This window comes from Thunnus albacares, chromosome 16 (genome assembly GCF_914725855.1).
Source record: "Thunnus albacares chromosome 16, fThuAlb1.1, whole genome shotgun sequence".
Classification (NCBI taxonomy): domain Eukaryota; kingdom Metazoa; phylum Chordata; class Actinopteri; order Scombriformes; family Scombridae; genus Thunnus; species Thunnus albacares.
Window position 1 is genome coordinate 11,123,857 of NC_058121.1, and position 144,179 is coordinate 11,268,035.

The window sequence follows — 144,179 nt, forward strand, 5'->3', positions numbered from 1 at the left end:
ACTGGACTGTATTCACAATAAACAGAAGTATGAGTGTGTGTTTGGGAGGAGACGGGGATGTGGGAGAAAAAAAAATAAAAGGAACTAGCCTACATGATTAGTGGTATGAGCTGTGGGATAGAGAGAACAGTGTGGCATGAGCCAGGTAGCTGTGAAGCACTAGAGAAAGACAAAACAATGAGGCTAGCAAAGACTGTTTGTGAATTATATTTTATGTTTCTCCATCCTCCAGTGGAGAGGAAGATGGTGTGGAACCTGGAGAAGAATTTGGATGCATGAAACCTTTTTTGTCCTTTTCGTCCATCATGGACAATTGTCACTGGAAAAAAAAAGTCTAAGTTGAGACTGACTGAAAGTTGAAGTTGATTCGTAGAATCTGAGCATCTTCATTTTTCTCACACCAGCACAAAGCAATTCTGACAAGTGTAGACGTTTAAAAGCAGAGAGGTGTGTTACAAAAGAGGAAACAAAGTGAGTGCATTTCTGGATATTTGATGATGAAATTCAGTGCACTCAAATGGTTCTGGAGATTGTTTTCTAAAAGATTCATACCACTTTGGGAAAGGTGTTTCAGAGATGTCAGTAATTTCAAATCCTAGTTGTATTAGGTGGTCTATGTCATAAGATATAAAAAAGAAGTATGAGCTTCAGTGCAAACAGTCAATTGCTGAGCATACTAAATGAGGATCCTCAACCCATGAATGGTTTAACATAAATATTGATCAGCCTCCATCAATAGATAAACAGATGTCAATAGAGGTTTGATTTGCATACACGCTGCCCTTACAAGATCAATTCCTGAATAAAACATTAGTGTCCACATGGAGCAGTTTTGAACAAATGTGTTGTAGGTCACTCAGAAATTGTCAAAGAAATGGAAATGAAAGGACTGACAGACGTAGAGGCTGGCTGACAGACAGACTGACAGCTCTCTGCCGTGCCTCATTCCTCCTGTGTTGAGTCATGGCATGCTGCAGGTCAGACACCACTTTCTCAGCAGACTCTCAGTGAGTGTCACACACCCTCTCCAATCCCGGGCCAAGCTATCCAAACAGCGCCGGCGAGCAGGGGGAGGAAATTGAATTTCCCCCCTCAAAGACAGGCCTCCAAATCCCCATCAACAGGAGCTTAGAGAGCCTGCAGTCCATCAAGTTTCATCTGCCACGGTGGTCCGGCCAATCAGGTTCCTCCGTTAACATACACCGCGCCTGCATGCATGAGTACACATGCAAACATGTCAGGATGCATGCAGAAGAACTGACTACTGCTCACATGCACGCACTCCAACGCTCACATAAGCCGACATGCACAAACAGATGAATACGCACACAATCAAACAAATGCAATCAAACACACACAGAGTCCTACCCCTCCTCTCAGCGCCCGCCCTAGCATCAACAATCAACAATCTGAGGCATTGTGGAGCCTGTGATCCTGTGACCTTTGACTTTTGGAGTTAACCCCAGAGCGGCCAGTGCTGAGAGGTGAACCAGGCGGCTCATTGAAAGGCAGTGAAGTTCCCATGAGAACGAGACCGGGGGGAAACTAAAAGATCCAAGACCCTGACGATGATGGCGGCGAAGGGTTTGAAGCAGCGGACTTCAATGTCCTGGCATGCTGCTGAGATGTTTGGTGTGTAAGATGTTCAGAATGTTAAAGACAACGACGATAAAGTTGGCCACGCAGAATCACCACAGGAGTCATCAATGATAAAAGTCACATTCAGTGATTTGATGAAGAATCACCCAGGTACATTCTCGCTGCCTCTCTAATGCCTCGAAGATATGCATCTCCAAAGTAAGTGAAACCAAGTAGATAATGTAACCTGAGAACAAAATTCAACCAAAACTCCTTGTGCCAGATTTAACCCCTCCTTCATTACTGTGTTGACAGTCTAACACACAACAGCTGCTCCCAACAGCACCAGCACCATCTCTCCAGAGCACTATCCCAGCTGCAACACCTCTCTCTGGGCATCCAGGGCCATGACCCCAGTCCCTCCCGAAGAGCCAAGGGTCTTGCATTCAAGGGAACCAAAATACCCTTTCAATAAATGGAAACAGGTCATGAGGTATCGCTGACCGCATTTCGTACAAGATGATGCATTTTGGTCACAACAATAGGTCAGTTCTTTGTAGTTTTTGCAAGGTACTTCTCTATGTCTGTATGTATTGACCTACTGAAGTGTCAGACATTGAATGTTAATGAATTAATGTTAACGGAAGGCTTACATAAGAAGGTATCAACTGGCACTGGGTCACTCAGTGATCAGTTTTTGTAACTGTACTCATACTGACACTGGCTTACTGAGGCCAGTTCAGCCTCCTGTAACCAATACGACCACATCAACACCTCACACAGTCATGAGAGTGCACACATAGACTAGCATAACTTCAGGAAATGCACGCATACATGCTATAGACCCCTTAAAATCAGAAGCGGGACACCAAGCTTCACCTTTTTTGATTGTGTGTTACGCAGTCATATATAGCACGCACACGGACGGAGACACACTTACTAACAGTGGCCTATATCCTGTGAGGCGGTGCTCCATCAACCTCTAAACAATGTATCCTTTAGATAAGGATCTGATTGCTGTGTGTGTGTGTGTGTGTGTGTGTGTGTGCAATGCCAGCTATAATCGCCAGTATTCATGCTGCACTGGGCTCCCAGCGTTTCTACAGCTGTCGCCTCTTGCACTCACTGACCTCCACCAACAGGTCCTGAGGCCATCAGTCCTTATGGCAGCCACTCAAACCCTCCACTGTAAGTGCAGAGAAGCAGAGCCAGGGGCTGTCTAACACTGGGAGGACCCTTGTGCTTCATGCAAACATTTCTCAGTCCTGATTGGGAAAAACACATACACCCACATACAGAATATTAGATACAGTAGGATAGTTTGGGTTTTCAGCTAAATTTAGCGCTTAAATGATGAGATGATTAATCAATTAGACCATCTACAGAATATTAATCGACAACAATTAGCTTCTCCAATATCAACGTTTGTTGCTTTTCCCAGTTTTATATCATTTTAGATGAAATATCTTTGATTTGTGAGCCATTGGTTGGACAGAACAAGGAATTTGAAGACTTTTGCTCTGGAAATTTGTGATGGGGTTTATGATTTGTTTATTTAAATTTACTTTCATGTACTCTTTAATAATACAACAGATGAGAGAAAGATAAGAATTGTCTGAGTTTTTATTTCCTGATTACACACAAAATCTTTTGTTCTATATTTCATTTAGACAAAAAAGCATATTTCTTTTTAAAACATTCAAATCTTTCCCAAAAGTATCTATTTATTTGCATTTATTTGTAATTATTTGTTTATTGATAAAATTAGAAATATTTGGTTTTACTCTGTACTGTAGAATTCAATGACAAGTATTCTCTTGTCACACACACATACCGAAATTCACAGACACATACTCATCCAGCCCTGCCTCCAGTGGACTAAATACCCACTTCCCCTTGCACACGCTCACAAGTCTTCATTCGTTCCATAATGGCCATCGGGAATTCTTCCGGGGGCCTCAGATAGATAGACCCTCTCTCTGTGGACCCTCATCCAGTCACATGAGCCTCATGAGTGTCCACATCTCCCCCCCAGAACAAGGCACACACAGACTCAGTGTGATATCCATCACCGGTGGCATTCATATCTCCCAGCTTAAACTCCGCAACGAGTGCAAATGCTCACTATTGGAATCATGTGCAGGAAGATAAGTGCCTGAGCCAAACAGAATGGGAAATGATGGGGGCTCTTGAACAAGAGCCAGTCCAGCCCCTCCATTCCAGCAAGGGTCAACTTAAGTAGAGGGAAAACCATCTCAGGAAAGGGCCATCAACATCGGCACAGATGCTCTTCTGTTCTCTCCCTCTAGGTCTCTCTGCCATGTACGCATGCAGACACACTGCTCTGTCAATCCATGACGGATGTCCACTTCACAAATGTGAGGATATGAAGTTGGGGGATTCCCGTTTCCCAGAGGCCTTTGGGTGACTTTGGCGGGAGAGAGGACCTCTGTTATGTAAACAAAGCAGGCTGCACTTCCTGCTAGGTCCAATAGAGAAGAGAGGGAGAGCGAGCGAGCAATGTTTTATCTCATTTCAGACAAAACACGGATCATGGAGGAGGACACGGGAAGAGCAGGGGCAGGAGGAGCGGGGGTGGCAGAGGAAGAGCCCTTTCCCTCTCAGCTGCGCCTCCACTTCCTGTGTGGGGAGGAAGTCCCTTGTTGGACGCGCAGTGATCTCATTCTTGGTTGTGAGGAGCTTCCGTCCTTGCGAGTTGCGGCGCTTTGAGGAGTAAGGCGCACACACAGACACGCACGCCTGTCCTGATTATCACAGTGGAAAACATACACACACCCACACAGCCGGTCCGACAGGAAACAGAGCTGGTTGGGACAAACAAGCACTTCCTGTGTGTACTGGGGCCCATCCGCAGAGAGGGCCCAATCAAAATCCAATGTCCTGTCATCATCATTCAGGGGACATTACTGCTCATTTGCTAATAGCCACAAGGCCTTATTTATGCTTGCAGCCCCCCACCCCCACCCCACCCAAACACCCTCTGGAATCCCCTCTCTGATGACCCAAGTTTAGACATGTTGCTCTATGCGGAAGTTCGCTTTTCCTTTAAAAGTTAGCCACTAATTGAAATACATTAGGCTTAAATTGCCTCTTTTTTCCTTTCACCCATCATGTTGACAGACGACCCAATATTTAAGTTTGCCTCTCTAATTTGTTGTAGAAATACCAAGGCAGCGAGGCAATGTGGCTCAGGGGGCTGTTGGGCTGTTGGTTTACAGTACTATTACATTGAGAGATGGCAGGAACAGAACAGCCATTATGTTCCCAGTTCACTGTGCGGTCAAGACTGGACTCCATAGGATCTGACGATGGTCACGTACTGGGGGCCAGACATCCAGGGGTTTTCTGTGTTAACTGCAATAGCTTAGGACTCCAATTAATGCTAAAGTGTGAACTATTACACCTAGAAGGATGCTACATGAAGGATATACAAAATGCCCAAAGCGGGGGCGAAATCAAATATATGTGGTATTATAATATGTTATCCAAAACATTACATTAAAATGTATTTTCGTCCCTTGTTTGGGATTTTTTGACACTGTTTTTATGTTGCTGTTTTTTTTGACAGTTTTCATTCTCATATTGTGATTATTATTGTTTAATTTAGGAAATTACTTATGAAATCACTAAACAAGACAACGCCTTTTGGTCTGGCATTCAGTTTTATTTCTAAAGGACTGCAGAATCGAATGTTTGCACACTGTACTACATATTTAGTGTCAACTCCACATCTGGTATTCAGTGTTGGCCACTAAAAGGATGCAAATATGTAATATTGACATGTCCATTGTTCTCCTTTGCCAACCATTCAGACCATGTATTGGAGTGCTGTGACTTTGCATTATTGTTGTGTATAGTCATTATAAAATGTAATAGAGCTGCAATGATTAGTCAATCGACTATTTTGATAATGAAATAAATATTTGAGTCATTTTTAAGCAAAAATGCCAAAAATGTACTGTTTCCAGCTTCTCAAATGTGAATGTTTGCTGCTTTTCTCAGTTTTATGTAATTGTAAATTGAATATCTTTAGGTTTTAGACTGTTGGCCGGACAAAACAAGGCATCTGAAGATGTCACCTTGGGCTGTGGAAAATTACAACAGACATCGATCACTATTATCTGACTAAATGATTGATTGAGAAAATAATCGTCAGATTAATTGATAATGAAAATAATTGTTAATTGCAGCTCCTAAAATGTGATAAAAAAGGAAATCACTTACGCATTTATTTTATGAAGTTCATGCACTTTTTTCTACCTGTCCTTGTTTCACTGATACTGTGTGTTTTTTTTTCCTTTATGCTATTCTCTTCTGTTCTCTTCTAACAGTAGCATTGACAGCACGGTGTCCATTAAGCAAATCCCAATACAAACCCACACACAACCGCAGTCTTTCCAAATCACTGAGTCACTTTTCAAACAAATGATACCTGTGATAACACTTCACTGTTTGTCTCCCAACCCCCCGCCCCCTTTTTTTTCTTTCTGTCTGTCTTTCTGCCTTTCTTTTCTCTTTGTGTGTGTATGTTTGGACCAGGAAGCAGCCCTCTTATCTGAGCACACAACTGCGGTGGACAGGGCAAGCCTGTGGAAGCTCAAGTCTGGGTAAACTTTGCCTTAACTTTGAAGCTGGCCGTGTGAGTGCTTGTCCTCGGGGCTGCCCAGAGCACTCAGCACCGGTGGCTCTCCAAAGAGGAGGTCAATGGGACAGGTAAACAGGAAGTGCCAGTGCTTTGATTGACAGCCTGTTTAGACACAAAGAGATGGATACTAGGAGAACGCTGACTCACTGACAAATCACCTCTCGCTGGCTGAATTTAGAATATAGTTGCTGCAGGGCATATGGTGGCTTTCTTGTTCTGTTGCTCACCTACATTCAATCTCTCATTTTAACTTTGTGTGTTTTCTATTAAAAGGCTCCTTCTTGTTGATTTTCATTAATTTATCTTATGCCTATTTTACATTTTATAGGCTATTGCTGCCTTTTTTTATTCAGTGAGCGAGTAGGTTGTCTAACTTTTTTATGGACAGACCAGCATCTGCAGGGATCAGATGTGATATTTTTCAGGCACAAGATGATATCCACCATGAGTGCAACGCCCTTTCTTAAAACCAAATTGCATTTTATATTTGCCTCCCACGTCAAAAAAATATGTTGTGCAAATCAATATTTCATCTGGCTAAGCCATTACTGGTGCTCTAGGGGACTGTGACATACATTAAAAGGGAAAAATGTTTTTACGCTGTCTGGAGTTTGTTTCCCAGGGGGAGCTATTTGTTTGTGACACAGCACTGGTTCATTTTCTGACCCAGCTGAGGAGAAATTGCTGCTCTCTTTTTTCCCACAATTCTGAGTCAAATATCCTAAATCAGGCCACAATCATGTACTTGTGGCCTATATCTGTCCTCGCTGACACCATAGCGGAGTCGTCTCTTTAATTGTCTTACTCACTAGTTATTAAACTTTCAGGCAGTGAGTTACAGTACTTGTCTCCTGCTCTCCCACCTCCATCGTTCCCATGGAGAGGAGGCTGAGGGTGCTCGCAGGCCAGCAGCAGCCTGGGTGGCAGACTGAGGTCTGAGGCTGCAGCTTGCTCAAGCTAATCACGTTGATTATTGCGATTACAGACCATTTCCCCCTCCCCTAGTGTCATGCTGCAACTTACTGACCTGAATCTGAGAGGAAGTCTCGGTTGCCATAGGCGATCTGTCTTCCTGTCCTGCTCACCACCCACCCCTCTACCCAAAACGTCCCCCCTTCTTTCCTCCACTCAAACACAATCGGTCCCTGAGGTAACTTAGTCGTTTGACTGCTTCCTCATCCCGTTGCCAAGCAAGTCATGACCAAGAGGTTTGCTTGAAACTCTCTCTCTCTCTCACACACACACACACACACACACACACACACACCCCTAACTTTTCTATCTACATTTCCCTTTTGGCCGGCTTCCTCTTTTTCATTAAAGGCTGGCAGTTGGAGTAGCAGTTTCCCTGCTACTGTGGGACCAGCAGGCATGCAGATGTTTTTGCCCTGCTCTTGCCCATATGTTTATCAGATCACCGTGCTGTTTCATAATCTACATTATGAGCACTGAGCAGATAACAAAGCCTTTGATTTGGGCCTGATTTCCCCTTTATCCCCCATGTTAAATTTAGCACAGTGATTACTGGGTGTGATTATGGGCCTCTGTGGTCTTATGTAAATCATATGGGACTCACACAGAGTCCCTGTTCAGAGGATGTGAGCATTCATGGTCAGGGCAAACGGCAATGCAATTGTTCAAGGAGAAGGAATATGTTACCTTACCTTACCTTGCACTCAGAGGTACTCAGGGTGAAACTTTCTGGGATAGTTCTTATCAGTGACTTTTTTTTTTTCATTCCTTCATTTCATACCTGACATGTTTGCAACTGAGCCACAGACTATTGGTGTTGCTGAGGCACAACCCTATCAGCATTCAGCACTCTTTGGCACTCAGATAACAACTCACCCCTAACACCCTGATGAGGTAAACCCTATGGTGCCTTCTGACAGACAAAACAGCAAACAAAGGGAGCCAAATAGGTCTTCTTAAGCTGTATTTACTGAAGGAGTTTGCTGAACACGCATGTTCTTTTTCTGTAACGCCCTACTGCACATTCAGTCAGTTGCAAACATTCCCACTTAAAGGCTGAACTGTATAATCACAGTCTTCTACTATATATATTGATCTTGTGACACCTTTACAGCAGCAGCAACAGAGAAGGACAGATATGATTTTGTACAGATTTTTCCAAAGCTAACACCAGACAAGAATGTTGATAATGGATGATTCTTCAAAAGACCAGATCATGTTAAGTGACAACTTTTTTTCCCCATCCAGTGTCGACATTTTTGAATTTCTTGATTTCTAAATGGCAACTACAGTATGGTTAAAGTTTGGGAAAGATTGTAGTTATGGTAAACAAACTGTTGTTAAGGTGAGGTTAACTAAAACACTCAAAGATGATGGTTATGGTTAATAAAAAGGCAAACATTAACTGCAAATCTATGAGAGAATGAACTCCAGTCCCTTCATGAAAGTCAAACTCATACACGCCCATGCACCACCAGATTCCTTGGCTTTGCTACATAGAGGACAAACTACTTCCTGCATTGCTACTGAAATCTGGCGCTGGATGTAAATCGAGAGGTGTGGAATCATCCAATACGGATGTAATTCCTACGATACTGACTTGTATTGTTCTGTGGAAAAAATGTTGTTCGCGTGTTGAAAGTTTTTTTTTCATTCATGCAGTTTTGGATTGTTTCTAAAAGTTTGCATCCAACACTGAAATGCTAAAACAATAGAGAAAAAAGAAAAAAAACACTTAACGAGCTTGCATAGCCTATCTGGCTTTCCACTGTTTTTAAGTGGTGTTTACAGAAAAAGCCTAGAGAATTTGGCTTTTTAAAAAATGATCATGTAACTGTTACACACCTGAGGTCACATGTAATCATAGGTCAGTATCAGTCAGCATTTTTTGAAATCATATCTAAAATACCAACTTAGAGAGTGGATGGAAGGTCAAAACAGAGAAAAAAGGAGATGACGGCCTTTGCTGCTTTGTTTAGCCAATTCATCCTGAGGCCAGGTACAGTCTGCCGCAGATGGCCGAATTTTGCCGCTGCTCAGGTCCAGTGCAATTGAAGACAAATTCCAAATGCTTTCGGTCATAGCAGAGCAGAAGAATAAATCAAAGCTTGTTAATCAAATACCACATGCTCGCACTCAAAAGAGGGGGCGCAGACATTTCGGCGTGCAGAGGAAGAGGGAGGAGGGCAGCAGTCATTCAAGAGAGAAACCCCCGGAGGAAACGTTGGCGTGACCTCACACCAGAGGAATGTAAGATGCGGCTTAATTGATTAGAGGACCACATGATGAAGGTCTTGAGAGGAGAGGGTAGGAGGGAAGAGGCCTGCAAAGGAATTGTTTTTTTTTTTTTTTTTTTTTTGGGAGAGGGGGTGTTGACCTTGTGGAGGGCACAAAGGTCACAGGCCTGTAGGCTACTGGTGCCTGTCAGGAATCCATCCACAAAGACCTTCCATTCTAATAGATTCACATCAATTGACAGCTAAGCACGATCAATGATGACAAGACAGGGCGATCTGCTGGGCCAAGGGTGCCTATAGGAACACAGTGTCCCTGTGGTCGGAGTATTGTTCCCCCCATTCCCTCTTTTTCTCATTATCTCTTACTCTTCTCCAACTCTGAGTCTATTCTCTCCCTCTTTTTTCACTAATTTTGCACACGTTATCTACGTGTCTTGCAGCAAAGTGGGTGACGTGAGCTTCAGACTCCAGCAGGTGACACGTCCGTGATTGCTTTACACACTCACACACACTCACACACACACACACACACACACAGGTGAACAGATGGAGCCGTGTGGTATGTCTGGCAGATTACCTTGTTGGTGGTCAGACTGAACTCAATGCCCACTGTCCTTTGTGGTGACGATCAAAGTCACTTACTGCGCATGCACATACCAGCACACACAGACACAGACAAATGTGCAACTGTGAGCTACATACTAAGCATCCTCTGCGCATGTACCTTGCATGAGTTATTTATATCCCCGGCTTTTCAGTTTGACCTCCATAAACATCAAAACACCTTCAAAACCAAAGCGTCTAAATATAAAGTACTTTGCATAAGTTGTCACACCACAGATCTGCTTTCATCTGGGTGTTTGACGCCACTGGGACTTGACATTTCTTGATTAGAACAATACTTTTCCAGTGTTGTACTTGATGTGGCAGGCTGTCCGATTTCTTAGAGCTGTCTTGTGAAAAAGCCCATGGGAGAATGATGCGAAAGGGAGGGAGGGAGAAGAGGAGAAAGAGAAGGAGGCTGCCACATGCCTGTCAATACACCAATCAAAGCCAATTCTCCAGAGATGGTCAGGGGGGATGAGGCAGCATCACTATGACAACCCCTGGACCCCCAAAATCAGGACTTCAAAGGGGGAGAGGCATCCCATTGAGAGAGTGGGAGACCACCTCCCGCAGTCATTTACATCTCATTAGGATGTAACCACCTTTTAACAGCGAGGCGTTTAAACACTTACACACACATAATGGGTGCATGCATTAGTATGTGCTGCTGCTCCTGAATGGACAGACCAAACTAGAGAGCCACGTCCAATTTTATTACAAACATTAGACACAACTCATTAATTCAGGTAATTATGCAACCAGCCGCTATGGCTAGCAAGTCTCTTTTTTTTTGTCCAATTATGCACATGTATTAAACGCTCGCATGTTATGTTTCATGACTTCACCGTTTCAGTCTTGTTTACCTTCCTCAACCTGCATAAAGAGCAGGTGACACATCTGAGGTGAGACGTCATTAACAAACTTATTGTTCTTTCCGTGCAAGGTTGCCAGAAATTACTTCAAGGTGAGCTGATGCAAGTAAGTATGCACACACACACACACACGCAGACAAACACTTGACAGGACTGTTTGTTGTACCTGAGACGTCTTTTTCTGCACATAAAATCACTTTTTTCGGATCCCTGAAAATCTACCCCAGTCACTACTATGAATGGAGTACTAGCTGCTAGTACAAACCATGATACAATGTAACAGCTATGTACATAGAGGCTAATATGTGACTAGACAGTGCAAGCAGTGCAAAAATTGCATGTAATTCTACCATTACATATCTATTTTTATAATCATATTCATATTTTACAGATTACTAGTACCTAAATCTTTTGGATACAATTTATATATATATCTTGTACCGGCACTTCTTTCTTTTACATATTGGCTTTATTTCTTGTTAAATTGGACAGTTTAGTATTCTGTACTTTTATATTTGAGATCTATACAATCTGTGATATTTTATAACTCTGATTGGAGTTGCAAATGCAATTATTAATTATAAAAACATTGTCAGAATAAAACAAACAAAAAAAGACTCACTCACACTCTTTACCTATTAGTATTTTCAACACTCTATTCTTCCCATTATTAAGGATAGGTACAGTTTTTCAAGTCTGTCTTAAAACAATAGTCAAGTGTCTATATGAACATTGAAAAAGATTTTGCTTGCTGTACTCATTCCTCCTGTTCATACTGACCATTAGAAGATCTCCTCCAAATGTGCTTAAAATGTAAGTGATGGGCGACCAAAATACACACTCATACCATAGCTGCATTTACTTGTAGTGAACATTTTGTGTGTTAGTTTATTTTTATTTTGTGCATGACATACTTCCTCTTTCCATCACTACCCCATTCTGTACATTTGTTTATCTTTATACCATATCTCTATGAGCACTTTGGCACTGTCTAGTTGGATGAAAAACTACATTTTGTTGTACTGGTATTTGTACAAACATAAATTATCCTAATACTCATACTTACAGACATACTTATACCTCTTGTAATAAAACTACTTCTGGTGTTACTACTACTACTACTACTATGACAGCTACTGCTAATAGTTAATAATAGCAGCATTACCACTACAACTATACAGCTGTACCATCTCACATACATCTACACACCATAGACATTCACGTGTACATACATACATGCACGCACAAACACACATCACACAAAAGAAATTCAGGTCACGTATGTGGTGTCAACAGACATGGCACATCATAAGGGCTAAAATTATGAGAGGAACCTAGAATACCACAAGAGGGTCCAGCACAGGAGGAAAGAGTCACTCATCACAGAGACAAATGGATCCTTTGCCCACTGATAGCTAAATGCTGTTGGGACAGCCATTTTTCTGGGCCACTGACTTCCTGTTTTGGCCAGGGTTCAGCAAATCACCAGTGATATCATTAAAACAGTGCCAACAACACTACTTCCTGTCAACACAAACATTCACCTCAAATTTATAGCCTTGGTTTCCTCTTTCTCACTTCTCAAGCAAATAATAATTGTTGCATTGAATGAACTTCGCTTCTCTGACCCCTTCCTAATTCTCATAAGTCATTCTAATCTGATTAGCGTGGCCTGACAAGACGGAGCATGTTTGCAGGAAGTGAAACGTTCCATTTTCTTTCTCCTCCAAACTGCACATTGATGATGTCAGGGGTGATATATCGACCAAGAAGCTGGGAACCCAACCCACTGAAGGCCTCTCCTGCCGAAGGTGTTGAAATGCTTGTAAGTCTTGAAATGCCAGTTGAGACGCTGAGCTCCCCTTTCACACACTGTGCAGCCAGAGACAAGAGAGCTGACAAATGGATGCGTTGAAACATATTAACCATCTACCCTTTGTGAGCAGACAAACATTTAGTCTGGCTAATGACCCCTGAGGATCAAAACAAATGCAGGGAGATAAAGACGGGTAGGGGAAGGAGGAGGGGAATGCTAAAAAGAGCTCATTGACCTCCAGGAGGGCTTCACAGGGTTCACTAGTGCCAAGGGCTTGTTTGGTTCTGTGGGTTATGTGTATATGAACGTGTGTAGACTAAATTCAGAGGAAGTGAAAGAACGAAATACCAGTTCTTACACATGTGGTTGCTGTTTAGGAACATACAGTACTTGCATGTGTTCTCATGTGGGGTGAAGACAAATCCAAACAAAGACTTTGGGTATCGCAGTCTCTATCAGTGTTCATCACAATAAACAAGTCACTTAGCGTAGCACTATCTCGCTCCTTTTCTTCCCCTCAAACCCACATTGACTCTCTATCTCAAGCCAGTGATCAGACCAGTAATGTTATGATTATACAAAACGCATTATGTGTTGTCTGTTATCAGTCCTTCTATCAAAACTAACCAACAGCTGCACTAACCAGTCAGGTGAGGTCACCTGCATGGTCGTGAAACGGATGTGTCACTTTTAACATTAGTTCTGTTTTTTTTTCATCTTTCGACACAACATCCGTTAATGTATTTACATAGTCTGTGTTGAAACAATTGGATGCAGTCAGAGTGAGCCTGTTGTTGTTGTTGCAAAGACTCTGCATTTATTTGTTTGCGAGGGGAAGTCTACTATTTGTAGGATTTGCACAAAAATGAGACCATGACCAAAGATTTTTTTATCATACCCTTAATTAAAGAGGACATATCATGCACATTTCCAGATCTATATTTATATTCTGGGGCTCTACTGGAATAACTTTGCATGATTTACAGTTTACAAAACTCCTTATTTATGTTGGATTTCAAGGATACACAAGATGTGTTTTGCTAAGACAGACCGAATGTGATCATAACTTTTGTTTGTTTTCAAGAAACCTCTGCAGGGTAACGTTAATGTCATGAATAGGTCCACACATATACTGATATGAGAATATGTAAACTTAAATGGTATAAGGAAAGAACTAATTAGGTGTAATGGACAGATAAATACAGTATATTGATAAACGGATGGAGAGATGAATAGACAGATACATTGCTGATCATTTCAACATGTCTTAGAGCAGTGCTCATTTAACAGGCTGTGGCTCTGCTGTCTGTTTGACTGACCCCCACATCAACATCAGTCAAATAAGGCTTCCTTCCCCTGATTCACGACCCCACAAACTCACCAAAGCCTCCTTTTTTTAAAAAAAGAGCAACAATAGGCCTGTAAAGCTGTCAAGGCAAAACTGAATTTACGTGCGACACTTTAAACAGTCGAGCTAAACGTTTCTCCCCGGGCGCGTCAGGAGAGGTTTTTAAAACGGGTGGTGCGAGGTGGAGGGGGGGGGGGGGGGTCAGGGGAGTGTATTTCATGGTGATACAGTGTCTAACTGACTCTGTGCAGCAGCAGTGGAGGAGCTTTCTCTTTCACTGTGATCAGACTCCACTGGATCGTGTTGCTGGTGCCCATTCTGTGGATCCATCACTGATATTGATTTCCAGTTGATCGTCAGGCCTCCTAATGATGTTCACCTTCAGGGCCAAGCTCATTGATTCATGGTCACGACTTGATCCATAACTGGTAATGCGATCCATGAAACAACAGTGATGCACAATTACCTCCCATTTTACGCTCTAATGGGAACTGATGAAGGTTGTTCAAGCCAATGAATAAATAAACAGAAATCACTGATATGGGGCACTCCAAATAAATCTATGACAGACATATGCAAAGAAAAAAAAGGCCTACTAAATTTCAGAATATACTTTATGTCCCCCCATATAATTGTTTCTTATCTATACTTTCACTTTAGCGAAACGATGATAAAACCTCAACATGCATATCACTTTCCATCTCTATGAAAGTTCCCACACAGAGTGGATGACTGGTTACCGTCTGCGTGAAATCTGTTAATGCATTCTTCACCTGGTCCGCTGTTAGGTAACTGCATTTCTTCCAGTTAATGAGTCTGGTATTTCCTCAACAGCCAACTAAACACTGTCTCACGCTGAAATATGATATAGCTACATGATGTTACGATGATACAAAGTTCTAGGTGATGTCCGTGGTGAAATATGTTCATGTAAATTAGCTTTCATGCTAAATGAGACCTACATTACAGTAATATATTCTGTTACTATAGACACGAGAAGATGTATTTCCCAAGAGTAATATGCGTTTATATCCATTTTTCAACTGTCTCCAAACACATTTGTTATTGTGACAAAGAAAGGATTAACCTGGGTGGAATGGATTACAACAGGGATCCTGGCAGTAATATTCAGAGGCATTACTCAAGTGGAAAAAGTGATGTTTATATGCTCCATGAATCATCTGATGTGCCGGTTTAATTGTATAGGTAGATCTTTAGGCATACTTAGACACAGTTTGAGGGCAAGATCTAACAAGACAGAATGCACTTCCTTCACACAGGCACGCTTCTGGCACTCTAAAATCCAATATCAATCAAATGTGCAAGTTCTAAAAGGCCAAAATACTTTCACGACAAGTTTTTCTTCCCAAAATAGACTTGATGGGAAAAAGTCCCCCAAAAATAGACATGGGAAAACAAACTTTTTCTTTGCTCCAAGCATATTTGTCTCATTGGTTTATATTCAAAATAGCATAATGAATGTTGCAAAATGTTTTGCTGGGGTTTTTTCACTCAGGAATTGCCATTAAGATCTCATACAAATTCCTAAGGGCTTTGTTGCGACTCGCTCCTGCTTTTCCCTACAGGCCAAGTCTCTTGCAAAATCTTGATAAAGTCATCTCTGGGAACAATATAAAAAAAAAAAAAGTAACTTCTTTTTAAGCAATTCATCATCTGAGGCTCATGTACAGTCAAACTCTACACGGTAAGTATTGAAAAGTGCCCTTGAACGACTTGAGCAAGACACTAAATCAACAGAGAATCAACTACAGCACAATATCCATGCATCCTACCTGATATTACAAAAATTATATTTGAAATTTGTGGCAGCACGATCACTATCAATGCCGTTCACAAAAAAAGTGTAGTGTACTATGTATGAAAAATGTGTATATCGCTCTCTTTGTTGCAAACGCGCAGCAAACAGAGAGAAACTGATTCATGAAAGCATAAAGGGAACAAGCAAACAACACCAAGACTTAAAGAAAAGTTGACCCAAAGTGTAAAAGTGGGACCGAGGTAGCAGATTGAAGCTGATGTGTGATTGTTTTGCTGTTAAGTGGCTTTAAGGATAAAGTTAATACTTGGTTTAGTTTGGGGTGATGTGAAGGTGAAGGGGGTGTGGTAAGGGAAGGGGAAGGGGGGGGGGGTGTAGGCTCCATCGCATTGGGGTGGAAGGTTTCGCTGGAGCTGAAATGTAATGATCTGGATCATGGACAAACATGGCCTCTTGTTGCAGTTGGCTTGTTTGAGGAGAAGATGCCACTGTGGAATTTGACTTGACATGATTAAAGAAGAGGAGACTTAATGCTTTACACAGACTGAAGAACAAAACCACTGACTGGTTACCAAGCTGCTCATGTTGTCTTGTGCAGCTTTATAGATGGACCAAAGGCTTTTCTGGCTCCACGACGTTGATGTTTGACTCTACTTACACTGGAGCAGTTTTTTTTCATTTGATCTAGATGATGCAGATACTTGAAAACACATGAAACATCAAGATGAGGAACAAGTTATTACCTGAAGAGAAAAAACAGAACAAATAGTGTCAAGAACATTTCTGATTATACTCAAAAACCAACTCAACCTTGCACACTATATTCATTTTGTTTACTTTAATTCTTCTTAAATAATGCACTATTATTGTAATATATTCCTCACCAAAGCCCCAGGAAATGCAATTTCATGTCCTCATATGTAACACTGAACTGAAAAGTATGAATGTAACTGTTGTAATGTAATGACAATAAAGGTCTCTGTATCCTAAACTGTCAACAAAACTAATGTGGCGAACCATTCTCACACAAGTAAACAAACTCACATCTTGAAGCTCAGTAGAAGTTCTGTATTTTTATGAAATATGACCTGATGATATCATATACTAAACATAAAGAGTACTAACTTTGGATATAAATAAAATATATTATGTTTCAAAATTGTATGAAAGTAGCCATAAATCAGTGAGAAAATATGTGAATTTATGTGACCCTGCCTCACTCAAGAGCCTGAAGGATATAGTTGCTGAGGGAGGTGTAACTGTAACTATTCAAGGTATTCAAACCAGCACATTTTTAATTAAGAAGCCAAATTATGTTCTTATTTCTAAGTTATGACCACCACCGAGTGAGAGAAACATAACCATGTAAATGAGTGGAACACAGCTTGTCTACACGAAGCGGTCTGCTATGTGAGAGCATGTCTTCATACATATGTATTTGTTATTTTAGTGTCCTGTAATATGTAGTAATATGAGACTCTGCATCCATTTTAATCACAGGCAGAGAGGAGAGAGTCAGTATCAAACAGGACGTACTCTGTATGAATATTTGCCATATCACGGCTGAGGTGACGTGAAGTGATGACTGTATACTTCTGTATTTATTCAGGTCAACTGCATCACTCAATGTTTACACTGAAAACCATGACATTGATTAAAAACCTACACACACACACACACATACACGCAATCACATACACAAACAATTCAAATATTGATACGATGCGCATGCTCTCTGACCTAACACCATCTGTCGCGATGTCACTGCAGCATAAAAACATGCTCATCTTTGCACCGTCCACCGGGGTGACTTATGAATCTTTTATCAAAACTGGCCTAATTGCTTAACCATCCATGTCCCGATCCAGTGGTGAATGGTGGGGAGGGAGACTGGGCATGCCATGATTGTCATAAAAACAACAGGCAAAGACGCCACCATTGTTCCACTTCTGACAAGCCTGTCATTCTCTTTGCATCTATGTTTACATGCCCCTTAGTGCTATTGAGAGCAGAGGTCTCTTTTAAGAAGAAGTAGGTGATATTAGTATATTGAGCAATAATAATATGAATCTAATGGATTATAGTAAACTGGGGAGCATGGTTTTTTTCTTTTCTTGCATGTGTGGCTGGGAGGAATTATAAGAACTGGACTGATATTCCATGTTTGTTGAATAGATCCACTTTCAGCAGGTTTGAGACGCCACAGTAGTCACTATTCTTCCCATCCATCTGTTTGTTTCCTTAAGTGTTTCCTCTGCTGTTTTATACAAAGCAAGCAGCAGTGTGCAGCTTCCTGTTCTCACTCTGATATGTATTGGACATTAAAAAAAAAATCCCCCTAAAAAAACAACAACTTTCCCTTCTGTTCTCACTCCCACTCTGGGCTATGTCACAGAGGAAGCTGCTTCTGCGGTCTGTCCTCCTCCTGCTGCTGCTGCTGCTGTTGCTGCTGCTGCTGGAGGGTCAGAGCTGAGCAGCAGTTTGAGAAAGTAAAAGAGCGGACAAGAGCCTGTGGGGAGTTTTTGACTCCCAAACCATCTCTCCAGTTCCTGGGAGCTGAGGAGCCAGTCCCAGGAAACTCCCTGCTATTCCTACTCTGAGGACAAAACAGCTGCAGATTCTCACTTTTCACTGACTGCGGTCGTTTGAACTCTACCCCACCAAGAAGAAGAAGAAAAAAAAAAAAAAAATCCAATATTTCTACATGAAGGAACTGAAAAGTGTGTCTCTGGCATTAAAATGCATTGTTACTAAATTCATATTTCTTAAATCTTCTGTGATATTTGAGTTGTGTGAATTAATTTATGCCTTTTTGAATAAAAAGAAATGAAAGAAAAATGTATTTTAGATTAAATAATTTTCAACTTTTGAAATAAGACAACAAAAAATGTAGCCTCTTTTTTTTTATTATTTTTTTTTTTTATTACAATGCACCTAAAATGTAAAATTCTGGTTTTATCATCTCTCATTGTCCAACTGCAAAAACTGGCAGAAGTCATTCTTCTTGATCACAGCTGGCGTTCAACTGGAATCCGTTTTGTAAACGTTCCCCTAAGTCAGTATCGGGGACTGTGTGTGCGCCTGTGCTTGTGCGCATAATTACAGATGCGCCATTCCTCCTAAGCTGTCATTAGAAAAGGGAATGGGAATGACTCCAGGCTACAACCACCACCGCTTGCGGTTACGTAACATGCTCCTCTCGGATCCTGTCTTATTCCGGAGACAGCTGTACACTCCTCGGTCACATATAAACCTATTGTCTGAGGACATGCTGGTCCTTAAAGCGCAGGAGAAGTATGTTATTTTTCCCAAGTGGCTACTACTTTCTTTTTTTGGGGGGGGGGGGGGGGAGGGAAAAAAACCCGACAGTGGTTTTCTGTCTTTGTCTGGCTGGCTCTCTCAGTTCAGCTGATGGTGCGCGTATGTGCTGCTGTTTTATGAGTGTCCGTATGAGGGCGCACTGAGGCTTTTAGTGCGCCTTTCATCCAAAGGATGCTGGTGGCCCACAGACAAAAGAGAAAATGATATTTGGAGCTCTACAGGAGAGCAAGAGGAGGGCAGAAGGGCTGGATGTGTAGGAATACATCACTACGGGTTATTTTAAATTAATGACATCCACATGTGTATGAATGAGAAGCAAAACGGATGTATAATTATGAATTTGATGTCTATATTATTATTATTATTTTACCACCACAATTTACAACATTTCGTAACACTCCCCCTCCCGGTCAGGAACCAGGAATAGCATCCAGCCTGCCGCAGTGCCCTTGAGCAATCTGAGACATCATTAACAGCCTCTGGAGTTAATTCGACTATTTCATAGCTGATTCCTTGTTGTTTGTCATCCCAGTGGACAGATAAAGAGAGAGAAAAGACGGTTTGCCTGCGGCTATCAATAAAATATAGTCATTCTTACTTTCTCTCTTTATTAATTAATTAATTTATTTATTTGTTTCTTTCTTTTCTTTGTTTCATCTTCCATTCTTTCCTTTATGTTCTGTCTTGCCGCCGTGCTTTCGTTCTTGCTTTCAATGTTTGGGCTATTTCTCGATTCACCTTGAAAAAGAGCTCTCAGCCACCCTGTCTCCCGCGCCGCATCAAACCAAAGCCCGACTGTACCACCCCCAGCCTGGGAGGGAGGAGTTTCTTCCTTCAGAACTGAGTGTATAACACTCTGCAGCCAGCCACAATGTGTGTTAGAGGGCTGTCTGTGCTCCCAAAGTAGATGACTGCTCAAAATCTGGTGTCTGTATTACTGACTGCGAGATACGAGACAAATTGGTTCGCACATTATCATCCCAAGTCAGGACAAGGTGAGCATCCTCTCATTTCAGCGGTCAAATATACATTTGTTATTATGTTCTCACGTTTTTTTCCACACAAAAACACATCCTCTATTTGATTGGATTGTTGTCATTACATTTATTATTATTATTATTTTGTAAACAAGTTTTTTTGTATCTTAATCATATTTTCTGGTGTGTTTGGTGAGTGGTGAGCTGATGCGTCGCTTTGCACCGTTTGTGCGTCACGGTCACATTTACGCACATTCTCCTGTGAGATTTGTGTGGTTTTTAAACCCCACAGAGGAGTGAGTGTGGAATTTAGTGGAGCAGACTGTGTGTCTGTGTGTGGGCTTTGACTCATGCTTTTTTTTTTTCTACGGCGTAGTTTTCAGGTGTGATTAGAGGAGAGAGGGAACGGGAAGAGACGCTCTTTCTTTTTGGAGACTAAAGTATCTTTTGTTCCCTCACAGGTTTTTCGATTGTGGGATAGAATGCCGGCGATCACAAGTAAAAACTCCGATTTGGAGTTTGACTCCTTACAACCGTGTTTCTACCCGGATGAGGACGACTTCTACTTCTGTGGTCCCGACTCTGCGCCACCGGGGGAGGACATCTGGAAGAAATTCGAGTTGTTGCCCACTCCGCCCCTCTCCCCGAGCCGAGCCGCGCTACCGGGGGAGCCGGCGACTGCCTCCCCGGAAGCAGACCCTCTAGGCTTCGGCTTAGGGGATCCACTGGACTGGGCTTCCGAGCTGCTGCTCCTGCCTGAGGACGATATCTGGGGGGCATCTGACGATGGGGACCTGTTCGGCTCCGCTTTGGATACTAACCCCAACAGCATCATTATCCAGGACTGTATGTGGAGTGGGTTCTCCGCCAGGGAAAAGCTGGAGCGGGTGGTCACGGAGAAACTCGGCAAAGCTATTTCCACTGCCACAGGAGGCGGCAGGAACATGTGCGTCAAGGCGCCGGAGGTGGTGAGCCGCAGCTCGGTGTCAGAGTGTGTGGACCCAGCGGTAGTGTTCCCCTTCCCTGTCAACAAGAAGAACGGCAGCAGGGACTCATCCGTGACCGTTAACACATCCACAACCCACGGAAGCGCTCCCAGTGACTCCGGTAAGAAAATATGTCAACAAATGTCTTTGTTTCCCTTTTCTTTTTGTAAACCCTGAACCCTGAAGAAAACATCCAACACTTAAATGGAACATTATTATTATGATTATGATGATTATTATTATTTTAAGCCCAGTACCCCTCCCAGTTGGAGTGACTGGAGCTTGTTCATATGACTGGCCCAGAATCGGATTACCTCGTTACATTCCACGCACACACACCAACACACACACACACACACACACTCACACACACACACACACACACAAACACACACACACAGTGGAGTAGTGACACAGTGAACGGGGGTTTATGTAATCAGCAGGCTCTTCATCCGGCAGATGGCAGTAAAATTGGGAATTGTGTACCTTGAACTCAGTTGGCATCTGAGCAAAACAAAAAGAAACCACCACCTGACTGCACCCGGACCAGGTTGTAGGAGGGGAAAGATGAAACGGTGTCCAATAATGTGATGAGCTGATAAAGTGTCTGGTTCACGGTGCTGTGAAAGCTTTCATTACGCATGGATTAAGGGACAATTTGCGCACAGTGGGTGAGAAATTGGCACTTATTTTAGACAGTCTGTACAAACTGCCGCCTTGAGATCAGCTGCTAGAGAGAGAGAGAGAGAGAGAACATGAGTTATAGTGTATCATGGCAAAAGAAAGGGTTGCCTACAACAAAACCATACTCTCATGAATACAGATTGAGACACTCCAGTGTTGCTGTTTCTTTTTAGGAGTAATGTAGGAAGTAGTAGATTGGAAAATGAGCTGTGTGTGTGTTTAATCGCCCTAAGATTTCATCTCCCACCTATCATTGCCTACAAGTTCCCTAAACAAACACTCACGAGTCATTATCAGCGTGTTTTCGCTGTGAAACAGTAGTACAAAGGCCTCCAGCTTGGCACAGAGGCTATTGCTCAGCCTGCCTTGCCAAACACCTCCTCCACTGCAAAAGAAAGAGGACGGAGGAGGGCTCTGGCTGCTTCTTTTAGGGGGGTGACAGCTTTGAACAAGCGCTCCATCTCGACAGCTGTCTCCCTGGCGCCGCTCCAACTCCGAGGCTTAAAGTGTGGTGATCCGATCGCCTGCCGCCCCACCACCCTGCGCACAGTACCGCGCCAATGCTCTTCCGCCGCTCGCAGCGTTAAGACGCGTCCTTCTTTGTGTTACACGCGTTTTTCCTCACTTTCAATAAGACACAGTTTTGAAAGGCTACAATGTGGGTTTATCCGTTTTCCTGTTGAAAAGACATTGCATGGGAGCAAGTGACCGCCCGAGTTATATGACTTCAAAATCAGCTGTACAGATGGAAGGTTCTGGCATGGGAGACACCTGGATCTTGTGCTCTTATAAACTCCCTCCAAAAAAGAACTCTTTATTTCTAACTTTAAGCTAATATTTTATCTCCCCAGACAGGGATTTTGTGCTCCCTCTTCTATTTATACTCCTCCCAGCTCCAGTAAATGAGCTGTTCCATTCTGAGCAAAACACCAAACAGCTAAATCCCAGCCTCACATGTGGCAAAGCCAGCCACGCCCCCTCATCCACCCAGCTGTGCCCGGCTTTGTTTTGATGGCAGTGCCAGACTGCGTGTGTTTGTGCACAGTTTGTGTGTGTGTGTGTGTGTGTGTGTTGAGACAGCATCCTGGTGCAGCAGTGTCTGAAGTGGGTTACTGTAAGCTGTAAAATGCCACACTCTTCAGATGCTCCTAAGCTGATAATGAGAGCCATTATCACAAAGGCATTTTAACTGGGCCTTACACTCTCTACCTCATGATTGGCTACTTCCTCTCATCTTCAAAGGCGCCAGTGGATGATAAGTCTTAGCCGCTCCGTTCGATTTGCACAGGTATTAAGATGAAGAGCTCAGCTGAACGAGAAAAGGGAGATTTTTAACTTTATCGGAGGTCATAGTTAAAAGTGAAGTTCTTAATGCCTCTGTTGCTATCTCACAATGTCAGCATGACTGGAGCTGCAGTGATAGACTGAAGGCATCAGACTAAAACTGTCTCATCTCACCGGAGAAGATTAGGAGAAGTTTTGAGGGAGGGAGAGTGAATGAAAGGCAAAAATCCAGCCTGTCTGCTCAGCAGTGAGACTGAACGTGTCATCGCCTGCAGAGTAGATTAGTTGAGGAGTGACTGACACTAAGCATTAAGAGGTTTCTGCTTGTGCAAACAGCGTTGAGCAACACTCTCGCTCCCACACACTCTCTCTTGATCTTACTCACATATATACACACACACACACACACACACTCATGTACATACCTGTCACCTGCTGGTACACATTGACATAGTGGGAATACTTGTTTTGTCAGAGCTATTAAGTCACACGCATTCTCTTTTTCTTTCCCAGAAGAGGAAGACGACGATGAAGAAGAAGAAGAGGAAGAAGAAGAAGAAGAAGAAGAAGAGGATGAGGAGGAGGATGAGGAAGAGGAGGAAGAGATTGATGTGGTTACAGTAGAGAAAAGGCGCTCCACAAACAAAGCATCACCCATGGCGACGGGCACCGTCACCATCTCTGTGCATCCCAAGAGTCAAGACCAGAGGGGCCTGGCTTCAGGGTCGGGTGTTGTGAGTCGATTCGTCAGTCGAGCCCCTCAGGAGCTGATCCTGAAGAGGAGCTCAGTCCACCAGCAGCAACACAACTACGCAGCCCCCTCACCATATGCTTCAGACGACGACCCTACCCCGCCTCCGAAGAAGCAAAAGACATCAGACGCTCCACGACCTCCCACCAGAACCATCTCTTCATCCTCCTCATCTTCCTCCACATCCTGCAGCTCAATCTCCAGCACATCAGGGGCACGCAGCAAGCGCAGCGCCAGCGGAGACAGCAGCCCACGCGGCAGCTCTGACTCAGAGGACAGTGAGCGCCGGCGCAACCACAACATCTTAGAGCGCCAGCGCCGCAACGACCTGCGCTCCAGCTTCCTGATGCTGCGCGACCACGTGCCAGAGCTGGCGCACAACGAAAAGGCAGCAAAAGTGCTGATCCTGAAGAAGGCCACCGAGTATGTGAGCTCGCTGGAGACAGAGGAGATGAGGCTCCAGCAGGAGAAGGACAGGCTCCAGGCCCGCAGGCAACAGCTGATGCGCAGGCTGGAGCAAGCAAGGACTCGCTAACAAACAACTGCTACAACACAGAAACACTCACATATACCCTGGATGACCCCCCCCCCTCCTCCCGCCTCACCCCAGTCTGTTTGAAACACAAATTAGATTCACACACATTTAGGCCTATACACTTAAGCACAGACACATAGGCCTGCATATCTGTCGTACACGTGCACACACAAACAAAACATCTCAGAGGACGTTCATCTTCAGATGCCGGCACACAACATCTAGGAGGAGAGGGGGAGGGGGGGTTGCTGGAGGGATGCTCGGACTTTCACTGCCGCCACTTTTTTTGCACATTTGTTGACGTTAAGAATGTTTAGGGTTTACTTTTTCAATCCAGTCACATTGAGGAAAGATAAAAAGAGAAAAGAATGAGGAAGGAGAGAGGACACACCTTTTTTTGGTCTTCCCTTCCTCTGGCTTTTATATCATTTCTATTTGTATCGTGTTTTTGTTTTTTTTTTTTTGTACTCACTGTGACACCAGCCTGGAATCAGGTGATTCCCACAGGGACGGGTGTTAAAGGGCACTTTGCTTGGAGAGTTCAAAGTTCACGTACAGAAGCAGTGCACACTTACTTTGCCTTCACCACTGCAAAACTGAAGAGACTATGACGACTTGAGGCGTTATGGGTCACATAAACAATGCCACTACAGGTTCTTTCTCTCACTCCTCTATCACACTGGTGCTCAAACCAAGTCAGTGGATGTATAACTGTGCACCTTGCTAGCCGACACTTTTGTATATAACAATAGTGTACAGACAAAAAATACACTCAGATCTGCCTTGTTTTGTAATACATTTTGTCCTTGGTTTTTTTTATACATGTCAGGAAGCTGCCAATAACTAGACTGGAAGTTTATATACCTTTAAAAGTACTGTAAGGCCTCGATTTTTGAGAGTCATGAAACTTTGTAATATAACAATATATTGTTTTTTTTTTCTCTTTTTCTTTGTATTGTATCATATTACTAATTCTACACACCTTTATGCTTTTAGTGTGAACCTGATACATACTAAATTTGATACTTATATTTTCGTATGAAAATGAGTTCTTGGTAGATATCACTTTATCTCATCATTTTTTTCTTCTATCTCAAATAATTCTTTTGTACAGCAAAATGTGTTCTATCCTCACGTACCTGGCCTTTTTCTTTCCTCCTCTTTTGTTTATATTTGTAACTATCGGGTGCATAGAACTGGGTAAACGGATATAAGATGTTTGTTTTTTTCATTTTTAAAATGTACATTTAGTGCTGCAACTCATAGCACTTTGAAATACCTCATTTTGAAAAATAAATAGACATCATTAAAATCCTCGTCTTTGTGCATTGTGGATCTTTTATTGTCAGTGAATCTGCCAACATCACCCTTAACCCCTTCACCCTTCCATATCTGTCTCTTTCTCTCTTCATTTTGTCTGTTTGCCTCTACATTTCCGTATTTGTTTTTGCTGCTCTCAAAGACTCATCCTCACAAAGAAATAAAGAGAGTGTCTTCTGAATCCTCTCTGTCTCAGCACCCTGCGGCTACCTCCCCCTCTGTAGCCTCTCACACCCACCCACACACACACCTACACACACACACACTTCAAGTGCACCGAGTACACACACACACACACACACTCTCTCTCTCCTCTCTCTACTTCCCTCTTTCACCAACACGGCTCTTCCTACATTGTTCAGGCTGTTACCATGGAAACTGGAGCAGCTGCTGAGTGGCAGACACAGAGAGTGAGTCTTTTATTTGTCTGTTAGTCTGTGTATTTCTGCCCGCATGTGTGTGTGTGTGTGTGTGTGTGTGTATGAATACAAATGTCTATATGTGTGTCTACCTTTTGTCCCGGTCTGTGTGTGGCCCGGGCGCCTGATATCTCCGGCGTTGTGCGCTGCCTGCCATGATGCCAGGACAAGGCTGGATACTGTTTACCAACATCAGCCACATGGCTCTGGCCTCCTCCTCCTGCCCCTCACCTCCTCCTCCTCCTCCTCCTACTCCTCCTCCTCTCTCTCCTCCCCTCTCTCCTCCTTCCCTCTGTGGCTCCAGCGCCGGGCCTTGACCCAAATATGTGCCACTCAGGAGTCTGGCCAGGCGCTCTCTGGAGATGGCTGAAAGAGAAATCTGTTGCCACGGTCTGAGTAGCCATTCAGCACGACAGTGTGTTCACAGAGGGAAAGAGAAAGAGACTTGCAGAGAAGGGAATTAACAGGACATAAAAACACACATTGTTGATGACTTTGATTAATCCTTTTTACCTAAGAAAGCAATGACTGCATAGCACGGTATGAGAGAGGTTCTCTTCTTCTGCAAAAACAATATATTACAGAACCACAGGATGAATCATACTCCAATCCTTACACATTCAGTGCCATACTCTTCACATTGAACTATTTAAGACCCCATTCATCCATAGGAGCAGCATCCAAATGATGCAGAAGTATGAGCACTATGTAAGAGACAGGGCTATATGAAGACTGATGACTTTGTTTTGGAGTTGAGACAGCCCAAGACTGAGCCTCTCGGTGGGGGAGTGGAGCTGGTGGATTACATAACAGGGGTCTGGTGGGTCTGGTGTCTTTGTGCGCACTTACAGTGCATGTGTGTGCGTGTGTGTATGTGACAGGAGTCTGGTGTCTTTGCGATGCGCTCGCATGTGCGTGCGTGTCCTCTCGTGGGACTTCCCCTTACCATCTGCCTAATGGCTTATCCTACTTGGTTATAGGATGAAAACAAATTCATGGACAATAACATCCCCCAGAAAAAATGAGGGACAAAATAAAAATTTAAAAAAAAAACACCCAACACAGTTTTCTTAAAATGTCGAGATTAACTGTGACATTTAATGAGAAATTGCACACACATACATTTCAAGAGTGTCCACTGCCACATTTCCTGCCCACTCCGTGTTTAACAAACATAAAATCGTACACCTCTCAGATACGCCCACACACACACACACACACAACACACACTCATATGCTCACACACTTCACCCACAGTTAGGTTATCTACTCTCTGAGATGAGGCTAATTGTTTTAGGGGAGCTGACATTCAGGGAGTAGCCATCTCCTACGTTAAACAGACATATGGCCGTGGCTTTTCCCTGATTAATACCCATTATCCTTCTGCCCACTGACTGCCTGGCTGGAACTGCCCAGACACATACACAACACGACTCTAATGGGCTTACACCCCACTGACGGATGTATATTAAAGCTACACAGGAGATAATGTGGCATGTTTGTGGGTTTTCCTCATGTGTTTGTGTCTGTCATCTGTTTTGAGATCTTCATTACCGCTGCCATTAATTGACAACACTTGCCACAACATTTCTATTGTCCTGTTGGACAGCGGATCTGTATTCAACATGTTAACCTTCCCATATGGAGGAAACAATGGCTGCTGTGTGTGTGTGTGTGTGGATACACAAGTGTGTGTGTGTGCGCCTGCAATGTGCCCAACCTCTGCACAAAGGCATGCCCGTCACCCATGCGCCACACTGAGCTCTGTTTGCCAAGAGCCCTGCTATCTGTGAGGGGAGTGTGTGTGTGTGTGTGTGTGTGTTTGTGTGCGAGGGGGGTGTCACCATCTGTTGTAGGGTCCAGTGCTGTCGCAGGTGCTAAGTAATAGTGAGTGTGTGTGTGCGTGTGAGGGTTGTGGAAGGTAGAGGAGCTGTCCGTGGGAGGGTATCAGCGGGTATTAAAACATGGATGTGTGTGGTGGGGGATGAAGGGCAGTTCCTCGAGGGAACCCGTTGCCCTAACTGAGTAATATGCAGCCCTGACAAAGAGCTATGGAGCTACAGTAATTGCAGAGCACATAGTGGACAGGGAGGCAAGAGAGGGCGAGAGGGAGGGAGGGACGAGAGGGAGGGAAGGGAGAGAAAAGGAGGCCTGAGTGTTTGATCAAAGTTTACCAAAGTCTGAGGAGATTTGCATACAGATGGTACTGTAGCACGGCCCCCGGAATACCTTCCCCTCTCTTTATTTTTCTTTCTTCGTCTCTCTTTCCCTCTCTCTCTCTCTCTCTCTCTCTCTCTCTCTCTCTCTCTCTCTCTCTATCACACACACACACACACACACACACACACACACACACACACAAATGTAATAGGGTTTCATTGAAGAATCCATGAATAGCCTTTCAAGAGCGTGTTCTGAGGAAGAAACGGCCTTGGCTGCGCAATACAGCACCTACAAAAAGAAAGCAAAAGTGAGGGAGAGAGGGGGAAAAAAAGAGAAAAAGAAAGATGTAGAGATAAAAAGCAAGAGAAAGGCAATGAATAAGATAGGGGCTGGGAGGAGAGAGAATAGCAACAAGGGGGAAGAAAGAATAAGAAAGCCTCTGTGAAGCACTAATTGAATGAAAACAAAACAAATTCACCCGCTATACCTTTTAGTTGTCATGAAATGCATATGCATCCATTAATATATCTGTGCTGACATCCCTTCATTCATCCTTTCCTCTAGCACATCCTCAGTCCATATTGATCTTGGCTGCCATTGTTGAGCAGGGCGTCAATCACTGGAAGTTCTGTCCTCTTATGTAACTTACATGTTTCTTTGAAGTCATTGTCTCGAGGCAAGTTTCTAGCAACGAGAGCACTGTGCCAAGTGTCCTCGCAACGTGTCTGTCAGCGCCTGAGCTCCTACACAACATGACATCTAACAGTCCAAGGCACAAGCATGTCCTAAACCAGCCTGAACTTGCTGTCAGCTGGCAGCACTGCCGAAAGCGTAAAAGTATGTCTATTAGCTTTTAGGGGTTTAATGTTTGAGTATCAACAGTCATCTCAATCACTACGTTACACGCCCTAAGTTTAGAGACACTCAGCTGTCAGTGAGTAATTTATATAGAACTTTTCATAACAGTAGTTACAAAGTGCTTCACAGAAAATAGAATAGACAGACGCCATGATACAAATTGCGCAAACCACAACATATAGTTATTACTTTGGGAGAATGGATGGATGGAAGGATATTTTCTCATCAATCTCTTGTGGTATCTAGCCACACTGTTTTGGTTTTATGTTCTGTTTATTTGAGATATCTGCCTCTGAGATTTCTTCAGGCATCCAAAAACAATGGAGGTGAATAGACTATTGTTTGTCCAGCACACAGGATTTTAAAGAATTGACAGCACCTTGACATACCAGAAACCTTGTTCTGGTTACTCTGGATAATGCACACACCTCATGGTGAAAAGTTTTCTTTGGCGCTACTTTTTACCAAACAAATAGTTCCATTGAAAACTGTTGACAGCATTTTTTGGGGGTTATTCAATGTTTCTGGAAAAGCACATTGCCCCTGAGTTTTTTAAATTTAATTTTTCTGCACCACACACACAATTTCATTCACTTTCACTTTATTTTCATCCATTTTTTTTCTCCACTCAACAACAATTGAGGTAAATAGATTTTTGTTTGTAGTGCTCACAGAATTCAACAGCAATGTGTTTTCCCACAAACAATGTCAAATAAACCATGTTGTTACTCCGGATATTTCTCAGAGCGTGCTGTCAACAGTTGTCCTAGGGACTATTTCTTTGGCAGAGGAATTGTTCACAGCGATCTCTAACCACAACATGGTTTCTGGAAGCGTAGGAAACATTGTTGTAAATTTTTTTATTGTATTTTTTAAATGGTATGAGCACCACAATCAAGTTCAATTCTCTTTAACTTTACTGGGGTGGAGACGGAAATCCTAGAGATCTCAAAACAAATAAAACATAAGCTTTTTGTTGTGATTTCAGTGAACACACCATTTAAGGTATGGGCGTCACTACAACTTGGTGCACGATCTCTGGACACAAACATTTCCTCAGACTGGATTCAAACCCAAGTCATCACATTTATTTTGACAAGGATGGAAAAAGTACTTAGTCATCAGTGTGGACCATGTGACCTTCCAGCCGCACGTTACTAACTGTGTTGAGTACCACCATCAGCATTGCATCACCGCTACACAAACTCCTTGTTGAATATGCTTGGACTACAAGATAAAGCATGAATTGTGGTCAGTTTAAACAAGCTGGCCAACTGTAAATATCGGGATTCACACTTTCAGCAGGAGCTTATTAATGAAGTGGCCTCGCGTAGAAGCACAACTCAAACTGGTCTTTTCAGGCAAGTGTGTGTCTGTGTACAAGAGTGTGTTTGTGCCAGTTTGTGTGTATGCGAGTCCTCTCTTTCTTCCCCTCTCCCGTGTATGTGTGTTTATGCGTATGAGCGCGTGTATGTGTGTACTTATACCATTGTGTGTGTGTTTATTTGGAGTAATCACTGGGGCGCTTCTGTGTTTGTACATATGCATTGAGATTGATTCATGACCGCTCCTCCAGAGGAAACAGATAACAAATGGTTTTCTGGTCCAATAAACACCGTCTGCCTGTAAACTAAATTAGACTAAACTAAACCATCCTCTGCATTAACCTTCAGCACGGCTGGTAAACTGTCCTGCACTGATGTAAAACTCAATGAGAGACATATTGATTGAGGGCTAATTGTGGAGTACCATGTCACCTCAGGCCTAAATAGACCTACTAGACTTCCTGGTGGTTTATGCTACCAATCAATGAGTTTGTGTTTGAATGGGGCCACGTTCGGCCACTACATTTTTCAAAACTCTACTACAAGAGTCCTTTCTACTTTTATCAGCCAGTATGTCGCCTTGAAGATTAGAAAGGAAGAAAAAAAAAGCGGAGAATGTGTATTTGTGTGTGTATCTGAAGGTTCTTGATGATTTCCATGCTCCCTTGTGATGTAACGGCTGATTTAATGGTCATTTGGTGTCAACTGGGGGCTGAATCAGTGCTGTGTTTGATCATTGGTGAGCGTGGACGGGTCTGACCCTTGACCTTTATGCCTGCTAGGAGGGTTGACAGTGACCGGTGGGAAAAAGTGGACAAAAGGCAGATCGGGGTAAGCCCATTAAACAGATTGTGGTTTGGGATACTTCACAGAATGGATAATATTAATCTTTTAAGTCAGAATGTACGTAACATACAGTATTACACCAGTTCACATAATATGAAACTTTCAAGAAAATAAAAAAATAAAAGTTATTCAATAACTACAGGTTTCTTTTGTTTTCGGGAGTTGTTCAATTTATGATGGCAACAGACAAAAGTTAGTAGCTCATGTACCTTTTCATTGACTACTGTGTCACAGTGTTAAGACTAGAGGAGGACGTTTTCAAAAAAAAAAAAAACAAAACAATAGATAGGGTTTTAAAAGTGAATAATATCTTGGTCAACCCCAACAGCCCAGTCAGTGCATTCATTCATTCATCCACTGACCCTCTCAGGCACCGCTGAAGCCCCAGTGATGACTGTGTACACTGCAAATCCCTCTGTGCATGCCCTGGGGGGTTTGCACAAGGCCTGGATATGGGGGGAGAGAGCAGGATGTACTGAGGTAGTGGAAGCGGTTGGGCACATTTTGCATGTTCAGCAAGCTGCTTCCACACCCCAAATAAGAAACACGCTGTTATTTTACTCTCAAGTTCTCCTTGAAATGTAGGAAATTTAACACTCAGATTGGGTGAATTACAATCGAAGCTGCTGTGAGACAGCGTGACAACTAATACAAATATTAATGAACTAAGCTACAATTACAACTCATACCACAACTTATGAGTTTCCTTCCATTCTCTCTCTTCCATGAGCCATGAAATCTACTAGAGATGATTGTGTCATATGTGAGTATTGATCCGGCAACCAAATTATAACTGTGAATGAAACATCAATGAAAATGCAATAAAATCAGAAGCTAATCCAAATTGTTTAGCATCTGATAAAGCCTTGTATTATCCTGCAGACAAATAGCATTTAATAATCATTATCAATAACTTATTATTCAAAAAAATTGAACATTTAAACTTCTTTTAATGTCAGTTGCATGTTTCTGCCATTTATCAGCTCGTTATAGTGATATCAGCTTAGGCTTTACTTCACCTTATTTATCCTACCTACTAATACCTCATAGCTGATAAGATAAGATCTAAATCTGACTATCTCTAGGCTTTTTGCCCTGTAAATCTGAAGGAACTGTCTACTCTAGATCATTACAAGACACTAAATTTAAATCCTTGAACCTTGGAGAGCAGAGGATCGATCAGAGTGGGCAATCTTAAGCCTTAAGAGCACACATAGAAAGATTATTGACACTTCGGGGGTGACCCCGCTCCTCGACAGTTATCTGTCAGTTTGATGGCAAGCTAGAGTGCGACGGGGCAGAGGATGGGGCCGGGCGGGGCGGCAGAATCCTCAGCAGGCACCTCGCTGACACATGTGGGACAGAGCTCAGTGGAAATTGGGTTAATGAATCGTAGAGAGAGGGAAACGGCAGGGTTGCTCGTCTTTCAATATCCCCCCGTCATTATCAGTTGGACCAGCACTCATCTGCACACCACTGGGAGAGGGAGAGACGGGGAGGTCAGTAGGTGGCATATCTAGACCTGTGAAAAGGATTTTAAACAATAGATCATAGATGTGTGTAAGACAAAGCGACTGCTACTAATGGTTCTGTTTCTTTTAGAGAGTGTTCATGTATATGATTTACTGTGAATATAACCGTTAAGTAGCACATGGAACATGTGATTGTTGCTTCTTTGATTTTTTTTTATCCCTCTGTACGTCATCTTCTCTACTAACCGCAGTATTTTCCGTGCCTTTGTGTGAGTGTATTCTCTGGTGTCTTTGGTCCATGACCACTCCATTACAGGCTTGTCTGCCTGGCTGTCACTTGTCTCTGATGGATCAGTGAGTTCGAGACACAACCACCAGTCTCAATTTTAATAACACTAGTCTGTTTCTGCACTCAGACCAAACACAGATGCAAATCACTGCCTCTTATTAGATTGGCTAAAACCAGCTCACTCCACATCTACTTCCTTTCTCCTTTCAGTTGTTACTGTTCCTGAAGAGTGAGTGCTGACAAACTGAGGTTGCCCCCAACGAAGTGAAGCTTTCAATTACTGAGGAAAATGTGGCAAATTAGGACGACTGACTCGCCCGAATCCAGCCCCTTCACCCTTTCTTTGCCGATCTAAGAGGATAAAATATATTAGCATATTTAATTGGTGGCTTATGCCCATCTCTTGTGTTTGACAGCTGTTGAGTCAGACAACGGCATTGTGCAAATATGAGTCAGTGCACACTAATCTAATCAGGGAAACCTTGGCTGGGGATTGAGTTAGCATTTTGGACATCCATCAGCAAGCTCTCAGGATTACACACAAGGTTAATTATGGAAGAATTAGATTCGGAGGGACAATGGCTTTATGGCTTGTAAGGGTAAGGTAATAGTATTCACAAGCCACAGGCTGATGTGAACGAAGGCCTGAGGAGCAGCTCACAGACCATGATGCTGTGGTAACTCAGGCGTGGCATTGATTACTTTAATTGGTGGACTGGGAGTGGAGAACATCATTGGATTTGATTTAAACACCCCCCCCCCCACCTACCCACATACACATACAAACACACACACACACACACACACACTTCAGATACAATCCACCAGTGCATTGGTCATCATCAGACGTCTGAATTATCTGGAGCATTCAACTTCCATCTGGGATTTCACATCAAACAAATTCCTTATTTTATGCCTCCATCTCTCAGGCCTTGACAGCATTTTCCATTGTCCTCCAATACGTCCTTGAAGGACATCGATTCAAAAACAGAAAAAGTCTCAAGTCAGGATTTTTCCAAGTTTCTTGGCAAGGAAAATGACCTGCTTATTGATACATACAAGCAAGTGTAAAGCCCCAGTCACACACAAAGGCATTGCTAGAGGCTTGGTGACGTAAGGACTACTCAATGGATCGTTTTGCTGAAGTACTGTAGCTAATGGCTAACATGCTAGCAAGCCAGGAACATGCTAGTGCTAGTCAGTCACCATTTCTCTCAGAGTGTCTTTCTATTGTCTGTACTGTGCATTTGTTCTCATAATTGTCATTTCATTCAATAAAATGTTATTGAAATGGGGGGGTAAAAAAGCTCTGGGAGCTAGCGAGCTTGCTTGGTCAATATTGGGACAAAGAGTTCACACAGTCTATTTTGTGGAGCAGTTTACACTTGACCAGAGCAGCAGGTTAAATGAAAGTGCAACATAGCTAATAAGCGTCCTCCATTTGGTTTCTCTGGCTCTCTGTTCCCTCAGCACTGTCAAACGGTTTGCTATCAGTCTGCGTTGCAAATTTGCATGTCAAAGTTAAGCAAAGTTTGAGCTGGTTTAGTTTTCCCCTAATAGCAAATCCACTATTGATCATAATTTATTCAATGCAAAAATGTTGTGTCTTAACATGCTGGTGCGACTGGGCCTTACAGCTAAAACTGCCCTCCACTGAAGGACATATGCTGTACTGTCACACCATGTTACAGGTAGAGCTGTCAGAGGAAGCTAAAAAGGCCTGGCAGTTGGAACAGCTGCACCGATAAGACACCGCCCACTCAAAATCCAACCACATTACAGGAAGATTTACTACAGGAAACGTATTGAGCGCATATTTCCTCTTTTGTTCCTCTCATTCTGTTGACTAAAACATTGAAAGCGATTAATTTGCGTCATCGGGATATTCCTGGCACAACATCACATTCTCTCTCTCTCTCTCTGTCCTTGCTCCTCTGTCTCTCTCGCGCACACACAGTTAGCTAAATAAGACACACACACACACACCAATACACTGACACATTCGAGTGAGTGAGCGCTGGGCATGCCATTGATGCTCTGCTGTGGCTTCATCCATCACTGATAATGGCTGAGGACAGCTGTGTGTTCAGTCCCCCCTCTCTCCATCATACCACAAGCTTGAGGCGGACGGATGGAGGGGAGGAGGGGTGTATTTATTCTACCCTGCCTCATAATCACACACCCCCATCTCGCAATACTGTCCTGCAACCTCTACCCCCCCCACACACACACACAACTGTCCCAACACCCCCCACCCGAGAGAATACCCGCCCCGGGCCAAGCCCAGATGGCCGTGGCCCGCAGCGGCCTGCACATTGCCGCTATCTGGCTGTAGATCTACACCAGGGTTGTAATAGGAATCAGTGATGCAAAGCTGAGATACACACACATACACACTGACACTCACACACACAAAAACAAATGCTTTCATGCACTGTTTTACATGCATTTCCATGCGCCCTCGCATTTTTGCAGTGTCTCTTTCACACACACACCAAACAGGGACGCAATGTTTAGACTGGAGTTAATGAAGAGATAACAGCTGATGTGATTAGTTTCCACATGAATGGAGTCTGTCAGGGCTCTGGCTGATCATCCTGATTTTACACACTGTGTTCAGTGTACATGAGTGGAAGTGGGCTTTCACTGACACACTGTCCTTGAACTACCTTATTTAACTAGGTCGATTCACTGTGAGCAAATTGTAATGTAGTTGTGGTGGGAAACGAGGAGCTTCAATAGTCTGAAACAGCCGGTTTACTATATAAACGCCTCTGGTGGAGTTTGGGATACAGTGCCCTGCTCAAGGGCACAAGAGATATTTAAAGGGTACATTCACCCAAATTACACACTGTCACAGCTTTCATAGAACTAATTTCTTCAGTAAAAAGTAGCTAAAAATGACTTTTAATTAAAATGTTTGACAGTGAGGTTTGTGGGTTATTCTGACAAATGGTGACACTCTTTTTGTAGATGTTGAACACAACAAATGAAACAACACAATACATTCACTTCCACTGTATTGGGATGCAGTAAGAAATCTCAAACTGACACATCAAAACTAGGGATGCAAACCTTATTAAGCATATTGGGTGTTTGTCATTTTCATGATGAAACTCAGTGAATCAGTTACATTCAGTGGGTCATGACCGGATGCTGACTCACTTCTTAGCCCTCAGCCAATCTCAATGAGTTCCACACAGTGTGGTATACAGAATAAAAATGTGAATAAAAGGGGGAGCTGATATCAGATCAGAAATCAGCAGATGCAGGAATCATACTGTGAGAGAGAGAGTGGAATCAGCGGACCCCTTCTTAAAACCCGGGGCAATAAATGCAAAAATATCTGCCTGGCTAGATACCAATAGAGGCAAGTGAGCTTGTACAGTATGTTCCTAGTAATTTAGGTGAACCAATCCTTAAAAACAACAGTGAAAAACATGTGCCTCTACTTATTTTCTATATAGCGTCTGCCGCCAGATGATGATGAAATCATAGCACAATAATTTGTCATCACCAAGCCGGAAACATGAGTGTCTTTGCCATATTGAGAACAATGGGCTTTATTTACATGACTCATTTTCACATATTCTTGACTAATCTGTAATCTAAACAATACATTGAGGGCAGTTCCAGTAAATCTCCACAGATGGCTAACTAATGTTATTCAATTAGCAGGTGATGGGGAAGGGTGGAATCCGATCCCCAACAAAACACCAGTGCAGCACACTCCCTTCTATAAAAGACACCTGTCAGAAACAAGAGCCTCCTTTACCCTGGCTGTTAAAGAAAAGCACTCTCCTTGTCTCATCATCATTTAAGACTTAGGCACTTCAAAGCTGACCAGGTACAATAGCAGCGAGCAGGCCGCCTTCAAAAGAACAGCACAAGTTATGGTGGGGTGGCAGGAGAGAAGAATAGCCCTGTAAATCATAATAGAGAAGAAAATATAAAAGACGAGGCGGAGAGACGCAGTTCACCTGTTCTCTGTAACACAATCACTTAACGATCCTCAGGGCGCATTGTAAGGGAGAGCGCTCCTGGAGCTCGCGCCCTCGCTTTGTGCCCTGCTGGAGTACAGAGATCATCTTCCCCCTCTCCACAGACCCCCTGACCTTCTCTCTGTTCCACTTATACACACACACCCATCGAAATTACCCTTACTCCTCACAGATTAAGATCAATGTCATTCATCGCGTTTAGAGTATCAGCCTTTGATTTGGGCCAGAGAAAGGGAAGGGAGAGCACACGGGGCACCTGGGAGTTGTGAGTGGATGGAAAAAAAAATGTCCACTAGCTGTGGATGAAAGTGGCTTTTTTACTTTCCCCTTGCGCTTCTGTGTGCTTTACGGTGAAGGGCAACTGATCTTTGAAGTCACTACTTTTTATCTCATGCAAGTGTTTCATTAAATACTGTCCCTCTAGCTCTGTGTTATGAACACACAGGGTTGCATGGTGGGGCTTTTCTACAGGTACAGGTAAGAAGGGGAAATACGGATCAGGAAGTCCAGATTGGAGGCTTACAGTCACCAAAACTGAAGATCTATGAATAGAGCTGGAGATGGTGTGGCAAGTCAACCTCACCCATTCAGTTCGGGAATTTTTTTTACTTTAATTGACAATACAGAGTGGCGAGCCACACAGAGAACGTGAGGAGAGAGAGGGGGCAAAGGTCCCTAGCCGGATGTGAACCTGAGATGTTGCAGTTTACATGGTACGCATCTTAGCCCCTAGGCCACCGTGACGCCTGTTGACAGGACATTTTCAACAGTAAATGATTGGGGTCGATTATCTTTCGTATCATGACTTCTTAAACCATGAAGATTTAATATTTGTAAAAACCTAGCCAGAGCCTAGTTTATATTAGTAACATCCTCTTAATATAAAGTCTACAGGATGAGGCGAGGAAAAGAGACACAACCAGGAAGAGAAAACACATTTTTGGTGTTTGTGCAGAACAACTTTCACCGGGGTGGAGGGATGCCTTCTTAGAGTCTGGATGCCTTTAAAATTCCTCAGTCTTGAAGCTTGTGCTACAAGGTATTCACCATGAAATGTATGCTTGCACATTTTTTACTTTTACTAGTAAACACAGTGCTTTGCCGGATGCCACTGGACTGAGTTGCAGTAAAAGTTGGGATCAACTTTGTGCCCAATGATCCTGCTGTTGTTGCCCCCACTGTGCCAACGTAATAGCCTCATTGCGTTTATTGATCCAGCACAATTGTTGACTTGAAATCAGCCTAAAGGTGCCAGTATACTTCATCAGAACTTCTTGTCAGACGGTCAATTAGCTTTGGAAATGTCCTCCTCCCTCACCTTTCTGATTTCGGAATTGAGACGGCTGTGTCCAACAATTTCTGTAACTTTCTGAAGTCAACACACTCCTCATGCAGTGATTGGCCAGGTGTGCGGTGGTGAGACAGTAAGCAGGGTTTGAGACAGACTGTCTAAAAATGTGCACCATTAGTCCTGTACTTAAATGATTAACTCATCTCACAGATATCAATATTGCTGTGGCCCAGATCCAGCCCACACCCAACAGTTTTGACACTTTCATGAGGCCCACATACGGTGTGGAATGATGGCACTTGGGCGGTCTGCTCCTGTTTCCCAGATCTGGGCCACAAGCAAGCCATAGCAATGCCGTATGTCAACCAAGAATAAACCAGATAACCAGATGGACCATTTCAGACTCACATCCATTTTGACCGGGTCAGAAGAAGGCCAGCAGTGCCGCATCACTGCCTGAAGTGGCCCACTTCCATATGCTATCTGGGCTCTCTCTATAACAGCCGGTTTTTCACCCTACCTTTGAGTGTGGTCGTTCAAAACAGATATAAGCACTTTTTCCTTCCAAAGTGGTTAGACAACACATTGTATAACCTCCTTCTTTTCTAGCATAACCTGGCCTTCATACCCATGCTGTCCATTCTCTCTGTGATTAAGCCCAACCCCCATTACCTCTGCATCTCTCTGCTTTACCACAGGGACTCCTCTGTGTGTCTAGTCCCTGACCTTTGACCTGGCCCATAGGTAAGCTTAGCTTTTGGACAGCACTGACCCTTTTCTATAGATAGCTTTTTTCCATTGAAGTTCCAAGCTTTCCTATCTCCTCTCTCTCTCTCCGTTCCTCTACCACCCCCAACATCCCCACCCTTGGAGTCACCAGGGTATGTGACGGTCTAAATGCCCCCTATTGTTGGCAGAATGGACCTTTTGTCCGCACCCCCTGCATGTGCTGACTAAGGGACATCCAGTGAGCCCACTTTTGAGTCCACCCAGGGGTATGAGAGGGGTGGATACAGAGGGTCAGCTAAGCCTTGCAGTGACCCCCCCCTCCCAGAGTGTTTGAGGAATTTCCTGATTCAATAACTTTTTAAATAGCTGGCCCCCTTGCCTTTATATACCTCCAATGGAAGTCAGTCTCGTCCTCACACCTAGCACACAAACGAAACACTAAAAACATTTGAAAAAGCATTTGTGTGTTAAAATTGGTTTCAGGTTCTAAGTCTGGACGAAAACCCAAATTGGAGAGAAAAGGATGCTTTGTTAAATTTATCTACATTAGCAAAGACATGGCATTAGATCTACAGACATGTGAACTGGCTTTTTTTACCTATACGATTTGTGTAAAACTGGGGGAATAAATTGCCCATAAAACCAACAGCTTCTGATATGTCATAAATATTATCTTAACACAATAATAAAAAAAAAACATTCACACACCACTAACAACTTTGCTAACACCTTCTGGTGTCAGAAACTAGAAATATTGTACAGCAGAGCAACCTGACTTTACCCCTAGTAGTGATGAGACAAGCAGTAATGTTATTTTGCCTCAAGCATGTTGTGAAATAGCTGAATGCTCAAGACAGCTCCCTAAACATACACAAGCCCTTGAAATGTACCTTCAATAAAGGCTGCGTACTGTATGTGAGAACATCTTAAGAGAAAGGCGAGGTGGGATGAAAATAAAGACAAGATAGAAACAGAGAGACAGAGACAGAAAAAAGATAAATGAGACAGGGAACATCTGGGATTATTACTTTATTTCTGTAATGAGGATCTGCGCACACAGCAGTTTGTGGACCAACAATTAATCTCCCTAACATCCCTCTTTAATAGACTTCCATTAACATGCTTTTAAAAATGGTGCTTTTAAATGATACCTAATTCACTGCATACATGCGGGCACACATTAGTGCTGAATAGTATTTACTGGCCATCCTTTAAACAACTCCCTTTAAAATCTAATCCGCTAATGTATCCAAATCACACGGCTGTCCCGGGCCATATATCTTTAATTGTACGTCGGCCCATTTTAACAAGAGTCAGACGCCTGCTAAAGACTCCACGACATCAAAAAGCTGCCGCCCAGCACCTAATATCCTCTGCCATCACAATGCTGCCGTTTCACCACCCATGTTCATAAAACGCTCCCCCCCCTCCGTGACCCCCTCCTTTCACTTTGATTGGGCTAATTGTGTTTCCTGCTGAATGCAGTAAACTTAAGGGAAGCTAGGAAGTGCATATGCACGTACCCTGCAGCGTGCATACAAAGTCAAATTCACACTGTAGGCGGTTTTTCTAACAAGAGGCCATTAGAGACAATAGGCAGGCTCGTTCACTTTCTGAGGGTCCAATTTACATAGTAGTGGCAGGTACTAAAGCCTCTTCAGCCTTTTGGAGTAAGGACTCCTCTTCTGACACCTCTCCCTTGGTCATGTGTTGGAAATAGCTCATTATCTCTCAGCGATATAGCATATGAAAATCAATCTGACCATGTACCTATCCATGTATCTACTAAAGTGTCCCTGAACAGAAAAGAAACCATCTTCTGTAACTGACCCTGACCTCCAACCTGCCATTTGTGGAAAGCAAGAAAAAAAGCCTGTTTTTTTGCACAGACAAATAGATAGGGATGCTCCATCACATTTCAGTGATGGCTGGGTGAACTGCTACACAAGTATAAAAGAGGTTTTCGAATGCAGGGATGCAAACATCTGGCCCAGCCGGATCTGACAAGTCATTGGTTTTCACCGGGTGAGCCACCACGAAACCACACTGTGGTCGCTTTTGTTATCACAGCCTGTCGCTCTTTCGCTCTTCATCCCTCTCTTTCTCTTTGTCAATCTGGGTGAGCTCCTGTTGACCCCAGGGCCTCTTCGGCGGGAGTGGGCCACACTGGACCACTTCAGAGCCCAACCCAAAACCACACCAAGCTTCCCGTGCCATCAAGGGGTGTATTTCTCTTTCTCTACTCTCTCTGTCTCTCTTTATCTGAAACCTCATCCCTCTTGGTGCTGGTGACCTGGTCTGTGTGTTGCGGCCTTGGCAGAGGCAGACAGTGTGTGTTAGTGAATGGGAGGGAAGTCATATGTTAGCAGTTTGAACCTACAGCCCCAATTAGAGGCAGCTGTTGCTGCGCTATCGCACCACAGCGGAGGGGAGGGGGGCTGAATTTATGGTCTGCGTCTCTGTGGCGACCCCTGTTTGATGTGCAGATAATTAGGAAGTGAATGACTTCCTGTGGGTTGCTGCTGGAAGGGGCAGCTCCATACAATAATAAAAAACAGAGAGAAAGGGAGAATAAGGAGAAGAACAGCTGAGAGGTTAGGATGCATATGAAGTGGTAGCAGGGTCAGGTGGTGTGCCAACAGAAGCTGGAGGTCGTCTGCTCAGTGGCTTTAAAGGCCGTGCCACTGTGCACGCATTCCACCCTATATAAATGTGTGTGCGTGGGGTGCACCACATGACTTTGCATGCTGACACACTTGACCCCTGGTTTTGTGCATGTCTGAATTTAGCTGATTCAAAGACTAAATCAGTCAACGCATCGCAGGAGTCAGCTTTGAGCTCGTCTTTTCTTCACATACCATCCTTTGACTCCCAAAAGAACACGCCTGTGCAAGTTAGCAGCCCAGAACATATTTACAAACTCGGAAAGATGAGTTAACAGTCCAAGTGGGAGAAAAAACATAGAATAGATCAGAGAGCAAAATGTATGTTCCTATAGCTTAAGAAAATAATCCACTTGTATTTGCCTGGACTTGTAATTTCAAACGTCTTGAATAATTGTCTGTCAAATTTGCACCACAGCAGTTTCTGTTGAGACTAGCTTTTACAGCTTTTCTCAAAAGCTCACTCTTCGCTCAAATGCCTTTTGCCTTTCCCGTAGCAACGCTTTGTTTTTCCTCTTGCTTCATCACCACCTTGCATGTCATCTCAATTTTGACCTCTTCAGCCAGAAGTCATGACCCTCATTCATTGTCCTCCCGATTTCCCTGAAGAGGATCAGAATCTAAAAATCCAATCTGAAAAAAAAGCCTCTTGAAAAAAAGAAAAATAGTAATTGATTCCCAGGATTCCTCACAGTCAAGTGTTAAGTAAGTCAATAAAACTTTCTAACAGACTCTGCTGGTCACTGTATGAGCAACAATAGGGCCAGATTGCGATGCTCGGCCTCTTTTGTTTCTCTCCAGCTTTTCCGGTGAATGAAGCACAATAGGAAGGAATGCATTAGTTTCTGGTTGAGTGCTAAACCCAATCAGGATGATAACAATGTTAAAAGGACTAAGGGAGTCTTTAAGTATCCTCCATAGCATCAGATTAGCCCTGTTACCATCTACCCCCCTGTGGCTGGCTATTCATGTGCAATGTAAGGCCAACACTAAACAACAACACATAAACACAAAACCTCATTCACATCGGTACTCTGCTCATACATGCGTCCATCTGGTCACAGTTAGTTGGTTACAAATCAATGAATAAATCAGGTTTACATTAGGTTTGCGGTCTGCTATTGTGTGTATTAAGACACACATCAACACTTTCACGGGCATTAAAGTGTCAAGAAAATCTAAAAGTTGGCACCAAGTGCTTCAGATAACTAGGTTTGTTTACTTATTATTTGATCAAAAAAAGTTCAAACAATACCCAGCCCTTGTTTTGTGTAGTAATTAAGACAATTCAGAGAGAAAGGTGGGCAACACCACAAAATTTGGTTCTGATCTAATACCAAATAATACCAGGCCAGAATCACCAATGACAATATTGATACACTTTATTATCCAAAGCAGCTCAAGTAATATGATGTGGGGGAGATAAATGAGTCATCATGAATGAGTTAAATGCACCATTAAGGCTACAGCTGAACACATTTTCATTACCTTATCTAATTTGCCAAATATTTGCAATTCTTTCACTATTCTTTGTGAATGACTTGTAACCCAAAACAGTTTCTCATGGTAATTAACATTTATTGTGTGAATGATGTGATCGCCGTGTGCATGGAGACATAGCTGCATTGCCCATTTTTTGATATTGATCCTACTGATGTAAATACTGAGTCTCCAAACAAGTAATATCAATCTTAATATTGGTAGTATCAATACTTTTAATATTGATTTGCCCACCTCTAGGGTAAGATGTCACAAAGGCATAAGAGGCAATAAAATCCATGTGATTGTTGCTTTATATTCATCTAAGAAGGTTGTGTCAGATGCTCAATGATCTGACCCAAATGTAGACGAGGAAGTCTATATGTGTTGTGGTACTGCAATACTGAAAATATAGTTACTTCACCAAATTTGATTATAAATCAGTGCCTTTAATGACTGTCCTTTAAATTAGACATCTAAGCATCCTGGCTATACATTATGATGTCATTAAGGATGCAGGAGGATCTGGGTTATGCAACAGAACACACACAGACACACACACACATCGCATTTATCACAGTCAAAACAAGCTCTCCAACCAAGGACCCTACCAGCTCTGCCTGTTCACAGGAATGCAGAGAAAAGGGAAAATATTCTTCTTTGATAAGAAGCTGTTTTCCTACAGGCAGCTGGGAGTGGTCCATGATATCTTGTTATGCTTAGCATTTGTTTTGCTCTATGAGAACATGTGATGTGTCTGAGCTGGTATCTGTATTCCCATTACGACATGTGCCTTGGTGCCATGAGAAAAGAATGCCTGCCTGTTGGCCAAGGAAAAAATTCAAGGCTTTCATGAAGACGTAGCGAGACACAGGACTTAAATGATGGGGTAGGGGAGCATATGCATTGCGCCAAGGGCGTCATGTAATTAAAAAAAGAACATCAACAACAAACCTGTTTTTTCATCCGTTCTTTCATCTCTCTTCCCTTTTTCTCATATAGTTTTCAATCTTTTTTTTCCCTTTTACATTGAAAAACCACTGGCCTCTCCCCCCTCCACTGCTCTCCTGCTTTTCTGTGCTGAGGGTCGCTGACAAAAGGAATTGTGCAAATGAGCCTTTAAAATCCCTAAATGGTTGTGGTCTGCGCACAATGGGCCAAAGAATGCAATGCTGGACAAAGGCTGGCCCTTGCCCCACCACTCCGCCCTGCAGTGATGGATCCGAACGGACGCATGAACGTGGGCTGGATTTGGGGCTGCAGAGGCGCCACCTCGCCCCCCACTGGGCCAACCAAAAGGGACAGGCCTCGGGGATACACTGGAACCCCAGCCAAGGGCCTCAAAACAATCACGGGCTGCTAACTAGCCTCGCCATCCATAGGCCTTGATTGATATGGGAAACGCATGCTTGCTTCTCCATACAGCTCCCTCCATCACTCTTTATCATCCTCAAAGCCTGAAATTATTCCCCCTTTCAAAGCCAACATTAGAGATTAGATGTGGGCAGCCATTAAATGCTGATTTTATGTACATAACAGGTTTATATTAGCCTTAAAATCATGTTTCATGAGCGTCCAATATGCCTCAGAGGGACGCAGGCTGTAACGAATGGCAGAGAAATATGAAAGAGCGATGGTGAAATCAGAGAATGAAGGTATGGAGAAATTACAATAAGTGTTTTATTAATGGGGCCTGCCCCCCTCAAGGCTATTAGCACTAAGGAAAATGTTCATTTGCATGGTTGAAGGATATGGAAAATGTGCTCTGACAACCCTGCTTATAGCCAGAGTACAGGATGGTGCTTTGAGGAGTTGAAAAAATTGAAAACAGGTTAGTCAGGTTGTAGCAGATACTCTACAGTTGTCTGAATGTACAATTCCTAACCAATTCGCTGGAGGAAAAGGTGCTCGAATGGATCCAGGATCAAAACCTACCCCAGCATGCATTGGTAATAGAAACACCCTGGGCAGGTTGTCACTCATGCACTCCGACAGGTAATTTAGAGTTTTCACTTCACCTGGTTTTCATATCTGTGAACTAAGGAAATAAAACAGGAGGAAACCTACAACAAATTGGGTGGACACAGTGCTACCCTAACCCTGCCCTACTGTTGCTCCAACTAAACAGAGTAAAAAATGGCAAAAAAAACCCAAAAAACAACCACACACACAACAATACATGAGTGTTGGCATTATGTAATCCATATCCAGGATGCAGCTGCAGTGTGTGAACATGCTCCAGGAGTCCAATTGGTAGCTGATTTCCTCCGTCCCTTTGTTATTAAAAAACACAACAATTAGCAGGAACCGTGTTTGCTTTTCAATAAGAACATGACCAAACATTTCACAACTAAGTAACACAAACAGAAGTGTAACACGTGGAAGCCCTAGCTTAATAAAAGCCACCAAACTGTTAAACTTTACACCCTTAAGGTCACATTTGATTTGGTATTTGCTGTCTCTGCTAATAAACACCCAATCACTTGACTACTGAAGGTCTCCATAAGCCTGTAGCTAATTTCTAAGAGTTAAAGGGCAATAAACAACAACTAAGAGGTCTGTGTAATTACAGCACAGCAAGGCTTGAGGGTAGAGGAGTAATCGTCGCTCAGCTTGGGGTTAAATTTTTAAACACTCTGCTATTATAGCTCCACACAATTCCAAATGATTTCTATTTGGGTATATGGGACCATGTGACAGTTTTACTAGCTTGGCTTCAATCAGTTGGCTGTGTGTATTTGTTGAAAGGCTGCGGTTCAATGCGCCGCCAAAGCAAGTTGTTCACATCACACAAAAAAGCTAAAGGTCTCGGATGACTTTGTGATCTGAGTTATCAAGTTTTATCTTTCAAGAAGTTTTGATGTCAATCAATGTATTGTTCTTGCAAAACTGATAATGGGACAAAACAAGGAACTTCACCATCTAATATAAATCCAATCAACCAATCAATAATTTCTCATAAATCAACCCACTTCCAGATGAAACACAATACAAACACAGAGGCATTCTTGAATGTTCTTGAGTGTTCTTGAATTGTGCCGCTCTTTCCTTTCTTCTCTCTCTCTTATCCATGTTTAATTACCTTCAGACATTATCTGAGTTCATTCACACATACCCCTGGACACACACACACACACACACACACATACTTTCACTAGTGTTTTCCTTTCACTTTCTCCACATCGCCAAGATAATAAGCTGTAAAGTTACATTAAAACTTGATCTCCTTGTACTGTTCTCAATTGGAGCCTGTTGTGATAAGCTATAGAAAGAACAAAAGAAAAGCCGGCGGAGTAAAACACTTTGAAGTACAGATAGCTTTATTGCTTTATGTAAGTTGCATGCATTTACTGTAAATGAAACCTTGCTGCATTATTCGCTAACAATATTGGATGTGGCACATATTGCCTTGAGATAATCACACATTTCAGGCAATCTTCTCTGAAGGGTTCACACACCTCTTGTGTGTATCCAATGAAAGCCCGAGGCCTGTATTACTCACGATGGTGGTATTTTCAAGTCCTGACTTCATATCCTGCCCTCGTTTTTGTCTTATTTGACTGGGGGCCCCAACCCTCTTGGAGCGGGCACCCCAATCTATGTAAATCCCCTATACATACCTCAGCTGCACTTAGAAGCACGTCGATTACATAACTGACACAATTGCTGTGAGGTTGAGTGGACCCAGTGTGATCAGACTTGCCATGTAAAACTGGGAAATTATCCAGTTCTGCTTAATTTTTAATTCAGGACAATGCCCACATTCATTCATAAAACCAGGAAAAAGGTGGTTAAGTTAATGTTTTACAAATTTGCCCGTTGGTTAATGTCTTCCTTACCGCTGTCCTTTCACTTCTTGTAAGACACACACACACACACAGACATAGAACCCCTCCCTGCACTTGTTTTATTGCTTTTGAGTGGGTGGTGTTAGTGATACCTCTCTGATTCATACCGCTGTTTGAAGTAGGATCATTTTCCAGCTGTGCACATGCCATTCACCCAGGTATCCACCCACAGACACAGTAATGCTGCTTCCCCCCCCACCTTCTACTTTGACTGGTAATGGGTTTTGGAATGTGGTAGAAGACTGGACTTGAAAAGATTGCCACTAGCATCAATAAAAGCGGGATACCAAAAAGAAAGAGAGAAAGACCTACAGACTGACAGAGGGTGGTTTTGAGAAGTGTGCATTGAAGAGAAAGATGGAGACAGAGAGGACCAGCAGTGATTATTTTTGGTCATGGTTCAAGCTCAGATTCCTGGTTGTGGGTTTACTATAAATCCAGTGTGGTGAATTAATATAGTGAGACCAGGTATCAGGTGCCCAGCGTTCATCTTGGCAGATCAGCCAAGCTTGTCCATTCTACACGATACCTGTTAATCTAACCTCACCAGTTTCCTGAAGTCTGACTCGCAAAAACCTGTCGCTTTAGTGAAAAACACCTCAGACTATGTCTACACTAAGCCACTTAAATCTGAAAATGTTTTTTTGATTTATGGATAAATCAGTCAGATGAATGATGAATCAGCACTTTGTGTTTCATAATAGCTGAAACTGTCAGTCTTACTGCTGTGCTTACAACAGTTACGGAGGTCAACGAGCTTTTAACAGCTTAAGAAAACATCATGTTAATAGAGTTGTTGTGTAGTATTAGTGCCTGTATTAAAAGATCTGTAAGTCATTTTATAACAGGTTTCAATCTTGTTCTTTTGTGTTAGGATGTCCTTTAGTTTACATTTGGATAACAGACTGTGCCTTTAAATTTATTTACCAGAACAGTAATTCATCTAGATACAAGTGTAAGTCAGACCTTACCAGTTTTTTCTGCATTCTGCTTTGAATTTGTTCACTTTTTCTTTAAATCTTGAATCCGTTGCACCTTCCTCTTTTTGAATCAGTTCTTTACTTTCTCCTTGTTTTTCTGTCAACACCATTACACGTTACATCCTGTGATTCTTCCTCATTTCTGTCTCCTCTCTCCTAACTCATTCACTCACTCTGAAAATGTAAAAAGCCTTCCTTTTAAAAGTCTGAGTAAGCGTGAAGCAGAACTTTAACTTGTATGGTGTTAATTACAGTAATTGTGGACAAACAACAGTCAGTGGGAATGTATCAGCAGTCAAGCTATACAAACTATCAGCTACATTAACATTACTGTGATGTAAAGCAGCAACGCCAGATAAACTGGACGGTTAAAACAACACTTATGTCAATTTAGAAAACATTAGCCTCACTGAAGTTTTGCTAGCTACTAACTTCATTGTATTTTGACTAACAGATTATAATTTGATGGCACACATGTCAGTTCATGTCATAAATCATTCTCTGACCTCTGATTCATTCATCTGTTTTATGAAAGCAGCTCCAGTCTGCCTACTAGCTTCAGCATGGAGGGTTTGTTTGTTTAAAACCAGCATAGCAGGAGTGGGTAGTGTGTTGGTTGCTCCTTCTTAACAGTAACTGCCGTCTCCGTGTCTCATACAAAGATACAGTGTTATAATGGAAATCAAAATGAGGGTTCCTCGGAGCTACAACAGGAAACTGTGGTAAGAAACCGGTTTGAGCCAACAGCTGTAAAGTGAACGTTCAGGTTGGACTGCGTAACGGTATTTCAGAATTTGAGAGGTGGTGTAAATGGCATTTATGTGCGTTTAGCCTCCACTACAGCCTTGGGTCAAACTACATGTTGTATGAACTAGTTTGTTTCTAGAATACCCAGGGCTTAAGCCACCCCTTTTCACCACCCAAAAAAAAAACTTTTTGAAAACGCATCCCAGAGTGGATAATCTGAAAATCTGAAAACTCAGGGTTAATGTCAGACAGCTTTTGGAAAACAATTCCATTAATCTGCTCAGAAGTCAAGGACTGTGTAGCTGCCAAATTTCTTGTGGTCACCCATTTCAAATATCAATATAACCTAACACACTATACTAGTGTTGTAATTAACCTGTGTGTTTATTTCATCATATGACTAAGCCTGGTTAATAAGTAACATTTATGAGTTGTAGAAGTCTCTCATTCATGCTCACCGACAATTAAACTGTGCATTCAGCTGTGATGAAATACAGTGCAGGTGATGATGGAGAACAGAAGTTTAACCAGCTGAGACTAAACAGACTCTTTAACAGATTTTGTATGTTTCTTTTAACCATGACCACGATAGTTACCCAACCTTAACCATGACAACAAAGGTACCCCAGTGTAAGTTAACAAAGGTAACCATAACAAAGTAGTAATTTTAACGAGAACCACGATGTTTCCCCAAGTAGATCTTTTACCCCAAATTATTATCTTCTCCTAACCAAGTTGTTTTTGTGCCTAAACCTAACCAAACCTCATAAAACAAATTAATTTTGAACATTTTCAATGTTGTTGTCCTGCACATAAAAGGTATTCAATCAGAAAACACTCATTTGTAACTCAAAACGCATTTACAAATGACGTGTTTTGTTGGTGACTTTGGACAACTTATTGTCTTCATCCATGTCTCCTTGCTCACTAAAAGACAGTTTTTCTGTTATGTAAGTGTTTGAGTACATATAGTACATCTATTATAGCTGAAAGATCCAAGTGATTGTGATCCTGATGCAGTTGCCCTCTGATGTGTTTAGGTCTTTTACAAAATGCAGGGACTTTCCTCCAGGCAAGGCTCAGTGCCACTGGAGGCCTCTGTAAAGAGGGACTATAGCTACACGCTATTAATGTTAGCCACACTCCCCAACAAAATAAGGAACAAAAAGCTACACAACACCCTACTCATTCCTTTAACCAAAGTCACGCCAGCAAGGGTGCAGCGCAATAAATTAACGTCCGATTAAAAATGGTCGTCTCGCCCGCCAAATTGTCATCAAGTGGCACCATTGATACGGGCAACAAAACCGGGCACATCACCAATCACCCGCTCAATGAGAAAAGGAAGGAACTAAAAACAACATTCTTGAGCAGGTCGATCTTTCATGAGCTGGATGTGGAGGAAGGAGGGGGGCTAGATGCTTAGGTTCTGGGGTATGTAAAGCGGGGTACACAGGACCCCACAAAGGGGGGAAAGAAGGAAGGGCCACCCTGACAGCCTTGGCGGTGCAGGTTCTTTTTTTTTTTTTTTTTGAGGGGTGTGGGGGTACTAGAGGGATGGAAGGCAGAAGCTGGGGGGTTGTTCCCCCTCTTCAAAGCCTTTCCGCTGGTTCTGGGGCCCTGTGGATGGAGAATGTAGGTGGGGGGTGCGGTGAGGGGTGAGGGTGGGTGAGGGTAAAGGAGAGAAAGGGAGAATTAGGGAGCCCTCTCTTTGTCTGCTGGCATCAGGGGGGTCGGTTAGACACTGAACGCCTCGGGAAGATTAACCGGCCAGGCCTGGTCGGAAGCTGAAGGGTAGGTGGGTGGGTGGGTTGGAGGGAGGGGGGGGGATAATGGGAGCCTGCTTTGTCTCTGGTCCACGATAGGATGCTGGAGAGGAGAGATGGAATGTAAGAACGGAGATTGATTGATCGGTACAGTGGATAGCGATGCAAGGAAGGAGGGAGAAAGGAGGGGAGGGAGGGAGGATGCCAGCGCTAAGCCGCGAGTCGCTCCCTGATTCTCATGTGGTGAGAGAAAGGGGATCTCCAGTCGGCAGTTTGAATTTTTGAAATATGGAGGAAATAAGGCACACAGGAGTTGAATGGGGGGAGTGAACGAGAGTGAAAACTGACAGAAGCAAAAAAGAGAAATGGGGAGGCTGTTAAGGTGGAGAGGAAGGAATGGGAGGGAGGAAACCTTTTGGTGGGGGGGGGGCTTCCTCAATACGGATTAGTGCAGCTCCACAGTGGGGAGAGGGAGGATGGGGTGAGAAGGAAAGGAGGGAGGAGAGGATGAAAGTTGGGGAGGGAGGGGAGGGTGAGAATGAAGAATTGCCATTCGCTTCACTCACTTCACTACACAGGAACAAAGCATGATGGGAGGTACTTGACATAACACTCTTCCAGGCCATGTTGGTGTGTGTGTGTGTGTGTGTGTTTGCATGTGTGTGTGGTGTCCAGTATCTCAAGGGGAGGCATGGGCTTGTAAAATTAAGCATTTGTATATTGTTAGTATTTCTGTTTTAATTGAAGCGTCACAATTTAGGGTTCACCTGCCAAAGTAGTTAGTTTTTAGGACTTTCTTCGAATTTTTTTGAGAGGGAAAGGCCCATATTGTGCATACTGAAACAAATTATATAGTGACATTTTGTTTACGTATACAATTTAAGCTTCATATAGTAGAAATATTAAGGATATTTAAGTATATAATAAGCCAGATGATGCTACAAATGGTTTATTAGGGCACAACGTAAAGCTGAGTCTGCTTTTACAAATTGGTAGAAAGTTTATTGTTTCAAAGAAGATCAAAAGTGTTACATTTTAATATTTCTGCCAAGGAATGTTGTTTATGAAGTGTGACTAAATAAAATTAATGAAATAGTACCAATATGTGTGCTGATTTCTTCATATTCTTTAACAGTGTCTCACACTGGCTTCAAAAACTGGAATCAGACTCATCCAATTAGAGATGCGGAGCGCTAATCAACTTGCGAACACTGTTTTGGAAATGACCTCTTCATTTCTCTCTGTTCTCTCACAGCACGTCTTTGAAATTCAAAGCCATGCAAAAAGGTATGCAACAGCTGAGAGCCAAGTAGCACTTAGCGGCGGCGGCAGGGTCTCTGTCCGCAGCTAATGACCTGAGGCAGAGTCTCAGAGATATCATTAAAGCCTCATTAATTACAGGAATGATAAAGATTATCTCCACAGGTGATAGCCCACCAGGGACACAGTTCCCTGCTGTAGGTAAAAAATAGTTCTACTCTTGTATGTTATTTGGATCTTACTTTACTGAGGATGAAAACACCATCACAAGCTGATTCTGAGCCACCTTTACCGACAAATACAGGGGTATCCATGTGTGCACAGTGGTGTGAGTCCATGTGCGCTGTGAATGTGGAGGTGTCTTTATTGATGGTGTGCAATCAGGTGTGTGACATCTTCTTTCTATCTATGTTTAGCTTCAAACAAACAAAGGGGTAGACATATTATTTGTGCGCAACATCCTGTCACAAAATGTCATTTTCTGCTATAGCTTGCCCAAAAACGGTCCCATTGAGGCGCAGCGCCGCTGGACGCCCCTGAGCCACTGTCAACAAAAGTAATTTAAGCTGAAGAAAACCTATTTGCCAGCCTCCGATAGGTTAAAAGGCCTGCTTTCATTTGAGATTCTCACTTTCCATTTCTCTCGCTTTTTCTGTTTCACTCCTCCCTCGTTCTTCCCTGCCTATATTTACTCCATGATTGTGTTTGAGTGTGTGTGAAGACGCTGAGAGCTTTGTTTGGGACCTGTCACACTGAAGGCTGAAGGTGGAGTGGGAGGGGAGGGAGAAGAGAAGGAGAGGCATTGTGGATGGATTATACCAGAACCAAAAGTGGACCCCTCTCTCTCCCTCTCTCTCTCTCTCTCTCTCTCACACACACACACACACACACACACACACCAGCTCCCTGCAGGTACAGTACCCCGCCCCCACTCCTCCCTCTCACCCCTCCCCTCTGATCAACGGAGCTGAAACAAGGAGGCCAGGAGGGGCCTCTGGTTCCCACATTAAACCCCACTGTAGCTATTATCTTCTCACCACCCCCCCTCCAAAAAGACCTTTACTGTACCCCAAATCTGTTATCTAACATAACATGATCACATGCTATCTGATAACGGCTCCTTATCAAAGGGACTTCACAATAACATGGATGCACATAGCATGTCTGAGCAGAGGAAAATCAAAAATGTAACCAAAGTTACACATAAGATATAATATAATAAAAATATATTAAATAGATGCTCATACAACAGCATGGAGCTGTGTTTTAAAATTTAAAACTAGAACAAACATGTGAGACATACCGTACAATGTACAGTCTTCGCACTATATTGTATTTGTTATGCAATGCATTTTCTATTATCTGCACTGCTTTATGTTATCTGAGCATATCCATGTGTACATTTGCTATTAAGTTTACTTTTCACAGTCTAACTTCCTCAGGTACAGTGGTAGGTCACCTTTATCACACCCAGTCCATTCATCCATTTTTCAGAAATTTAATTACTAACATTTTTGATAATCAATTAATAATTTAAGTCATTTATCAAGCAAAATGCCAAATATTCACTCGTTCCAGGTTCAAAAATGAGGGTCTGCAGCTTTCCTCTGCTTATACTATTATAAATAGAACATTTAGTTGTTTTGAACTGTTTGTTGGGTAAAACAATCACTTTAGAGAACTTGTGAGAGGCCTTATTCACAATTTATAGATTAAATTATTATTTGAAAACCAACCAAAACATTGATGCTGAAAATACTTTCAAAAATAATTCAGTGAAATTCTTAACTTGTGTTCCCATATGTTATATTAATAATGCATATGTATCCAGAGGGTGTCATTTGTGCGACTGCACATTCATCTTGGCTGTTCTACAACTGAAATACAGCACGTTGTTAGGCTGCATTACCATAAAGATGTTGACTTGATAACATGAATGCTTCTTCATTAGTAAAGCATCATCATAACAACTTTAACAACTCAGACTGTATTTTTGTCTAATGTCACTTTAAAAATCTAATTAAATAATATATTGGATGCACCCACACAAGGCATGTGCATGCCTATACACGATACTGTAGTAACCGCAGTGTGAACACTTACAATACACACCAGCAACAAGTAATTAAGCAGGCTTCTGAAAAGCACAATAATCCCTCCACCTTCAGCTATTAACAGACAGAAGGAGTGAGAGAAGAAAAGCAGGAAAAGGAGACCCTTGCACTAAAAGAGAAGCCCTTTGAACTTTTGCAACAAGCCCTTTCCCCTAAACAAAAACACAAAATCTTCCCCTTATCTCCTTTCTCCCTCTCCTCATCTTTTTTCCTCCCTCCTGCTCTCTTGTTTCTTCCCTCTGTAAAGTCAGTGGTCCGACTCTCTCAAAGGCACCCAGAGCCCCCAGCCTGCTCCTATTGGTTCCTCCTTGCTCTCCCACACTGAGTGCCCATGGCTCCTGAAGTGATGCTCTTTGTGTGGGGTTCAGGGGTCGTGCCTATTAGCGTGAAGAAAGCCCTGCTGGGTCTTATCCCGACCCGGAGGAGGACGCAGGGCTCTTCACCCCAACCTCGGCCCGGCCAGCCCCCTCCCCCGGACGGGACACTTTCATCCTTTGTCAGGAGGTCAATGAGCGGACCCCCAGAGGGGAAGGAGGGCCCCCACCAATAATGATATGCATGACAGTCATTGTATGACCCCCATGGGGGGGTCATGGTTGGTTGAGGTGGGTGGGATGAGGGAGGGGAGGGCTGGCTGCGTAACTAAGGATGGTTATCTTATCCAGAAGTAACAGAGTTACAGAATGATGGTGATGAGGGTGAGAGCGCTCCACTGGATGAAGGATCTGATCCACGATAGTATTTGACTTGAAAAATGTAGGACTGTAGGAAAGATAGCAGCATCATTTTCACACAGGTTTGGGTTTTTATCAATGAGGTCAAATATCAGAATAAAACTTAGTTGTAAGAAAGTTTATCTATTTCCAATAGACATTCCTTTACACATACACACACACACACACACACACACACCCTCCCCACATACACTCACACTCATCTTAACCCTTAACCTCAACTCTACCCTTCGTTGGGGAGATGGATTTGATTTGGTTCGCTTCACTTCCTGCAAAAAAAATTCAGCTATTTGCCTTGATATGCAAATGAGATGTTACGTAACAATGTCATCAATAGCAGAACACACCCAAAACTACAAGAATGAATATATATATCTAAAATTGCCTTTGAAGTACTCCATACGAACAAAAGGCTGAAACCATCATTTGTAGTTTCCCCACTGAAGTCTTTGTAGTTTACCCTGAATAACTTGAGCCTAAAATTCCGTTTGGTCAGTCAGCATCCAACAATGATGTGATGGCGTTTACATGAATACACTGTTTTCTACCATAGCTGGAGCAATTTTGGATATTTTAGATTAGATTTTATATATTTCATTTATTTATTCAGAATTTGGTAACATAAGAACCAGAATGTGATGACAATTGAGATTTTGCGGCCTAAGAGACACTGCTGTCAATCACATCCAGACCTGATGAAGCAGCTTAACTGGCTTTTTGAGTGTTAAACTTAAATTATAAAAAGAAACTAAGGATTTTAAACTTTAACATTGATGTTATAAAGAAATATAAGCGACTGGAAAGTTTGCAGGAGCTTCAATTAAAGGCTCTGAAAACCTTTAGTCCCACATAAATACAGAAACAAAAAACAAAGTTGGAACAATTTCGGTGATTTCACATGAGAGAGTTACAGTATTTGTACCCTGCACCTCCCGCTGGTTTGAATTGGGTAGGATGATGTCACGTTTCTTTGCACCAATCAGAATTTGGCAATATAAGCAATGGAGTTAGAATCTGATGACATTTGTGGGGGTGTTTAGTAATGTTGCCAAGGAGACCACTGATAATCAAATCTGAACACCCACACTTTTTAAGTGTTAAGCTCTTAATTAATGATAACCTAATACAGATTGTTGCTTATTTAGTCAAGAATATATAGTGTTTGAGTTCTGCCTGACAATATATTTTTATTCTTTTGTCAGACTGTTGTAACAAAAACTACATTTTAAAAGCAGAAAACAGATAAAGAAAGAAGAACCCTGCATCCTAAAGCAGTGAGTGTGTGGGAGGGGTGAGAACAGTGCAATACATACTATAGGGAGTAGAATACAATACATACAATACTAACATCAATATGTGTGTGCGGTTGGTCGGTGTAGACTACAGTCCCGTTGCAGCTATACAGAGAAAGGCGAGCGATCAGTGGTCAAGTTTACCCGGATGAGGAAGATATAATGAATAAAATGAGATGCAGGAAAATCAATTTCGAGCACTGAAGGATCTACATTCCTGAGGCTGAAGTATGTGCGAGGTCTGAGGTGCACAGTGTCCTTTATTGATTCAGGAATATGTCATCACATCATGTTCAGAAGCTATTTAGCAGCTATCAAGACCCAGACAGTGCTAATCTATTATTAACATCCCGAGTCGTCCTTTATGGTCGGTTCATTAAACCGGTGCACCTCTGCACATTCCTGAGGGAATTTATCTTTCCACTATGAGTCAGTCTTTATTCAGTAAGAAGAAACAAAACATGACATGATTAACATATATATGGAGAGAGAGGTATGTTTGAGAACAAATGCTGCAGATTTAATTAAAAAGCCACACTTTCACATTAAAATATCATAATTGTGTCATAAGAACATAATGATGTCACTGGATGAGGCAGTGAAGGGGGTAGAATATGAGGTAATTGAAAAAAAGCACATCCTATCGTAATGTCTTTTTTTTTTCTTGTGACATAATTAGCTGTGTCCAGGCTTAATCCGATAAATTACCAATTTAAATGTAATTAGAATTACAAATACATTCTCCACTTGGGTTTCTGTGGGTCAGATCCTTCTCTTTTAACAAGGCACTATAACTATTATACCAGGATATATTCTAAAGGTAAATATGCAGATCATGGGAGGAAAGCATGTTTCACAATTTGCAAAATCACTGCGATGACTCTGGCACTGAGAAAAATTTCACAATATTTCACACTTTCCCCTTAGACTTGGTTTCCCTCACGGTTTTTCATCATATGCAGTAGAAATGGAACCAAACTGTCAGTCTGAGTGCATCTGTGGAAATTATATTTGTCTATGTTGAGTAAACCTTTATAAGCCTCACGCAGCCAGACGACGTCTCACAAGCTCATGTTTCGCTGCCAGATTTCTGTCTGGAAAACATCGACTGACAATCAATTCAGCCCACTCACATATGTAAGAGACTAATCAGCAAAGTAAGGAAGTTACTCTAGATGATGACATGACTCATCAGCTCTCGCAATTCAGTTATGAAAACTAGTTATTTAAGACATAAAACGTCTGACTACTACCTTTTATCGGAAATTGTTTTAGGAGGATGGCTGAGGAGAAATTTCCAGAAAATGTTCTCCCAGATGGAAAATGTGAAGCAAAGACAAATGATAACTCAGTGAGTGTTGAGTTCTTCCAACTGTACTGATGTCTGAGTAAAGAAGGAAACTGATTATCGCGCTGAAATGACAACTGTCTTCAGAATTCATCCTTAGATTTGTCAGACCACAATGACATGTGGGAATAATTTCCTGGCTGGACTCTGGATGAAGGGAAAATGGTAGATTAATTCAACACAATACAAATAACCATACGATAAGGTAGAGCTGCCGATTACAATCAAATAATCGTTTTTGTCTTTTTTTTAAAGCAAATATGCCAAAAAAGTGCTGGCTTTAGCTTCTCAAATGTGATGATTTAATGTTTTTCTTTGTGATACCTGATAGTAAACTGAATATCTTTGGGTTTCGAACTGCTGATCGGACAAAATAAGAGATTTAAAAACCTCATACCCCTTTTACACCTGGCATTAAAATGCGATCTGTATCAGATCACATTTGGAGGTGGTCAGGCTCACATTGTGATCTAAGCCAGGTGTAAATGTGATCCATACAGCACGACCACAGTCATAAGAAAAAAAAAAAGTTTCAGTAAGGTCACCTAGCTCCACCTCTTCCTGCTGGCTAAAGCAACCCCCATAAAAACTACAAATAGTAGCAGTAGCTAGAAGTCTTCCCTCGCAAAAAAAAAAAAGTGAATGACGTCTGTTTGTGGCAGCTGTTTTCTTGACCTGGGACGTGCCGTGTTAGATGACGAGTCCACCAGCTCCACCTGGCTAATTTGCATATTGAGATCCAATCACAATGCAGGCATAACTGAGAAAACGAGAAATTTTAATATCAGGTGTAGATGCAAAGATTGGATGTCTTTCTCCATATAATGATCCAGATACAGATCACATGTTAACACCATATGTAAATGAGGCCTTTAACTCTGGGAAACTAAGTGTTTTCTTTATTTTCTGACATTTTAAAGACCAAACAATTTATCAGGAAAAATAATCAATTGATAATGAAAATAATTGTTGGTTGTGACCATACAATAACATAGTATTTATAAAAAAAAATAAACATAAAAAGCACAAAACCATGCAATAAGTGTCTGATATAAAGCTGCGGTGAAGGTGATGAAGTGCAGAAACATGTCGTACACGTGCCGGAACAGGCCATTCTGTATATTACGTAACATATGTGTGAGTATATATACCCACCTGCATACACCTAACATACATATACCGTATATCAAACTGGTTCAGACCTGTATATCAAATGTTGGATCTTAATGTACCTACACATGCACACATGCTTTAAACAAACTGTGCTGCTCTCGCATACGTTCTGTCACGCCCTTGGTGTGTAGCTGTTATCTTTTTCCCGCCAAACACACTCTTGGCTGTGTGACTGTGTTAATTAGGTGAGCTGCACACAGAGGCGGCGAGAGTCCGGCAGACAGGAGGAGACTGAAAAAATAAAACGGTGTCGACCTCGACGGCCACTTGACTGCACCTTCTGCCAGCCGAATGATTTTCTGGCTGATTTTGGACGAGCGTCACGGCGACCACACTGTCCCCTCTGTCTGTCCTCTTGCTGCGTGTCACCGTCTCAAGACAGATCCAACACCAGAGTCTGTGCATCTGTGTGTGTGTGTTTGTGTGTGTGTGTGTGATGAGGATGAAGAGTATTAGCCAGTTCCCTGCTGCTAGAGCTGTGAGTGTGAGCTGCCAGAGGAGAGGGGGTAATTATGGGACCTGTTATGTTGAAGGGAAGCCAGGCCACCAAGGAGGGATTAGGACCGTCAGTCTCTCTTCTTCTTTGCTCTTCCCTTCTTTCCTCTTCTCCATTTACCCCCTTTATCTTCATTAAACCTGTGAACCTTTACCTTGATTCATTTTGATTTGGAATTAGAAACAACCCAAAGCGTATTTGACTCCTGGCGTTGAAAATGTACAGAAAAGTTAGTTCTAGTGCTGAAACCATGAGTTTATTCATGCATTTTCCAACCAAAGGAAGCATAATTAACAATTTCAAGTGTTTAATTATTTAAGCCATATATAAAGCAAAAGTTAAAAAAAAGCCAAACACTTGCGGGTTCATGTGATCATTTGCTGCTTTTGCTGTTTTATATCATTGTAATTGAATATATTTCGGTTTTGGAGACACTGTGGGAAAACGTCATGGCTATTTTCACTATTTTAAAAAAACCAAACAATCAGTTAACTGAAAAAAAATCTAAACAGGTGAAATGATCGTGAAAATAATTGTTAGTTGCAGCCGTAGTTGCGTCACGATGTTGCAGAATATAAAAGGCACAAGTCAAATTATCTTAATAGTTGCCAACTCTCCTCTTCTCTTCGTCTTTCCTCTTTTCCCGTCTTTACAGACATCTAAATGTCCCCCAGAGGCATGTACAGACCATAACCCCAACCTTTAGTCCCGATGTTAAAAGCCTGTTTCTTCACATACATGTAGCATGTGCGCACATACACACACACACACACACACACAGATGCAAGTGCACACACAAATACCATTGTACTGTGAAAAGGGAGCCCTTTGACAGCTCCATTATAAACCCCACACTGGCCAATTATCTGTTTTAGCGTGATTGCCTGGCCTCCTCTACCCCCAGACCGCCTTTGATCTCCCTCATCCCTCCTTGTGTCACTCTAGATCTGCGTGCAGGTATAACATTTCCACCTGGGAGCCTGAACGCCTCTTTTAAAGTTCCACTTGAATCATTTTTGCTGCATTAAAAGACAGGGGGAGAAAGAAAAAAAAAAGTGCTTCCTCTTTCTCTTTAGCTACTGATGAATCACGGATCATTTCTCCTCTCATCATCTCCTCTCTTTTTGTTTCTCTTTATCTCCCGAACCCGCTGCCTATGACACTGGAAATTGCGGGTATATGAATAACACTGATTGCGAGTGGCAGATGGCAATTAAATAGGAGTGAGGGAGAGGAATAAAGTAAATGCAAGGGGGGGAAAAGAGGCAGAAAGTAGGATGAAAAAGATCCAAAAATTGATGGGTGAAAAAAAAAAAGAGAAGAGATAAAGAAAAAAAATACTAGAGCGATGAAAATAAAGATAATAGAGTGAGAGAGAGCATGACAGAGGTCTCCGCTGGTGGTTTGTTTGATCAGGGAAGAGCAGTAGTTATCTGGGTGAGCCCCGTCTCTCTGTACAGTTCAGTCATCAGTGCTGATTCATCCAAATGGATACCAGAACACCTCAGTAGCTCATAGTACAGTAACCGCCTTATATCCCTCGACAGAGCCCTAATACAAACCAGACCCGCATAATCACTCACACACTGCACCTCACTGCACATACAATCAATCTGTCGGCTCGGCGGTAATTTCTCAAACTATTGTCATTAGGCCATCATAAAAGCAACTGAATAGGACCAATTGCCGGGCATTACTGAGTAACTTCAATTTATAGTGTAATCTGAGTGTGTGTGTGTGTGTGTCTTATAGCTTCAAAGGAACACAGGATAGACACCAAAGCAGTGTGGGAGACTTTTTCACTCTTTCTGCATATGCTTGTGTGTGTGTGCAAGTATGTGTATACAGTTTGTGTGTGTGTGTGTGTGTGTGTGTGTGTGTGTGTGTGTGTTGATCATCAAAGGGCAGCGGTGAAGACACCAGAGCGGCAGGGATCGGAGCATCCCCACAGCGGCGTAGCGACACACAACCAGACAGCATCGCACACAAAACAACACTCACAAAAAAAAAAAAGAAAAACCCCTTCCAACACAGAGAGAGAATATCATGCCTCTTCCTTCTGCCCGTAACCCGGGCAACCCTGGCACCGAGCAGAACCCCCCCATCCCCACCCCGCGCCCGCCTCACCCTTCTCCCTCACCCGCGGGATCCTTTAGACTGCGTCCAGCGGCACGTCAAGTTCATCCCCCCACACGCTGCTTCCCAGCAGGCTCTTGACTCGGGCTGGCGCGCCCCGGAGGCTAAAGGGGGTGTTTGCGCCGCGGATCCACCCCAAAGTGGGGTTTGCCTGTGTGGGGTACATCTCAATCAGCAGGGGCACGGTCCAAAGAGGCCCCTCTTTCCATTCCCGCACCACCTCACCACCAACTCTCACTGGCATGGAAGCCTTCATACCCTCCCCACTGACTGGTGTGTATATGAATGCAGTGAATCACACTCCGCTCCTCCGAAGTTTCTCTCTGAAAACGAGGAGAGTGGAAACAATGCCAGGCTGAATAAACACTTTGATAACTAGACAGAGGGTGAGGAGGACAGACGGCGGAGGGAACGGCAGGGCTCAACAGGGACACTGATGGCTTTATACAACAGACTGGAAGAAAGTGTTCCTTCTCTCACACTTTCTCTCGATGTCTCTCACCCCCTCCTGGCTGCTTCTCCCCTGCTGTCGATGACAGAAACAGGAGAAGTTAAACCCAGCGAGAAAAACTCACACGGCACACAGGAAGAGAACCAGGGTGGGATGTAGAGGAGAGATGGGAGATGGGAGGACGGAGGGAGACGGGGAGGATGAGACGAGACAAGACGGGACATTATCACAGCAGGGTGTGAGGAAGAGAGTGGAGAGGGTGATGCTCAGTAGCGGCTTGCCCCTGCCCATCTCCTCTCATTACTATTTCATTCCTGCCCCTGTCTGCACCTCTCACCCTCACTTCCCTTTTTGTTTTCTTTGCTTTAGCAGTTTTTGTCACATCTGCTCAGGGGAAAGTCAAGTAAAGGTTGAGACACAAAAGAAACAAAAATAAATATTAGTAAGTTCTTCAATACCTCAATACTTTTCTGGTATGTGCTAAAAATGAGGCTGTCACGTTGAATATCAAAAATGTGTTAAGTACCGAAAGCTGGCATCAAATATCAGGTCTGATTTATGTTTACTCATGTGAATATTTGCTAATTTTAGGCTTTTTTAAATGTAGGAAAATGTCTTGTAGCTGCTTGTAACAAGATTTTATACTTCAGAGCTTCTGTTAAACAAAAAGTTTGGTTTTGTGAGGTATAAAGTGAGGTATCACCAAAATATCAGTATCAAAAAGTAAGTATTTGATCGGTACTAGTATCAAAGCTACAACAATTCGTTGATTAATCAATTACTCAATCTGCAACTATTTTGAGAAACCATGAACAAACCATTTTTAAGCAAACATGCCAAGTATTCTCTAGTTGTTTGTTTGAGGAATTGCTGCTTTTCTCTGGTTTATATAATTGAAAACTGAATACGTTTCACTTTTGGATTGTTGGTCAGACAAAGACAATATATCTGAAAACATCACCATGGATACACCATCGAGAAAATAATCTGCAAATCAGTTTACAATGAAAATAATCATTAGTTGCAGCCTGAATAAAAAAAAACATTCAAACAATACCCGATAACAGTAGAACACGTCTGATAGCACTAAGAGACAATGCACCATGGTGACAGAAAAACAGTCTGACAGTCACGACTTCGGTGATTTTAGGACACGATCGGGGGGTTCAATAGTTTAGTCTTCCTGCATGAGTAGACAGACAGCATCCTCCTGAGTCTCCCCGACTCCTCTTTTCTACTCTACCCTTGTCCCGTCTCTCCTCCGTGCAACACAGACTACCCCACATCACACACAGACACACATGCCTGTACCCCTCCATCCAGACTCTCGCTTCCCCAGGGTGTTTCAGACTGACCCACTTTCCCCTCCTCAACCCAAACAACTCGACAGCAAAAAGGCTGATGTCTGATTTCCAGTCTAGAAACCCTTGTAGGTGTGTCAGCAAAATATTGTTGCCAAGCCCATGTCAGTGCTTCAAAAGTGTATCTATTTATTTATTTTTGCATCGGATAACTTTAAAATATGCAAAATGCCACAGGAGATGAATAAAATAAAGAGAAAAATATGCAGAGCTTAAAAACAAGATATGTGATGTGCCGTCCCAAAACTGACATTTATATGTATTTTCTGTTTATGTATAGACAATCGCATCTTTTCACCGGTCAGAACTATGATTAATTATATTTTCCTATCCTCCTCTGTCTCTACGCTGCCGTTTGTAAGCTCGGCTCTGTCCTCTGGTCACCCTTGGGTGAGGAGTGTCATTACCGGCGTTGTCACAGCTGAACCGCTCGGCAGCACCACAGACTGAGCGCCGCCGGGTCGAAGCAGACATGTCAGCAGATTTCCAGGGCCTAAGTGCCACTGTGTGTGTGTGTGTGTGTGTGTTTGCTCTCGTCAGCCGCTGTGCTTTCTCTCTCTCTGCGATGCATGGAAAATGAAAAACGCTGTGTCGGGACATTCTGTGGTCCAGAGGCTCCCTGTGTCGCTGGTGAGTGAGTGACTGGTTTAACATGCATCACTGATGCCTTCCTCCGACACTGTGCCTCTGCTCAGAGGTCATTAAAAAAGCATAAACATAATCAATGTCTGGGATTTCCCTATCCCTCCATCTCTTATCTTTAACCTTTTTTACGTCCTTATTGTGACACCAGAACGATTTCTGTCCTTGAACAAACACATCCTGAATATTTAATATCTTGCTGAAGTGGTGGTAGTATGAAACTGACGGTTGTAGTAGCAGTAGCATCAGAAATGTAGTAGCAATGGTAGCGCTAGTAGAAGTATTAGTAACAGTTGAAGCAGTGATAGCAGCAGTTGTAGTACTGGCAGTAGTAACAATAGGAATAGTGGTACTAGTAACCATAGTGAAAGACGAAGTAATAACAGAAGTAGCTGATATATTAGTACTGACAGTAGGATTGTGAGTAGTAGAAATAATAATGTACAACACAGTGTCCGTTATTTTCTATATCAAGACATTTCAAAGTGTATAATGAGTTTTATACCATGGCCACTAACCAAATGACAACAAAAACAAAGACAAGTTTGTTCATCACCAGTTCATTGGTAACATAGCGCCAAGCAGTGCAGTTTCTATGGTTACTTGCATTTTCAATTTCTCACAGAACAATGTTATACTACAATTAGATTAGATTTTTTACATAACATTCGTGATTATTTTTATGAGATCATGTTATCTGACAGACCGGGGCTACTTATAATGCTGATAAGATGCAATAAAATATTTTTTTAAAAATTGAGTTGTCACGCGCCTCGTGCAACTGTTATATAATCTGCCAGTTACAAACTAATGAAACCAATTTCACACAGTGACTAAATTCTCCAGTCCCTATCTCGCTATGCAGCCTGTTAGCAGCCCCTTGGGCAATGCTGTATGCACGTGTTATGTGCGTCTGTGTGCATATAGTCTATGTGTTTGTGTGTGTGTATTACGGAGCATTCTGTTCAGTCGTAGTACTGGGCCTCGCCGGAGGAACAGGGCTTGGCGTTCGCAGCATCGCTTCACAGCCAAACACAGAGAATGTTCTGCCAGCTCTATCTAATATCTTTTCAAACACTTTGCATTCCTTCTTAACTTGCATAACAACTTCTGCTCAAACCACTCTTTTTTTCTCTCTCCGCCTCTTACCCCCGCTGCTCCGTACGTTCTCCACAAACACTCTATTGTTCCTTTAGGTTTTTTACTTATGCATAAAAATTTTTTACAATGCACCTTTTTTTGCTGCCTGTGCATCCTCGAGGTAAATCAGCTACTTGAGTTACAGTTCCACAGCATGAATGGAAATATGATTTCTACATACTGAAGTTTTCATGGTTTATTGCCAATGCTTGAAGACATGGTGACTCAACAGAAAATGCAGGATGTTTTACATGCATGCCGGTTACGTAGACAATGACAAGTAGATGCAAAACAAGCATATTTGTTCAATTAAGTAACAGTATCTAGTAAACTCAGAGATCTCCTTGGAGTATTGTTGAATCTTTTTTTTTTTTTTAAGGAAGAGGATGTTAAAATTTTCTACAGTTTGAGGCAACACGTGAGAACAGAACAGGAAGTTCAACCCAGGTTTCCCCCAGGGGCTTCAAACCGTTAATCAATCAACCCTTCCCACCTTAAAAAAAACAGCTTTGGGCTCTGATCCGCCCCCATCATCATTCTGTCACCCGCCCCATCCAAGCGCAAACCTTCCACCCCCCCCCCCACCCACCCACTTAAGAATACATACATACCAACCCCACATTTAGCCATCGCTCCCCTTCCCACAGTTTCACTCTCTCTCTCTCTCTCCAACCCCGATCCCAGAGACCCGCAATCCTTATCAGGGATCAGACTTCCGTTCAGTCGAGTGTGACGCCTGGAAGTTGGAGGCTCCAGGTGTGACGAAGTCTTGGAGAGAGTTCGTGTATGTCTCCTCGTCCCTCATCACCCGCAGGACAGAGTTTATACATGAAACTAATCGGATTAGAAGAGGATTATGACACCGGTATATCACAGCTTCTACTCTGTTTGGGGAACTCACACATTTTCGCTCCAAAAAAAAAAAAAAAAATTGATTCTTGTCCGTACACAAACAGTAACCTAAAACTTCTGAGTGAAATGTTGACAACAAATATATTTAACAGTATGCAAACTCCTAACGCCCACACGCATGTACACGTGCAGCCACTTGTCTCTAACCGCTTTGAGAAAACTGAGCTGTAAAGACTTAAATGTGACATCAGGTATGCAACATGGAATATGAACAATTGCTCAACTCTTCCGCTCCTCCCTGCTTTCAAGCTCATTGTGCTCGCGGGGCATCCGTCATGTGAATGTCACCTCATTCAGATTCTAACTACTGTGAGACAAAGCCGTTGAGAAATAGCGCAGTAATCAGTAGGTCAGAGGAACAAACAAAGTCCTTTTCCAGAAAGCGAGGCCCAGACCGGCAGCTCTCCGTGTGATTTACACCTGGCTTCAGGTTAATGGGGTCTCTGTCGCTGATCCCTCTCATTTTGACTCATCCAAACTTCTTTTCCTCTTGATGTCAGCTTCTTTAGTCTGGTTTTTTCACTTTTTTTTTCTTGTGTCTTCTAAGCCTTCTCTTTCCATCTGTCATCTCTCTCTTGGCAAACCCCCCCCCCCCCCCCCCCCCCCCCCCCCAAAAAAAAACTATGTGCCCCGCTCTCCCTATTAAACAAGTCTCTTTCCCTCTTGAGCTCTGTCTGTCTCATCTTCACTTTTTTCTCACACACACCCACATACCATCCTCAGTGGTGGCAAGCAGTGGCCCATCCAGCCTGTTGCGTTCTCTCCTCTCAGCGGAGATCAATCACATGATTTGATAGTTTTTATACTAGAGGGGAGGCAGGAATCTTCATAGCGGCGGATACGGGCAGCTCCAAAACTTCTCATCCACTAGAAGAGGAAAAGCTCTCACAGGTGTGATTTATTATCATTTTTCTTCCTTTTGAGAGAAATGTCAAATACGTTTTTTGGAGGGGTTTTTTTTTTTGTTGTTTTTTTTCCATGTCTTCATTTTTCAAGTTCATTTTTCAAGTTCATGTGCATTTTGTTTGGAATGAAAACGAATACCTGAAATCTCATTTCACTCATGAGGAAAGTGACAAAACTGCAAACACAAAACAACAGAAAACTGAGAACAAATAAAACCTCAGCGCCAAGATTTTGCAATAACTCACGCAATCACATATTTGTGCGTTTACTACATTACAAGTAATAAAAGACCAAACAAAAAGTCTGACGCTTGCCAAGTCTTTGACTTTGGATATTTTACATCCTCTCTTTCTTAACAGCGCCCTTTGCTCTGCAGTGCTTTCTCCAGATAAGGACTTCTAAACACACTCCCATGGCAGATGCAGGGAATCTTAAACATGCATAACCAGACTTGTAAGGTAAACTATTTCCTCTTAACTTCCAGGTAACTGTAGATACCTGCACACACTTACAACACACTGCGCCCATTTGTCACTTGCGTGTCAGTTAATGAGGTACATCACCTTGTCCTATTCACAAGAGCCTTAAGAAGTATTCTCATGTTGCAGCTCCTTGGAGAGAGACATATAACTCAGAGTGTGGGTGCAAGTGTGTGTGTTAAAAGAAGAACAGGAAGAGATAGTCCTGCTAAGCCATAACAGTCACGTTGCCACCGCAGCGCAGGTGAGACACTGTTTGGGAATGCAGCCTGTGATGCAGGTCCATTCAGCTCCTGCAGACTGTGTTAGCGAGGATGTGATTGATTTATGCTGCAGCGCTAACAGAGCATCTTTGATTTACATTGCAGCGTTAGCACCGTGGCTGATGCCTGAGTCTGTGCCAGCAAACATCCATCAAAGAGCCCTGTATACAGGCCAGGCCCCAGCTACAGCCAACCTCAAGGATTTTACCAGTGTTTTAACAGCCTGGCCACCTCTCCTCACAGCTATTATCACTGGATTCCTGTGGGCTAGTTTCAAGAACTGTTTTCCTTCAGTTAGTTTGCTTTTGTGTTGTGAACAATGAACTTGGTATTTGGGTCAAACAACAACCATACAGTTGTTTCGTCAATATACAGTAGCGCATTCTCTAATATGTAGGTGTGTGGGTGTTTGGGAGTGTATGTTAAGCTTTGTGTAAAGGAGGTTAATGACATGGAGACATAACTCACCACACTGATAGACCGTAGCTCCCAGCTCTTCCGTGGTTAAAATCACACGGCACCTATTTTTGGCGCCCGTCTGAGTGACAGCATGACCCCTAAACCCTGACCTTTACACAGCGTGACCTCCACAGCCCAATAATGGAGACAGGAAGGTATTAGGGTTGGGGAAGAGAGCGGAGGGGTTGAATGGGTGCACGGGGTCAAGCCCAAAATGATGCACTCGGAACGGACGGCGGAGAAGAAGGCCGCTGTGTTCCCCATCACACAATAAGGCCTCAGTTATTGGTCTATAATTTGGCCAATTGATTACCCCAATAATTGTTACCATAATGAGCTGGTGTGGATAGCTGGCTGTTAGTCGGCTTGTTTGCATTTTTGTACCCGAATGACTCCATGTGAAACATTGCAGAAGTGTGCATGTTGCAGCAGCAGTACAGACTCTGGTGCATGTTTATAAAGGCACCTGTCACTAATACGCCATTGCATGATAAAATGAATCCTCCTGCACACCCCTATTCATACATAAATACAACTGTTTTCATTATTGATCAATCTGAGACTTTTCTTTCAACAACTAATCTAGAAATTGTTTAGTCTATAAAATGTCATAAAAAAGGTAATGTCTTTAAATTGCTTAATCAGCTAATCTTTTAAGCAATATTCATATATTTGGCAAAATCAACGGATTACAGAGCTGTATTGTGACCTATGAAAAGCCAGAATTATGCATGGAAAATATGATTTTAAATATATTCAATGGTTCTTTATAAAAAGAAATTAAAGGAATAGCTAGCTTCAGGGCATCATTTATAAATGTGAATTTCTATGAATGTGGCCCTTTGAAATAACATTTTATTCACACACACGCTGGCAACATAGTTGGTGTCAGTGATTTGCAGCTGCATTGGTTGTACATCCCATAAATTAAAAAAAAAAAAAGAAACGCTTTCTAACCCTGCAGGACACTGGAGAGAAGCTCATCTCAGGGTCAGTGAGCCCACTGGGGGTCTTATGCTCTGATGGGTACATACAGAACCAGAGGGCAGCCCAGGCTCATACTGAGGTCGGATCAGAGCATATCAGACGACACAGATGATATCAGGGTCTGTTAGCACGGAAAGGGTAGACCAATTATGTGTGTGTGTATGTGTGTGTGTGTGTTGATAGACTAGGTCAGTGAACATGTCAACATCAATAGTAGGGGGTTGTATAGTTCACTGGTTCGCCCCGAGGGGTGCACACAGCTGACCGAGGAGGGTCTGCTTTTTGACTTTTACAAACAGGTTTTTAATCACTGTGATCTATGAGAGGTTTATTTTAGCAAAACTCTCTGTTCTTCATTTAAAAACATTCAAAACTGATTTTGAGAGATTATATACTCTGACAAAGTGTGAGACCTGCACAGCATCAGATCACATCTCATCTGTTACTGTGGCCCTCTTTGTCCGCTGTTTCGACCTGTCTGAGTTTCGAGAAGGGGGCAGGAATGCCGTCTCATTTCCAGATTTCCTGCTGATAAATCCAGGTGAGTGACAGGGATGACACAGCCTTATCCCACGATTACGAGAAGCTCCAGGAATTCTGGCTCCATCAAAGCACCGTGAACTTCCCAGGCTGAAGTTTCACTGTTCGCTGATCCCTACACATAGCTCCACGCATATGAAATTCCCAATCTTCCCATCCACAGCACGCTTATGAGAACACATAGGAGAGGTCAGCAGCACATTGGAGCTATAGCCTCTGTTTCATCCAGCTCAAGAACAGAAACCAGTGGATTTGACTGAGTTTAGATAGCAGATCACTGGAAAATTACCATTAAAACTTTGTTGTGCTGTATTACCTTGGCTTGCATTCCGACCATATGGTTAACAATAATAAAATGTTGATTAGGTTTTATAGAAACAATATTGGAACACGCTCACTCATTCAGGCCTGGTCATTAAATTGTTGAAATTGGTGAGATGCACTGTAAAAAAAAAAAAAAAAAAATCACACTAATTATAATGCAAAAGCAAAACCAGAGCAATAACAACAAACGTAATGAACTTAGCATGCCATACATTCACAACAGCACAGTGCATTTTGGGGCACAGTCTTGAAACTTGACACCGCAGTACATAGTGTCCAAGCACTTACAAGATCCATAGATGTGAAAGAACGCAGTGTTCTCTAATGCACTAAAACCCTTAAAGAGCACTATGTGTTTTCCCCAAAAGATTCTTTGTCGCTTAAAAATAAAATCATCTTCAATGACTGTTCTTGAATTGTACTAACACCTATCATAAGGATTTATCAAATACTTGCATTAGATTTGTTTAAAATATCTTCATCTGCTTAGTTACCAGTCCAACAAACAATAGCAACACTAGTGTCATTCTAATATCTTAATAAGTTTCCTATATTCAAACAGTATTTGTGTCACTAACCCTTTTGTTACAGCAGTTTAAATTGTTTTAATCCTAACACCTTCTGTTGTATCTACCTATAAAGCACAATAATGATTGCAAAAATTCTATACATCATCATGAACAGTGGACTTTTTTGTTCTGATCTGAACACAGACAGAGTAGTGGATTGAATCAAAAAGCTTTAACTAATTAACACAAAAATACTTTTCTTTTTGCATGAGGCCAATGTGTGTTACTGGATTCACTAGAATTTTTGCTTGCTGTTGCATTTTTGTTGTCTGAATAACCGCATTAGGGATGAGTCACGGAAATGACCAGACAAGAGAATAAAATAATTCTTTCATTACCATGCAAGCTGCTCCAAACATGGCAGTGAATATGAGGATCTTTATGAAAAAAGTACCTGAACATCGCATGTTAAGATAAAATAGCTCATTCCCAACTTGCAATATTAAATCTTAAAGGGGACGTATGACGCACATTTCTAGGTCTATATTTCTATTCTGGGGCTCTACTGGAATATCTTTGCATGATTTACAGTTCAAAAAACTGCTTATTTATCTTATACTGGTCCTTTATGGAGCCCCTCAGTTCAGCCTCCATATGAAACAGGCCGCTTTCGCTCCTGTTTCTTTAAGGCCCCCTTCTCGATGAGCCCACTCTGTACTGATTGGCCAGCTTCCAAAAGCTGCATCTTTGCCAGAGTCCAGAAGCTGCATATTTGCCAGAGTCCAGAAGCTGCATATTTGGCAACAGCGACTTGGGAGGCTACATAAACAAACAGTAGCAGGATTTCACTTTTTTTTCCCTCATTCTTTCTATAAATATAAACTCCTCAAATACATTGGTACATGTTCAAGCCTGATTTTGATCCAAGATATGCAAGTGGACAACGTGAACAACCAATGAAACAAACTTAGCAACAACGTTAGCAACAAAGGCTACACATCAGACGGTTGTTTGTGGGCATGTGCAAACAATCAGATTCCATCACAAGGAGGAAGTAGAGGCAACATTGCAAATGAAGCATTCAGGGCAAGCTGAAGCCCTGGCTTTTGACTTGCAGGGAGCATTTTTTACATATGTTCACCTCAAGTTTTGGAACTTTGACTATGTTTAACACAGACATCAAACATCAAAACAGTATAAAATTAACAGAAACTCACAAAAAGCATGTCTCCTTTAATCCACAGTCAGTGCACTTAACATATTCAATACAGATTCTCTGAAAGCAATTACTGTATATATAATTTTTGGGCCTTACTTGGCAGTCCTGTAAAACAAAACATGAAATACAGTAAAGCACAGTGACTTCCAGGAAATCTCTCCGCCGTTTTATATCTTGTACCTCACATACTTATTCAACTGGAACAAAATGTCCTCATGTGGATACCTTCAATTATATATTCTAATCCAGCCTGCTTGTGCTCTCATTAGTAACCATGGAAACAGATGTAATCTGGCGCTTGTTATTGTGTGACGGTCTTATGTGTCCGAGGCTTCCACAAGAGATTAATGTTTTTGGTGTGTGTGTGTGTTTGTGTGTGTGTGTGTGTGTGAATAGCCACGTTGCATTTGTCCATATGTTCAAAATTGGGGGCTCCACCCGCACACACATCCGGGGGTGAGGAAGTGCTAAATGCTCCACTTCCTGTGCGTCTGGGTCCGTCTCCACAGCTGTGGCCAGACACAGAGCAGGCAGGCCAGTAGACAGTGCTGAGGTTTTCTCCTGAAAGGCCATGAAATAATGGTTTATTCTCTCCTCTGCTTAACCCTCCTTGCCTCGCTCCTCCCTCTCTACCTCTCACACAAATACATTTCTCCCCTCCACTACCTCTCTATTAGTCTCTCCTCTTTAAGGTACTTCTGCCACCTATAGAAGAGGATCCATACTGCTGCACACAGGTTGAGTGCTCCATTGACCCCCAGGACTAATGAAAAAAAAAATTCTCCCCCATCCTCACCGCACCCTGTTACTTATAGAAAAGGCTTCTACCTCACCCTCCTCCTGCCCCCTCGTCTTCCTCCTCCTCTTCGTCTTTACTACCCTCCCTCCTTCTTCAGTAGCTCTCCCGCTGCGATGCGGTTGGCTCCTTTGATCTGGCCCAGTGCTCTAATTAGAAGGAAGTGAAGTGTAGGCCAGTGAGGTCACCATTACCCGCGACCCCTCTCATCGACCACTCCAAATGTCGTTAGGGAGCAAGACGTTCTCACGGCGTTGACCCGCTGGCCACGATGGCGGGGGGATCTGGATCGCGTTAGGGACCCCTGTAAAAATCAGGCACAATTTACATCTAATTTGAGCCACTGCAGAGGTCAGTGTGCGGCGTCTCGTTAGTGTCCAACTGGGGAGGGAAGAGGGGGGGGGGGAGCGACTGTATTACTGCCGGACCGAACTGGCAGAACCCTCGTTAAGGCTGCATGGCTGGCTTAAGGTTAGGAGTTCATCATAAACAGAACTACCGTTCCAGATTTGTCCTGAAAGCCGGGATTGGGACTTTCGAGGTTCAACATAAATAGAAGCTGGGCCTGACATAGCTGAAGGATTTATCATAAAAGCAATAACTTGGATTTAAAGTTTGAGACTTGTCATAAAAGCAATGATTGAGCTCAGTTAGTGGATTGGAGTGATGAAACAACATGTATGCCTACTGCTTTTGATCATGGCTGTAAAGTAGCGGGGGCTTACTGTGTGTGTTGAGGGATAATGTGTCATTACTTGAGGGATGTGAGTCACCAGAGCAGGCCGGCGCACACATAAACTAACAGACTTGAGGAAAAAATGAACGCTAATCACACTTTGACTCTGCTTGTTAAAGGTATTTCCTCTTACTTGCTCAAACTCCCAGAGCGATTAAATCTCCCAAAGCCCCGTCGAATCCCTGTTGTACCATGGCTAGAATAAAGGGATGTTGGCAAGCTATGCAACCTCAATGGCTTCATACATGCACATAAGGGCACACACACACACAATTAGTCTCATCTACTGTATGTATACCAGGCCAAGAACTAAGCATGTGTGTGCGTGATTACGCTTACCTTCCCGCAAGGGAACCAAGGAAGCAGGGGGGAAGGGTTTTAAGGTAACACATCAAAGCTAAAGGGATATTTTACTTTGGATAGGGTAAGAACACATCAAACGACAGACCCCCACTCCTCACCGCCCCCCTCCATGTCCCTCACTCTGCATTGTGTTGTACTAAAATTAAGGGGGTTGGGTGAAAAATCCATATATCTGGCATGAAAATGTCTGCTCCCTGACAGTTCAAAGACATTGTCAGGGTGGGACGGCAATGATTTAATATGCAATGAAAACATATACCGTGGGTACATCTCCCCATGCACTCATTATACACTCGGTCCTCAATTGGGGCAATATCACCAAATTGCTGGGTATAATTCTGCATACAGTGATTGCCCAAGGTGATGAGTGATGTTCAGGTGTATGCAGGTGTGTTCATCTGTTAAAAGAGCAACGGGGATGATTTATAGTGTTCTTTAAAAGTGAGGAGGCACTTCATGTAATTATCATGTCAAAGATTTTCTGTATGACCTGAGAAGAGGAGGGGAAGGCGGGGGTGGAGTATGTATACTGTATGAAGGTGTACTGTATGTGCACAAGCTGCTCAGGCTTTTTGGCTGTCATCCAGAGAGTTGATTTAGGTGGATTATGTTAATCCATACCTGCTCTGCGTCTGTCTCTAGATGATCTCTGAGCCGACTTAGGTCTAGAGCGGGGCCACCCTCAGCTGAGAGCGGAAGTCCCCTGAAACCTTATAGATCCGTCCGAGAGGAGACTTCATAAATTTGGAAATATCAATATTATTTAGCTGTAAACTTCTGGTTTGTGTTCATGCATAAACAAAAAAAACACAAAATCCAGGATTCATTTGGCAATAGTTTTGGCAAGAGCTGAGTTTCTCTGTCACTCTGTGTTGACCAAACAATAACAGCACTGGTTACAGAAGCGGGCTTGGATACTGAATGTTGATGTTTCTATGGCCAAGATCAAGAATATCTGTGCGAGGAAAACAAAATGCGTCATGGTCTCCAATTCTAAAAATTACTGCTGCAACTGCTCCAGGATAATAACTGCCCTTCCTTTGGGGGTACTCAAACAGGCTGACACACACCCGAAAGGAAGAATTCCTTTAAATAAAAGAACAAACATGTTCATCAGTGATGATTTGTTGGCAGTCATTTTGGAACAATTGTACCTCCACCTCTGTTCACTACAATAGTGCAGAGTGGAAAATCACCAGAGGTTTGGGAAGTGTGATAGGCGGTGGTACCCTGCTAGCTAGAAAAACAAGTTTGGGACTGGAAGGCGACTTGGTCCAGCTCCCAAATGGGAAAAAGTGCACAGACTCTTCTTCATATGATCCCTGCCAAGGTGCTCTTGAGCAAGGCACTCATAGGGGAAGCAGACAGACAGCGCAACTTGTGTCTTTAAGTGATTTGGATGTGTTGCGTGAGACTTATGTGGGTGAATTCCCTTCTCCAAATCCCCTGCCTTAGTAGTTTTTCCTTTAACACAACCCGCCTCTGTTGCTGCTGCTTTCTGCATGAACAGAATTATTATCCCTGCCAGTGCAGATAAAAGAGCAGAGTCCTCTGTAGCTAATGCCCGAGCTGCCGTTTGATCCTGATAAAAACACCCGGGCCAGATAACAAACACACTTACACGCCCACTCTCACTACCACCACCACCACCAGCAGGAAGTTATTCATTCATTCTCATAATCAGACCAATACCGCCGCTCCCTGCTTCTCCCTTTCTGTGTCATAAGGAGGAAAATGAGGGAATTGTTGAGAAATAGAAACACAGAGGGATTAAAGTGCAAAGTACAGGATATAAACAGCAGCAAGCATATACAGTATTACAGTAAAAAAAAAAGTAATAAAAAATGATTGTCAACAATTTTAACTGTTTATTTAATTTTTTTTAGATTTCTTTATTCCTAATTTAAGGGGAGGTCCACTGTATAAACATATGGCTTTTTGAACTCTCTCATCTGCTTTGTTTTTATGCTTTTTTTGCTTGCATTAGTGCTAAAATGATTAGTCGATAAATGAATTAACTGATCAACAGAATTTATTAAGCAAATTGTCGCCTTTTTGCTGTTTCAAATGTGATGATTTGCTGCATTTCTCTGTTTTATATCATTACTAACTGATTATCTTTGGATTTTGGAGTTATTCGGACAAACAAGACATTTGAATGCACCACCTTCTTTTAAATATTTTTAGATATTTCATAGAGTCAACTATTAATCTATTAACTAGAAACAATAGGCAGATTAATTGATGATGAAAATAATTGATAGTAGCTGGTTGAAAATAATACAGAATGCAACTGAGTCATTGATTTTTTATGTTAATGTTTTATGTTAATGACATTTCAACACCTGTGAGATAAAAATGTTGCAATATGAAGGATAAAATGAAATTATGATGATACTGTTGGGGGACTTCAGGCAGTCATGATTATTTAAAAGGCAGATCAGTTCAGATCATTGGTGTTGTTGAACCCTTCTCTTTGCCTCACATAAGACCCTGGCCGTCAGGCTCTGAACTTCGACCCTCACCTGTCTCCTTAGGGCCTGAGCAGCCTATCAGACCCCCCCCCTTCCTCCCCCTCCTCCCCTCCCCTGAGGTGGGTCGCTGAGAAGGACACCAGTCACCTGACAAGAGGTGAGGCCGATCACTTCTGCAACGACGCGAGAGACCTTCTCGCACTCACTCCCACACACACACATCCTCTCACCTCTGATCTCTGCGTATACACACCTCAACACCCGATACTGTTGAGTCAGGCCTTCACTGGCTTTTCATCTCTTCACCTGCTCCGCTTTCTTTTTTTTTTTTTGTTCTTTCCCTTTCTCTTTCTTTCACTTATTCTCTCTTCTTTTTTTTAAATGAACGGCCTTAGGGGGCGGAGAGAAAAAAATCACAGTGAGACTTCTGACAGCTTCTTTTGGGTTTTTATACTTTTATGAGATATAAACACAAGGAGAGGGAGCCGGGTTTGAGCAGGTTATTGGGAATGCAGCTCCACACACACACACACACACACACCGCACAGATCAAACACTCCTTGTATCATAAAAATTACAGCACCTTTGCAGATGAAAAGGTTAAGCAATGTCCACCGGTTTCTTTCTTTTTTTTTTTTTTTAAATAGATTAACACACCCATTCAAACATCCGCTCTTAAGTACACAAGCACATATTGCACACACAGATACACACACACACACACACACACAACACACACACGGGTAGAGACTCTGACCATGACTGCAAGTATCTTGTGTTGCTATATTTAAACCGAGGCTCTAAGTGGGTCTCAGCTTTTTATGTCTATCACAGCTTTGCGTCAAGCTCCAAGTACGCAACAAACACACACATCGGCACACACATGCACTCTCTCACACACACAGGAACACGGTCCATTTGTGTGTTAATGATTAGGAGAAGGAGCCATTTGCTGGCGATGGGAATGTGGGCAGTGGTTTTCTAAGTGGTGCTATCTGGGTCACAGGGCCAAGGCTGCTGGGTCTCTATCTGTGAGTCGGACACTCTGGTTTGCTTCACGTGGAAAAGATGCTAACATGGCAATCCGACAGGGCGATTTTTCTTTCCTAAATTGATATTGACTGGTTTTGACCACATGGTATTGTTGTATGTTGTGAATTTTATGTCTGTTTTAATTTTTAAAAACAGTTTTTAAAAAAAAAAATTACTCAGAAAAAAAGAAAAAAAACAGTCACTCAGACAGAAGTAAATTGTGTGTTTGTTAGGGACTATTTTTAGCCATGGATTTGGTGCACTAGTGAGTATTCACAGCAGCAGGACAGTGTATGCGGGATCCACTGAAAATAAACTACAGTGTTCATGTTTATCGTAATAAACAAACACATCAGCGAGGACAACAGTGTGGCTTATTTATTTGTTCTTAATAGAGTTTGGACAACAATGAAATCAAGGCCTCTCATAGAATATCACCATTATCTTGAGATGGAGATGAATAGTAAATCAATTAATAGTTGGCTTTATCTTTTGGAAAGTCTTCAAACAAGCTTCACATAAACAAACTGCCTGTAATAAATCACTGCAGGATGGAGATCATTTATTAAACTATTAACACCTGTCAGGCAGATATGACTGTAACCTGATAAGTTAAATGTTGAACCAGAGGACTTCTTAGAAGGAACATCTCAGCTGAAATGAAACCGCTGAAACCTCTATATTAGGCTTGGATTTTCCTGCAGGAAGTAATTAAATAAATACATTCCTTTATCTTTTGTTGACCTTGATGATAGATGTTAGGTGTATATTTGCCTTGAGTATGAGTAAAAGCATGCCTCCAACAACACTGGGTTATTGTGTTTGTGGAAGAAGAGCCTCAGCTACTGTCTGAGGTTTTTGTGTATCATCAAGAGTTGCTGTGATTTCTAAGCAGACGAGGGCCTGCGAGGAGCCGCCAGTGATAAAAGTATGTGTCTGCCCGCGAGCGTAGCTGTGCATATTCACATGCATGCGAGCGTGAGTGACAGCTGTGTCGGGGCCGAGTGACAGGGACCCGTGTGAGTGGTGAATCACAGTGACAGTGCACCAGGGAGAAGGAGCGGGATGGGCTCCTGTGGACGAGTGACCTCTGACATTCAGTGTCAGAACTGAGGCATCCCTAAACAATAGCATGAAGAGACTGAGAGGCCGGGAAGTAGGTAAAAAAAAACGGCTTGGGGTCTTCTCTGGCTTCCCTGATCCAGCTGTGGAGCCATATCACTGTGTCCATCTCTGACACTAATGCTGTCCTAATGAGCCCGCTGATAATGCCGGCTTAACCACGGGGATGTGCCGGGAGGGGCAAGGTGACAGGGGTTAATGGGGAGGAGGGAGAAGGATTTGGGGAACATCGGAATGACAGGGTACAAGTATCAGGTGTGTACAGCAAGATGTTTGTTAGTGTGTGTGTGTGTGTAGGGTTAGGGTTCGATGGCATTTAATAGAATCTGAATCCATTTATCAAATCTATTTTGGATTATTTTTCAACATTTCAAATGAACTACATTTATTACAAACTCACCTAAAACTCAAAGATTCAGTTGAGATCACCTTTTGTTGACTGAGAAGGCAGAAAATCTAGTTTTGAGTGACAACTTGTAGCTATTATCTGAAAATGAGATAAACAACATACAGTGTGAAATGATGATCAAATATGATTCTGGCCCATTGATTCATCGCCTCCTTATGATGGAATTATGCAGCATGGTGTACAGCGTTTCACCGTAAGTGCCTCTGGTGTAGGAATTGATTTATAGTTCGGTGTTGGATTTCACCCAGTGATACCACCGCAGCACTTATGTGTGACGTACCATATGTGTCCTTAGGCAGTATTTTTTTTTTTTTTGTAGACGTTTTAAAACTTGCGGCCTTCACTGCGATCTCTACCGCCATCACATAAATTTGTAGGAGAAAGCACACACAGCCCGAGCTGACCAATCACAGTTCTTGCGGTCTCAATGTGAGATCTCAGTAGCAGCCATAACCTTGACATATATGCGTACAGTGTAGCCAAGCCCCCAGATCTGCACTGGGCTGTGAGGGGATTTTGGCATTGTGGCCACATTGGGTAATTATAACTCACATCACATGACGCACACTGGCCCAAAAAGCATTTATCCCATACACATTCATTGGAAAAGGAACGGTGAGTAAATTTTTCTGAACATCACAAATCCCCCAAAATTACTCTTTTTATTATCAGAATTTGATCCATTCAGTCCATTAATATTGTGAAAGTCTAGAGCAGCCATATGATTAAATTATATTATCCATTTCATATACTACATGCTCTCAACAGGCTTGGCTGACTCTAGTGCGCGCACTCTATGGGCCCAAAATTACAGAAGGGTGCTGAACATCTGGGTAATTTCTATAACTGGAAGCTGAAAGCATCAAGAATTCATAGGAACGAATGGGGCACCATCTTGTAAAGCAGTATCTATTATCCATGAGCATAACCCTTTGATGCTGAACAATAAATCAAGCTGTTATTTTTCACAACATACTTACATGCATACAACTACATGCTCCAAATACAAGAACTCTTACGTTAAAAATGTTAATATAACATGCTGAAAAGTTTAACTGGGGGTGACTTCTGACATCGATGGGACGTGATAAGTGAGATCATCTCACTAGATTCGGTTGGTCTTGTTTAACCATAATTGGCATTTGTTAGGTGGTGATGAAGAGTGGCATTTCTTCGTCTAAAAATCAGCCAATAATTCAGGTGTATTGGCAATCTGAAACCGTATCCAAAGTGGCTGTTGGACCTATATATGTGCATGCTTATAAATCTGCCATCATCTGCTTATGAATGTCAACAAACACAACTCCACAAACCAAGGTCGAGGAAAAGCAACACACCCTGTAAACTTTAACACTGCAGAATGACATGCAATGACATTGTGTAAGGGGCCTTTTTCACCTGTCTATCTTGGCCTCTGTGTGCCTAAAGCAAACTCATTGCTCAGCCTGGAATCTGCTCTGTCCACACAGTGCCTCTTTAAGCAAGGGAGAGGCTAGCGAAGACAGACCCAAGGCTGGAGTATTGACTCACCAGCCGGCACCTTATCACGGTGAGAACCTACACACATGACGAATGAGTCTATGGTGCGGCAGATAAGACTGCAGGTAAACGGAAGGGTCACGGGTACAGAGGGTAGACTGCCTCGCTATAACTGCAATATATAAGCTGAGCACACATATCTGCTTTGTCTCACTTTGGTTTAGACAGAGGTCAGATACACGAGACTGACAGAGAAGGACGCCGAGAGGAAGCTTAAACAGGTTAATCTGCCTTTTAAGAGTCTGTTAACCACATACAAGCTGTCAGAAACACGTCCGGGCACTCTGTACACCAACATGTGTGTGAGTGGAGAAAAAAAGACACATAAACACACAAGTGTGGGTATGCACAGACACACACATTGAGTTCAAGGGGCCACTGAGTGCGGGGCAGTAGGTGTTAGATTACAGGAGCAGGGCCATCCAAAGCGCCGCCTGCTCCTATCTTTATTTAACCACTGATTAGGCCGACTCTTTGAAGGCCCCTTTAATTGCCGCGGTGATGGAGCTCTTAAACCGGGCGGCTTTTTTCACCTCTTTTATTGATTTCTCTTCTCATGACACCAATAAAAACGCCCACACTCCCGTCTAACGCTGCCTTCTGTTTCTCCCTCTTTCGCCTTGTTTCCAGCCTGTCGCTCTCTCCCTCCCTCTGCTGCTTGTTTTCTTGTTCTCCCTCTCTCCACATTTCACCACTCACCGACTTTACTCTCATTCTGGTTTGACTGTCAAGGCCTATAGGCTGAGTCTATGCATCAAGCTAAAAAAAAAAAGAGCAAAAAACAGTAATGCAGTGAAGCCTCAAGTTGATTTTCTTATGTCACATTTCATTTAATTTATTTGAGATGAGACATGTTCAAACAGAACTGAGAAGAAAGCAAGCTAAGGACAAGTACTGAAAGACTGGGAGACTGACAGTGTTCTGTATTGACAGTGTATACAGTGTGTGTCTGTGTGTGTCAAGCAGGTATTCAGGTGTTTTCTTACTGATTCATATGTTTCCCACAAACCAGTCAGCCTTTCACTGCAAGTAGGCTGGAAAGAGAAGTCCTCTGTTTAATTGGTGCCAAGTAGGATTTTCTATGTGAACATTTCCTGCCCTCTGTTTTCATTATTGCCAGATTTTTATCAGATGAAGTCAAGTCACATTAATTTTTAAAGCCTTTTTAACAACATGGTCCATTACACTGAGTTTTACAGAGCAACACATACTCATAAAAAGCACAAGCACGTCGAGTTGCTGTTGACAAAAGGAGAATAGCCACATCAAAGTGCGGCTGATTCACATGCTCCTTTAATAATAATAATAAAAAAAAAGTCACAAGAAATCCACTGAAACAGAAGATTCTTTTATCAATTCATTTGTTGATTTAAAAAAAAAATCAATTAATTGAAGAGGAGGAGATAATGACAAATGATCCCAACTTCCCCAAGCTCAAAGTGATATCTTTAAATTACTTGATCTGCCCAATCACCCGTCTAAAACCCAAATGTATAATCAATAAAACAGAGATGAGTGACAAATTCTCACATTTGAGAAGCTGGAACCTGAAAATGTTTGGCATTACTGTTTGATAAATTACGAAACTAACGGTCAACAAATTGATTAATTGACCAATCGTTTCAGCACGGCTATCCCCAAACTGAGATGACCACTTACACTGGAAGCGATATACTGATAGAGATTTTGTTCACTGCTCATTGATTGTTCATTGTTCACCATGTCTTTGCAAACATACCAAAAAGCTCTCTACATTATCACTTTTAAACTCAAATGTCCAATTTTGTATGACCATATTATAAAGTGTAGGGCTGCAGCTTTTATTTTAGATAACAAGATTATTTTCATTGTTAATTAATCTGCTGTTCTATAAAATTCTTTGGTCTATAAAACATCAGAAATGGGGAAAATTTCCTGTCACAATTTCCTAAAACCAAAGTGTCTTGTCTTAAAATGTCTTGAAAAAGTCCAAAACCCCCAAAATTTTCAATATACTGTAATGGAAGACCCAGAAATGTTGCTTACATTTCAGTACATTTGAGAATGTGGAATCATCAAATATTCTGCAATTTTTCTTCATAATTACTTCAATTGTTATAGATAGTTAGAAACACCTGATCCAAAACAGATTTTTGCTCTAGTCTCTAACTAACAATTTGTTTCATTATCTATTTCCCAATATGACATCATATGACGTCCAAAATTAAAACACCTTCAATTTACAATGGCATAAAGAGAGAAAAGCAACAATTCATCAGATTTGAGAAGTTGTAACCAGAGAATGTTTGGCATTTTTGCTTTAAAAATGAATTGATAGCGATACATTTCTTGTCAATTAACTAATTGATTAATCATTTCTGCGCTAGTAAATTCCTGCTAGTACCCCCTGAGAATGTTGTGAAATTTGAAACTGACACTTACTGGTTCTTCTGTCACATCCCATTCTTAACGGTTACTGCCATAATAAGTCACTATTGAGATTCTGCTAATGAAGGGCACAGTTTACGGCTGTCTGGAGGGCAGAGGGCCACTGGACAAGGCCTTGACCCTTGACCTCACATCCTACTGGCCGTAACCCCTGGTGATTCAGCTGGCCTCTTCTGCCTGGATGCTAGATCATTTGCCCATGACCTCTGTCACGGCTCAACTCCACAGGCACGGACCTCCCCTTGTGTCTGTCCTCTCATCGAGGGACGTGACACTGGGCCAGTTTTTTCTCTCATTGATTACCCAATCGGGCATTAACATCACTCCCAGTAAAGCTTTATGTTTAACGCATCATTAACTGACTGGGGGAATTAAGGTTCTGATGCATCAACAGGTCTCTGTTGAGCTTTAGTTCCCTCTGCTGTCTTTTCTTATTGGCATGGTCCTCTGAGAACAGTGCTGTGATAGTCAACATGTCTTTCTGTGTGCAGAAGGAATGGAGAGGTTGATTTCATCTTTTATGTTGCATATAACATCAAAATCCAACCTGCTGAAATCAAGTACACACACACAGACTTTGATTCACTTTGAACCTTACAACCCTTGAAAAACATGCTCTGATTGATGATCGACGATGACCGAACTTCTCTAATACGTGCAGATTTGGTCCGATCACACCTCTGCGTGAGAGCCGTAACCTTGGTCGCTCTGTATTAACAGCTGGTTCTGATCCCATTACAGACTCATTGATCCTTGTCTGGCTCCTGTTCTGCAGCGTCAGACTTGGGATTTTATTGATTCTAGGTAGAATCAACAGAAGCGCTGACCAGCCATCATTGACTGTCTAGAAGGATAAATACTGACCTGCTGTGATGCTGTCGGGCAGAGAAAAATTCAATACTGAGGGCAATTTCACACTACTAATTGTAAGCTAACACCAATAATATCATTAAGCTGTCGTAATGAATTCAACAATGGTACGGCAGTAACTCAGTGACCCATGCTGAGACTAATCTGTGTCTGGCAAATGTCCATTACGTGTTCAACACAATAGCCACCATCTTTGGTTGTATTAGATCACAAAAAAAAAAAAACATCCCCCAAAAAGTTTCTTCAAGGATCCAACTTTTGCTCAAACATTTGCTCAACTTTTCTAGATCACTGCCATTTTTCTAAGTATACAACCTTTACCTCGACCTTCAGATCCCCCTTGTACTCCTTAACCCTCACTCTTCTTCTTCTTCTGCTCATTCTCTCCCGTGCTCAAGGCAGCTGGCGCAACAACTAAGCTGGAGACTGGCACCCTCAGACAGATTAGAGGCGTGTAATAAGGGATTTCTAATCAACTAATTTACAGCACAATCCCTCGCACCCAACAGGACCTCTGACCTGACCTAGAAAGGCTCGACATATTCTCTCTGACCTTGGACAGGCAAGGGTGCCTAACGGTGGCGGCCGTGGAAGGGGAGGAGGTGGGGGAGGAATTAAAGGGCAAAGAAATCACGCATATTGAGGAGTAGGATGTTGGAGAGGAGAGTTAGGGGTCATGGAGAAGGAGGTGATGTAAGGACATGCGGCTGAAGGTGACAGCAACCATCAAAACTGGGGAGACCTTTGTGCTGTAAAGCAGGAAGGCATAAGACGCTAATGAATTAAGAATAAAAGAAGGGGTGGTAATTATGTAGAGGTGTAGGAAGCCTACTGGGGGAAGTGGGGAGTGGGTAACCAAGCTTGGTTGAGTAATCCTACCACTGACCTGGTTTTATAAGGTCTACTAATGATGTTATGCCAGCTGACTGATCGCCCCCCCCCCCCCCCAGGCTTTTCTAACTCCATCAGCTGACTGACGCGACCCCCCTCACCCCCCAGCCTACTAAATCAGCTGACGGACGCTGCCCCATCACCTCTCTCAAGCCCCTGACAGCTGACTGTCTGGCTCCCTCAACCACCCCCCCCTCCCCACCCCCACCCCCCCCTACCCCAAGTACCCATCTCAAATGAGTCATGCATTTATTGTCACTGGCACATTCAGCGAGATTGGCTGCTTTTCCCCAACAACAACACGCCGCCCAATTGCGCTTTTTTTTTTATTCACAGCAAGGTTTTAATGGTGGCAAAATAACAAGATCTCCATGATCACGGAGTAATCAGCGAGTTGACCTTGACTTCTTTCCATCTAACGTTCAACCCTGACGTGCTCCAGGGTGAGACACAACATTCGTTTAACCGCCTATTTATCCCCAGCTCAGCCAGGTTCAAATCCGCGTGGTCATTTGGCATGTCAGGTCCAGCATGCGATGTGGACATTCCTGCAGTGAAGACAGGATTAGAGAGGTAAAATCTGGGTTAAAGACACTACACGGTCCATCTGTTGTTTTGGTTTTTCCCGACCAATGACCAGAAGCAACGTTACCCTCCCCCCTGCCTGAAATCATTCTTCATTTTCAACTGGAATAAACATGCAGTGTAAATACTGCAGCGGAGACAGAGAAAGAGGTATGTGAGCTGATTATAGCAGCAGGAGAGACAATGAGTTCATAATGACGACAGAGAAAAGCTGATGTATTGGCTTAAGAAATAAAAATAAATACAGTATGTTTTTTTTTTTAAATCCAAAGGCATTATAAAAACTGTAACTTATAAGACTTGATTGTTCTTATCCCTCCATCCCTTTGGAAAGAATAATAAAATAACAGAGTTCATGGCTAACATCTCCTTTTCCCTCTTGCTCCATCTTTCTTTCTCTCTCTGTACCCCTCTTTGTTTTTATCTCTGTGTATCTCAGTCTGTTCCAGTTTCCCAGGCTCCTAAAGCTGATAACCCAGCTTAGTGATTTCCACACGGACACCCTCATCCCTGAACACACACTCCTTACCCAGCCACTTGCATACAAACACACATATATATACACACACTTCAGCCCTCTTCACACACTGACCTAATACCTACAAACAACAGAGACACCCCCATTGACAAGAAAGCCATGCTTCATACTTGGCAAGAACTATTTAAACATTCAGTGAGCACCCCAAACAACATTCAGCATTTACACATTTATAAATGCACAATCATTTAATTACATTAAGATTAAGATAATACTCCAGCTAACTTCATTTCAACACCCCGGTCTAATCTTTGTTAATCACATTAACTAATAATCGATGCAAGCACAGCCTGATTAACACATTCAGATGTTTGTTCAATCATTAGACTTATCAGGGGATGATCTGATTTCATGTGGTGTGTTGAATTTATGCGCCAGAAAAGTCAGTATACAAGACAAAAAGTGGTATTTCTATACATAACAACAGCACTGCTTGTAGTGGTAGTGTAGTGTTGTGTAATAAAATCTATTTTTAAATGGATGTTTAAATCTGTAATTGTATGATTAAGAAATAGGATTTAAAATAAGCAAACAAGGATACAAATCTGACCAGACATGTGATGCAAGTTATCAGTACTTGACAGATTTCAATACCCAGTGAAGTCATAGAATTTGTAGTCAAATTGACAAATACAAACACACTTGTGTCTTGTTTCATGAGCAAATACTTCACTTGGCAGCAAAAATCTGTTCTTACTGTAGGGATTTCAGTCCAAAATACGGCATGTAAGAAGCACAATTTTCACAATATCCGTTTATTTCAACCTATTACATGTAAAACAGGCTATTTTAATTTGGGTAAAAGGTACAAAATGAAATCTATGATTCACCTTTTACTCAAGATAATGATGTCCCAACTATGCCGTTTGCCAAGTGAATTGCAGGCAAGACACAAGTATGTTAAAGGACTTGGCAATGTAATGTATAAATTGCTTACATCTGTGGGTTGGGAGCATAAAAATGAATGTGTGTGTGTTTGTGTGTACGGTCTTGCACAACAGAGCCATGTGGCCCTTCAGCAACGTGGCCCTCCCATGTGTTCAGGGACCCTGGACCCAACACAGAGGCAATCTTATACTACTGACAAAAAAAAAAAAAAAAAAAGGAGCGAAAGAAAGGAAGAAAGGATAAATCAAGCCCGAAGAAAGACAAAGGCAACTGGCCAATGGGGCCCAAAGTGTCATCTTGCCTCCACTTGGGGGTGAAAAGAAGGGAGGGGGGAAAAAGAAAAAAAGGAAATCTAGAATTTACCAGAGGAAAGTTCTCTTTCTTTTCCTGGACAGCTGAGTGTCTTATTATGGGATTAGATTTAACCAGTGCCCCCCTAGGAATGTGGAACAGAGGGCTGGTGGTAATGGGTGGAAGAGTTTGGGGGGATGATGTGGGTCGGGTGTGGAGGTGTAGGGGTGGGCCCGGGTGGGGTGGGGTGCCGTTCGGTGGTGGTAGGACGGGTCAGGGAGGCAGTATGCGGGAGGGCTTGGCAGCTTGCCCAGGGTGGGGGGAAGCCACAGCGCTGGGGCCCACGTGGACCCTTGCCAACAGTGCAATTACTCCTCATTCTGAACAGCTGGCACATAATGGGTATTCAGGCACTTGTAGTCCTTCGATAGGACATGGAGATCCCAGGTCGTCCCCCCTCGCGTGCCTCAGTACAACATAGCAACCAGAGATCACCCTACCAAAGAGCTGCGGAGGATGCCACCATCACTGAGGTATTTTGATGGATAACACCAAGTAGAAATTAAATTTTAAAATGGTCCTCTTTTGCCGCTTTGGAAGCGTAAAAAACACAAATAGGTGCAAACACAATGAAAGCAGAGGCACACACAAATGCATCAAAGTGCAAGGATAGGCCTCGTCTGTGTTTGATCCACAGTAATATGCTAGCAGGCTGGGACCCGTGAGTTGAGTGTGGGGGAATTCTGTGTTTATAAATTCAGTCTGTTTGAAACTCGGTCCAAGTTTATAATCCACCCACTGTGTGGCGGCTTTGTGCTTTCCCTCAAAGCGCTCACACAATGTAAACACAGCGTTTAAAAGGGACATCTTTTTTTTAATCTACAGTCTAAAACAAAGGGAGCACAGGAAATGGACTCCGTCTTAAAGGGGGAAAACAAACAGACCGCCTGTCAGTCAAGCTCATATGTGGTGCTGTGATGTCACGGAGCGGGCGAGACTGTGGGACCTGAGAGTTCGCCGCCGTCACGAGCTGGGCTACCAGCGTCCGGTAGCCTGGGAACACGTGGCGGGGTGCATGTGCGGTCGTGATGTAGGCTAACGCGACATCCGTTAGCAATACAGCTGACTTCCTGTGTGTGAATTCCTCTCTTTGGCAGGTGGTGACGGTGATGATTGATGCCTTGTGTGCGGTGATGGAGCGGTGAATCAGCCTGGCTCCCGGCTGATTCATGACCGCCGCAACGACTCCAAGAGTCTTTGTGACTTGCAGAAAGCCTCATCCTCGATTCCTCCCTCAGAGGATCACGCACAGGACGTGTTCAGACCATCAAAGAGCTGTGTAGGTTGAGATGATAATATCAATACTATTGTGTGTGCACATGTGTACGCACACATTACGCCTATGCAACTGTGTGGGGTACAAAACAGATGAGAGCCTTATGCTGAACATTATAAAACACTCGGGCCATCTGATAGAGTTTAACTGGCGTGTTCCACTTCACTTAAGGAGCAGCAAACAAGGAGATCTCTATGTGCTGCTAAATCAACACAGACTGTTCTCCTCTGATTTTAAATGTGATTAAAGATTTGTTTGTCGTTTATCTATCTGCTCTTAATTTTAGCTGCTCTATAACCTCTCTATAACTAGTCTAATAAACCAATCAGAACTCCTATAGCGGATGAACATGTGTTAATCATTTTTTTTCCTTCTTCAAATGTTTAGGCAGGGAAGGGTTTGTTTGGCAAACAATAACGGTCAACCGTTGAGGAACACTACTGCAGCACCTGGAGAAAAGTCCCTTAAAGTCATTCACAGGTAGATAAAGGGAGGAAATGAACTCTGCTTTCACTGATCAGAATTTCTCAGTTGGATTCAACCTGGCACCACAAGGTCTTATCAACCAAACATTCCCAGGAAGTGAAGTGAACCCATTAGGCAAGTATTGGTACATTTGTGTTTGTTTTTCCACCAAATCTCAAGACCACCAAATTGGACCAACAACAGATTAGAGAGTGATGGATTTGCCTGAGACGTAATTTCGAGTTGTTTGTTCTTCGGAATTTATGGTTGTGCGGCTGAGGTGTTTTAATCTGTACTGGAAAAGAGATGTGAAGAGGCAGAATTCGAGTTTGAGAATGTCACAGCACACGACGCCTCTCTCTAAAAGGAATCGAGCATGTGCCGAATGTTTTTAGTGCCTTTACCACATAACTGCGCTGAAAAACAGCACATAAAAAGTTCTGTTTTGTTTCTCTCGCTCACTCTTGCTGACGTCTGTACCTTGTTCGTTTCCTGTTTGTATTTCTCAGGCGTCATTGATCACAGCTGTTTCAACATCAATAACATTCAAAGAAATTCCTATCCCAGGTCCTGTAGTTGATGCTGGGATCAATGTGCTTGCTTTGCTTTGCTTGCAGTGTGAAAGAATGGAAGTTGCAGCGGTGGTGATCCTTGTGTTTGACCACTCTGCAATGTTCAGTATGACAGACTCTGCTCCAGTAGAGTCACAGCATCCTACTTCAAGAGCAGGGGGTAGGTTCTGGTGGTCAAAAGGTGTGTCAGTAGCTTTAAATGGACACTGAATCACATAGCCCATAAAACTGCTGTTGCTCTCTCTCTGGGATTTTTCTTTGCTTGGCCACATCCCATCAGTGATGTCACAACAGGTGTATTCCATCAACTGTCAAAGGTGAAAACCCTTTTTTGACACTGAGTAGGATGAGTGCAGCACTCCTGCCGCATGTCAATCTCTGACGGGTAACACCTGCAACAACTAATAAAATATCATGAACCAGTGGCTCTTGGAGTGTTAAAATGAAAAAAAAAAACATCACCTCAACAGTTGTTTGAGAAAAAAAAGTAAGTAAGAAATTCACAGCTTTCCTCCCAGCATCATTCCGGTGCAGAGAGCCGGCGGCACAGTGCTCAGGGCCGAGTCTAACATGCGTATCAGCAGGGACCAAGCCAAGAACATCAGCTTACGGCTGACTGTAATATGATTAGAAGCACACAACATAAGTCACCGCCTGCCTGGGAGCATAACCATGACTCTCATGCTCATGGGTAGGATTATGCTAATGTGAGACAGTTTATGTGTGTGTCTGTGTGTGATAGAGAGGCAGAGTGAAGGAGAGAAAGGAAAATGCTAGTACCAGTGTAAAAAAGGCACATAACACTCATTTAACCAATCTCTTCTCTCGTCTCAAAACACTATTGTTTTCTGTCGCTCCCATCCTCCCATTGTCTTATCAAATTTCTTTCCCTTTCTCCTCTAATTTTCTTGCTTTTCAGATCTTCCATATCAGGTGGCCGGGCCTCAGCATCTGCCCTACTGGCACAAACCCTGTCTGTAGCTGCCAGCAGAGGCTCAGCAGCCTGCTGATGTCAAAAAGAACCTCTTTCATCTAAACCTGCTTCATTCAGCAACTCCACTCTTTGGCCTGCACTTTATTCTGAGCCCTCTTTTGTGAGTATCCATTTGTGTGTGTGTGTGTGTGTGTGTGCGTGTGTGTGTGTGTGTGTGTGTGCCATGTATTTTCTATGAGTGTATATTTCCCCATAGGGTGGTCCTTAGTTAAGACACACACCTGTTGTTAGCAGTAGAGGAGCACGGACGTCCTGTCTGGCTCGGACAAGATGGCTTCAGAGTAAGCAGCTGCCAGCATGACAGAAACCAGCCTATATAGTAGCAGCAGGAACAGTAGTGATGAGTGTAAACATTTGAGAAAAGTGTAGAAATGTAGCTCAGCACTCTGCTAACAAGATTTTTTTTCTTGTTTGTCTGTCTGTCCTCAAACAGGATCTCAAAAACCTATGAGGCTTTCATGAAATTGGCTTAGGGACAAACAAGGCGTGTCCAAACAATTAGAATTTTATAGTTAAGCCATTACACAAGTGGAGATTTTTACCTATAATTACAGGAATAAAAACATATTTGAGATTTATGTGTGTTTGTACTCATCCTGTAGTCTTGTAATTATAGGTAAAAAATCACCACTTGCGTAATGTGTGACGAGAGAGATGAGGACTTGATTCCACATAGGTCAAGAAATCAATTGAAACTCAAGCGTTAAAAAAGGATTTCTCTACTCAGTGTTGGCAGAGGTTTGCACTGTTCAATGCCTTTTAATTTCATGATTTATAAGGTGATTCACAGTGGCAAGACCGGAACGTTACAAAGAAACAACCCACGAACCCTGTAATTACATGGGATTAGTTCTAGGTTTGTCTAAGCCGTCAGGACGCCTTAAGTGGGGCAATATTTACATAAATCAATAATGAGTCAGGATAAAAAATGCTTTACACTTGACTTATTTCCATTGTTGTTATGGTGGTACTCAAGGACATCTCTGCTCTTTAAGGTCATGGTAGACAGGGTCAACCCATGGTTGCACCCAACCAAACAGCTGCTCCTATTCACACAGTTTGGAGTCAGAAATCAGCATCTAAAAACAAAGCCCCGCTGCTCTTTAAACACTCAACGTGACACAAACAAAGAATAACCTCGGGAGATGGATAACTAAGAAATCTAACCACCCAGGGTTGTTCACCCAGGGGTCAGCGAGGCCAAGCCCGACACTGGCTCTCAGTGTCTGGGGACATTTATGACGTCTGGGTCCCTGAGCAGGAGTGGCTGCCATGACTTACAGCACTAATCTGAGGGGTTATTCAACCCCTTGGAGCTTACAACCGTACAGGCTTTGATGTCATATATTGTTATGGCATCTGACCGCATTCCATGGCTTGGAGACGTGATTGGATTGTGTTGTTTGCTGCACATCTGTGTGTTTGCCAGGCAGGATTAATGGCTTGTTGACCGCAGTTCAGTCAGGGTGTTTTCTATTTCCGACTCGCATCATGAGAATCTCTGTCAGTCATGCAGTCTGTAATCTATACCGCGTTGAATTCGATTCAGTATTTGGCACAGTTTCTATCCTATTCTACATAATCAGATCAAACAGTGCCACAGAGGTGCAGGCTTGTGTTTGAAGTCGAGGGAACAGAAAAAAAAAAGATCACACCAAGCCTATTTCTATTGTGAGAGAATTTGTCACCGCTGTCACAGGTGACACGGTGCTTTCATCACATGCTCGATGTCAACTCTGTCGCGTAATGCCTCAGCTGTCATGATGACGCTGGGTGTTTCCAGCAGTGTCTTGGCCTGAGATTTTTCACTTCACTGCTGCGCTGCTCTCTGCCTGGCGGCACAGAAACGTGGGAGCTCATTTCCATACCACTCCCTGAGGAATTGTAATTAAATTTCATAATTACTTTGGGGATCTCAACTCTGACGCTTCGGCCAAAACAATGGGAAAGTAGGCTATTGTGTGTGTGTGTGTGTGTGTGTGTGTGTGCGCGCGCGTGTGTGTGTGTATGTGTGTGTGTGATAAAAATCTTCTTTATGTTATTTTTTTAACCAACACCACTTCTGCTCTCACTTCCTTTTCCTCTAATCTTTTCCACCCGTACCTCTTTTTTTCTCTCCGGCCCATAAAGTCATTGACCTTGGGGAGCTCCACTACTTTACCATATCCCTGGTGTTTCATTGCTCCCCATTGTGTGTACACTCTGCAGGTCAAAGGTCACGACAGGAGGTCACCGCACAGTGAAAGTGTCCAGACAGCTCACTTTAACGCTTTTTATTGGGGATCCTTGAGTCTTTACGGGGCTAATGTCTGAAAATGATACGTATCATTTTGGGATCAAATGGTTTTATTGCCATTACAGCTCCCGGAAATTACAGAGCACTTGCGGAACATAAAAATGATATATGAACAATGAACATTCAGTGAGAGTTTAACAGGAGTAAGTTCAAACGGAACACTGTGAAAGCTTACATGAATGAAAATGAAATAACCCTCCAGCCCTGGAGGTGTACTTGAGCAAGGCACTTAAGCCTCAGAATGCCCAGTAGTGCTGTTCAGTGACCTACAGCTGAAAAACGGCTTTAGCGAGGAGCTCCCAAGTGTGTGTGTGTGTGTGTGTGTACTGTATGCAAGCGAAACATGACGGTGATGAAAAAGAGCATGTGTGCTCAGCAAAACACTCCCCGGGACATAAAGATATTCTATTGTTGCAGGCGGGATTTGCCGTTGGATTAAGATTGTGTAAATTACTAACCAGCCTGAATCCCCAAGCTGATGTGCAGCTGGCGGTGCAGAGGTGCCAAAGAGAGGAAGGGGAAGCGCTGGCACAGTTGGGGCTCCACTGGATTTCCCTGTATTGAAGTAGAAAGCAACAGGGAAGTGATATAATCCTCCTCTGGACAACGGCCAGTATGTCCCATCCTGTGTACAATACCTCTAACACCTTTCCGCACAGGACAGCGTGTGCACGTGTGTGTTGTGTGCGGCGTCTTCCTCTTGTGACTGCCTCTGTAATGAGTGCAGGAATCATTGGGTTATATAAGAGAGATGAGGAATCATTTGGGGGGGGGGGGATGGTGGACGACATTGGTGGTGGTGGTGGTGGTGGAGGGGGGGTAGTAACCTCAAGGGATTGGGCTGCATTCCAGCACTTTTTCCTCCCACTCTTCCCCCTCCTCCCCTAAGTCCCCCCACCACACACACACACACACACATACACACAAAACCTCCCCCGGGCCAGCACGCGACAGGTGCTGACTTAAGTGCCCCTCTCCTTCCTCCTCACACGTCCACTTATGCCCCCTTTACGCCCATTACAACATGCGCTGCCACCATCCTACCCGAGCCCAGTCCAGTCTCTTGGCTGCTCTTGTCAAAGCACACATACTGTAACCCGGGCATTAAGGTGTGTATGTGTTTCTTTTATAAACGCACACCCCTGTACCCTCCTATTAATGGCCAGCTGTTGTCAGATTAGAAGATTGATGTGTTCTGCATTGCAGATGATTTTTGCTCAGAGAAACTTAATTTCAGGCTCCGTAGATGTCTCCTCCTTTACTTTTTCTGCCTCTTTCTTCTTCTCTGCCTCTCTTTCTATTGTATTCTCACCTCATCTGTCTGTTTTTCTATATTTGTCTCTTTCTTTGTCTTTCTTGCTTTTCCCCCCTCTTTCCTTTCAGTCCCTTTCCCTTTCTTAAATCCTTTCCCTAAATCCCTCAAGGTTCTGGAGCATCCTATTGTGTCTCTCTCCATCTTTCTCACTTACTTCATCATTCTATACATTACACTACCTCCTCCTCCTCCTCCTCCTCTCTGCATTAAATTCTCCCTCCTTGCTTTTTTCTTTGTCCTTTTTTTCCGCAGTCTCTCTCCTTCCCCTCCCTCCTTCTCTCTCCTCTCTTCTCTTTCTCTCTCTCTCCCTCCCTTGTGTCTGTTGGTGTTAGCCAGTGCCAGACTGTTGTAAAGAGAGAGAGAGAGGGAGAGAGAGAAAGCATTGCAGACTCCAGGCGGTTGGTGTTCCTGCCAGCCGTTAGACACACACACACACACACACACACACACACACACACACAAACACACATACACACACAGAGAGTCAACGAGGACAATGTGTCTGGGCTGTGAGGGAGAAGAAAAATGCATGGCTGCACTGCCACCCTGAGGCCACTGGGGGTATAACTTCAGCAGGGGTCATCGAGGGGAGACAGTGAGGATGATGAAATACTGGCAGCTTTTCAGTAACGGCTGAGCCCAGCCGGGGCCGGGTGGGCGGGGTGAGCTGCTGTGAGCTCATTGCTGCCGCTGCTAGCTCACGGCCACGGCAGCTATTATGCAAGAGAAAGAAGGGAAGGGAGGGAGAGGAGAGGGGAAGCGATGTGAACAACAGGAGGTTCAGTGAGGATAGTGCACTCGGCGAGATGATGTACAGAATGTCATGAGCGTCGGCGCCTTAAATCCCTTCAATACATACGCGCAGACTTGCTTTTTCACCGCTCCTTTGTCTCCGAAAGTGGTGACTCCTTTCTTTAGACGGCATTCCAGTGAAGCTTTTCCTTTCTGCCCTGAACAGTAATCATCACAAAGACAAATGGTGATGTCCTTAGGCACAGCGGGGACCTTTAGCAGATAAATGGCTTTAATTAATCTCGTTGAGCATAGCTTCCAGATATGTTAATCGATGAAATATGATGAGAATATCCTTAGTTAAATAGATATGCAAATAGTCAACTGCGAGGCAAATTCATTCAAATTTGTATTGTTTCTTCACATTGAGTGTGAAATCAAAAGGGGACAATGTATTGTGTGCGAAGGGACTCTTAGGAAAACACAAGGTGACCCAGACAGGGTAGCTCACATAATTTAAAGGCAGTGCTGAAGTAGCAAGATAAACATGTTTCTCCATCGCAGCTTCCCCACTCAATATCCATTTTTAAAGAGTGATGGAAATGATGAGAGTGACAGTCAAGGGCGAGCCAATGCTGCTTGGGTGGTGTTACACAACCGGAGAAGACACTGATGGAGGCGGGACGTTGAGGTGAAGGGTTCGCAGGGGACGACAGCGCCGCTCCTCTGAGGCAGTTTGTTCTCTTTCACGCTCTCAAGAATACATATACAGTCTGCCTTGAGTAAATGACGATCTTCAAAATCCTTAAAGTGGACACTCAGCGTTTCAACAACAGATTGGGAAGAATAAAAGCTTCAGGTGAACCGCAATTACAATTTTGAATTTGATGCATGGAAAATTAATTCACCCTGACCCTGGAGCTCATGCACTCCTGTCTCGTTTGCCTTTGTTTGTGCTTACTCTTCATTTCTGTATCACTCCACTTTGCTCTGTACTACCCCCTCCCCGGCACATACACCTGCTCTCATTGAGTGCTGAGGTGACCTTCAGGAAACAGAAAGTGGCACACATGCATCTTTCCATTTTGCTCTCTTTCTTTACCATAAAGACAAGAGACTTTCAACCCGTTCGTATCGAGGAGCCACGTCTTCACCATCACCCTAATAAAGAATTTCCTCCTATTTTACACAATAGTTGAACTCTATAATTTGAGTTTGTTTGTTTTCAGCTTTCAAATCTCGTTACTTCTTACACAGGTGTCAAGTCGGGTTTGTGTTTGTTTGTGTCAGCACCTTCCCAGAGCCCTGTCCATCCAATCAGCACACAGCCCGTCAGGAGCATGGGAAAATCAGCGCTGAATATGAACCTCAAAGCACCATCAATTAGAAGACAATCACGGACCGCGAGGACAAAAGGGTAAAGACAAAAAAGGAGAAACATTTTTCTTTTCACTGCCATCTAAGACGGTTTAGAAGTTTCTAGTTTCGTGGAATTGAGGCCGACAGGCTTCTTCGAGCCCAGTGGGGTACTTATAATTTGTTGGGGGAGTAAGGGAGGGAGGGAGTTGGAGAACAATGGCATTGTCCCTGTTGCACTAGAGGTCTGGGCTGCCACCACTGCCTGCCTGCCTGTAGATTGTTAGTAGTAATTTGCTTTATGTTGAGTGGAAGCAGGATCACGGATGAAGTGAGGCATGTGTTAAGTCCTTGCAGGGATCACATGCCCTTATCAGTCTCCAATCACAACTCCATCAGCGGGGGTTACATAACCCTTGGTACACTGTCACGGCGACCACCCAGGGCTGGTCTGCACCTCTGCCAAGTTGGTGAGATTACATGCAACTGGCATCATATACAGTAATCTACCAGAAGCAACATTCATGCTTAATCAGTACGCAGGATCAGTATGTTGCAGAGGAGCAGACGGGGTCAGACTTCTTTCTGGCCAGTTCTCCAGCAACGCTCAAATTTACTGATTCCTCTTCTCCACAGCAGCATGACTTCAAAGATTGATTATGGTTGGTCGTGATCAATAGCAGACAAACAACTGTCTCAGCGTGGCGTGAGCGAAGCAAAACCTTAATCCAACTTTCGGTTAGGAAGGCTTCACATGAAATACAAAATTTGTTCACACACCAGATCAATAACTGACAGTTTGTCCACATGTGTCCACTTAACTGACATCCTCCAGCTTTATTCAGCATGACAGGAGGAATGACAGCAGCGAGGGAAAAAGAGACCAAGGGACGGAGAGACGGAGAGAGCAAGCAAAATAAAAATTAGACACAGCTAATGCAGCAGGACAGTAGCTTTGTACTAGTCATTGTGCTGTCCACTGTGTGATAGCTTCCCTCAGGCCTCTGTGCCCTTCGTTGGCGGTAATTTGCTGTTGTCACATTCGGTTCATATCAAGACTGTTCTACAGGCCACATCATACAAAAAGACTTCTACAGTTTCCCTATGCTTTCCCGTGGCTCCTGGTCAGAGGCCCAGCAGAGGGGCTCAATGGCTGAGGCAGCCCAGGGTGACAGCTCTCCATTTTGGGGAGGGCGGCTTGGTGGGGTCCTGGAGCCTCCGAAGGTTCTCAAGCCGGGGCCCCGTGGCAAAGGCAGCTGCGAGGGGGCCTGGGGACAAGAGGTGGAGGGCCGGTGGAGAGGAAGCGCATTTTTCGTTGAAGGGTGTATTGTCACCACCCATCATCTCTCATTGCCCCGTTGAGAGTTGAGGGCCTCGACTCACATTTTTCTTTTCAATTGCTTTTTTCTCCCTTCTCCTATATCACAGGAAAACTTCACAGATGCATGAGAATCTGTGCTGTAGTCCTGAAAGTACCAGATGAAGCACATGGGCACTCGCACACAGCAACTCCACTTTCTCATCAATTGCGTCTATTAACTTCATTTTGAGGAATCAGGGCCCCTCAGGATTTTCTTCAGTTTCTAAACACTTCAGGCTTATCACTGATATTGTGGGCCAGACACATTTAGACACAGCAGTCCATTCTCCCGTTTGCCGTCGGCTTTGATCTTCCATTTTCTCCTCTGCTGTGATTGATATTTACATTACATTACCAGCGAAACACAGACGGAACATATGCGCTTATGCACACACCCCATCACAGAGTGGTACTGACACCTCCCAGAGGGGTCCTAGTGGCGGAAGACATCCTGCACATCAGACCGCAGGGTCATCGTTATTAGTGCACTATACGGCGAGGAGAAGGCTCCATCACTCACACTCAGCTAACTGCCGTGAGAGACAGGAAGAACAGAGAGATGTGTGTGTCAAGGCGTAGAGGGATTAAGAGATCAACGTGATGGTGGTGGGGGGTGGGGGGGGTGGGTATAAAAAGAGGGAGATGGTAAGGAAAAAATAGAGGAAAAGCAGAAGAAGTGCGACAGTGACAACAAAAGAAACAAAGACAAAGGCAAAAACAGGGCAACAAAGAAAGGTAGGTTGCAGACAAAGACACAAAGAGAGTTGGGGATGAGACAAACAGAGGGAGACAGACAAAGGGAGATGATCCACTACCTATGCAGACTACAACGAGAAAATCTGTCTGGCCTGCCCTCCCCGAGCAGAGCGCGCTAGGCTATTACAGTAATGAGTGCAACCGCCAGAGTGACGTCATGTATCTATACCATTACCGCATGCACTGATGTATAGGACAAAGAGGGTGAGGGAGATAAAGCAATGAGTGGTGAAGTGGGTTGTGGGGGCAAAGATATGGGGGGAGAATACAGGGATGCGGGGGGATTAGAGGGAAAGAGGAAGTACGGTATATATAAATGAGAAACAGAAAGGGTTAAAGACAAAGAAATTGATGGGAAATTAATTTGCGTAAGCCCCTCCCTCAGTTGGCTTGCCTGGCTTTGTTACATCTGCAGGTGGAAAAATCAGCTTGAGCACATATTAGATAACACCACCCACCCCCCACCCCCCTTTCCTCCCCCCACACAAACACATTCAATTCCCCATCCACAGTCCAATTCACAAAAACAATAAAACACTTATTGCGCACATATGCATTTTGATGGCTCCTCCACCCGACATGATTAGGATAATGAACGCAGTGACAAAGGGAGACCACCAATTATCTGGTTCTTCAACTCTAATTGGCTGAAGATCACTATCACTCTCTAATCTGATGCACAATGCCTCTAAACCGGAGAACATGTTCTGATTAAAATCTTGTGCTTGTGGAAACTTGTTCTGAAATTAAATGACAATCATTGCCATTTTCGCTCATACTGTATTCATGTATGGAAAGTCAATGCCGCACTCCTCTGCACATTCCCACAGTTCCATGCACTGACAACTGAAAGCCGCCCAGCACAACCGGTATTCATCTAATGGCCATTGTGCAAGTCTGAGCAGCTGGTGGTTAAGTGCCTTGTTCAAGGGCACCTTGATGGTACCCTGCAAAATATCCCCCTCTACAAAGCAAAATATTGTGTAATGTGAAGAAATCTACCAGAATCAAACAAAAAAACTGACAATGGGGTAATTACTTAATGGTGGCTTAATCATTCTTGAGAATAAATTTTATAAGTAATACAATGGGATTTTAAAGTACTTAAAAGAAAGACTTGATATAAACCAGAAATTTAAGAAAAAGGCTCTTGAAAGTGTATTACTTGACTCTTAATTGAGCTCATTTGGGAATTAATAATAAGAATAAGAAATTCATTATCAAAACAAGAAATTATTTTCTGCTTCTATACTTGCTGATTGCAAGAATGTTCACCAGGAGGATATAATGCAGAATATAAATAAACATTGCCTTCTACTAAGTTTTCTTTTAATTGATGTCTGGGGGGTTGGATTCAGTGACAAAAAGTCACTTTATTTACAGATGAGAACAAGTCAAAATGTTTTCAGGCATCCGGCCTTCATGGGTTTTGAGTGTGACAACCATGCAATCCAATTTTCAGACTTAACTGTATAGAAAATAGAAAAGACCTGTAATCAAGTTGAATAATATAATGCAAATTGTGCTTGACAGGAAGATCTAATCAAATTCAATAACATAACTTTCTTGAAATGCCTTTTTTCATTGTAAATCATCTGTATGAGTGCTTTAATTGCATGCCAACTTCTAAAACATTTAGGTAGACGATTGCAGCAAGATTATTTCAGACTTATTCTAAGATTAAGAGACGATATGAAGATTTCTCTACTGACCACCTACACAAACCCTCTCACTTAAAAAAAAAAATCTTCATTTTGCACATACACAACATGTCCACCACTGAGAGTAATGATCGATGTCTGTGTTGGCAGCTGAAACACAAGCTACTTGGCTGAAGTATATCACTGATGTTTCCAGAGCACAAAGACAGAGAAGCTCTTTATTTTAGGCAGGCATGGCAGGGGGCGACCTGAGGAGCTATGAAACTGGGGGCCTCTTGAGTGCGACCACCCCAAAGACAGCCCGCTGTCGGCGCTGACACTGTGAGAGCTGCACAGGAATTTACCGTGACAGCGGAAACAGCCTCTCCTCAGGTGGACCTTCATAACGACACAGAGAGGGCACGCACACACACACACACATTCAGACCTTGGCAGTGAACCCTGCCAAAGCTCACCTCCCTGTAACCTTGGTGGTGGGATTCTAGGAAAATGTAAGGCTTTCCTCACCTTTTGATCCTCAAAATGTTCTCAGCCTCCCTTGTACAAGGCTGCCTTGTCAACACTATGTCAGATTAACACTCCTATTATCATATTCCTCAAAGAGCAAACATGTACACTGACTATTAAATTTGAAATCTGCCTTCCTGCAATTCTTGACATCTAAACAAGGCATTTCTGCATTGAGTTGTATGTTTATGTATGAGTGCAACTAGTTGGTTCCTAGAAGCCTTGTTTCCCGGGGGCATAATTAGAGGGGGAAAAACACTTCCTGTAACAAGAAGAAGAATTTCAAAAGTATTGGTATTGGGGCCGTGGTACAGAGCTGTTTACATCATGGTACTGTTGCTTTGTTACAAGTCCAAAAAAGCGTCACGTGGCAAAAACGAAACCGAGCACGCCATTAAAGCATCCAGTTGCTGTCGTCAAACTAAGCACTGGGGTAGAGGCCAGGGCAGGCCTGCGCTTGATCAGCAGGGCCCCTTCAGTAGGCGTCCAACCAGAGCCGACCTGGTCGTGCATTAGTAACCAACTCGATCTACTGTACCTAGGGGCAGAACCATTGCTTGGTTCCGATCCAGATCAATCAGAGAGGTATGCTTGTGAAGAAAGGCTGAACTCTGGTGACCTGGCAGCACAGGATAAAACAACATGCATCCTGGCTTTACTTCCAGGTATTTCCGGAGTGCACCTTGGGCCTACTTTACAGTGAACCCACATATCGGCTTTCAGACTGAATGCAAGAGAATTTGTGTGCACAACCGCACGTGTGTTTGTGTGCACGCCTACGTATGTGCTGTGCGCGCATATGCACGTGTGTCACTAACATGTGTTTCTGATGAGTCAATATAGATCTGCATTTCAAATAAAGATAATGGGAAGCAGAGCAAGAGTGAATGAAAGGGAGACGGGGTGAGGGGGTGGAGTATGGTATCTATAGGTGGGGAGGGGGTGGGGGGGGGCATTCCTGAGGCCTGATGTCGGAGGTAAATTAAAAATATCCCCGGCTGCTTGGAGGGGGTCCAGGGTGGCTGACACACACTGCTCAGTCAGGGAGCTCGCTGCTGATCCAGTAAGCGCTCACTCACGGCCAATTATGCTTCCTGTGATGTGTGTTCAACCCCCTCCCCTACATACCCCCGCTGCCCTGCCTCCCTGCCTTTGCCCCTCTAGCAACACCAGCCAGAGAGCGAAAGCTGTCAAAGAGCTGGGATCAAACCTCCAATCAAAGCTGGCTGTCACACACCCAGGTGATGATTAATGGCTTATATTCTCTGACCCAGAGAAGAAAGGAGAACAGAGAGCGCGCTACACATGGGAGTTTTCAACTCATTACAAAGCACAGTAACATGTGTTGGGAAGACCAGGCATCCTCCCGGTGTTCATGCAACCCAGCAACTGGCACTGGCAAGCAATTAGGGTGCTGAGAGATGAAAGCTTCACTTCATTTCGAAAGTGAGGTTGTCGAGGTTTTCTTCGCTTCTGGGCAAATTAACAAATTAGATACAAGGGGTTTGCTATTCACCTGTGTCTCACTCTCTCATACAGGAGAGCAGAGGTTCTCCCTTCCTTGCTCTCTCACACACACACACACTCACAGCGAGGGTCTCGCCACTGGCGTCTAACCGTGTTCTGCGGTGGAAACCAAACACTGGCCTGTTTTGACTGGATGTGATCCTTGTTTCCGGGCGGAATGCTGCCAGAGGCGGATTGATGGCTCTCACCCAGAGGAGGACGTTTACAGGAAAATCCTCCTGGCTGGAATTCTCCTTCTTTTTATATTGGACTCGAAACACAGGGTCACAGTCATGCCTGTGCCGGGGCAAAGTGTTCCCCAAGTGATAATGAAGGGAATGTGGCTGTGCATGTCGCCACACACACATACATACACACACACGTTTGTACTTCTATACTTCAGAGAGTCATCACTGACAATGAATTCCCTCGCTCCTAACCCTAACCCTAACCTTAACAATCACAACTACATGCCTAATGCTTACCCTCACCCTAACCTTACACTAAACTTAATCTTAATGGATAATTCCAGTTTATAACAACTTTTATCAGTTATTATACTCAAAGTACTTTGCTGACATCTGGAAACACAATGACATTGTTACAATAAAGTCCAACGGGGCAAGAATTACGAGCTATGGTTGTAAAGAAGCCAGCAGTTTAGCCAGATAATCTAAACCACTTCATTTGAAGGTAAAACCAAGAGTGAGTGTGAGTGTTTGTGGACAACTGCAGCAAGTACTGTAAGTCAAAGTTGAACCAGTAGGTCCGTTTGTAAGCTGTGATGGATGTTTACAACTGACAATTGGGGTAATAACTTTAAAACTCACCCTTGTTTTCTCCCCAAAATAAGTTTGGCTAATCATGGAGTTTGTTTAAGACCTGTCTGATGGGGTTTCTTGCCCCATCAGATTTCTTTTTAGTGATGTCGCTGTGCTGCAAGATCTCAGCAACTAACTTGGTGAGTACAATGAACCATTATTACTGATAGGACTCATGGCCAAAGAAAAGACCCAAGTTCTAATAAACTAGAATCATCATTGAATAATAACCCTAAAGCCAAGTCTTACGCTGTGTTCAGACCAAAAACATCCCTGTGTCGGAACAATGCCAGAGGCTGCATTGGTTGGGTCGTGTTACCTGTGAGACCATGGGTGTACATTTGGGTATGGATGGTCTCTGCCAATGTCAAGGTGTTGCCGAATTGTCCCTACCAATATTTTTACTGATCTCAAATGATCTTGCCATTTCAACTTAACATAATATTAATGGTGAGATCTCTGCAAAGTTGCCAGTTTTGTGTGTTTTCTGCAAAACGTGGGTTATTATGATGAAGAGTAGAGAGCGGGATACAGGGGATACCCGACCTGATGATTTAGCGGGTGATGAATGGCTGTAAATCTGAAGTACTTATTTATTGTTTAAATGTTTTAAATATCATAAAATTGAAAATGTCAGGTATCATTTTATTCTGAGAATCCTGTCAGGAGCAGCCTGAGCAGCACAGAGCCACACAGACAGGTGAGCTCTGATATCATACTGAAAGATCTAGCCATAAGTTTAGGAGATGAATGAAAAATCATACAGGTTAAAGTTTAAACAGAGCAGTACGTACCAGTTTATAGATTTATTTTCTTGTATTTCAGATTTATATCAAGAAAATAACATGTAGGAAACATGTACAAGAAAAATCATGATACAAGTCCGGTTTCAGACAAGTCAGCAAATACATATTCAATAAAGTAAACATTTTGCAGAGTTTGCATATGAAAGAGAAAAAAAGAGATGGAGAGCAAGTGCACATACACTATTTTGCCATCAGACAAAAAATGTCTCTAACAAAGTTAATGATGACAATGTTTTGATCCTAATTGGATCTTCATCAGGTCAGAATGTTTTAAAAATGCAAAACGCACCCATGTTTATACATTATGCACACCAATGGGCTGACAAGCTCTATAATGGCAGGTATGGTTAACCATCCAAACCACTCAGGGTGATAAACATCCCAAAACACTTAACAATCCAATAAAGTACATAGAAAAAGGTACCTTTTTTCATTGATGCTGTTTTCTGCTAGCCTTGCACCTACGTGATGTGCATACAATTACTCTCCTTCAGCTCCTACCAAAGTTAAAACCAAACCTACGTCCTTGGGTGAAACAATGAAATATGATCCAGGAAGTTCAGTCGAAACTACGGACTAATGTGTTTAAACTCTTATCAGATACTTTAATGCCACACATCGGTTTGTAATAGTCAGACAGGGTTTTACAACTCTGGAAGGTTATCACAGCAGCAACTATTTTATTTTTTCGTCAGGATGTTTGCGAGTTAAACAGCAGAAACGCAGCATTTACATTAAAAGTCACAGTAAAATCTACCATGAATGTGCGCTTTCATGTATGTGATTGGCTAACTGGATTGGTTGCCTGATGATATCACGTTGGACCTCTCTGTATTGGCACCCGATTAAATGAACGAGAGGGCTGCATTTCTTCATGCAGAGCTAAACAACCCTTTAAGTAAGTCAATCAGCCAAAATGTTCTTACTTCCCCAAAACATAAAAAGCATCCTTAATATCAATATAGAAGACCAAACAAAGCTAGAAATAACACCACACAAAGATACTCTCAAGGACACACATACCTAAGAATATATTTGCACAAACAAGAGACAGAATGACAAAACTGCAAACAATCCCCATATTTGATGATACATACACACAGACACATGCTAGCCTAAATAATCACACACCCAGTAATACACAGTAAATGCACAAGTTTACAAGTTTTACAGTGTGTATTGCAGCATGCCCTCACACACATACACACTAGTTGAATCCATATGAATGAAAAAGCGTCTCTGCTACATTCCTCCTCCTCTGCAGCAGAAAGACAGACCAGTCGCTTCTGTAGTGGATCGATGGGAGAGAGAAAGTCGAACACCAAGATAAAAGTAGCAGAGGAAGAAATGGAGACAGAGAAAGACAAAGAGAACAAAAGAGAACAGAGAGGAAGAGGTGGGGCAGGATGTGGACAGACAGAAAAGATATTTATATATTCATGTCATTAATTTTGTGTTTTTGTGTTACATGAGCTATCAATTTAATTGCAGTTGTCGCTTGCTTACTTGCTTGTGTTTCACTAGTGATACAACCGCTTGCTTTGGCAACATTGACGGAGATATAGATAGAGAGAGAAAGAGACCAGGGAGGAGAAGGAAGGGAAAGAGAACGAAGTGAAGAAGAGACGAGGAGAGAGAAAGAGACCGAGAGAGTAGAGAGGGAGGAAGCGAGAGAGACGGGGAGTGGTGACAGTGATAGAGAGCGAGCGGACTCATGGGACCGCAGCAGAGGCGAGTCCATCGATCCAGGACAGTGAGCTGGCTCACATTTCACCTCCTCAGCAGTAACACCGGCGCTTTGCCATGGAACTGAGCCCTATATCCCGTCTGGACAGGGTCACCTCCACTCTATATGTGTCTGTCTATTTGTGTGTGTGTGTGTGAGACAGAGACAGAGACAGGAAAACAGAGCTGAAAGAGAGATATCTGTGATATTTAGCCTTGAATTTTTAAAAATGTATTTCCTTCAAGAAGGTCACTATCCAATTCAATTTTTTAGGGATATTAATTGAAATGAATAAAACTTCAGACACAAAAAACAAAATTTAAAACTCAATACTAGATGAATGACTTGAAAAAAGTGACAAGTCCACAGCTAATTTACAATGAAAGGTATCGCAGCCAAAAAACGTTGTGACCAGTTGCTTTGTATTGCGTTGCTGTACTACCACATGGCATCTAAACACTTCGTCCAATTTGGATCCTCCCCTAAGTCACATGCCGTCCACATCGGGGGGAGGGGGGGGGGAGACTGATAGCCTGAATGAAATTGCGCCCATCCTTATGTGGTGGGCCGTAAGGGGGGACTGGGCTCGGCTCTCAAAGCCATCCACTGTCATCCGAGAGGGGCCGAGCCATGTGACAGACGACCGAGCATGTGGCATCTCCCTGACCCCTGACCCGGAAACCTTTCCCCTATCTGCCCCTGCTGTGGCTAACGGATGGCCGAGAACCTCGGTGATCACTGGCCACTGGGGCTCTTTTGTGTGAGCGGTCAATCACATCAGAAAAGGTCAGGCAGGGGTTAGATCAGAGACAGGTGAACTTTGACCTTTCGGTGCGGGCCTTCGGTAGTGGTATTTGGGTAGAGTGTATAAGAGCATTGATAAGATGGAAATTCGTGGAGAGATGACAGATAAGAGTGATGCAACAGTTAATAAAGTATATGTATGAAAACAGACCACACAGACAGAGTATACAATAGTATTTGTAGAAAGAAAGGTTACCCTCAGCCTGTTGTGTTACAGCAAACAAACTTTCAAAGAAGATGGAATTGCACTCTTTTGGAAGAATGCAATTTCCAACCCATCTGTATATCACACTGATACTTACCTTAATTTGCTGTTGTTAAGGTCAAAGCTGGACCACAGTTTTACTGCTAAAGAGCAGAATCTACACTCGGGGAAAAAACAAACTCAGGGCAACAAGCTTCTATACACTAAGCTAAAAAGGTTAGCGAAGACTTGGCTTGGTTTGGTCCAAAAACTTCTCGGTCTCTTCCCCATGCTGGATGCTTGACTTCATTCACATACACTTGCCTATTTTGGCTCTCTTCCATTTCCTACTGGGCATTTAGTGACTTTCTCCATATAGAGCTACTAGAAACTGTTGATTCTCAGTGTGATCTGCAGTACTAGCAACTCTATTTATATATTAAACTTTATCTTTTTAGGAAGTATTTCATTAAATGTTACATCAAAATTAACACTTAATGGAACTTTAAGGCAGATTAACATTTCGCTGACTGTATTACAAGTTAAGTAAAACACAAAAAATAATAAAAGGACCACACAAAAAGGAAATATTATTTATGTCTTTTAAACATTTTTGCCAAATTCAAAGTCAGGCCAATTTGTATACAAAAGAACTGAAGAGGTTATAATCAAGTAATTCTCTACTGAGTCTACCATAAAGTAAGAGAAAATCAACTAGTTCACTGGGCTGAGGGCCGGCTGAGGACTGTTTTCTGGACCTGGCCCAAAATCTTTTCAGCACCACTTGGGTTTATACGTCCCAACCTGACAAACATGACCACCCAGTGGGCCAGTGACATTTACAGTGAGCCGTTTCAGCCCATTAGCCAGCATCAGATACTCATGCTGCAATACCTCGTGAGCGACATGACCACCAGGTCCAGGATTTAACTGAACTCCAACACCCAGTATCACCACCTCCTCTGCCTCTGTTGGAACAATAAAAGCTTGGTATTGTAGCAGGAAGAGGAAATACGGTTCCCCGTGGATTCTCTCCTGCTGTTATTCCTGCTACTATTTCACATAAATTCACACCCCAAATCAAGCCTGATAAAATGACAAAGGGAAACCGTGGCTAACAGCTCACATCCTCATACACATCCTCTATGAGAGAGTGCGTGTGTGAGTGTGTGTAAAAGAGAGAAAGACTGCAGTGTCCTACAAGGAAGAGAAATTTTCTTCCCATGTATATTCAGACTAAATCACTTGATTTATAAAAAGCATGAAAAACCTACTTCACCAGTTAAAGACAAGAGGTGCAAAGACAGACTATGTTAACAAAAAAACATGTTTTAATCTAAACTCAACACAGTTTCACAGAGTTCACTTCCTACAGTCCACAGCCTGAACTTCTGAACTCACACTGATCCAAGGTCAGGCTCAAAAAACCACAAAGGACCCGTCACACAGGATCCCTAAACTCACAGTCCTCTTGTCCCAGGTCGGCTCCAGAACTCAAGGGACAGATCCTCAACATTGTTAAACTAACATCACACTGGTCTCGGGTCAGAAATTAAACACAAGGGAAAAGCAGTATGATTTCGGCCTGTGGCAGATGCTTTTCATTGGAAGTTTATTTTCGTTCGGAGCCATAGGACTCACATGCAATCAAAACATCCACGTACATAGCTGCACATGCACACTTTTAAACATAAACACACACATTAGTGATTAAGGACTGCCAAGAGTTTAACAAGGAAATTCCTCTCTACGTCATGCTAGCATCTTATACAATCCTTGAAATGATGTTTATTTATACTTTTTTTCCCCCTCAAAAGCAGAAAAAAATGACCCTTCACTGTTATGATCTCCTTCCTATAGCTTCCAACATTTCTAACCTTACCCTAAGTAAAATATGTTTTAATAAATTAGTTTTTGGATCATTTAAAGACAGGAATTATTAATTTTTTCCACGGAAATGAGCAAACTAAGAGTCCAGTTCTCCCTCCCTGTTTCATCCTCTCTGACCATCTGGCTGGTCAAATGGATAGTAGTCTCAAAGGTCAAAGCAGCTATGGTCCATCGTGACCCTGTCAATATCACTGCTGCACTTATCTGTAATGGAAGACACTTTGTGTGACTGATAGTCAGGTGGGGGGTCGTGGACCGGGTGCTATGCGTGAGCGTATGTATGTATTTTTCTTCGTCATACAGTATGTGGGAGTGGTGACTGTGCTCAGATGATTGAAGCGTGATATGCGAGGATCACAGCCAGGACTGTGCCCTTGAAACGCTCATCGGTCAAGGGTATCGTCTGCCAACTGTGTGTTGGCGCGAGTGTTTGAGTACACAATGAAAGGATAAGTAAGTGTGTCTCCTGGCTCCGGGAACTATTACACCCTGAGTCCTTGACACACTGACTAAGTAACACAATGTATGCAGGAGTAGCGGAGCCTATAAAAAGCCTTGTTGGAATGAAAGCGGGGCTGTCCTCCCTGTAGCTAGCTGTGATAGCGTAGAGCTTCTTGCGCTGGAGCCAGATAATAATGAAACGCTGGTGTCAGACAGGAGACAGGGGAAAGAATCAGGCCTGTGGAACAGAGCGCTAATAATAGCAGCCGAAACTGTGCTATTCCCACCACTGACTGAGGAACCATCATCACACTCCTGCACACTCACTCACACACACACACACACACAGAGAGGCTCAGACAGACACACATACACTCACACACACACTGGCTTGGCACAGAGTTTGAACAGTAACCTGATCAAGCCACCGCAGAAACCAAAGCAATCAGGAATCAAAGCAAATCTAGCATGCGTACAGTATGTGCATGTGCGTGCATGTGCCGTACAAATGTGCGGATGTGTGTGTGTGCAGGGAGTAGAGTGAGTGAGCCAGAGATAAATGGAAGCAGAGTTCGGTGGAAACCACTTTTCCCTCCATAAAGCGAGGAGCCCATGCTTCTGATGTGCCCTACCAGAGAGGAAAGAGAGGAAAGAGGGCCTTTCATTCAGCATGAGGAGATCTGTCTCGTCTCCTTTAGCTCCCCTCCGACCCCTCGTCTTCGCTCCTCGAGAGCATCTGAAGCCCATTCTCTCCCTCTCCTCCCCTCTCTCCATCACCCGCAAATATAACAACGTCTCTCTCCACGACAAGACGAAAGGATTTTTGCTCCTAATTGTACCCAGCCGTCACAGAGACGGAAGAGGTGAGGGGAAATCGGGAGAGGAGAGGAGAGGAGAGGAGAGGTGGGGAGAGGAGAGGAGAGGAGAGGTGGGGAGGGGAGAGGAGAGGAGAGGAGAAGAGAGGAGAGGAGAGGAGAGGAAGGAGAGGAGAAAGAAGTAGGGTAGGGAAAGGGAGTCAAAGCAGGGGAGAAGAAAGGGAGAAATGAAAGATGTGTTTGTTCAGTGCCGCAGACTGACACATCTCTCTTATCTCTTGCCCAGCCAAACCATATGCCCCTAGGCCACAGAGGGAGGGAGGGAAGGAGGGAGGGGAGAAAGATGAGGTGTAAGTGTGTGAGGGAGGGTGGGGGTCGATTATAATATGTCTTCGCAGGATACGGGCACATGCCATGCGTACAGTAGGTAAGAGTTATTCAAGGTCAGCCAGGGATGGAGACAGAAATATAAATATGAAAGCCAATAAAAGCACGGAGAAGGGACACTGAACAGATACATGGCGAGGCACTGACTCGAACCGAAAGGGGCTTCTGCCTTGACCCGTGCTCCCCTACGGCTTCTCAGTCGCCTGTTGACCACACACGCCGCCGGCTCCCGCGCGATGAAACTGGCACAGCGCGGACGCCAACGCCACACGACACGGAGCCACCGTCAAAGCGTCAGACACTCCAGCAGCAGGAGCCATCAGGCCTGGCTGCATGGAAGAAGTAGAAGAAGAAGAAGAAGAAAAAAAAAAAATCAAACAGATTTTGATTATACACAGGCATTCCCCTCTTTGGAAGCGAACGTGGACACAAATTGTGAATGTCAAACACTATTTTTGACTGCTACTGTATTTGGGAAAAGTTGTGTTTGGTTAGTTTTGTGTTACCAGCCAGAACTTGAAGCCTGCCAAGACTTGAACATATAGCTAGAGGTTTGATATGTTAAGTTGAATAGTGAGTTTAATGTATACAGTAGTATCCTGACTGAATGACCGGGGCACCTCTTATGTGTATATATGTGTGTGTGTGTGTGTGTGTGTGTGTGTGTGTGTGACTGGTCCCACATGTTCAACTCCTGCTGAACCACGCGTCCGATTCCCCTGTTTATTGACTGGAAACTGATACCTTTAAGGGATTCATTCATGCTACATTACGCGAAGTAAATTCAATAGCCCAGGCATCATGGTTTGGTCATTCACCTTCTTGCCCTGGGTGATTTTTACATGTTGGATGTCTGCCTCTCTTTCTCTCTCTGTGCGCTTTTCCTTCACAGAAGCCGTTGTGTTTTCCCAGCGCTCTACTGCACAGCCTCATTTCTCAACAACACCTTCAGCTCAGTCCAGCTATACATGCCCAGAGGGCCGGTGAAGTTGGTTTTATTTTATTCAGTGTGAGTTTTACGTGCTTTTAATAGGCGCAGAAATTTATGCAGGCGGGGATTTTATCTGCTAGATTCCAACGTGTGACTCCACATTACTGGAGCGCCATTAAATGTAAACTCCCGGAAAGTACGCCGCTGCTACTAGGAATAGATCCAAGTGTGTGTGCATGTGGGCGTAAGTCAGTGTGTGACTGGCTATCTGCAGCTTATGGTGTAGATTTTACAGCGTGCCTCCTGAGTATGCTTCTGACCCATCACACACATACACACACAAACACGTACACACACACACACACTCCTGGGTGCGGAAGGTGCGCTCTTTATCACTGTGACATTTCCATTTAACACGCAGCCCAAGAGCTCTTACATTCACATCCATGTTTCCTGTGCCCCATGCTTGAGGCACAATACCAACCACTTAACATTTAGCAATGGCAGATCAGCCCCAAATTCTTCCACTTCCCAAACCTTCCATGGGAAAACTCATGATTTATCTTTGATTTGGAGTGACAAGAGTTATGAAGGGACCACGACCTACTACGGTGAAACAAAGGAAGCATGGGCTTACTGCTGCTTCATGGTGCACACTGAGGAGCGGTTGTATCTGCTCTGAACTTAACTGTTGAGCTCCAGTAAATGCAACTTATGGGCAGAGAATGGCTTCCAACCCTAAATCTGAGGGGTCACAGAGATGATTAAAGGAATAATAAAGTTAAAAACTAATATGTTAAACAAAATGATGACTTTTCTGGATTTTGTCTAATCTTGTGAAAGAGTGTTTTCTTTTGTGATAATTTTACCTCTTTGTGGCTCTGAAAATGCTTCAAATGAAACTATATTTAACCTTTTTAAAGTGTGAGAAAAAAGTGAAAATGATGTCTTCAAATGCCTTGTTTTGTTTGTTTATTCAGCTCAAAAATCCTAAGAACTATTGAGCAAGTCAGACTAAAGCAGGAAATTTGATAAGCTGGAACCAGCAAAATTGTTGCAGATGAGCTTTCTGTTGATTACCTAATCTATTAATCAAAACCAAGCCATGTTTCAGCTCTAGTCTCCAGTTGACTTTGATTTGCATTTCAGGGTCACAAGCTAAAAGTGGCAGGAAACACTGGACTGATTTTAAGGTATTTTAGAGGCAAAACAACTGCAGAGAGGACACATATTTAGGAAAATGATCTGCAGATATCAAACAAAGCAATTCTGTTCAGAAAGGCTGTGGTCAATTAGTAGTAGGTTGTTTTGTAGGATCACATCATAACTTTCAAAGCAAAAAAACTGACCTATACAGTGGCCAATCCATGGGGTCACACTTGTCCTTTATAGACAATGCATCGGCCTACACACATTTGGGATTTGCTGTATATTAGGAGTCTGTAGGTTGACCTCTTGGCTCAATTTATCTGTCAGCCATCCATTCCCACCTAAAAGGAGATCCCATGAAAAGTAGCCTGGGCTTCTGTTCGTGACTGTATCTCACCTCTGCCTTAATGTAAACCAGATGTGACGGATGATGACTTTTCTCCACTCTTTCATTTGCTACCGACAGTTGCTGACCCGGGGCGTCCTAGCTGCCCGGGGTCCCTGTCGGTCGGGGCCCTGCCTGCCGCCCTCTCTGCACCTCAGGGCCGCTCAGCTCCAGCGTTTAACGCGGTGATTAATCACACTGCGCGGCGGACGTGCTGCGCTGAACACGGCCAGTCACCTCCATTAAAGGCGGGGGAGCTGCGGCGGACACAGAGAGCACTTTGTGCGGGGGAAACACAGGTCATTGTCTGCTGCGACGCCCGGCCCGGTAGGGACTCATGAAGGTGGACTTTGTGCGGGTGTTTTGACAACCTCAGCTGAGCTTCCGAAAACCGCATGTGTGCCACATTTCCTATTTCATATCCTGGTTTGGTAACTAGGATTACATGGGATTGAAATAATACATCACTGTTTTGTCTTTTAACTAATACTTTGAATATAAAACAAAACATGTTGTGCGAAAACTTTTGTTTAATTTTAAAGTAATTTAAATCAAGTGAACAACTATAATTGAGAGCTAATGAGTTATTTACTTGCTCCATTAATTTACTGCAACCAATCTCCAGAAATGGTCTCTACCGCCCCCTACAGATGGCATCACCCTGCTGTTTTCCACAGTTAAAGGACAGTTTCACCATTTTTCAAGTCTGTCTTAAATCAAACGGCTGTAACATTGAACTATATCTACTTGGTTTGACTAATTGGGACGGCTGAAGTGTCATATTAGCTTCAGATGAACTTTTAAGTACATTTTTGCACAGAAGGAGGCTTGTGGATTTTGGGCCCCATCACTTACATTGTAAGCACATTTAGAGAGGATCTTCTAATGGTGAAAAATTGTGAACACATCCTTTAAGTGTGATCTACTGTATATTGACAATACTGACAAACACCATGAAAATGAGTTCAAACTTACTTTCAGTCTGGGGCATTGCAATGAGATATTGGATTATAATGATTGTAATATCCTGGGCCCCAAACCTTAGAGGACCCTTAAATATCTGGACTATTAATGCCTTTGTTGGTTTTCAAGTGTATAATAAACCCTGTCTACTTTAAACCTTGACCCTTCAGGTCCTGGAAAAATAGTTAAATGAAAATGTTAATCAAAAATAGTATTAAAAATAAAGGAAAACACCTAAAAATCATCAAAGTCATCAATCAAAAAAAATCAAAAATCATCAATCAAAAAAGTGAAAAAGCTGCACACTCATTACTCATTAATTAATTTTATTTGTTGATCTACATGTATTAAATTCATCTGAGTTATGAGTGTGCAGTGTTTTCACTTTTTTTACATCAAAAATATTATATCAGTTATCTGAAACAAACTCAGATCATTAGTAAGCTAATGATTTTGAAATAAAACATGGTGATGGATTCTTGTGCATGATTGTCCTCCTTAGATGAGCTTTAAAGATTCCCTCCAGACATGCTTTAAGTCTCTGTGTGAAATTGTGGCTTTCTCACAAAACGTTCACTTGTTAAAAACAAACATCCAACTAAATGAACAAAAAGAAAAACAGATTTTTGCTTTAAGGGGGACTTTAAACAAGCGACTAAGGCAGTACCTATGCAATATCTGGAGGTGTGTGTTGAGTTCATTCAAAGTGGTTAGGTTCGCATTGATGCTGTTGTGGAAAGTGAGTGTGTTAGGGAGGATGGCGGCAGGATAATTCCTAGTTTCAGGCTCGCTTGCAATATGTAATTATGCCTGTCTCATGAAAATATGCATACAACATACTGTAATCCCTGCACTGCACCATGTTGTCTGCAGTGCAGCATCATATGCTGCCATATGACTGTCGCATACATATTTGCATAGATATCTACTCATGTGATGACGCCAGAGAAAGTTGATAACTGGCAGACTGGATGCTTAGGGAGCCGAGCCAATCAAGAGAGCTGTCAAAGAGGCTTTTCATTGGCCCAGCAGGAAGCTGGACAGCAGTGTCCCCGATGGTGACTCTTCAGGCTGGCAGACACACAGGCGGGCAGAGCCGGGTGAGTGCCTTGGCACTGGAAGTGGAGACGGCATTCTGGTGGAGCAGTGGCTGGCACCAGCAGCAGACTGGCCTCTCCAGTGGCAAAGAGGGAGATCACACACACACACAAACACACTCTGCCACGCTCCTGCTGAGGAGCAAACGGAGGCTGGTAGGAAGGGCTGCTCTTGAAAAGCTGCCGTTGTCTGGAGATGGCTTTCATGTGAATGGGAGCCCTTAATAGGCGTTGTGTGACGGCTCTCGTTGCACGCTGAGCACCGAGTGATCCTCTTCTGTTGGGTTTTAATTAATAAGCAATGTTTGAAGGCCACAATGCACTTGGAGGGACAACACAGTTACTCCTTGGTGGCCTCGATGCTGTTTGTTTTGGAGTCGTACTCAAACTCCCACTGAGGTGACCACATAAGCTGGGAGGTGCTGACATTTTTCATAAACTATTTTCAAAGGAGTGAGGTCTGCACACTGTTAAGCTTCCAATAAATAATCTTATTCTCTTTTTTGAGGCAACATTTCAATCTTTAAAATCTTCCTCAGTTACAGGCCTTTCTTTAATGATTTGACTGCTGCCTCTTCAATAAAGACCTGTTTATTTTTTTACATTTGCCTGAGGAAGATCTTACATATCGACACGTTGCCTCAAAAAAAGAGAATTAAATTATTTATTGGGAGCTTAACAGTGTACAGCCCTCACTTCTTTGTATCATGCTATGAAAAACTTTTGTCTTGCACCTGAATAATTTGCCAGGATGTGTGCACACTTAGTCCCTCTTGTAGACCATTTTCACCCATTGTTAAAAAACAAACAAACAAAAAAAAAACACTTCAAGGTCTACCAGAGTGCTGTGGCTCGCAGGTATGATACTGGAGTATGTAACAGTAAGAATATGACAATTTTCTACCTTTTCTCAAAGTGAAAAACTGTCAGTTTACTATGTAGGTAAAATAAATCCCATGTACACATATAAAACAGTCAAAAATCATCTAACAAATAAGCAAATAATATCAACACAATGTTCTTCCTCCTTGATGTGGTCACCAAGTTAGTCAGTTCAGTAAATTTTGAAAGGTTCGATTAAATATTTAGTCTGCCTTTTGTATTTTTTTTTATGGTCTTGCTGCCATATGAAGTGACTTTTTGGTACTTTTTATATGTACTTTATATATAAATGTCCAGCCAGGACAGTCAGTCTGTACACTGCTCAAAACACCTTTCTGTCTTTGATTGACCGGCACAGAAAGATGTTACGTCTTTCTTAGAGCACCAAACCAGTACGTTGTGCACTGTGGAGAAGTTATGCATCAAATGCACACAAAACATTCTCAGACAGTGTAAATAGCGACACCATGCCACACACATTTGCCATAACAATTACAACCTACTGATGAAATGATCCATGATAACAGGCAATTTTCTTCTATTGTGGACCAAGGGTGCCACCTGGTGGATCGCCAGGAAACCAGCGACTGAGGACCACCCATGAAATTAAGTGCCAAGCCTGCTATTTGCAATAAAATGGCATTCCTTTGATCCTTGAAAGAACCTTAAGAGATGTAGGCATGTCATGAACCGTGGAAAATAAGGGAAGTCACATGTTTGTCCTGGAGCAAGAAAGAAGTTTGACCATATATGTTGTAGCTTTACAGACCTACAGGCTGCATGTTATAACAGAGAAATATCTGACATTGTTCAAAGTGCTGAAACATGTACTATGAAGAAACCATTTATATTTCACTACTCAAATTTTTTGTTTTTACAGTGGGATTACAGATCATTCTTCAAATTCCAAGGTGTATCATAAGGTGGTGTGAAAGTTTATAGATGTATGTTGAACCTGACGGCGTCATCTGTGCTACAAATGTAGGGTCAATTTCTTGTGGCACCAGGGAAACTATGACTTGTGTATCAGATGCATCAAGGAAACAGTTGAGTTATTAGGACAAAGGGTAGTAGGACATCTTACAGCAAAGATCATTTTAATGGTCCCAAATATTCTGAACAACTAAGTGTACACTCATGTAAAAGGAAAAAAATGAGAAGATATGACAAAATTCATCACATCTAGAATTCCACTCAATCTTTAATCAAGACGGGATTACAAATTCTCCAAAAAATCTGCAGTTTCAAAGGGCAAAAAGGGTAAAACTAGCTCACCTACTGAGGTCTTTAAAAACCTGTTCAAGTGTGACTGAAAACGTCCTGAACATTTAAAGGCAGGTCTTTTTTGTTGTCATTTACAAAAAACAGGAGAAAGATTGAGAGACAAATAGAGAACAAAATGAAAAATAATGAAGAAACTGCTGGCTTTTTTTCTCTTCAGAGAAATAATGTCCGCTGAGGAACGACGACACTGATGACATCATCAAAAGACAACAAAGACAGCTCTTTGCCACATGCTGCCTCCCGTCTGGTCCTATATACTAAATTAAAAAAAGGGGACAAAAAGCAACAGACAAAGAGGGAGAAAGAGCAGAGGAAAAAAAAAAAAAAAAGAAGTAGAAAGGAACAGGGAGGAAGTGGATTCTGAGGAGGGGATGGGGGTGCGAGTGGTGGTTCTGGGTCTGAATTGGCCGGCCCATTTGGGTCGCTGTGATGTCCTTCCCTGAGTGGGGGGGCGGGGGGGCAGTGGGTTATGGTCCAAGCTCGCAAGCTCTCTGGGATTTCAGTCTGTGTGTACATGTGTTTTTTTTGTATGTGGTCATTTCCTCCAGTTGCTGAATTAAACTCCAACCTGTCTCATACTGTCTGAGTCCGCTGAAGATCTTTTGAGTGCGATCTTTTCTCCCCCGACTTTCGTCTGTTCACTTTTCAGACGGTTTTCCACTCCCAGTCTCCTGATTGGCACTTGTATGAATTGGGCTAGTCTGAGGAGGCTTCGAAACCATTCACAGTCCGCTCCTCTTTTGACCACCTGCTGACAGCGAGGGGTGGCTTTCATTCATTCAATTTGTTTACAAGTTTGATCATTCCTGTGTGAAGTCTATGCGCTGAAACTGTCTGAGCGGAGCACAAACTGAGACAGTGAAGCTTCTTTAGGAGCTCAGTTTGGACTTTTTCGAAGGTGGCAGAGGGTCCTCTTTACTCTCCCCATCGTCCTCCTCTTCTTCCTCCTCATCGTCATCGTCAGGATAGTCCACCAATCCCACTAACCCTCCCTGAACAGGACAAGAAACATAAATCACATACTGTATCTAGTCATGATCTTGATCAATATTACACTACTACAAGTCAGTGGGCAGAGTTTGTAGTAGATTGGCAACAATAATTTAGCAGCCCTGTTATGTTTTAGATGTTAGCTTACTTCAGTGTCTCTTCACAACTCTTAACACTCTTGTCCATTACAGAAATGTACTAACTCTGGGAAGATGTTCAACGTCAAAAACACTCTGTTAGTGCTAAAACTACTGTTCCAAATTGTGTCCTACTGTGTGTGGATCTCTTGTGTGTCCATTTATGCAGGGTTTAAAAATTGCACTTATTTTAAAAATGATTTGACCTGTAAATCCTGTTTTATTGTTTATGTGCCATTCCTACTGTCTCTCCCTCTATTTTCCCGCTGTTTAAATAAAACAGACAAGTATAAAATCTGTGCAGGCCAATGACACATTGCTGGTGGTGATCATTCTCTCGAACACAAAACAAGGATTGTAGGAGATGTGTGAAAATAAACAGCCTAAGTGTGAAGATTTTGTAGTCAAAGCTCAATTTTCACCAAATTCTTACTTCCTTTTAATTAACTAGTGTTCCAGACAGAACAGACATTGTGAAAAATCATTTTTGTCTTCACAGAAAACAAATTAAGTTTGAGAATATTTCAGCATAAGAATTTATAGTGAAACACTGAAGAGCAATAAAAAACAAAACCTCAGGTGAATTTTGTGTGTTATTTGATGTGGAATTTAGAGACTTCCCAGATCAATTTCCAGTGTATATAGTGTCAATAATCAACATGTAGTCAGTTACCCTCGTGGTTACAGCTGTGGTGGAGGGTGAGCTCCGTGCCCCTGAGCCCGGAGACCCTGGTGATCCCGGAGAACCTGGGTTCAATGAGGCAGATGAAGGAGGGCTCGACAGGCTGGTTTTGGTCGAGCCAGAGAAGGAAAGTTTGAAGCTAGGGTTCTGTCTGCCTGACAAGCTCGACTTCCCCAGTACTTCCTTGTCCTCTGGGTCTTTCACTGGAGATGGAGAGGTGGACAAGAAATGGTCATTTTCCCCATTCAAGTTCTTGGAAATACAAATTTACCTCTTCAGGGGTGAACAAAATATTATCCTATAACCAAGACATATTTCTCTTTTATTGTTTGAATGTCATTTAAACCAAAATGTTATTGTATTTTTAAAAAAAAATGCCTATCTTTACTCACAACCACATTTAACAGATATAATCTGAATGAAAAAACGTTTCGGGAGTTTTGTGAGTGATTCAGAGTCTGTTTAGGTAGAGCCCAGCCATGATGTATCAAGCCAGAATCTGGACCATGCCCATACATACAGGTAATTTATCATGAAACAGCACCAGAACAACAGCAGAAAGTAGCTGACGACAGGATCAAGCCTTCACAGTGAGGCATTGTAGAGGCATGTCTTTGTGGTAACAAATCAGGCATTTTGCCAGTGGAATATGCCAAATTTGATTATTTTTACTATCAGCTATAGGCTTTGGCTTATTCACATCCTCTTTAGTTTGTTGCTTTCTTCTATGAAATACAATGCAGGCAAACAACAGCATAGTTAATTATAGAACAAAACTGTCCTGTAATAACTGACTACAGCATGTGATTCTGTCCAACCTCAATTTCACCCCAAAATACCTACTCAGAGTAGGAAAAAAAAAACATGCTTACATTTCTTTCTCTCCATGAACTTGCTTATAGGTTCCATGAGGTCTTCCTCACTCTTCATCTTGTCAGAGGGAGGAACCACTGCTTCACCATCCTCAAGGTCATCCTCATCTGTGTTGAACCACATCTCCTCTTCATCCTCCAGCGTCCGTGCGTCACGACGGAAGCGGTGGTTCCTCAAGATGGAGCGCATGCTGGACAAGATAATGCAAAACTTAGTTGTCAAAGAAACAATACATATACTGTCCATACTCTAACCTAAGAAGGTGATTTTTAGCCAGCATACCCCTTAAAGAGTATTTTGAACTTCCTAATGTGAGTGACAAATACTAGCTCATATCATGTTCTTTGTCCAAAACCACTTTGTACCCGTTTCTGAAAATAACTTTGTAAAACACATTGAACAGAAACAAATCTCACAGGAATGAAGTAATAATTACAAAAGGGAAAACTGGCAGTGTTGGCCTGTGTGCTGAGTTTAAGTTGCGCCACAATACTAACAGTCTTAAGTGACTCAGAGTTTCACTTTCTGATTAGATTGTGTTTACTTCTTTCACAGTCATAGATGAGTAAGAGGTAGATTGCACAATCTAAGCCATTACATGTCACAGCACTCAAGTGTTTGGCTGAGAAACCTGTGGAATAACTAGGGACGCCCCCCGAAACCCGGTTCTGAATTGCAACCGGTTCCAAACGGCCGGGCTCAGCAGAGCAGGGAAGCTGTGGTGGAGACAGTGAACCAGGTGAAGTGAAGATAACGTTAGACTTGTGTTAAGGACAACTACGCTCATTACTGTAACTGCAATAAAACCTTTGCGGGTAAAAAGACAAAAAGAGTAATTTATCAAAACATCAACAAGCATGAACATGTGGAAAAGTGATGTTTTCATCTGCTTTGCCCACAGTCTCCCATCCACCGCTGGCATGTTTTACACAACCGCAGTGTGCTTGTTAGGCTAACATCAAATTGTTATAAAACAAGCTAAAACGAAAGCTGTCTGTTTGCAGCCTAACTGTTTAGCTTAGTTTGTAACATATATTTAAATGTGGAAAATTCTTGTAAACTCAGCTACCGGCTGAGACAGCAGCCCCCTCTCCAAACCAGCCCCTCCTCTCTATCAGCAGTACCTGAAGGCAGGTCTTCTTTCTGAACTCCACTCAGTATTTGTCAGAAGTCTGGGATATTAGTTATTTTATTGACATTTTAGATTTTTTTCCAGTGAGATATTACTAAGTAAACATTACTGTTGCTACATTTAGTTATGTTTAAAATATTAATCAATTCTAATCCAGTTCTGAATTTATTGTTCAAATTTAAAAAAATTTTAAAAAAGCAATTCTTTAGTTCTGAAAAACAATCGATGAGAGTATCGATAAAGAATTGGAACGATAAGGAGTAGAGTATCAATAAAAAAGTAGTAAGAGTAGTAGTATCAATAAAATCCTAACGATAATCATCCCCAGGAATAACATTTGATTGTATACAGGCACTGTGACAGAATACACTCACATCCTAAAAAACACATAACTCACAAGTAATATATTAGTCATTTTTACAACTTAATAATGCATGTTATCTAATGGGGAAGTCACTTTGACCTTTTCTTTTTTTGATTTATTGTGGGACATAGACACACATGAAGAATGTCCTCACTCCATTAAATCATTCCTGACTGTAACAGTTGTGGTGCTGCAGCTTCGTTTTTCTCACCTATCCAGTTTGGGGTTGTCTTGCCTCTCTCGTTGCTGTTCATACCGCAGCTTTAGGCCTTTGAATGTTTGGACATAGTCCACGTCCTCCAGAGCTTTCCAGTAGTTCTCTACTATATGAGCTGTGAGAGATTTCACATCCTCCTGGGAGCAATGGGAGGAGAGAGAGAGGAAGGTAGAGAGCCAGTAAAAGGGGAAAAATAAAGGGGAAAAGTATGGAAAGTGAAGAAAATGGGAAGTTGAGACAGAGGAAGAGCATAAGAGGAAGGGGAAAGAAGTATGGAGGAAATGAGCAAGAGACAGAAATAGAGAGGGGAGATCACACCAAACAAGTTAATATGAATCAATAAAATGTTTTACAGCCAACAAATTCTCACTTTTGGGAACATGGTTAGACTACCTACATATATCGGTTACTCAGAAAATGCATAAAAATCTACCCATGTCAATACACATTTGTCACAGTGTAAACTTAATAACATATACTATAAAATGTACTTTTGAGGCATATCACAATGACTGGTTAGCATGAGACAAGCAAAAAATATTCTGCCACTGTATCAATGTGTCAATTTTGAGGATACAAGCTACAGAGAAAAATAAACAAGGAGTGAAGCAGAATAACAGAATTGGGGTCCTCCAACTTCCTCAATTAAGCCAAGTATGAGGAAAGAGGAGGCAGGAGCCTGACGATAATATTGAAAAAAAAACAAAAAAAACTCCCATTCTAAATCAAGAAGCGTTTTACATGTGAAGCATTTTCTTTCAATGTTGCTCAGTTTTGTCATGTATTAAACTGCAGAAATGGGCAGGAAAAGTGAAACAACAGTTCCACGTGGCAAATGTAAATGTTCGGTTCTTGGCACAACAGATCAAAAGTGACATAAAACACAAAAGTTGAGGGAAAAAGGAATGCAGAGTCAGGCGATACTCACCACACGGACATACTCAAACATCTCAATGATAGCAGAGTTCATGAGATTATAGCGTGAGCCATTGTTGAGGAAGGCCTTGATGACAGGCTCGAAGAGAAAGTTTCTCATTATGTAGCGATTGTAGAATTCATCCTTCAGACCAATGATCCTCCGCATGAAGCGCAGGGCACCTGGGCACACAGAGAGAAAGGAACGATGATCGATTTCTATTGGAAATGTGCTTAATGTTGCAAGATGTTGTCTAAGTTGACAGGCACCTAGAAGAAGAGATTTCGTTGTGATTATATGTAACTCACATAGTGCCAGGAAGGCATGCTGAGAGGCAGTGAGCACCAGTACCCTCCTGAGAATGTCCTTGTTGATGATGTAGTTTTTTATGTGATAGGTGTGGTGCTCAACACAGAATGTCAGCAGTTCCAAAATCAAGGCCAGCAACTGGGATGTTTGAAAATCATCTAAGAGAAGAGGGAAGATAGAAAGCCACATAAAATGATTGTTCATAAAATTATATTTAACAAAAAAACAAGACAATTGTCATCAAACATCTCACAGATATTCAATACCTTTGCTAGGTTTTTCCTCTGTGGTGTTGGCCAGTAGTGGAGCTGAGAGGACATGCATACAGTGCTTGTAGAAGAAGCTCAGGAACTCTGTCTTTTCTGTTTTCTGGAGAGAGTACACAAAAAGAACAATTTTATCTATATCATGATACTGATATGTATAGATATGAATGCTTTCACAGTTCCATCACTCAACATCAAGAGTTACGGTGCAAAGATCTGGTTTTTCCTGTTACACTGGTATCATTATTGCCACCAACTTTCTCAATTAATGCAGGGTAACTTGATTAGCAAGAAAATCCAGGTATCCAGGGTGGATATTTTTTTCTGATATGACTCTGTCTGTATATATACAACCAATATCCACATTTAGATCACATTTTTCTCTCTTGAATGTACAGAAACTAATGTGGCACCACCTCCCTTTTCTTCTTGTAATGACTGTCCTTACAGTGCTGCTGAGTTTTTTGCTACAAAATAGTGAAGTCACTTTACACACTTTCCTTTAACACTCTTACATCTTTAGTAATGACATTGAAGGTGTTTTTGCTTGATCTCATTTGACTAAAAAAATGATACAATGTTCAAAAGTGCTTATGGAAAAATTTAATCCCAATATGAATTGCACTGCTCAGGCTTAAGGTTTGTTCATACTTCAATACGGGCACAGAAAGCATGTACATGCTTCTATACATGTGCACTAGAAAAGAAGATGGCGACCTCTGGCCAGCAGGAAAAACAGCTTCTTTTTGGGTGAATAACAATTATAAGAACAAAGATGGGGAATACAGCACAATGCAAAGGATGAGAAGCACTGCGTATTTGTAGAGCATTTGTAGTGTGTACGGTTGCTGCAGTCGCAAAGTTTGGGGTGCATGGACCTTCATGGAAATGGGTAGATTACAAATTTTATGATCATACAGATGCAGCAAGCATGAACAGGGTCACGTCATTCTGAGATTGAACCCATGTCTTAGGAGTAATGTACAAACTCACATTTGCAGTAGCCAGCATGTTCTCTGGGTCCACCAGAGTCCGTAGCAGGCCCATCAGCTGCACCGCGCCACCTAGCTCTGGGTCAGTGTCACAGATCATGTGTTCTATGATCAGGTTGATCAGGAGGATGTCCTGGAGGGCCAACAAATAATCATCAGTAACAAGACATTTGTTCATATCCACCTATGTCGTGCGATGAATTGCATGCTCTCATATTCCAAAATCAAAATACTGGCGGCAGGGAAATGATGCTAAATTCTGAATATGATTTGAATTTTGTAGAGAGCTTGAACAGCAGATCTATACAAAATACCTGACACACTGTCTGGCTAAATTTGTCCACATACTTACATCATCATTTTGCTGAGATTCCTGCATGACGAACTCTCGTACCATGGAGGGGTTGTACTCCACCAGATAAGAGAAGATATCAGTGGCTGCCCCACGCACCTGAACATCATCCATCCCCTGTTTCATAAACATACATCATATTTGTCAGTGGATTAAAACAAATTTCAATGGTCAATCCATCACTAAAACGTACTGTGGGGTACAAAAAAAACCTGCAAACTCAGATTGTGGTTAGATGCAGGGAAATGTGCTATTTCCTTTGGTCTAAGAACAAAGTGTATTTGGCTGTCTAATCTGTCCTCTTGTATCAGAACCATTCTACTTGTTTGTTCTCCTGCAGTCATTGGTGTGGTAGTGAAAGCAAAGTAACTGTTTCCACCAACAAGAAAAACTGGCACAGAGGATGTCAAAACAAAAATAGTTGATTTGAATGTGACATAAAAGGAAGCTGTATTTTAATGCAGTGGCAAATTTCTGAGAACAGATGTATATTATGGCAGTTGTTGTACCCTCTAAGTTTTTTGATGTTTTAATATGTTGTAGGGTTTTTTTTGGTTCCAAATGCAGTTCTTAGTCAAAAAAGCAAATCAAGTCAGCCCTCTTGGTGTTCAAAATATGTCACAATTTATCTGTCCACACTTGAATGGGAATTCTATTGCCTTTCTATGCAGTAAAATAAATTAAACAAATTATTTTTGGAAACGAGAAAAAGCAGTTGTATGCCTCCGCCAACCAGTCAAATTGCAGTTTACATCCATGTCTGTCCAGACTCATAATATTTTCTGAATTCAGTGTCCTTGACCTTTGATCACCAAATTCTAACCAGTTTATCCTTGAGTCCAAGTGGACGTTTGCGCCAGATGTAATGAAATTCCCTCCAGGCGTTACTGAGAATTGCATTCACGAGAGAATGGAACAGTGGTCACAGTGACCTTCACCTCTGACCACCAAAATCTAATCAGTTCATTCTTGAGTCCAAGGAATTAAACTGATCAACCAGGTCATTTACATCATGAAACTTAGCTAAGCTGCTACACTGAGCAGAGAAGACAAGAGGAAAAATTATTAGATCTCTCATTAAGGATGCAAAAGTTTAAAGTAAGGTTAAAATCTTGCATTTATATGGGCTAAATTAACAGGCATGGTGAGACTCATAGGTTGAGGAGCAGCTGTGATTGGCTGGAGATAACAGAACTGACCTTTCTGGTTAAACATTAAGTTAGAATTAACAGAGGGTCTCATACTTGTGAGTACCAGTATGGTGAAAGCTGGGGTTTGAAAGGGGTGGGACAGGAGATATTATATATATGTATGGAGGAGGGTGTGAGTAACTATTGTGCCCTATCCTCCATACTGGTCAGGGGACCTGCAAACTGTAAGTGATGTCTGTGATTAACGATATGATTCAACGATATTCAAGATTATCACACCTGGTAGACAGTAGGTAGTTCCATTTGGGACTTCAACAAATCGATTTATGGTATCAACAACCAGAAAGACCTCAGGCTCTCAATCTATACAGCCACCACACACACACAAACACACACAACACCATACGTGTTGCTGACCACTGATACGTCCACATCAGGTACAGGTTTCATGTGATGAAAAGCGGAGTCAACAGCAAAAACATGGATCGTGGATTGTGCATCATGAGCAGACTGTTTGGTGGCAGGGGCTTACTCTCTGGAAATATACGCAAGTGGGTCAGAAAGCGTTTCTTGAGCCGTGGCAGAACTCCAAGTTCATGTGCAGGCCATCACATGGTGGGGGCCACATTGCTAGCTAGCATTAACTCGGCTAGCGGTGCAAAAGAGCTCGGGGGTAAAGAGAGAGAGCATCCTCATCTGCAAGCATTGAAGAATGAATTTTAAATGTATTTGAAGATGTTTTCTCAACTAAAATGTGTTGTACATGTAACATAACTCCTTTAGGGAATAGCTCAGTGCAGTCGACAGAAAGCATGTGTGTGATGGTGAGGCTGCAGCGACACCAGTCTGCGGCACACACAGACACAGGGACAAGCCAGAGGACGACTGCCGTTTTGACCCAAAACCAGAGCAACCCGCCTGCCATCCGGAGAGAGACACACCGAGAGCAGGCTGAGCAGGCAGAGAGCGGGAGGGTTTCTGCTGAAAACAAGCACAGTGACCCAGGGAGACATGAGAGCAGTTGCTCACTAACAGCTACGTATGTTAACAGCAGAGAGCAGGAGGGAGGACAGATATCCTACTCCGCTACTCTGTGCTCCGACTCTGCTGCTGCTACGGACGGACATGGAACTTCCAGTTTATAATTGTAGCACCCGTCCTATTATTGATAACAAGCTTAAAAATTAACTAAAAAGTGGTTTTATTCCTATATAAAAAAGCAAAATGCTGGTATGGTGGTAAAGTAATGTCATTGGTGCCCGAACACTGTGTATCACCGGTAGCCCACCCCCCCAAAAGCCGACCAAAGTGTCTGATAAGACTAAAGAGAATTCAGCTGAAATACCACCAAAAACAACACATGGTCCTTTCTAAATTTTCTTCCTCATACCAAATTGTACCATGACAACTTGCATCAGCCATCCTGATGATTGTTTTTGTTGTGTTTTCTCAACTGTGTGTGCTCAATATGGAAGCCTCAAGGGTAATACTGACCACTCACAACCAATGTGTTTTTTTTATTGTGGTCTGAGTTCATTTGACTTGGAACAAAGAACAAAATGCTGTGATCCACATGAGAAGTTGAAATGGAGCATGTATGGAAATACCCTTAGTCTAGTGACAAAAATGTTTACATGCCATTCTTTGAAACAATAGGAATTGGGAAAAAGGATTTTGCTTCCTCAATGAAGACTTTTTGTACTGTGTATAGTCCCTGACGACCAGATAGCATTTCATGTAATAAATCAGAGCTGAAATGCTTAGTTGATTAATCAATTAGGTGTTTTTGTTTCATAATTTGTTTTTTTCTGTTTTATAACACAATAAACATGAGGTCACATGTTTTGCAATTGCATTTGCTATAGTTTCAGCTGTCAGACTCTTTATTAGTCAGGTATGAATCCCATTTAGTCCAATACTCGTCTCCTTTTTCTTTCTGCAATCTTAAACTGAATGTCATATGTTCCATACTGTATATGCTGTTTACAGTATCTATCCATTGGTTCAGGGTGGGAAAAGCCAGGGCCTTATAATTGCCTTCTTGCTTGCTTCCATGATAATTTTTAGTAAATATTTATCTCTGATATCCAGTCATTAGACATTTTCTTAGTAGAAAGAGAGACAGGTGAACTCAATATCAAATCCTAGTTCCCCCAGCAGAAGTCTCTCCAACTTTGTGTGTTTGTAATAGTCATGTGGGTGTGGATTATGAGAGTCCATTCCATTGGAGAGATTTCAATGTCCAGTACTCTTTCCCACTTTTGCTTCAATAATATACTTGTCTGTATACTGTTCCCCAATAATCCACCCAGTGGGTTCCAAATGTATGCTTTAATAAATAGCTGTGTAACATCAGAGGGTTCTTCCTTGCTCGGTCCCATCACCTCTTTTACATAATAGTGTCACATTTGCAAGTATCTGTAAAAATCTTATCTCTCTAGACCATATTTTTCGGACATAGACCAGAGGTCTACTAATTCCCCATCCTTCACTGAAGAAGAATACGATGTGAAACCATGCCTTATCCATTATCTATATCTTAAATCTTGGGATGCTGGCTGGGGTTTGGGTCATATGCTGGCCAGTAGTAAGTAATTTTATGTCTTTCTGGATCTGAAACTTATTCAAGAAGTCTAGCCATATGCCTAAAGAAAAACAAACCCACTGATTCTGGATATCAAGTGAGTTTTTGATCATACATGGGCAGCCCGACAAAGATTGTATAGGTATACCTGATATTGATAATTCAATGTTTTTCCAATTGGCCTCATATTCAGGCTTACACCAAAGAATCAATGGTCTTAATTGTGCTGCTACATAATAATCCCTCAGGCATGGAAGGGCCACCCCCCCCCCCATATGGGATGGCACGTATTTGTGTTTACGTGCCATCCCATATAGATTAATCGATTAGTTGACATTTGTCATTTAGTTGTCATTTTTTGAGCAAAATTGCTGGTTTCAGCTTAACAGTTGTGGGGATTTCCTGCTTTTCTTAATTTTATTTGATAATAAACTGATTATCTTTGCGTGTTGGACGAAACAGAAACTAAGGTTTTTAGAACCTGCGATGCACTTTTTTTTTTAAAAACTAATTTGACATTTTATAGTCAAACAATTAATTGAGCAAAAACAAAATCAGCAGATAAATCAATAATGAAAATAATCATTTGTTGCAGCCCTTGAACAGATGCACAATTGTAACAACAGACAGGTGTTCATTATCAGCCAGTATCATCTAAGATACGGGTTAGACTCCAATATGGTCTTCAATTATGTTATTTGACCAAAAATTGTCTAATTTCTGTTTTGTCTTTTTTGTCTTCTTGGATATATGTCACTTAATTCTACTTTTAAATTATCAACAGACACAAAGCCACATTCCATTATCACAATGCAAAAAAATCAGAGCCAACAAGAGTTCCATTAAAGTTAAATTTGTGTAAGTTGCTGCACTCACCAGTATGACCTCTAGTGCAGGTAGAATGCCCATGTTTGACAGTGTCTTGAAGAAGGCGTCTCTGTTTTGAGGTTGTAACGTTTGTGAGAATGCGCAGAATTCCTTTAGGAAGTTCACCTACAAGAAAAAAACCAACATGGCTAGGTGAAACAAGGAACAAGGAGAAAAATTAAGAGCAAAATTTTTTCAAATAACTATCTCTGATGAAGGTCTGGCATACCAGTTCGTGTCTTTTGTCATCATCTGTAGCCTCATCTGTTAGCTGTGCAAAAAGGTCTGTCAGGAACTTCTCATCGTCCTGACATCAAAAGGGAAGGGGAGATGAGAGGGGTGAGCATCATGTAGACAATCAGTAGATCAGGATATGAAAAATCACCCTTGACCCTCACGCTTATCTAGGGTCAACTGTGTACTGCATCAAATCTTTTCTAACAAAGTCGTCGACTGAGTCAGATCATTTGTGTCAGATACAAATAACCAGAAAGACAAAAACCATCCACAGAGTTTACCAATGACTGATTTAGAGGCTCAGTTATTGTTTAATATATTGTGACATTATACACACCTCCTTCAATTCCATTCTTAACCAGAAATTTAAAAAAACATTCATGTTGTTCACTGTTATTATGTACACAGAATGTTTTACACTGGCAACCCAGTTTCATCCAATGATACCTGAGCTCCAACATATCACCGGCTAACACTTGGTTTGCAAATTTTTGGATCTTGGCTTCACAAGACTGCCTGATGCGAAGTGAAGAAGAAATAGTTCATATCAGTAGTGTTTCACTTCAGAACTTCACATAGCACAGTATACCAGAGTCAACAGCAGGCCAGTTTTAGTTTTCCTCTAGCGCAGCATAACTGATTTACACAACACTTCTCCATCTCTATGGAGACAGCCATACATAAACACTGCTGAGTTGACACAGTACAAAAACACAAAGGTCACATGACCATAAAACCTAGCAGACAAACTCAGACTGGGTAAAGCACAATGGGACAAAAATAAAACCTATGTACAATCTAATTTCCAGTCCTCACTGCATAAACACTATCATAAAAACCGTGTACATTTTGATGTCATAACAGTTTTGTCTATTTATAAAGTTTGTTTCTATAAATCTAACAAATATTTCTATCCTCTGTTTTGTTTCTGATTTTTTAAAAACAGTAACAGCAAATAACTTTCAGAGGCAAACCTCATAATACATGTCTGCCGATCTCACCTGAAGCATGCCCACAATCTCCACCTTGTTGAAGAAGATGAAGGAGTGCAGGGTGGACAGCATGTTTTCCTCAAAAACAGAGGGCGTGGGCAGCACCATGTCCTGAATGTACTGCACCCGATACGTTTGGTGTATTTTCTGACGCAGTTCAGGATCAGAGATGGGGATCACCTCCTTAAACCGGGCTGTCTTTGTGAGAAACTCCCGGTGCCGCCGTGGCTGCGGGAGTGCTGGGTCAAACTCCAGACAACCAATGACGTCCATGATACACTCATCAGAGAACATCACCTCAAAGAGTGCAGTACGATTGAGCAGGAAGATGCCTTTAATGATTTCGTACAGGTGGTGCAGTCCCTCTCTGTTCTCCAAATCCTCACACACACGGAACAGCTCCAGGAGCTTGCGAATGTAACCCTCGTTCTCCACAGCCAGTGCCAGTTTCTCGCGCCGCAGTGGCGATGGAAGTGAGGAAGCCACCAGCTCAGCCAAGTCCTCCAAGCGGTTTAGTTCACATGGTGGTAACTCCAGACCTGGCGACGACATGTCATCAAAGCGCTCCTCCTCAGACTCGTCCACCACATCCTGGGTTATGTCCACCGATGGGTCCTTTCCCTGCACCTTAACATTGAGATACAAGTGTTATTGACGTACGATGCGGCTAGTCAGAAATTATTACCAGAAACACCCAAATGCACTTGACAGCGAAGGCATCCACAGATGGAGCAGACAAACACACACCCACACAAAGAGAAGTGCAGTTACCTGGCATATTTTCTCCCAGATTTCATCACAGCCGGCCTTCTCCTGGAAGCTGAGTGCCAGATCATAATTTTCAGCCTCTGACCATACTATCAACGTATCCTTTTCAAAAGAGAAAAAAAAAGAAAATTTACAATCATTACACAGTGGAAAGAAATCCCTATTCTACATGTGCACACTACAGTACAGCCTACTAGGTACATACTGACCTGTTGTTTCTGGTAGGCTGTGTTTTGGTTAATTTTGGACTCCAGCAGTAGGGAACCTGTCCAGTGATAAACACAGGTAATATGAAAGTTGGGTATCTGCATTCACAATGACCCAAAATCAAATTGCAGGGAAGCAAGATACTAATTGAGAGTAGTTAATGATAGAGTGGTGCATCTCATAATACTCTAGAGCCATATTTATTGTATAATAAACTCTTAATTCCTTTGTAATGATTTTTCATAAGGTGGGTGGGTTAGGTTATTCAAATAAATCTGTGTTGAAGGTATTGTTGACGTGTAGTATTCATTTAGCAAACATAATGGTCACTAGTAAAATGCAAGTGGTCTCTAAATTCGCAGATTAAATAAACTTACCATCACTCTCTGCTCGCACCAGTAGAGACGTGCCTTTCAATCGCTCGACATAACCGGAGGAGACATGCCCGGTCCCACGGTCATCCCACTGTCTGTCCTCATTGAGGGTATAGACTTTGACTCGTCGACGAGTGTCCGTCATCCTGGCAGGTGGTTGTACCCGGTTTCCCCACTCCCGGACCTACTTGGCTTTTAAACGGTGTCTACTTCACCAGGCAACGCCACAACTTCTATTCACTTTTTTTGCACCTGTTCACTACTACAATGCGGTAATGGGCTTGTGTCAGGGGTCAACCAGGCGAACAGTCCTTTAAAGCAGCTTTAAATTGGTTAACACCTGGTCGATTAACCTGCCCGACTCCGCAGTTACAACTACGATATCAAGAATATTTTTGACGAGCTGCCTCAAAACTTATCTCGCCACGGCAATGGGCAACGCGCCACATACAAGCAGCTTAGAGACCATTGTAGCAAGCTAACCACAGTCAAATTTACAGTGCGGAGGATATTGACGTTAGCTAAGTTACCGTGTTAGGCGACAAAACAAGGACTGACAGACATGACAAAGTCCTCGCGTATAGCTAAGAGGGGTGTATTCAGAATAAGCCCCGCTGTTACGATCACTGGTTCCCAAGACACTCTGCCTGCTTATTAGTACAGTGTGTACGCTTGCGGCCAACGTTAGCTAATAGCAAACCTTAACGACTTGACAAGCAAGCTAGTACGCTAACTGCCTACGCTCCATATATTTAAGGTTAAACAACCATTTGAAGCAGAATGACCAGAGCGGTGCACCGATAACATTATTTCACACTTGCGGACCGCAAACGCCGTATTTACCCCGGACCAATGTTTCCAAATGTGTCTCAATAATACGCCAGCTAGCTAGCGTTAGCTGCTATTTCTTCCCCAAGTGTTCCGCCATGTTCTGGCTCGGGGCCGCGGAGAGACAACTCTCTCCTTACTGGTATTCATGCATCCCAAAAATTATGCAAACCGACAAACTGTACTCGTATAATTACTTAAAGTTTACGCTTTACATTATAATGCTATTTGCCATTCATTCCCGACGTCTTGTTCAGATAATTGCTAACTGCCCCCCCCGTGAGTATTCAGCCATCTTGGGCCCCTTCAGAGTCAGTACGGGGTTTCCGCACAGCAACAACAGGGCAGCCCGCCACATTTAAAGAGACAGTACATAACGGCCGATAACTTGTTTTTTTTTTATTGTGATCAACAGAAATGGTTCGTCGAGCAACATCCAGCAAAAATTACATCCGCTACAACCACCAACTTCATTCTGCTCGATATAGTTTACATAACTTACCACCTGGCGACTCAGCAACTTATTCAGTTCAATGGATCATCCGGCAATATTTACACATATCTGGGCCCACATACAGATTGATTTTAAAATGTATTCCGAAGCGTTTCAATGGTTGTATATTCAAGAGTGGAAACCAGTCAGAAAACAATAGTTTATTACGTTTGAATCAAAAGTAAACAGCAATATATTGTTGAAATCAGATGCTATGCAAAAACAGGTTTACAAAAACAGCATTTCACATAATGACGGTTGGGTATAGAAACTATAGAAACCATAATAACAACAACAGATGAAATATGAAACATAAGTCTATAAGGATCAGAGGTTCAGTTTGCAGACATTCATGTCATTTAAAGCTCCAGTGTGTAAGATTTAGTGGCATCTAGCCATGAGGTTGCAGATTGCAATCAAAGTAATACCCCTCCCTTCCAAGCGTGTAGGGGAACCTAAGGTGACTAAAAAACTCACGAAAAACCAAAGGCTCTCTCTAGAGCCAGTGTTTGGTTTGTCCATTCTGAGCTACTGTATAAACATGGCTGTGCAACATGGCAGCCCTTCATATCTCTATGTAGATATGAAGGGCTCATTCTAAGGTAACAAAAACACAACAATTCTTATTTTCATGGAATTATACACTAATTAAAACATACTTATGAATATTATATTCCATTTCTGCCAAGTCCGTACCGCTAGATGCCACTAAATTCTACACCCTGGACCTTTAAAATTGAAGTACCTGCATTCAAAATCTGCAACATGTTCAAATCCAACTGTCCAGAAAAGATATATATAAAAAATGTCACACAACTTTTAGAGAAAAATCAATGCACACTACTAAAAATTTGAACAAAAAATCAAAACAAAAAAACGTTTTTAACTAGCCCATGGAACATTTCTCCCACTAGGGATCCCTCTTCGTTAATAAGTTAGTCCTCGCAGCCATTAGCCCCACTCGCATTATAGTGTAACAAAATTACAAATGTGTGTGCTGCCAAGGGCGATTCCACTTCTATATAAACCCCAAATTTCCGTCCCCTTCCCTTCCCAATGTACAGTATAATATGAAAACCCTCCCCTCATCTAACTGAAAATGTTGTCCTTACACACAGATCTATAAGACGCTGTTGAAATGTAGTGCAGCGCTAACTCCTTCCAGATGTGTGTAGCAGGACAACTGGTTACTCTTGCCTTTACTTTGCTGCCTGCTGAGCCTGACGCCGCAGCAGGACATATATCTTCTCCTTGATCCAGTCTTTGTTGTATGGCTGGTAAGTTTGGGTATCAGCCCTGTACCTGTGTAAAATGTAAATGATATATTTACCAGAAGTAATCAACACATACATTGCAAGGTTTGATTTCAGTCAAATTAACAGGGGTCTAAGAACCAAATCACACTTACACAAGACAGCTAAGATCTGCCAAGTCGTCGATAAAGTCAAACAACTGACTAATGTCGTAAGTGATAGAGGGACTGTTTGGATTCATCCTCTTCAGATGCTCTTCATACATTTTGCACACACCTGGAAGAAATGGGCAGGAGGCAGAGCCGTTTAGCAGAGTGCATTAAAAGAGCTAAAATTATACAGATAAGACTTTACAGACAATTCAGAGATTGTTACATCATTAACAACACTACAGACCACACTAAAAAGATAGTAAAACAGAAGAGATAAAGAAAATAATTAGGTTAAGACTCAAGTGATTAATATTGACAATCAAGCAAGTTATTTCAATGATAGGAGTGATAACTAAAATCACTCTATAGTTCATAAGGCTAAAATGCAGTTGATTTGAAATATCATACATTCAGCTCCACTTTACTGTGCATTATGTGAACAGTGTACTTACCATTCAATAACTATGAAATTACAAAATAAATAAATTTTTAAGGCATTCACACTCCCTCCCACATATCCTATAATATAAATAATATAATAAAAACATTTTTGGGGGGATATTGAGTTAGCTTATACTCCAATAATAACAAGCTTAAAGCTAAATTAAATTATTTCAGTGGCCTCATTGAGGAATATTGTCAAAAAGAAAGATGATATGTTCAATTAACAGAGTAATGGTTTTAGCCTACACTTATTACTCTACAGGTAAAGAAAAATAAGCACCGTGATTTATTAGTGTCAACTATTTTAAAACGACTCAAGACTCACCTTCCATGCATTCATTCACTGACTCATAGTCAGCATATGTGCGGCCCTCGGGTCTCTTAGTCGGCTGGACAAGCAAAATTGTGTGCGACTGTGAAAATGATTAATAATATTTAATACACACAACAATGCAAATAGTCTCTTCAACAGCAAGACACCCGAGTTGTGCAGTCGATGCGGAGATTTCGTGCCTTGATCTGATACAAAGCACTGTTTACCTTCTTCCCAGAGATTTTCAAACAGGATGTAACGTTGGTTATCAAGCAACACACCACCGACTCTGACGTTAATGTATTAGCTAGTCTTTTACTGAAAAAAAATCACATACCTCATACACATTTGGGCTTAACGGACAGAGATACGTTAGTTGGGTGTTAACGTAAACGCTACGTGTTTATGGCAAAAGAAGAAATGGGACAAAATGTTTGACAGAGTAACGTATAGTAAATGTTAGCCTCGTAGCTTGTTAGCTTAGCTATAATGTATTAACAGCAGCTAATATAACTGATACTGTCAGTTTTATACCTTTAAACGAAAAACGAAACAACGCTTACCATGTTTGTGTTGACTGCAGACCCTGTCTGTTTAATGGGAATGCCAAACTGTGATAAATCGTTGTTTATTGCTTTTGAATACCCCGTGCGATGCAGCTGTTTGAGCAAAGATATTCAGCGGAAATGAAGTAAATTTATTTCCGGTTGTAAAGTGGAGTGCCTTCAAAATAAGGTCTTACTTTCAAAATAAATGTCTACCCATAAAACAACAGGACCAATCTAGAAAAAGATCCCTCCAGACATGTTTTGACATGTGTATAAAACACTCTGCTTTGAATAATAATAACTCGTGTCTAATATGGTTTTTCCACAAAAAGTTCAATTATCTCATTAAAGTCCTTAAAATGGCATCTACTCCTTCTCCGTCATTAAAAAATAGAATCTATAAATATGCAAATATTGTTCATTTAACAAGTTTAACTGCTGGACACAAGACGTGTCCTACTTCACTGTAAGGTCCATTATCAGTGCTGGAGGCTTCAAGTTTCCACAACACACTTGTGTAAGTTAAATAAGAGGAAAAATATATTTTTGAGTGGAGGGAGACTTTAAAATAAACATTTTGTCAGTGGTGGGAAAATTATTCAGGTCTCTTTCCTAAGTAAAAGTAGCAATTCCATAAAGTACATTCCATACACAGTACATTCAAATCTCACTCAAAATAAGTATCAAAAGTAAAAGTGTTTATTATGCACTGATATGCCTCGTGTCAGTGTTATATCACAATATTTATTATTGGTTATTATTGCTGATGCATTCATGTGTAACTAAAATGTCTTTTAACCACGTTATATATTGTGATCTGAAAAGTAACCAGTAGCTGCAGCTGACAAATAAATGTCATAATATGTGTACAATATTTGTCTCTTTAATGGTGTAGAAGTATAAAATAGCAGAAAAATGGAATCCACAAGTACAGTACCATTACCTTAAAACTTCCCTAAGTACAGTAGTTGGGTAAATGTAGTTAGTTGCATCCCATCACTGTTTTTTTGTTTTGTAAAAACTGACCAATAGTTTCATAAATTTTCACAAATGAAAGTAAAGTAAACTTATTGAATCAAGAGCAGATGAAGACACAGATAAACCACACCAGTATTTTTCAAGGATACCAGTTAGCTGAAAATTTATTGATTGGGTTTATTATTTAACTTGGGTCACACTGAGATTATTTTATTTTAGACCTGTAAGCCATAAGCCAAAGTACACAAATGAATATACTGAGCATCAAACAAATGATCAGAGATCACAGAGACAATATAATCAAAACAAAGAGCTGGGATCATGTCAGTTATAATGTGAGGCTATCTAGATCATTTTTAATGTAAAGTCAGATGTTTAAATGAAATGTTGGATGTGGTTATACTATACATGTGTGTCTGCATATATGTATAGATAATACATGTCTACAAATATCATTTCAGTATGGTTATGCCCTTGCCCTCAGTACACCCCTGGGTGACCCTCTCCTTGGTGTCACTCTGCGAGGTGGAGGTGGAGGCTCCATGACCACACCCCCACACTCTCTCTGGCATGCCTCCAGAGAAACAAAGTTATTGGTATTGCCCTGGCAGCCACCAAACCAGAACTCGGTACATTTGCCAGTGCTTGAGTTATAGTAGAACCGAACCTTCCAGGTATCACAGGGGCCATCATCGCGCGGCAAGGAACACACACTACCAGTGGGTTGGATGGCCGGGGATGATTGGTGCTGCTGAGTGAGGAAAGACAGAGTGAGACGGTAAATTGGGTATATATAGCAGATAAAGTGGCATTTTAGAAGCTCAGTATAATTTTAAATCAGTTGAACTTAAAGGCTCACTCCAGTGATTGTTGGGAGTCTTGTAAATAATAATAATCAATAATAATCAACAATAATGATCAAAGTTTTTGCAGAAGAGGCTGACATATCCTGACTTTTAGTTGCTAGAATGGGTCAAACTCTGAAAACACTGGATCCTACGTTTCCCATAATGCAATTTATCAGAATCTTTTACCTTGATGACATCACAATGACTCCAGTTATTTCTCAGAGCCACTGAAGACTTTAAACCTCTTTTTTTACAGGCAGAATAGTACCTTTCATGAAAAGTTAATTAACTTTGACATGTAAAATCAGCGGGGTGCCCCTTAAATAAATCAGCATTACTAAACAACTTGAATGATTTTAATAAAAACAAGATCAGAAACGGATATGACTCCTACCACATTTGTCTGGTACTCAGGACATCCAGTCCTTCCAAACCCTTGAGCTGGAGTCACCCCATCCAAACAACAGCCATACCTAAGGAAGAGAAATATTTTGCATTGTAAAAAATACTTTATTGAGGCAATCATTCATTCAACAATGTCAGTTATGTCACGTATCAGGAACAAGTGTGGGATTGAGGAAGTAGTGCTACCTGGTGCGAACACAGTCGTCATGGGGACAGCCCTCATTTCTAGGCCCAGTGGCAGAGGTATGGCCATCAGGACAGCAGCCATAAAATGACTGCGCACAGTGAGGACCAATCACTGAGGGTTGGGGATCATAGACAATGTTTGTCTGTGGCCTGGAAGCTAAAGTAAGTAAACACAGATACAGTCAAAGAAACATACTGTATACACCATAGACTTGTGCAAAATATATGATTAGCCTTTTGGTTTATAGGGATATATTTGGTAATAAGTTTGGCTAGATAATATTTTAGAATCTAAATATGGGCTTCAGTAGCAAAAGAAACAGTTTGAACTTTGTGTTTGTGAATGAGGGACAAGTAAGCAGCAAGAGAGCAGCGTAATCACAGTCTAGACAGCAACAAATAAAACATGAGAGGAGGCATTCATTATAAAATAATCTGTCTGAGTGATAATAACTATGCTAAAATTACTGCCTGCACGTTCATGGCTCTTCGTATATAAGATAATTGCATGTTCAAGCATGCAGAGAAAGAGAATAACATTTTTTTAAAAAAACATCCTTGTGTTCTACATACCTGAGTGGGCTTCTTGAACATAGGGCACAAATCCTCTCATGGTGCTTTCATGTGACCTTGGGTCCTGCACGCTTGGGACCACTAGAGAGAGACAACATTGAGTAAATACAAAAGAAAGCACAAATGATCAAACTTCAAAGAGTGTGCTGGTTCAGATTTAGCTCACTTTGTGCTCCAGGGCAGGGCTGAGTGTTGCATGACTCCATAGCAGTGGGTCTGCCTGCTGTTCCACACCTGGCCTCTGGGTAGGGGTTGAGATCTGTATCATAACAGCTCACTCTCCTCTCCCTCACGCCACCACCACAGCTCCGGGTGCACTGCAGAGACAAGAGAGGAGTTGTCAGCAACTGATAAATACTGAGTATTAAAATAAGTAAAGAATGTAGAAATAATAAGAATAGAAATAAGTCGTCCTGTTATTCCATGTCTTTAATCCTTTCACTTACCAGTCCATAGTCAGTCACATGCCAGCTGATGTGTGTGTGACAGGCAGGTCTGCGGCAGGCTTGGACAGAGGCGGGTCTGGCCAAACCGCTGCAAGCACGGTCAGCCAGACGTTCACCTGCTGGCCCCACACAGGTCACCTCTCTCGTCTGTTGGCCTTCCCCACAAGTCACTGAACACTGCTCATTATATGCAACAAAAGTAAAACAAATCTTGTCAGTCCAACACCAAAAAAAAAACAAAACATTTTCAATGCCTATCTATATTAAAGACAAAACGCAAAAGTTAAGTCCTTTGCTGCAAGATACAAACCACACTGAAGCTGGAGACGCTGTACTCAGCAGTACATGGATGCATGTTGCAGGCCTGCTGGCTCTGTGGCCTTTGCAAGCGATGTGTGATGCAGTAAGTCTCTTCCACCACATGGGGGTTCACTGGGTCCTGAACCATACACTCCACGCTGCGATACTGCATGCCTCCGTTGCAGCTGGCAGAGCACTCGCTATAGACACCAACTTTATAGATGTATGTGAGTGTCTCCCTCGGGTGAGGAGCCACAACAACAGGAGCAGCAGAGTGAACAGAATTACTGTCATCATCCAAGCCCATAAAGTCTCCATGGACCAGTATCTGGAAGAGATCAAATATTATCAGTTTAAGAGGTGGTGAAAACAGGTTTTTGAGAGATTTCAGATCAACTACAGTCGAAGTGCCTTTGAGCAAGGAATTTTATGGCCAGCTGCTAAATGTGCAACTGTAAAAGAAGACATATTGTGAACTTGGATTAATCAAAAAAACATCCAATGACAGTCTACAGATATACAGAACAGAGCTCTAAAACTCAGGTGTCATTATATTGTTGATCACAGTTTTGCTCCCACCCTGCAGGCGCCATCCACACAGATATCAGTGCGGCCCACGTAGCATGGTGTCCCATCCACTACTGCAGGTCTCTGTCGGTAGAAGAAGTTCTCTCCTCTCGGCACACAGTTCAGCTCACATGGATTGGTTGCTACAGAAGAGATAAACCAATGGTCAAATGGTATCTGCACGTATTTTTTAGTATATGGTTTGTCCTGCTAAGAGCTAGGGTGTTCCAGGGTTTGCAAGGAAAATAGGACACATAGAAACATACAGCAACGTCATTCACTATTTGTGTAATGTGAATTTAACTGTTGTATAATTAACAATTTGGTTAGTCTTATACCTCCATAGTAAGGCACCCATGTGTAGGGTTTGCTCTGAAAGTTCGTTCTGTCAAACTGGGAGCACTGCTCCTCCCTGAAGTCCCTGGATCCAACTGGACATGCCTACATTTGCAGAAAATATCATGGTATTATTGCATATAAATATCCCATATACAATACTTCAGCTATGTTGGTTGAGATTGTGTGAGCATATATTTCTCTTTGTGTGTGTGTGTGTGTGTGTGTGTGTGTGTGTGTGTGTGTGTGTGTGTGTGTGTGTGTGATCATGCTTAAAAAAGACACAAATCAGTTTTAAATACAAAAGGGATAATTACATTTGTATTACAGGTTCGGAAGGACTTTGAGGATCCCACACAGTTATGTCCTCCATCTGTCCTGCAGGAGAAAGCACAGAGTCAAACCAAATATAAATCTCTCTCTTGTTGAAGCCATTTGTCTTTATTGACATTAAAAATGCAAATAATAATAGTTATAGATTCTATTATCCTAACCTCCTACATCTTACCTTGAAGTAATACATTTCCTGGTTCTCATTGCCACTCCTGTGCCACAGGTGCGACTGCAGGGCCCATAGGGTCCAAACTCTCCCCAGTAGTCATGGGTTGGACGTGTCAGCTGAAAAACAAATACAGTAAAACTCCTACTCACTCAACTGCTGGAACACATAGTACTCACACAAACCATATCATAATCTACCACGAACCACTAACACACACTAAGAGCACGCTAGGCGCACCAAAATAGAAGCTGGAACATTTAGCCACAAACCATCCCCTGTATATTGCATAACATATAATGTATAAACTTACTCTGTGACATAAAAACAGCATCATTGCTGGCACATGTGTATCTAGCCATTTTATGATGAGATTTTGGACACAGTGTACTAAGCATTCTCTCTGCAATACTTGCTACTGACATGTACTGAACGTGCAGTTATTTTGCTAGAAGTAACACTCACAGTGAATGCAGGTACAGCCAGCAGCTGTAGAAGACCCAGGACTTGCAGGATGTTCATGTTCACCAGGAGCCACTGCAATGCAGAACTACTGATGACGACTGTAATCAAATAACTCACCTTTTACTTCAAATAATCATTATTTCATATGAATGATGTCTGTGCAGTTAGTCAATTTATACTTGAATGTGTAGCAGTTGATAGCTCAATTCCCTAAATGGCTCAATGATTTCTTTAATAATCCTTCATCCATACATTAAATTAATGTATGGGTGAAAAATTTACCTCATGAAACTGGTTTCCACATACAGTAGCTTCTTATAAATATCATCAGATTCTATTGTGTCTTACCTTCAAGACTTGAATGCCCAATGGGGGAAATCCAACTTTTCAACCAGCAGCTCAGAGTGATGTGTACCTCAGGAGTGAGGGTAGGCACTGACGCCCAGCTTTCTATCTTCTCACCCTCTCTGCTCACTAACACCACAGCCCATGAGGTATCAAGTTTCAACCACACAGAGAATCACAGCCTTTTTTTATTCCCAAAATATGATGACTTTAGATATAAACTGTGGTTTCCCCTGTGGAAAAGGGGGTGTTTGTAGTCAAGGCCCCTAGGCTGTGATACTACTGATGGTAAAGTTTTTTCATTTATAACCTTGTGTTTCAGTTAAAGAAATTATAAAGATAAAATTATAAAGATAAAATTATAAAGATAAAAGTGCTTTTGTACAAAAATTGAATACAATCATTGATTGATCCACTGAACCAGAAGGAAGAAGGAGACAACATCTGAGCAAACAGAATTTAATGGTTAATGCTGGAATGGAAAGATTTAATGCAGGAATTTTGAATGTTAAAGCAATAATCATCATAAAGTCAATGAATAAGATATCCAGTAAAATTGAATCATGGGTGAAAGAGATGCTAAAGTTTCCTGTAGATTGATTTTTCTTCAGGTTACTGGCCACTGATTGTCCCTTTCTCACATCCCATAACCACTAAATACAGACCAATAAATCACAGCAGAAGCGCTAGTGGGAAGTACCTTGCTCTAAGGCTCTATTTAGGTTTATTTTAGTGAGAAACCACAGTGGAGCATTTCATGGATGGGAGGAGAATACGCACAATGTACCACTGGGAATAAGCAAAGAGCAACATTCCGGTGCCAGAAGATCAAGCTGGAGGAGCCATCCAGGCTAACAAGAGTAAGGTATACTTTAGTCGTAACTGTCAACACAGAATGATTTAGTGATGAAAAAATTCAGCATGATGTATGTATGTGTGTGTGTTAGTGGGTGGGCAGGATAAAGATTTGATGACAACAAAAGTGATACTAAATCATTCGTCGACCTGCAGCACAGGTTGAACCTCTGCATGGTCTCTCTTGTGTTGAATACAGCAGCCTGGTATGAAAGCACTGCAACAAAATGTACCTTTGTTAAAGGATATGTTTTTCAAGTCCATCTTAAAACAACAGTCAGGTACCCCCCAGGTAAATGAACATTGACACGATGTTTTCTTGCTGTGATCATTCCTCCTGTTCATACTGACCATTAGAAGATACCTTCATAATGCTCTTTCAATGTAAGTGATGCTGGACGAAATCCACAAGCCTCCTTCAGTAGAAAAATGCATTTAAAAGTTTATTTGAAGTTAATATGAAGGATCAGCTATCCAAGTCAATATCCTTCAAAGTTACTGTCTTTTTAGTGCCAAGTTTTTTCTTTTTGTTATCCTTCCACTGCAGCTGAACAGGAAAACATCGTGAAAGATATCCACTTTATCTGACTAACTCAGACTGCTGAAGCCTCATATTATCTTCAGATAAACTTTTACGTACATTTTTTCACAAAACGAAGACTGTGGATTTTGACTCCGGTCACTTACATTGTAAGCACATTTAGATTAGATCTTCTGATGGTCAGTATGAACAAGAGGAATGATTACAGCAAGCAAAACCTGTTTCAGTGTTCATATGGGCACCTGACTGTTGTTTTAAGACAGACTTGAAAAATTATGAACCCGTTCTTTTTTTATCAAAACTATGTTAAAGTTGTTGATTAAACTTTTTCGAGGCTAAATTGTGATTTAGTTGTATTACATTGTATCATATGTACTGCACTAAGTGTACTGATACAGACTCATGAATTTTCAAACTTCTCTTCAATGAATGTGGTTGACTAAAAAATGCAACTTGCACTATTAAAAGTCTATATAATGCTATTTAAGAACCTTATCAAAGTATTCTTTCAAAGCCAAAAAAGCCTCAGCATCCTGCCCCACTTCCAAACCCATCCCTTCTAAATTTAAACTCACACATTCAAACCCAAAACCACACCCCCCCCCCGCAGTCTTGTTTTTCTCCACAATGAGAAACAAAGTCTGTCACATTCTGTCCTTCAGAGCTGCCGGTTCAGTTTCTGTGCTTGCTTCTCTTTGGCTTCAAAGGCACTCTTGGTGCTAAACAGGTCGTCCACTGAATCCATGATCTCCTGCATCTCTCGGGACAGCTCCGAATAACTCTCCTTCAGCTCATCCTGTTGCTGCCTCAGGTCCACCGCCGCTCGTACCAGCTCAGTGGCTTGGTGGCTGCAGTGGCTCCGTAGCTGCTCCACGTCAGACAGCAGTACCTCCATGCTCTTCATTAGCTGCTCCAGACGTTCAGCAGTTACCTCAAATCCGGATGTATCCAGGCTCCCGCCCTGGGCCTCAGTCTCTGTGACCTTTGAGGCTCCTTCCATTTTCCTGTTGTGGCTGCTCTCAGGCACCTGATGCTCAAGTCAGACTTCAGTTGAATAGATATCTGGAAGAAAAGGGAGTCATTCAGTTGATAGCCGATGATTGTTAAAGGTCAGAGGTTAGGAAGAATTCAAATATTGAGAGAAAAGGCTGAGAAATGTCCAAGATGTAGAGCTGCTCCGACACCTTTTGTCTCTCTCAGCTGGTAAGGACTTTAAGCTCCTTGCAGGGGGTGAAAAATGCACTTCTGACTAATCTCCTCTGCTTGGGCACCTGCGTGTGCAGCGTGTGTGATTGCGTAGGTATATGTGTATGTGTGTACAGGTGCCCTTTCACTGACATGTGCTGTCCTGTAATCCATTTAGCGCAGCTATCCCGAGCAATACCCTCCCCCGTCCAGACCATTGCTGGCTCGGGTGAGCGGCAGGCGGGACATCAGATTACGTGGTTCTTCCCTCCTCCCAGCCTATTCACTGTAATGGCTGTCTGAGTAGACAGATTAACCGTGTCCTCATGAACTCATCAGTGGGTGGCCTTGACACACACACACACACACACACAGGCACACACACACACACACACGCATACTTACAATATAATCTCTCTTCTTTTCTCTCTCTCTGATCTCGTCTGTCTTTCCACTTCTCTTTCCCTCAGGTGCTGCTTTAAGTCATGTAAATGTGTTGTGGAATTGCAGTAACACCAGTCAGTTAAAGACATGGCTATTCTCGGGACTCAAAGCCAATGCACAGAGCCGATCTTTATTCATAATATCAGAAAAGAAAAAAAAAATCCCAGTCCTGTGATTTTCAAATGAATATTCAACCTCACTGTATTACTGTATCACTGTAATATTTCACTATAACATTGTGAGATGATGCCCTCTGGTGGTTCATTTGGTCGAGCAGCGCTTCTCAAACTTTTTCATATCAAGAACTTCTAATCTGACACAAATTAGACCACAGACCCCTATTTGAAAAGATTTTTGCCTTTAGATGTTTCATTACAGGAAGTGTATGAAACCCATGACCAAAATAGTCACACATTCTGTCATTGTGATACTTATGGATGGAATTATAGTGAAAATAAATCATTCCCCTTTTCCCCTCCAGGACCCCTGTGGTCTGTGGTGCTCTACCACAGTGGTTCTCAAAGTGGAACCATTGTGGTAGAGCAGCACTGAGGATGCTCCACTGACTAAAATTACAGGAGCTGCATGTCATCTGACTAAAGTCAAAACTAAGTTAAGCAATCATTGAAGACATAAATGTATTCAACTGTTCAAACGATTAAGAAATATTTATTTCTAATAGGAAATTACAACATTATGATGAAATATGGCTTATGTGGTTTAGCTAATGTATATGTGTGAAAGATATGTGAACTATGCAATGTGAAAATAGACAAATTAAGGTAAAGTTAGTTAAACATTAAAGTTAAAGTAAAATAACAAAAAAACATGAAGATATTACATAATTTCACCTGTTCTGTCCCATGTTGTCATAAATCTTTTTATGTTGCATGTGTTATAATTATTCAGTAGTGGTATGTCAACAGTGCTTAAATTATATTCTGTCAAATCTGCATAATTTTGAGAAGAATGGATTTCAAAAAAGATATTTCTAACAAAATATTGTACTTTTTTTTAACTTTTTGTAGAATA

General features: G+C 42.4%; 4 protein-coding genes and 2 long non-coding RNA genes across 9 annotated transcripts; 2 read left to right on the top strand and 4 right to left on the bottom strand.

Moving 5' to 3' along the window:
• Positions 1-19,857: 19,857 nt before the first annotated feature.
• mycn (MYCN proto-oncogene, bHLH transcription factor) lies at positions 19,858-25,727 on the top strand. The gene is made up of 3 exons (XM_044329886.1): positions 19,858-20,188; positions 20,632-21,277; positions 23,638-25,727. Exons 2-3 carry the CDS (start codon positions 20,653-20,655, stop codon positions 24,408-24,410), a joined length of 1,398 nt encoding a protein of 465 aa, XP_044185821.1. The 5' UTR covers positions 19,858-20,188; positions 20,632-20,652; the 3' UTR covers positions 24,411-25,727.
• Positions 25,728-66,329: 40,602 nt separating this feature from the next.
• On the top strand, positions 66,330-68,327 carry LOC122965489. Its single transcript, XR_006398236.1, has 4 exons — positions 66,330-66,556; positions 66,931-67,029; positions 67,180-67,294; positions 67,419-68,327. It is a non-coding gene; the product is annotated as an uncharacterized LOC122965489 (long non-coding RNA).
• A 2,935-nt stretch (positions 68,328-71,262) lies between these two features.
• LOC122965707 lies at positions 71,263-112,355 on the bottom strand. Its single transcript, XR_006398284.1, has 3 exons — positions 111,520-112,355; positions 72,180-72,451; positions 71,263-71,912 (listed from the first exon to the last, which is right to left on the bottom strand). It is a non-coding gene; the product is annotated as an uncharacterized LOC122965707 (long non-coding RNA).
• Positions 112,356-115,517: 3,162 nt separating this feature from the next.
• On the bottom strand, positions 115,518-131,294 carry smek1 (SMEK homolog 1, suppressor of mek1 (Dictyostelium)). 2 transcript variants are annotated; one of them, XM_044376554.1, is made up of 15 exons: positions 130,147-131,294; positions 129,772-129,827; positions 129,566-129,664; positions 128,804-129,421; positions 127,795-127,872; positions 127,575-127,691; positions 122,964-123,080; positions 122,613-122,744; positions 121,620-121,722; positions 121,353-121,511; positions 121,057-121,226; positions 120,123-120,262; positions 118,415-118,605; positions 117,534-117,745; positions 115,518-116,725 (listed from the first exon to the last, which is right to left on the bottom strand). In XM_044376554.1, exons 1-15 carry the CDS (start codon positions 130,286-130,288, stop codon positions 116,603-116,605), a joined length of 2,457 nt encoding a protein of 818 aa, XP_044232489.1. In that variant the 5' UTR covers positions 130,289-131,294; the 3' UTR covers positions 115,518-116,602. The 2 variants fall into 2 exon arrangements, with proteins under 2 accessions (XP_044232489.1, XP_044232488.1); XM_044376553.1 differs by having other exon boundaries at positions 120,123-120,265.
• Positions 131,295-131,610: 316 nt separating this feature from the next.
• erh (ERH mRNA splicing and mitosis factor) lies at positions 131,611-134,330 on the bottom strand. Its single transcript, XM_044376555.1, has 4 exons — positions 134,190-134,330; positions 133,639-133,726; positions 132,873-132,993; positions 131,611-132,766 (listed from the first exon to the last, which is right to left on the bottom strand). Exons 1-4 carry the CDS (start codon positions 134,190-134,192, stop codon positions 132,664-132,666), a joined length of 315 nt encoding a protein of 104 aa, XP_044232490.1. The 5' UTR covers positions 134,193-134,330; the 3' UTR covers positions 131,611-132,663.
• A 642-nt stretch (positions 134,331-134,972) lies between these two features.
• Positions 134,973-140,376, bottom strand: paplnb (papilin b, proteoglycan-like sulfated glycoprotein). 3 transcript variants are annotated; one of them, XM_044377411.1, is made up of 13 exons: positions 140,126-140,284; positions 139,778-139,875; positions 139,322-139,431; positions 139,131-139,191; positions 138,816-138,918; positions 138,490-138,620; positions 137,921-138,238; positions 137,611-137,787; positions 137,331-137,481; positions 137,165-137,245; positions 136,592-136,748; positions 136,395-136,473; positions 134,973-135,903 (listed from the first exon to the last, which is right to left on the bottom strand). In XM_044377411.1, the coding sequence occupies exons 2-13, from the start codon at positions 139,832-139,834 to the stop codon at positions 135,619-135,621; spliced, it is 1,710 nt and encodes a 569-aa protein (XP_044233346.1). In that variant the 5' UTR covers positions 139,835-139,875; positions 140,126-140,284; the 3' UTR covers positions 134,973-135,618. The 3 variants fall into 3 exon arrangements, with proteins under 3 accessions (XP_044233346.1, XP_044233345.1, XP_044233344.1); XM_044377410.1 differs by having other exon boundaries at positions 134,975-135,900; positions 139,778-139,849; positions 140,126-140,376; XM_044377409.1 differs by having other exon boundaries at positions 134,976-135,903; positions 139,778-139,849; positions 140,126-140,376.
• Between the last annotated feature and the right edge of the window lie 3,803 nt (positions 140,377-144,179).

Coding starts and splice junctions, on each gene's coding strand:
- mycn (XM_044329886.1), top strand. CDS start 20,653: ATGCCGGCGATCACAAGTAAAAACTCCGATTTGGAGTTTGACTCCTTA. Junction 21,278..23,637: donor AAGCGCTCCCAGTGACTCCG/GTAAGAAAATAT, acceptor TTTCTTTCCCAG/AAGAGGAAGACGACGATGAA.
- smek1 (XM_044376553.1), bottom strand. CDS start 130,288: ATGACGGACACTCGTCGACGAGTCAAAGTCTATACCCTCAATGAGGAC. Junction 129,828..130,146: donor GGTGCGAGCAGAGAGTGATG/GTAAGTTTATTT, acceptor ATCACTGGACAG/GTTCCCTACTGCTGGAGTCC. Junction 129,422..129,565: donor TCTGGGAGAAAATATGCCAG/GTAACTGCACTT, acceptor CTCAATGTTAAG/GTGCAGGGAAAGGACCCATC.
- erh (XM_044376555.1), bottom strand. Junction 132,994..133,638: donor AGTGAATGAATGCATGGAAG/GTGAGTCTTGAG, acceptor CATTTCTTCCAG/GTGTGTGCAAAATGTATGAA. Junction 132,767..132,872: donor GCAGATCTTAGCTGTCTTGT/GTAAGTGTGATT, acceptor CATTTTACACAG/GTACAGGGCTGATACCCAAA.
- paplnb (XM_044377411.1), bottom strand. CDS start 139,834: ATGAACATCCTGCAAGTCCTGGGTCTTCTACAGCTGCTGGCTGTACCT. Junction 139,432..139,777: donor TGGCTGTACCTGCATTCACT/GTGAGTGTTACT, acceptor TTTGTTTTTCAG/CTGACACGTCCAACCCATGA. Junction 138,621..138,815: donor ATGGGTGCCTTACTATGGAG/GTATAAGACTAA, acceptor TCTCTTCTGTAG/CAACCAATCCATGTGAGCTG.